Here is a 144,179-nt window from a genome sequence, read left to right as displayed (position 1 = left end):
AGATCCAAAGGGACATGAGAATTGTGCTGTTTTTTTTCCATTTCTTAACACGTCTTAAGGCCCATCCCCGTCCCTGCTTTTCATACTTACCAGAAACTAGAGCTTCAACTCAAATTCATCTTGTCTGTAATAGAAATGAAAAGACTCTTGAAGTAGCATGCAAGTCTCTGTTCGGTGAGACTTTAATACCACTCTGAGTGTTTCTATGGTCAGCAAAGCTCACAATAAAGCAATGTCTGGATTTATGTAAGAGTAGACGGCAAGGGATGGGTGGTAGGTGCCGAGCAAACCCTGCATGGTTGTCTTTGTTTTGCCTATGTTTTATCAGTTGCATGGACAGTCATGGATAAGGATATACCTTTGCACTTTCAAAAATGTGATTAAATATTGTATCTAGCACATCCTACAGCAAGGTGTACTGAGAGAACAGCAGAGGTGACTAGAAAGAGAAAAATAGTGGAGCCTTAGTTGGTGTTGGTAAACTTAGTAAAACTATCAACATTGATAGTAAAACCCATGAATGTTGATTTTTCCGAATTTCCTGCTGTGAGGACAAAGCACCGAAAGGACCACTGAGAAGATAATATATGATGACCACTGGGCAGAATATTTTTTTTATATTCTATCTAGTTCAGGATTTGTATTATTTATTTGTTCAATTATTTATTTTATATTTATTGTAAGGGAAATATCAGGGAATTTTCACCTATAGCATACAGATGTCACAACTACCATGACAGTAGGGGAAGACATCTCAATGCAAAACAATATATAAATACAAAAAAAAGCATTACTCATGAGCTTGTATTTAATAAAGTTGATAGCAAAATTATCTCCCCTTCCACAATGTATTTCTGTGCACTGGTCAGGTAAGGCAAGAAATAGCAAATGTGTCATGAAAAAAATATACCAGCCAAAAGTGCAAGAGCAAAATAGTTATGTTACCTGTAGTAACTAAGTAGCCAATTCACTGTACAGGCATACAATCCCTTCTACGGAAAAAATAATTATTATGTGTTGCCTTTAGCAACCAACCAAATAGCAGTTTAATGTTCCTACTGTGAATAGAAGGACATGCTTCGTTCTTAGTGTAATATGTACCCATGTCCTGATGATATTCTGTGGCTGCTTTTAATGCTGTTTACTGTTATTTACTTTTTTGTCTTTTTAAAAGGGGTTATTTATGTATTTATTTTATTATTCAACTTTGATTGTAAATGACAAATACTACATTTCAGTATTCAGTTACAACCGTGAGTTAGCAATGAGGAGAGTCAGCTAAACATTACCTCTTTTTAACCTGTTATTTATTTATTAGGAATCATCACTATGTTTATGACAAAGTTTTTTTTTTTTTTACTGTATATTACTTCTGTATACCTTTTTGATATTTTTTCTTACTGTTGATGCTTTGTGAGATCCAAAGAGCAAATTTAAAGTGAAATTATACTACATTTTTATTTGCAGTTATAGGGCAGAAGAGACTCCGAGGTTGATTTACTAAAAATGGAGAGTGCAAAAGTCTGGTGCAGCTATGTATGGTAGTCAATCAGCTTCTAACTTCAGCTTGTTCAATTAAGCTTTGACAAAAAAAAACTGGAAGGTGATTGGTTTCAGTGCAGAGCTGCACCAGATTTTGTACTCTCCAGTTTTAATAAATCAACTTCTGTGTCTATTCTGCTATAAAACATCTTAATCTCTTTTAATTGTTAACAGTTTTTCATATTATGCACTGACTACAGTACACACACAGCCCAGTGTACAATCTAAACATCTGAGTTGGGTACAGGAAAGGAGTAACTCCTGTGCATATGTGCAGGAGTTACATCTTTAGTGACCAGCCTGGGAAAAATATGGAGGACTCCAGACCCAAACTAGGAAATTATGACAGCGGTAGAAAGAAAGCAATGTGGGGAAGTGCGGATGCCACATCACTGGAGGAGAACACTCTAGGACAGGGGTAGGCAACCTCAGCCCTCCAGCTGTTTTGAAACTACAAGTCCCATGAGACATTGCAAGACCCTGACAATCACAGGCATGACTCTTGGAGGCAGAGGCATGATGGGATTCGTAGTTTCACCACAGCTGGAGTGCCGAAGTTGCCCCCGCTCTAGGATCTATAATATGCATGTATGGCAAGAGCTCAGGGAGCCTATAATAACCGAAGTTACGCTTTAAGATGAAACAATTTTGGATGCCTATATTTTGTGGTTTCCATACAACTTTATGTTGATTTCACTAAATCTTGCATCTAACAGCTGGAGACAAAATCGCTGTTAGGAGCAGTGTCATACAACGTTGCTTATTATGTTTTTTATTCAACTAGAGAAAACAGGGTTTTGCTATTATGGGGAAAAAATGGGTACTAAAGCATAAAGATAATATGTTGTGTTCTGTGTGTTGTTAATTTATAGAAGTCTATCAGATTTAAGTTTAAAGCAGTTAGCTCTAAAAAAAGATTAAAGTGAACAATTTACATCAATTGTTCTAAAATAGCAAGTTTATCGTGGATTTTTTTTTAAGTCTCTTACTGTTGTTTTCAGGCTTTTTTTTTTTTGTCCTGTGCATACCCCCATCCTCCACTGATACATCTCATTGTGTCATTATATCTGGTCACATATTCCTCTACAGTTCCCGTAGAGCTGAATGTGTCTGCATGTAGATGTCTAGTCCATCTCATGGGGTTCGTATGCACCAAGCATAAAAATCTTCAAACATGTTAAAATAAAAGACACCACAACAATTTATTTGGATAACAAATAGGCCACATCCCTGTTTATTGGTTTTAATTAAATAAATATATCTTCAAAACTTTTAAAATTATTCAAATTAGCATTATCTCAAACAATACCCTGGCTCAGCCACCAATACTTGGGCCATAATCACTTACAGGATAAATTATTTCAACTGGAAGCTTCCTTAAGGTCAGCTGGCCTCTGTTGACCTATCCTAACTGACCCCCCAAAGCTTCCATAAGGTTCCCTAACACATGACCTCACTGACCTATCAGGTTCCCCCTGAAGACCTCAACCCATGGGGAACTAGAAACTTCCACTGCCACTGCCATGATCCCATGAGGAAAAGGGGGGTCTTAAAATAGGCTACCCCCTTTTTTTCCTCTCATGGGCGAGCAGGAATGGGTTGCAATGTTCACATACACAAGGGGGCATGGAGAACGAACATAGCCACCCTAGAACAGGAAGTCTGGAAATAGCAGGAAAAAAGCTTGCTTTTGGAGAGATGAAACAAAGGAGGCATATTGCAATATTAGGTGTGTTGCACATAAAAAATGTGACCAGTGTCACTTTAATTCTGATTGGCTATTCTCACTTGACATGGCCACTGTAGAATACATTCCCTTATTGAAAAAAACATGCGTAAGTTACAGTAGCTGTACATTTAAAAACCTGCTCTGGACAAAGAACAACTAAAATCCGATTGGTTGCTGTGGTCTATATCTCTGCTGGCCATATTTTTGTACGAAAGCTTCATTTAGAAGCATAATGCCTAAGGCAAAAGGAGGATTGGGGCATTTTTAAATGTCAGCTTCAGACATGATTCTTCAAAACATAGTGACTCGATGGAATTCATTGATTCCATAATGTAGTTTTAATTTTCCAGATCTCTAGATTATTTATTGTTAATTATAGTCCCTGTGAATATTACTAAAAAAGTAACATTACCTTTGCCAGCCTGTTTTATTATTTATGTCTCCTGGTATTATATTGTAGATTATGCATTGGAGGGCTATATGTACAACTGAAATAACGTTTTATTGTAGCTCATTTCTACCTTGTATGACAATTTTTCTTCATGCAGGCAACTAAGATATTTTCATGCATGCATTACTAAGTTAAAACATGGCAGCTCTAATTGAATACACTTCTGGATTTCATGGTCACTTAGCCCAACGGCATAAGCAATGAGCAAATGTTACAATTACTTTTAATGATGCATAGCGTCGGTACAAAAGGAATATTTTTGCACTACAGCAAAAAAGGCAATTACAAGTAAGATGTGTATGCGGACTTGTCAATGTAGGCAAACTCGTCATTGTGCATCTATCTTCTCACACTGATGAGTCAAAGCTTAAAGAGGAAAACTCTACCATCAATACCTTTACAAAGCTCTAGATGGTTTACCAAACCCATTTCACCTGCTCAGAGACAGTACATATTGTAAACAAGTAATGCTGATTTTCTTCCTGTTTTGGAATTGCTTCCCTTTATTTAAAATGTTCATGTCTATGTGTGTTGAATTTCTGGACCAATATAATGTTGCTATGCATTGTAAATAAGTGAGGATGTAAAAGGAGTGTATTTAATATTTATTTAATGTATTTATGGGATGGTGTTGACATGAGTGTGTGCTAGACTTTGTTCATATTAGGCACACCTGGTAAATCAAGCAGCCTCACTACATCCTAGTTCAATTCATGTAGACAATAGTTTTGTCATTTAAAGTAGTGTTTAATAGATACCTGAAGAGAGAAGCAGGTTGTGTTAGTTAAAAAAAAAAAAATATTGCTTTGTAATCATTTTAACGGAAGACCATATATACTGTACAAGGAACCTGTATGGCAGGGATGCATTGATTTTGGGCTTAGGCAGGGAAAAAACAAGTCAGGTTTTTGGGATACATGGAACTATTTACTAAGTGAAATATTAATTCACTGTTGCATAAAGGGAAAGACTGGGCTGGAGGACAGGGGGTATTTTTGCCACAAGCCTTTGCAAATAATGCATGTTGGTGGCCCTGAGTGAGAAACTCCACATTCAGACCTCAATCAGACTGGAACCTAGTACAAATAGTATATGTTACTGACCCTTACCTTTATCAGGCCTCAGTCAGAGCAGAAGCCAGTACAAATAATATGTGTTGGTAGCTGATAGCCTGCAGCCTATCAGACCCCATTGAGAGAGGGACCAAGTGAAAATAATATATGTTGGTGGTTGAAGGCCCTGAGTGGAGATACTCTGTATTCAGATTCAGACCCCAATCAAAATGGAATCCAGTACCAATAAAACATTTTGTTGACCCTACGAGATACCCCTACTTCACAACTCAATTGCTGGGGGGGGGAAGCAGTATAATTAATATGTTGGTATATGGTGGCCCTGGGTTAAGATTGGCATTCAGATCTCAAACAGTGCAGGACCTACAGTCTTAACCTCTGGGAAATATACAGTTATCTGCTACCTGCAATCACAGCACCTGGCACAGGAAAGTCTTCCATCATCAAATTTCTTTGCGGCTCTGAGATGTTATATGGCTTATTGCAGAGTTACAAATGAAGTAAATACAGAAAGAATGCAAAACTTGTAAATGTTCTGTGCTCATTCTTTAAAGAAAGCTAAATGGTGGGAATTATTTCTGATGATGATTTAGTATGTTATTTAGTGTTGCATAGAGTGCATATCATTTTCCAAGAGCAGAGGTCATCTTATTCTGCTCATAAAGTTCTTAAAAATTTACAATGTATTCTATACAATCACACTTTTTAGCATATGTATGTGAAAAGCCGTGTTGTAAAAGATTAATTACTAAAACCCCTCACTTTCACCGTGGCCACCAATCACTGTGGCACAACAGCACACTTTGTGTGTTGCACCTTCTTTAGCCCACGGGCAAGTACTCCTCCTTGAAAAGGTTAGTTGGCTGTGCTTGCCTTCCTGGCCAAATGATCCTAGTCCTCCCTTGTTCGTCTTTTAACTAGACAAATCTTAAAATATATGAAAATCTTGGTCCCTAAGGATTGGAGGTGTGCACCTCTGCTCTGAAGGCTAAACTGTATTGAAGTCTGTGTCATCATGAAATCATGAACAATAGTCCATACTAATTGTATGTATCAAGAACTGCTGGTGAGTTCTGTAAGATAGCTGGAAGATTTCCAGTATCCAGCATCTGTTATAGAAAAAAAATAATCACAATTTTTACGAGCTCTGGTTCTATGTCTGATGATTGAAACAGCAGTGCCAGATGCTTAAATAGGCCACAGCCTCTTCAAGAATTTAGTACTGCATGGCCAAAGTTGGACCCTGCCAACCAGTAATATTCACAGTGCCATATTTGAATTGGTTAAGTTACCTGAGGTTCCAGTAAAGCAATTGAAAGTCATTCCATTAATTCACACCATTAAATGTTGACAGTAGAACACAAATACTTTAAAAGAACAAGAGTAAGACATAAATAATCTATGACTTTTTTTGCTGACCAAGGAAGGAATATTGTGCGAGTGACATGTCAGTGCCACAAATGCGGTAAATGAAAAACTCTTTAGCATTTGATACTTAAAAGCTTTTTATATTTATTATCTGATTAACTAGACACAACTCTATTGTGCAATCCAGGAACCAGAAAACACAGATTGATGGAAAAGTAACTGTAATTATTCCTTAACTAAATTTGTTAATACCTGCTGATTAATTCATACCTGCAGTAAACTCAATCCTAAAACACAACAGACCTATTGGCAGGTATCTTCAGTTTTTTTTTCCAGGCTGTCACAGACTTGAAAACGAGGTTACTTTATTAAACAAATACCGACTTCAGCTAGAAGCTTTGACCTTCACATTCCTTGCTATTAGTAAGCGAGACTGCTCATCACACGTAGCAGCCAATAGTGAAGGTAGAAGTGAGCCAAAGCAATGACGATTTATCAGCATCTAAACAATAGAGCAACCCGTGTTACAAGGCTTTATAGGTACTTTTGAAAGAAAATATGTGTAGACACCAAAGTCAGTTATTTTAAGATCAGAATTCCTACAGGTTTGCACCAGGCTTTAAGTCCATTGGGGTAAATGTGATGGACATGGAAGAATAGTAGAGATGGCTCCAGCTTATAGGCACATATGATCTGAGGCTACATCATTTTTTGTTTTTGTTTTTAAAACTGTGGTATGAACAAATTTTTCCACTACTGTTAGATAATGGGTGTCCTGTCCACAGCAGTGGAGACATTTATTGCTGATTTTATATAATTGTAAAAGGCTAAAAGCCAAGTTGTGTTCAGAAACATTCCATTGTATTTTGTTTGTTAATATGGCCACAAACATTGGAAATAAAGCATTCATATGATAACTGTTCCTGATGGATTGTGTCTTTGTCTTTAATGAGCCTTTATATGAATTATGATTGTGGGTGCATTCACACCAGAAACGGCACGTTTGCATGCATCTGATGTACTGTAAGTTTTTATGCCCCTTTACATGCAGTTGATGAACGTTTAGATACAGTTGACACAAGTTACTTCTTTTTTCGTTCTTCTGACTTTTATGTGCACTTACTGTATGTTTGTGTTCATTTACAGTGCCTTGAAAAAGTATTCGTACCCCTTGAAATTTTCCACATTTTGTCATGTTACAACCAAAAACGTAAATATATTTTATTGGGATTTTATGTGATAGACCAACACAAAGTGGAACATAATTATGAAGCGGAAGGAAAATGATAAATGGTTTTCAACATTTTTTACAAATAAATATGTGAAAAGTGTGATGTGCATTTGTATTCAGCCCCCCAGAGTCAATACTTTGCAGGACCACCTTCTGCTGCAATTGCAGCTGCAAGTCTTTTTGGGGATGTCTCTACCAGCTTTACACATCTAAAGAGTGACATTTATTCTCATTCTTTTTTGCAAAATAGCTCAAGCTCTGTCAGCTTGGATGGAGAGCATCTGTGAACAGCAATTTTCAAGTCTTGCCACAGATTCTCAATTGGATTTAGGTCTGCACTTTGACTGGGCCATTCTAACACATGAATATGCTTTGATATAAACCATTCTATTGTAGCTCTGGCTGTATGTTTAGGGTCGTTGTCCTGCTGGAAGGTGAACCTCCGCCCCAGTCTGAAGTCTTTTGCAGACTCTAACAGGTTTTCTTCCAAGATTGCCCTGTATTTGGCTCCATCCATCTTCCCATCAACTCTGACCAGCTTCCCTGTCCCTGCTGAAGAAAAGCATCCCCATAACATGATGCTGCCACCACCATGTTTCATGGTGGGGATGGTGTGTTTGCAGTGATGTGCAGACTTAGTTTTCCACCACACATAGCATTTTGTTTTTAAATCAAAAAGTTCAATTTTGGTGACCAGAGCACCTTCTTCCACGCGTTTGCTGTGTTCCCCAAATGGCTTGTCGCAAACTGCAAACTGGACTTCTTATGGCTTTCTTTCAATCATGGCTTTCTTCTCGCCACTCTTCCATAAAGGCCAGATTTGTGGAGTGCACGACTAATAGTTGTCCTGTGGACAGATTCTCCTACCTGAGTTGTGGATCTCTGCAGAGTTATCATGGGCCTCTTGGCTGCTTCTCTGATTAATGCTCTCTTTGCCTGGCCTGTCAGTTTAGGTGGACGGCCATGTCTTGGTAGGTTTGCAGTTGTGCAATACTCTTTAAATTTTCAGATGATGGATTGAATAGTGCTCTGTGAGATGTTCAAAGCTTGGGATATTATTTTTTAACCCTTCCCTGCTTTAAACTTCTCCACGACTTTATCCCTGACCTGTCTTGTGTGTTCCTTGGCCTTCATGATGCTGTTTGTTCACAAAGGTTCTCTAACAAATCTCTGAGGGCTTCACAAAACAGCTGTATTTATACTGAGATTAAATTACACACAGGTGGACTCTATTTACTAATTAGGTGACTTCTAAAGGCAATTGGTTCCACTAGATTTTAGTTAGGGGTATCAGAGTAAAGGGGGCTGAATACAAATGCACACCACAAATTCACATATGTATTTGTAAAACATTTTGAAAACCATTTATCATTTTCCTTCCACTTCACAACTATGTGCCACTTTGTGTTGGTCTGTCACATAAAATCCCAATAAAATACATTTAAGTTTTTGGTTTTAACATGACAAAAATGTGTAAAATGTCAAGGGGTATGAATACTTTTTAATATGCAGCATGTTGTACTTTTTACACTGCACTGTAATGTTGTGAACTATGCCCATGAGATTTTGGACTATCTGGTGTGAATGGGCCCTTAAAATGAACCTGTCAGTAACATAACAAATCTGCATGTATACATTCCTGACATGTCACAATATACAGCAACAGTATAATTCTAAAATGTTAGTCCTTTTATTATTAAAAAGCAGTCCTTGAGTCCTTGAGCAGTCCTTGAGCTCCAGGTAGGTGACTTTTCCTAGGTGAATGATGATATCAGTCTGCTGGAGGAAGCCTCTGTCCTCTGTTTCCTCTGTCGTTTCTTCCCCAATGATCAGACTGCAACAGTGCAACTTTGTAGCAAGTCACCAGATAACAGGCTATGCTGGAGGCTGACATAATTTAGACACTTGTATCAATGCCAAGACCTACATAGCCAGCAAGATTTACATGGCTGTGTTATCTCTGATCTAGTATCTCAATTCAGGAAAGAGATACTGACCCTAAACAAACATAGTACTGTAAAGGAAAGAAAAGCAGGTGAAGACATTGAGGTTAATTTACTAAACATTGAGAGTGCTAAATCTGGTGCAGATGTGCATGGTAGCCAATCAGCTTCTGCTTTGACAAAAAATTAAGCGTTAACAATAAAACCTGGAAGTTGATTTGTTTCTATGCAGAGCTGTACCATATTTTGCACTCTTTCCACTGTTAGTAAATCAACTCCCTTGCTGGGGAATAATGTATTCTCTGTAAGCTAATAAATAATAAGTACAATCACACTTGCATAGTATGCATGCACATAACATGAAAGCATATATCTGTTAGGGTTAGCTTCTCTGGAAACAGAATTTCTCAATTATTTTGTCAGATACAGTACTGGTTTATATTTAATATCCAAGAGCAATTATTTTAATTGGAACTAAGTACAGGTAATAAAAGTCAATTTCTAATTAGTTTATATGAATTTCCCTGTGTCCACCCAACTGTCTTTCACATAAGCCATACTTATGTAGAAATAAAGCACATCAGAATTGCCTATGTAATATAAATTTTCACTTGCATTTCTATAACCATAATGTGGCAACTTGCAAGTCATCCAAATGTAAGGCCCAGGCCATGAATAAACTACAAATCCCAACCTCCCTTGCACCTTATTCAAATAGGGGTTGTGCTGTTAGATGTTACCAGCTGTGGCTGGGCATGTAGTTGATTTTTTTTAAATTTACATTTCATTTGGCTTGAATAGAGTAGCAGCAATTGGATTAATTTCAACATAGAAAAAGGATTTTTAGGTCATTTTGTTGTGACACCTGCTTTTTTTATCCAGAGGTAAAAGGCCTGAACTGACCAGTGGAAGTAGCAGAATCTTATGAAGGGTATAGAGATGTGCAAAGTGAGGAATGAGGAGAAAGAGTGAGCGCCTTTTGCTGCTTATTTGTCTCATGAATGTGCAGCTCCCACCAAGTTCAGTGGTGAAGAGTCTTGCGTTTCTCAGTGCTTGTGGGACCCAAACCTGATCACAATGTTGCTTTTAGCAGAAAATACATTGAGGTCTGTGGACCAGTCCCATGAGATAGATTAGGATAGCTGCCCCATTCCTGTCCTCTGCAAGCTGTCCCTGGACATACTTCTCCTTCAATGCTGTAGTGCCTCACCCTCAGAACTTTAATCCTCTCCAGTCGATAGCACCTCACCATCCAGCCCTTCCTCTTTGCTGGAGTCCAGATGGTAGTACACTCCAGCTGCTGGACTATCACTAACTTATTGCTACTCCCTGCCTGATGCCCCCTCCCTATGCTATCTTCCTCATACTCAATATCTGAATCCAGGAATCCTTGCGCATCACCAAGATCATCCTCCTCCAACAAGTCAGTGATTGCATAATCAAATAATTCTGCTGACTCCTCATCACCAGTTTGTGAAATTATGGCAAGATTAGCAGAGGAGAAGGAAGAAGAGAAAGTATTAATAGCAGTTTCAGACAACTGGCTGCCCTATGCCTGGGATGAAGAAGAAGAGGAAAACTTTGTCAGCCCCTAACCTACCTCCTGCCTGTGTTGTGGCTGCACAGCACAGCCACTCTGAGATAGAAAAGGCAGATGTAGCCCTCTCACTGGTCAGCAATGGCCATCTGACACACTAACCAGTCTGAATCCTTTTGAGGCGCCTTTCTTCCAAGGTGGCTTCTGCAAAAAAAAGCAGAAATTCTCATTGGTCAGCATGGCCAGATGGCCAGTGTTCACCAATGAGCACTCGCCATTGTGAGTAATATGCAGCTTTATGGCCTCCAGCACTGTGACACGTTGGACCATTGTGCCAGCTGGAAAGGTTGTTGGAAGATGGGTTTATATAAGGTACAAGCACCAGGGACCAGAGGGGCAGTTGTTGTTGTGATTTAGCTCATGTTTACATTTTTATGAAGAGGTGAAATAATCCTTTAATAGCAGCTATGGCATTAGGCTGAATAAATATATGGTGCTTTGGTACATACTACTTTACTACACAAGTATGCATTGGCATGCTGCGAACAAAGGACAGCTTTGGATTCGCCAGCAATGAGTGTATGCTGCACGCCTTAAAAAAAGAGCTTTGATAAATATAATACACCCCCAACCAAAAATAAATAATTCAATAAACTTTGAAACAAAAAAACAGTTTGCAACTCATTTTTTTTTACCTAACAGAAAATAGATAAAAAAATATAGATAAACATGAAATAAAAAAAAGAAAAAAATAAATTAAACAAAAACAAAAAAAAAGACTGCAAAAGAAGCTGGGGTTGGCAACAGCTAAATCGTAATTACAGTTGTTGCTGACACATGCAAAAAGATTAAAGGTCATAAAAAGACCTGTTGGGTCACTAAAGTATGAACACAGGGAATAGAGGGTGCTGTTACACAAGAATGTGTAGCCGACCACACTGCAATGCACAGTAATTTAGCACAATAAATTACTCCACACACTGACAAATGGCAACGTTTTGTAGTGAGGCACATACTACAACTTACATTAATAATATTGCCCCTTCTAAAAACCTAAGAAAAATGTAAAGTTAAAAATAAAAATAAAATAATATTGCCCCTCCTAAGCCAGTTGATTTAAGTTTAATAGTCATGTAGTGCATTATGGTTACAAGGAATTCAATCTGTTGAATTCCAGCATGAACCTCCCAGGCGGTATGATTGTGTCAGATTTTTTATGCTCAAAGCGGTACATTGTTTCGCATGGAATGATAAAGTTTGAAACACGAAATCATAAATTATAAATATGTCATTACTTTCAGTGTTTGATGACGAATTTCCCAACAAATGACTATCACTCAATTCTGCAAGTGATTCTAATTTATTATCGCTGTTTTCTAGCTGGTCTAAAACCACTTTTGATGTAAAGGAACACTTTTTGGTTGTTATGGACAATATCAAGTTTCCAGGCAAAAAGAACAGTATTTATAATATAAAACTGCATGCAGGGCACTGAACAAAGCATTAGGGACAAAAGGGATGTGAAATAATTTGATACAATAATGTAATCTGTAAGATTACAGTGTACTATATGTGTTATGTGTTTTTAACTTTTTGAATTTGGCGCCGGACTCTGTCCCCGTGCGTTGCAACGCTCTTAGGGAACAGATCTTGGCACTGTGATACATTGAGCGGAGTACACAGTCCGCAGACACAGCGGGGGAGACATCGCAGGATAATGGGGACAAGGTAAGTAACCAGTAACCAATAGCGGTAACCGCTTTTGGTAGTGAAAATTCACCCTGAGCCACACTTGGGATTGCCACTAAGGAGGTTAAAGTGGAAATTTAACCTGGGAAATTTGACCCAATTTATGAAATTTGACCTGTGCACATATATCTGTAGTGTTTCTCTCCAAAGCCCTAAGTCACGTGTCTTTTTGTGGTTTCGTTCCTCTCTGTTATCAGCATGATAACTTCTGACAGGTTCTCCGACAACCGAGATAAAACCAGCCTGTAATTTGTGTTGGGTGGGTGCTATAAATAGATTAGCAGAGAACTTGTCTTGTTACAGCACAGCTCTGCACATTCCTTCCTTCCTCTGCCTATGTGGAGTGGGGGTGTGCGCCTTTTCCTCCAATCAGCTGTCACACAGTGAATGCCATGAATGAGGAAGTAAAAATTCTAACACGACATAGATATACATGTAAAACTTATGTAGGGAGATTTGTTTCATCCCTGTGTATCATCTGAGGCTGTTCACTTCACTGGGTATTGGAGAGGGTTTACATCCACTTTAATTTTCCAGGACTGCATGCTGGCAGAGGTAGGGCGATGGGTTGGTCCTCATCCTCCATGTTTCCCTCCATGTTGGGTGCCAAGCAAGGGTCACGTGAGAGGCCTACCCCGGGGTAGGTTCTTCTGGGTTACTCTAGGTACTTTGGTTAGGGTCACTGCCTTACACATGGGGTACTTTACTGGAACAGGCGACTGAATTCTAGCAACCTCTCTCGATGTACTCATACACCACCATGGTCACTTGTGCAATTAGGAGGGACACACAGAGCCATTGCCCTCTACACCTGTCCAGCATATTACTGCTACCTCACTCCCAGTAATTGTATGGAACCCCTCTGTACATCTAGCGCTGACTCTATGTGTGCACTTCACTTAACTCTTCTGTACCTGTGTACAGGTTGGGGACCCCTGCAGTGCTGATTTGCTATTGTTGCTAAGGGAGATGGACTTACTCATGGAGAGAGTGCTGACAACAACTCCTCCTGCTAGAAGCTATGCCACCTGGCACATGTAGACGCTTATGATAGGCTGCTAGAGAAACGTTTGTTACCCTTGGTAACCACTACTTTACACTGTATTTATTCTTGTACCATCATCTTCATGCCCTAATGTGCTTTGTGACCTGAGCTGTAGACTATATTTACTGGTTATTTACATTGCACTCCTTGAGCAACTTTAGGCCAGGCAAAAGCAATGTTTTTGAAAGCTTTACTGAAGAATAAGTTAACACGACAGTTCAACATAAAGTGCAGTCTTTTCTTAACATCCCTAATCCCTAACTGAAGATTGTGGCTGCCCCAGTGCTCATGCAAAGAAAAGAGTCCATAATGGTAGTATCAAGGATTGGCATCTTCAGGACAGACTGCAAGTTCTAGCAGATCCTTCAGACTGTAGCAGGGTCCTGAGGGCAGATGTGGATACTTATCCCAGACTCAGTATTATAAGTAGGCCAACAGGACAGGGTCCAGCAGCGGTACCAACAGCTTCTCGTGTGAGTCCTGGAGCTTAACCCATCTCGACTTGACCCAACCCGACCTTCTGGGTACGGACCACTGTCCCTTTATAATACACAGAACCAGTTGGTGGGACCCAGTAAAGCCTGCCATGAAAAGAATCAGGAAACACATTTAACTCTAACCTTCCCAAACTCAGCAACGTTAACCTCTATCTGCCTACATGCAAACTTTGAGCATGCAGGGTTCCCCTCTAGTAGCATCAAATCTGAACTGCGTTACTAAACAGCAACAACTAAATACATATACTAGAAAGATATATTTACCTATTTGGGAAAAGTCTGTTTAGCCAGTCTTGTGATTTACATAATCTTGGTATACTGCTTTCAGTGTCACTTGGCCTTTTACTTGACTGTGATGGTGCTGATTCTTTGTCCAGCGAACTGGCTGAAGGCATAGAGGTGACATTGGAAGCTGCAGAGCTAAAGGTGGCCATGCTTTTTGATCATCCCTGATTTGAGCTGTGGAAGATAAATGAAGGTACTTTCTGATACTTCTTGCTTTTAGGCTTAAGGCATTTATTAAATAACATGTATATTTTGAGGACAGAAGTCTGAGTTACACTTGTTTTATTTTTTACTATAGGCAAATCATTTACACTGCAAGAGACACAAGAGAAAGTTAAACAAATGTTCACTTTCCTTTCTATAATTCTAATTTTGCACTTTCCATTGCCCTAGTATGTCTTGTAATTTTCAGACACAGGGCTTTCTTTTCTTGCGGACACATTTGACATAAAGGTGACATTTTCCAGGAGGCAACTTGAAGGGAAATTACCTACAGTAAAGAACTCTGGCAGGATCAACAGGCATTAAGTAGGATTTATAGGGGGAATAACATATAACATGTAACGTTTTATCAATTTCTAATTCATGCCTATAGTGCTACTATACAACAAATTACAAGGAACCATAAATTTACCAAGGGGAGAAAAAAGAAAATCTGTAAACAATTTGCTATATAGACAATTCACCCAGTGAAAGTGCATGTACATTTATTAAATGCGAATGAGGCTAAAAAACAAATGTTATTTAGCTATTTCTTTTACTGGTGGAATGTTTTTTTCATCGGTTTAAAACTGAATATACCACATTTGGATGCATATGAATTTCCTACAATACATAATGCCACCTAGTGACCAAATTTGATATTTTCAGTTTTAAATCAAAGAATAATATTCATCCAACACAGGAAATGGCCTAATAACATTTGTTTTTGCCTTGTTTGCACAGAACATACTTTCACAGAGTGAATATGTTTGTAAACTTTTATTAAAAAAAACACCCCTTAGTGTGAATTTGAAGTTGCTTGCACTGTTTGGTTTCTACCCTTTTCCATACTTTTTATTCCATATATTAAGGGCCAGTTCACACCACATGCAGACCAGTGCATTTTTTTCTGTATCAAAAATGCAGAAAAAGTAGGTTATATGGTTTTCAATGGCATTTGAAAGCACCAGTGCTTGCAGTTCCAGTGCGTTCCAGTTCCAGAATAAAAAAAAAGTACAACATGCTGCATTTTTCCTGCACTGGATTGTACTGGAATGCTGTAAAACACATAAAAAAAGCACTGGAATGCACCAGAATGCACCAGAATGCACCAAAAATGCACTAGAACGCATCAAAAACACGCATGCAGAAAAGCATCTGAAATACATCCGGACTGTGTTTCTATGGTGTGAACTGGCCCTAACTGTTTATAATGTTCATGTAATCAGTTGCTGTAATAAAAGCAAATGTTTGCTTGTTGTGGATTCAAAGTACTTTTTATGAAGACATAAAAAGGAACGCATTTACCTACCAATGTGCAGTGCACCAAAATACTCAATGTGTCATTTTTAGGCAGTTTATTTCTGCACATATTCCTGTAATCATCTTCTTACAAGTAATCTTCAGCAAACATTTTGTTGAATTTGCTTGCATTTTACAGCTATTAAACAAATAGGTTGCTCTTAAAATTGGTTCCTGACAGTTCTTAGAGGGCTTCTATTGAATGATTACAACAGTATGTGACTTTGGTGGATTTCATTTACAGGTCTTTATCTTGACAAGATGTGTTGGTGTTGCTGAGAAGGAACACACAGGAATGTAGATATGAACCCCCGCATAGCTAGCTGATGCTTACGAACAGTAAAGCATCAGTCTACTCCACACTGATACTTAAATTTTTAAAAATCACAGGGACTCCCACAGGAGATCACCTTGTGTGTTATCCTGGCTTCACCTCCTCATTCATTGGAGCTCTCCACTGATTTGATTACAGCAGGAGTCTGTGTAATAGCTTACTGCATTCTCCTTAATGGAAAATTACAGACACAAGCAGCGTGGGAATGGATTGGCTGTGTCAGGTAGAAATTCCAGTTCGGGTGCAAAGAAGTTGCCTCCAGAATCATCAAGAGATATAAAAAGCCAGCAAGTTATTCAACTCCATGACACATCCCCCAAAAATGAAATGCTAATACTGCAAAGCATGACTCAATAATAATAATAATAATATTAATAATATGAGATAAGTGAATTGGTACATGTCAATGCTGCTGACCTCCTCAAGTTGCTTTCTATACGAACTCACTCCAGTATCAGCTATACATCGCTCTTGGCCGGGTCCCTTCTACTGACAATGGTAGACCATGCCTAGGTAATCTGTGTAGCGCTACCCCCGCAGGAGCCGCTTAAGTATGTTTGTTACGCACTCTGCCTCTCAACCCCAATAACAGTCTCAGCCCCCTCTGGCACACCTGGTAATAGTGTATATGCAATGACCAATGAGAAACACACACGTTATGATAAAACACTGAGATTGTCTTATCTGTATATTTCTGTGGAAAAGTAACAGACAGTAACAGTATATATATTCAAGTAATCAACTGGAGAGCAATAACTGAGATTAAGAGCAATATAGCTCAATACTATATTCTGGCTGCTTTCAGGGGATTCCAAACCTGAGAATAACCCCCAAAGCAGAGGCACACCTAAATGGCAAATAAATCACAATATGACACTTTATATCGGATTGGTTACCTCTACTCAAATGTGGCTCTATGAGTCCAGGCAGGAGGAGAGCAGAAGAGTGACCCGCTTTATGTCAGACCTCTCTCTTCTGTCTCCTGACACCACAGGCCCAACTACAAACACTGTATTCAAATGAACATTCAATGGATCAGGTAAGCTGTCCCGCACACCCACTACATATACAGAGCCCTGAGTATGTGCGTGCATGCCCATAGGGCACTAGTAACTTCAGTCCCTTTGGAGAAGGATGAGGCTTTATATATTCAGCTAGCCACTCCCATTGGTGCACTTAAACTCTTGAATAGCAGAGCCAAACAACACAACCAGCCCAGATTATCAAGTAAAGAATGCAGGATCTTCCTCAGGCAGGTAAAAGGACAAGGATGTCTGTATACACTGTCTATGTATCTGAATGGCATTCCTGCGGCACTACAAGCGTTAGCAAGGTGACTAAGAGTGATGATGTCTGTATACAGTGTCCATACAACTCTATCTGTGTGCAGTGTCCTTGTTTCCTGCAAATGGGCAAAAGCTCTCTCACCCAACATAACAATGAACATCCTGGAACAGGTAGGCTCTTCTAGTGACCCGACCAGTCATCTCACACCGGAACGATTCATGCCATCAGTGCAGGTGCGTCTGGTGCGTCTGGATATGCACCTGGGACCCCCCTCTCTCAAGCTGGATGTCCTGACTGGCTGTGGATGCCTGAAATCACACGGTGGACTGACCTGGGAGGCAGACCCTCTCCCCTAGGTTTAATCTCTTCCTCTGCCTCGTGTAGTCTGAGAAATCTCCTCAGATCAGCAAGATGGTGTCTCTAGGTCCTTTTTCTCCAGAATATGCTGGCTCTTATAGTTCCATACAGGTTAATCAGAATGTGAAACTTGAGTCCTGGGACTACAATTCCCTGTATGCTTTGCTCCCTGGTGGTGGTAATCACTCTGCTGACAGCATGTGATGACACAGAGTCTTAGCTGGCACTAGAGGGAAACAGTCTCACTGCAACAATGTTGCAGAGTGTCTTCTGATACTGCAGGTAAGATAGCCAGCTCCCTGCTACATCCTTACCCCACTAATGACCTTCAAACGTGTAAGAGGTAGCCTAGAAATTATATGTGTAATTTACTAGAACGTCTGACGGTGCTACTTGCATGTTGGGCCTCTGTATGTGGCCAGGCTGTGTCAAAGTCTCACACATGTGGTATTGCCATACTCAGGAGGAGTAGCAGAATGTGATTTGGGGTGTAATTTGTGGTATGCAAATGCTGTGTGGGAGAAATAACCTGTTAATATGACAATTTTGTAAAAAAAATAAAAAATAAAAATAAAAAATGAGATAGGCAATCAGTACATCAGGTGTGATCAGGTGTGATTAATTTTCAATGATTGGCACCATGGCTTGTAGACGCTATAACTTTCACAAAGACCAAATAATTTACACTGATTTGAGTTATTGTTTACCAAATATATGTAGCAGTAATGTTGGCCAAAATTTTTTGAAGAAAAATGACTAATTTGCAAAATTATATAACAGAAACAAAGAAAAATGCATTTTTTTAACCAAATTTCGGTCTTTTTTCATTTATAGCACAAAAAATAAAAAACTCAGTAGTGAATAAATACCATCAAAAGAAAGTTCTATTGAAAAAAGGACAAAAATTTCATATGGTTACAGTGTTGCATGACTGAGTAATTGTCATTGAAAATGTGAGAGCACCGAAAGCTGAAAACTGGTCTGGTTAGGAAGGGGGTTTAAGTGCCCAGGAAGATTTGGCTGCTCAATGACCAGGCCATTTTTAGTGATACTGCACTGTGTCACTTTAACTGACAATTGTGCGGTCGTGCAGCCCTGTACCCAAAAAAAAAAAGAGCAACGATTTTGAAAAAAATCACAATATTTTGTACTTTTTGCTATAATAAATATCCCCAATTTTTTTTAAAAAAAGCTAATTTTTTCCTCAGTTTAGGCCGATATGTATTCTTCTACATATTTTTGGTAATAGAAATCGAAACAAGCGTATATTGATTGCTTTGCACAAAAGTTATAGCGTCTACAAAATAGAGGATAGATTTATGGCATTTTTATTTTTTTTTTTGTTTTTACTAGTAATGGCGGTGATCTGCGATTTTTATCGGGACTGCGACATTATGGCGGACAGATCGGACACTTTTGACACATTTTTGGGACCATTGACAATTATACAGCGATCTGTGCTAAGAAAATGCACTGATTACTGTGTAAATGTCACTGGCAGGGAAGGGGTTAACACTAGGGGGCGATCAAGGGGTTAAATGTGTTCCCTAGGTGTGTGTTCGAACTGTAGGGGGATGGGACTGACTAGAGGAGATGACAGATCATTGTTCCTAGCTAGTAGGAACTCACGATCTGCCTCTCCTCACAGAACAGGGATGTTTGTGTGTTTACACACAAACATCCCTGTTCTGGCTCTCGCGCCCATGATCGCTTATGCGCGTGCTTGCTTTCCCACTTAAAGGAGCCGACGTACAGCTACAATGGTTTGCGGGATCGTGATGACCTGCCGCCGTATAATGACGCCGGCTGGTCGGCAAGCGGTTCATTTCTTAATTTTCCAAACAATTGTGACCAAAAATTGTAATGTCAAAAAAGTCCCTGTGCCTCTTTCTAAATGCCTCAGACTATCTACTTTCCAAAAAGTGACCAATTGGGGCGGGGGGGGGTTGTACTGTCCTGGCATTTTAAGGACCTCAGTAAATCAGGATAATCGATTTTCCAATATACTGTACATATACCATAGATAACATATTGGTATTGTTTTTTAACAATGACATGTCGCAGAATACATTTTGGCCTAAATTTATGAAAAAATTAGATTTGATTGGATATGTGTATAACCGAAAGTAGAAAATATTGTCTTGTCAAAGTCTTTTTTGTTTACAGTTAGGGATTACTGAAATATTAAGCCAGGTACACATATTGAGATTATCGGATGAATGATTGTCTGTTTTTTTTTTGTTTTTTTTAGCATGCTAGTCTCCGTATCAAAAATTAAGAGGTTACCAAAGTTGGAAAATTCTCATACGACAATAAAAAAATCAGAAGCGATTTAATGTGTTGTATTGTATTTCCGGACAGAAACTGTACCAATTAAAGGAAAATCGTGGAATCTGGTTTCGTATGAAAATTTTTCATGTTTGTCCATTCGGATAATTTTGGATGAAAGCTGTGTACTAACGATCAGATTATTAATAGTTCGATCACTTCAAAAGAAGTATTTTTTGTACGATTTTCTGATCGTATGTATGGGCCTTTAGGGTCACTTTTTTGATTAAGCTTGTTTTCAGTACCAAGAGTCAGGGCCGTCTTTAACGCGGGTCGAACGGGGCATCTGCCCAGGGCCCAGCCGTTGTAGGGGGGCCCCAAAGCATCTGAGCTTCCCCTGGAGTCTGCACTGCCTGCCGGGTTTTTTTTTCAGCTGGAGTTCTGCTCCGGCGCTTGTCACTTGCTAGCTCAGCTGCTCACTACTGTCACTTGTTAATACAGAAGCGCCGCTTCCCTATTTACAAGTGACGCGTTCCTCTCCCCCGCTGCCGTTCACATCCCTCTCTGCTCTAAACACATTGATCTGTATACAAGAGCAGAGGAAAGGGGCGGGGGATAAGAAGCTCCTCCACGGACATGCATATTGCAGCTTCTCTTGTGTAGCCTGATGGTTTTTAGGTAATGGAGTCTGGAGGCGGGGGCAGGTGGTATTGGTGCCGAGGAACGCTTTGTATTGAAAGGGGGGGGTGTGAAATGGTGCAGGAGCACTGCTATGTATTGAAGGGGGGGTGGGATTGGTGCTGAGGAATGCTACGTATTGAATGGGGGGTGTTTACACTGGAATCAGAGGGATGTACACAACACACCCAGTGGCAGCTGGTGCTCAAAATTTTTGGGGGGCACAAACTGAAAAATTCTGAAAAAAAAAAAAAAAACATCAATTGCAGCCTCACTGTACCACCAAACGCAGCCACTGTGCCATCAAACACAGCCACTGTGCCATCAATTGCCGCCACTGTGCCATAAAACGCAGCCACTGTGCCATCAAACGCAGCCACTATGCCCATCAATTGCCGCCACTGTGCCATCAATTGCCGCCACTGTGCCATCAATTGCCACCACTGTGCCATCAAACGCAGCCACTGTGCCATCAAACACAGCCACTGTGCCATCAATTGCCGCCACTGTGCCCATCAATTGCTGCCACCGTGCCATCATTTGGCGCCACTGTGCCATTAATTGGCGCCACTGTGCTATCAAATGCAGCCACTGTGCCATCAAATGCCGCCACTGTGCCATATCAAATGTTCACACTGTGTAGTGTAGTGAAGCATAAGAGGGAGATATGCACATGAATTATAATATTATTCACTCCGCCCCCCCCTTACAAATATAGTACAACAGCCTGGCACTGGCAGCCATGATACTTACCTTACACAGGCAGCTCCGCTTGGGCCGTGCGTTCCACGGAGCTGCCGACGTCACTTCCGGTTTCCATCTGGTCTCTGGAACAGGGAAGCCGGAAGTAACTTGAACAAAAAATCCGCCCATACGCCCCTATGGAAGAGCCGCCACTGAACATACCCCTAAACCCTGCAATCTGTATATAGCGCACCCCTCCAACATGCACTCCATACATAGCGCACCCCTCAATCTTGAACTCTGTATTTAGCACACCCCTCAACCCTGCACTCTGTATGTAACTCACCCCCCAACCCTGCACTCTGTATGTAACGCACCCATTAACCATGCACTCTATATGTAACGCACCCCTCAATCCTGCTCTCTGTATGTAACGCACCCCTCAACCATGCACTCTGTATGTAACACACCCCTCAACCATGCACTCTGTTTGTAGCTCACCACTCAATCCTGCACTCTGTATGTAGCTCACTTCTCAGCCCTGCATTCTGTACATAGTGTACCACTCAACCTTGCACTCCATACAAAGCGCATTCCTCAATCCTGCACTCTGTACTTAGCTCACCCCCCAACACTGCTCTACTGCAGGCGGCATGACTAGTCATTTATTTCTGGGAGCCTGTCCTTAGGGATACTGCTCACATTGGGCTCTGTGCCTACCTGCACTCAGTTAACTTTTATAGTTGTGTTCTCTGCTCTACTCATTGCTAATAGCAAGTTCTAGGAGTTTTCTGTCTATTAGTGGGTCCCCTCACCTCCCCAGTCCATGGTGTGCAGGCAGTTGGGAGGTGATGTGCTGTAACCTTTAGCAACCAATCAATGAGCTGTATTTATGTGCTGTAACCTCTAGCAACCAATAAGTGTTAATGACGCACAGTAACCTCTAGCAACCAATAAGTGAGCAGGAATAATGTGCAGCAACCTCTAGCAACCAATGAGTGAGCAGTAAGCATGTAACCTCTAGCAACCAATCGGTTAGCAGTAATGATGTTCAGTACCTTCTACCAACCGATTAGCAAGCAGAAATGATTTGCTGTAACCTAGTAACTAATCAGTGAGTCGTAATGTGTGCTGTAACCTCTAGCATCCAGTCAGTGAGCGGTAATGATATGCTGTAGCCTCTGGCAACCAATCGCAATCACTGCCTGATCTGCTACAGTAAACTGACTTTAAGTGGGGAGGGGGAAGCTGGGGGGGGCCAAAAGAAAATTTTTGCCCAGGGTCCAATCAATATTAAAGACGGCCCTGCCAAGAGTCTTATGTAAAAAACTCAGGGACAGGCTTCTGCCATTAAAAAATAACATAACACACACTTGCCAGTTGTATTACTAAAGGATAAAGGAAGAAATGGATCGGACACAGAACGTGTAAAAGCGTCAAGTCATTTATGATATAAAAAAAGATACAAAAAGTGTATGGTCTTACAATTTGTTTATCTGGTCTTTAGAGGCGGCTCTAGGCTTTGTGAGGCCTTAGGCAAAACATAGACATGAGGCCCCACTCATGCCCATAATGGAAAAAATAATTCAAGCAATAAAAAAATTAAGTGTATAAATTGTATATATTAAGAGCTTTAAAGTGCTGGTGTCAGTGTTCTCTATCCCTTTGCTGCTGTCAGTGTTCTCTATCTCGATACTTTTGTCAGTGCTCTCTATCTCGATGCTGGTATCAGTGCTCTATATCTCGGTACTGGTGTCAGTGCTCTTTATCTCGGTACTGGTGTCAGTGCTCTCTATCTCGGTACTGGTGTCAGTGCTCTATATCTCCGTACTGGTGTCAGTGCTCTCTATCTCAGTGCTGGTATCAGTGCTCTCTATCTCAGTACTGGTACCAGTGCTCTCTATCTCGGTACTGGTGTCAGTCCTCTCTATCTTAGTGCTGGTGTCAGTGCTCTCTATCTCGGTGCTGGTGTCAGTGCTCTCTATCTCGGTACTGGTGTCAGTGCTCTCTATCTTGGTGCTGGTGTCAGTGCTCTCTATCTCCGCACTGGTGTCAGTGCTCTCTATCTCGGTACTGGTGTCAGTGCTCTCTATGTCAGTGCTGGTGTCATTTCTCTCTACCTCGGTGCAGGTATCAGTGCTCTCTATCTCGGTACTGGTGTCAGTGCTCTCTTTCTCAGTACTGGTGTCAGTGCTCTCTATCTCAGTGCTGGTGTCAGTGCTCTCTATCTCGGTGCTGGAGTCAGTGCTCTCCATCTTCATGCTGGTGTCAGTGCTCTCTAGGTCAGTGCTCTCTATTTCGGTGCTGAGATAGATCACTGACACCAGCACTACCTCAGTGCTGGTGTCAGTGCTCTCTATCTCGGTCCTGGTGTCAGTTCCCTGTACCTCAGTGCTGGCGTCAGTGCTCTCTATCTCGGTACTGGTGTCAGTTCCCTGTATCTCAGTGCTGGTGTCAGTGCTCTCTATCTTGGTACTGGTGGTCTCTACCTCATTGTTGTGCTTAGTGACCTCTCTCTCTCAGAGCTCCTTCAACTCCTCATAGAAGAGAAAGGGCTGTGTGAGTTTCACCACCTCAGATGTCTCGTCATCCCTGTCGGACAGCAGTAGGTCCCACCAGGACTCCACGTAGGGGAACAGCTCCTGGTGGGAGATAGCAGCGGAAAAGCCAATCAGCAGGCAGTGTCAGCACAGGATGCGGAGCGCCTGCCCCACCATAGCTGAGGATCAGCACTGGACCGGGCTGGGACCTCCCAACGCAGTGGAACCCTGCACAGGTGAGAATGAGGGAGGGGTCAGGGACTGTCAAACACAGGTTGGCACACTGGGACACAGGTAAAGGACTGAGCTGTCTTTACTGTTTGTAGCACTAATAATCAGGAGGAAGAGAGTGGAAGGGATGGGGACAGGGGGTGGATATAAAGACCGGTTGCTGTGGCTGAGAGAGGCTGGAAGAGGAGGGGTGGGGGGGGGGTGGCTCTCTCTTATGGTGGTGGTATCCGGCTGCAGATGGGGGTTGTAGCACAGTAGCTCCATCTTTCCCTGCAGCTGGAGCCCCTGATCCCCTCACCTTGATTGACAGCCCCAGAGAGGAGCAGCCCCAACAACCCTTCTCTCCTACCTCCCCCTTCCATCGACTCCATCCAGCCCTGGTGAGGCCTCCTCCCCAGGACCATCCTCTTCCCCTCCTCGCCACTGCTTACCAGATGGGATGCCACCTCTAGGTATGCTGGAACCACTCTGAGGACACTCTAGTTGGGGGTGACTGAGAAAGACCTGAGGCTCCAGTGCAGTGAGAATATTTAATTGTATTATTATTTTGCTCCGGCTGCTGGAAGGAGTCTCCTCCCCTTCTCCTCCTCCCTCAGACAACACAATGCTGGCCCCGTCTCCTTCCCAAGACACACAGCCAAGGCCCGGTCCTCTCTCTCCACTGCCTGGCCATGGAGCTCGCAGGCAGCATTAACTCTCTTTAGGCCGGAAGCGCAGCTTCTCAGTGGCATTGTTGTCAGCCACGGTCTTGAATACCCAGAGGCGGCTCTTCAATTAGGCAGATTAGGTGGCCTTGAGGCCCCTGTGAGTGTGAGGCCTTGGGCAACCGCCTAATTTGCCTAATTTGCCTAATTAAAGAGCTGCCTCTGTTTGCCATGCAAGTTTGTTGGTCCATCCTCTTTCAATCAAAGCAATCTGATACCCATGGTTGGATTTGTTACACAGTTAAAAAAAATAATAATCCATTGAAACCTGGGCAGAAAGTAAAAATACCTTCTACAATGCAAGTTGAAAGACCACTTTTGAATGATTTCCTCACCAGTTTTTCTTCTCTGAGATAAAAGGGTTGGTTTGCGAAAGGCAAACATACTGTACTATTAATTTTGCAAAGGAAGTAGCGCTTTGTAAGGGGATTTTCCTTAGTGAGTGTGGTGAAGCTCTGCTGACTTCCATCATTCAATCATGTGCAAGCAAAAATGTTGGTTTTTTTTATATCCCCTTGCGCATGATGGGGTATTCTTTGCAAAGTGAAATTTCACCACATTCACTAAGCTCTGCAAAGTGCAACTTTCTTTGCAAAGTGCAGCTTATATACTGTATATGATGCAGCTACAATCTTGTCGAAGGGTCTGCCCAGTGATTATGAAAAAATCCTGTGCTGTTTTCTGTTTTTTTTTTTGTCTGTGATTGGTAACCAAAATTCATCTGTCTGAGATTAATTGAAATCTTGGTAATTTGTCACGAATTCATCATGGTGTGAATTGCAATATATCTCTACATATTACTGAAATGTATTATTTTACTTTAGGATACAATGGCAAAAGGTTAGAGATTCTGTTTTTATTTTTTTATTTTTTTTGGAGTCTCTGTCCCCATTGAGAAGGTTTTCTGTCAGATCTAAAAATGTTGCATAAGGAAAAATCAAAAATAGTGCTATTGACAATAGCTTAGCTTTAGCTACTTCGGATAGTTAAATGTCCAGTTGCATGTCAAATTAGAAACTACTAGGGACTAAAATGCAGAGTAGATAGGCTGACTCTGAGTTTTAGCGCCACACCTTGGTTTCTGTGTGTGAGAAGCTGTGTTCCTTGCTGGTTGAACAATGGATGAAGGGTCTGCCCATCACCACTGTCTTCAGGTCTCTGACACAAAGATGTTTGCCACATCACAATCATCCTCAGGGGCACCTTTGCTGATATTACCTGTTTGTACAATGGACGTATTTACTATTATTAATCTTTTTTTATATAAAGCTTGTATAATTTCCATTATTGTTACTGTTATCTGCTGGGTGGAGTGGTTCCTCAACTCCCAATTACTATGATTAGATTACCGGTTAATTTCCCAGGAAGGGAATCTCCTCTGTTGACAGAAATCCTGTCCTGGGTGGAGGCACAGCCAACGTTATTATCAAACCCACTCTTCCACTTAGCAAAGGTTCTGGTTCTCTTATTTACCTCCAAGGAAGGTGTGGTGCCCGCCCCAGCTCACCACCACAAATTTCCAGGATAAAGAGGTATGTCCCCTTCTTCAAGGTCCAAGCAGTACTGCTTGGACCTTGAAGAAGGGGACATACCCCGAAAGCTTGTCCTGAAAAATTGTATGTTAGTGCAAATAAAAAAAGTATCACGGACAGTACTCAATTTTCTCTGTCACAATTGCACTAATACGGCTACAATCAAATCAGGATAAAGAGAAAACTTGGCTGTACACCAAAACAGGGAAAATGCTAATCAAATATTTTTTATTTGTCTTCATAGTCATTCAGAACAGGACAAACTGTTAATGCGTTTCACACTCAAATCACATGCTTAATCATAACCTCGCTTTTGATCTTTTATTTACCTACAGGTGTAGCACAATATCCTGTTTGGGGAGAGTTATTTGTCATAACCCCCCAAAAGAGGGCAACAATGGCAACACGTCAGATATCAGTTTTAGGGCAGTCATGGGGAATTCTTGACTAAGCGCAACATGCCTGAACTGCAGTAACCTATAAAAACCGATAACATTTCTTTGTTCTCGAGTTTCAGAAAAATGACATTGAAAATTGAATCGAATGTTCAGGGTCACTTCTATGTGTGCATCTTCATTAATCGTTTCTCTATCTTATTTATTATGCTCATAATCATGTTTTTCTGTCTTTAATTGGGTAATTAATTTAAAGTGATTGTAAAACAATATTTATTTATTTTTTTAACAACAAACATGCTACACTTACCTGCTCAGTGTGGTTTTTCACAGAGCAGCCTTGATCCTCCTCTTCTTGGGCCCTCCCCCCCGCCAGAGCTCCTCTTCCTATGGTGGCACACCTGTGGGTTTGATCCCAAGCTGCACTGTCTGCATCTCAGCCTCGCCCCCTGCTCCCTCATCCTTTGGCTCCTGCTTTTGCCTCTATGACCTGTGAAGAGGGAGAGAGCAGAGAAAGATGCTACTCTCAGGCATAGCGCTGGATCAAGATCGGGCTCAGGTAAGTATGGGGGGGCTGCACACAAACGTTTTTTTTTACCATAGTGCATATGTGGGTGGAGCTTAACACACCCTATTGGGGACACTGTGGAACAGCACTTGCTAATGACTGCACAGCAGGTGGAGGCCACAGTCATGCAGCATTAGAAGTGAGCAGTTAACAGTTAACACTTTGCAATCTGTGGCCATACTTTGTACACTGTTGACACTACTGTACTATGGACACAACTTCTTGTTAGAGAGCACCTCTTCCTAGGTGTACAGCATTTTTGAGCTTGTACCTCCAACTCAGCAGTCACATCACCTCACTCCCAGTGACAATGATCTGTATGTTACTAATGGATGAAGGAAGCACACTTCTCCATAACTCCATGCTTCTCCATACCACCATGCTTGTTATCCTCCCGGGGCCCCCATCGCATCTCTCTCTCCATGACTCCAGCCTAGGTCACTAGGTATTCTGTGCAGTAAGACCGGTCCCAGTATGTGGGGAGCCGGTCAAGCACACCACCCCTTCACTACCAGATTATCTACCACCCCTGCTATGTCACCTGTTGGCTGGTTGGCTGATTTAGCAAGTGACACAAACACGGTAATCCTTAGCAATGGCAATATAGCCTCCTTGGGACAACTTCTCAGCTCGTTATAACCATATACTGTATCTTCTCTGTATCTACTGTATCGTCTCTTCAGTCCCTTGTTGTAAGCCCTTTTCTATTTATACGCCTTACATGAACCACATTAAGGACTTCAGACTGGGCAATTTAGATGAACAAAAACAATCTTTTACTGAGATAGTAGAATGAGACATTTGAGCAGTACTTGATAACATCTTCAACACATTCCTAACACAGTTCTCCAAGTGTGAATGGTGCCCCATGAGGTAGTCATACCCTATTTAGGTAGTAAGTCCATAAGAGGGTCCTTTCCAATCCAAAAGTCTATAACTGGCAGTAATACACATGAGGTAGTAATAATAAGCAACAGGTAGCACAAGTCCATGTAAATCCCTATGCTACCCACCCCACAGGGAACCCAGACTTGGCTCCCCCCAAAAGGTGGTTCAATCAGACAGAGTAACATCTACATTTTGGCAGGCTTTCCCCTAATTGACCTCCCAGGGCACTGATGAGCCCCTATTTATATAAAGTGACATGTAGGGGGCAGTAACCTTCCTGAAAAGAGTGTGAAAACCTGAACAATAGCTTTAACCCTTTTTGCTCAGGAATCCCAAGCTCAGAAGTCAAGCAAGGACACAGTGCAATCAGTTTACATTATAACAAATATCTTTTGGGTCGCAAGCGCGGCGTGGAACTGGAAGGTCGCTTCTGAGCAGAGCTCCGTCACTGCGGGAACTACAACGCCTTCCACGGGGCCGATTACGCTTCTAATTGCTCCCAAACTTACCTGCACCCCCAGGGGAACAAGCGGTGCATGCCGTCCTACAAGTCCCGTTGCGGGAAACCGGCACAAAGGTCCCTAACTAACTATCTCCTCAGAGTCAGGGAGATGGCCGAGAATTCCCAAGATGATCTTCGGAGAGATCATGAGGCCCTCACAGATTCTGTTACCCAACTCCAGGCCCATTTGGAGGACCTGGACAACAGAAATCGGAGAAACAATCTAAGAATCAGAGGGGTACCTGAGTTGGACACTGAGTTAACCCCAGCCGTTTACAAGCTTTTCCAGTCCTTGCTACCAGAATCACCCCTGACTGCCTTTGCTTGTGACAGGCTACACAGAGCTCTCTGTCCTAAACCCCCAGAAGATAGGCCTCCAAGAGACATAATTTTATGCCTCAAAGATTATCTGGTGAAAGAGGAGATTCTTAGGGCTTCACGCAACACCCCTAACATCTTGCTGGATGGCACCAAAATTCAAATATACCCGGATATATATCACCAGCCACCTTAGACAAACGCCGTAAGTTTAAGGAAATCACTACTCCTCTCCAAGCAGCAAGTATTAGATACAGATGGGGGTTTCCCTTTAAACTCCAGGTCTTCCATAATGGATCCACGTACACAGTCATCACCATCCAGGAAGGAAAGGAACTCCTAGTAAAACTAGGTCTCATGGCCAAAGAAGACCTGCCTAGGATGCCGTCCACCCCCCACCCTTCTGCCATCTGGGCCACCCCATCTCCTCAAAGGGACCGCAGACGACAGAGACAAGAAGGCAGAGATCGCAGATTCTAGTAGGCTAACACTAGCCTCCCTAACCGGCTGTCTTACCTAAGATGTCTCTCCTCCTTTATATTTGTTTTTTTCCGCTGGTTTTTTCTCTTTTTTTATATTTTTTCTCACATAGATTACGGGACTTTTTTGGATCGGCTGAGGTGCAGCCTGAACTTCCTCCGGAAGGGTGAGAAAGAACTTCCTTCTCTCTTAATACTGGAATCCCTCACCCTCCCACAGTATGTATGCACCTCCATGCACATTTTATCTACCATTGTGTTCCCCGCAATGCCGACGTTCAGTGGCACCCGCTTGGTTGTTCCCCCACTCTTGCTGAACTCCACAGTTTAAGGGATCAGGATTGTTCCCTCATACAGGCAACCAAGAGTGTTGGACATTATTGTCCTACTGTTTAAAAAGTTTTTGCTTATACAGTTAAGCATAGTATCCTCTTGTCAGGATGGTCTTTCCCCTCCTGACCCCAATGTTTTGCACTATTGTTTTTATGTTTTTTAGTTTATGGTTTTTGGGTTGCGGGACCTTGTCTATGGATGCCACTAAGTTTGTCCTATTCTGTAATGTATTTACAATCGTATGCCTGCCGGACATCCCCGTCCTTTTAGGGTGGTGGACGATGGCTATCAACCCCTTGGGATCACTTCAAACTGATCTGTGCCCTTATGCCTTTCTACATTTACAATGGGTCTTAAATTAATATCCCATAATGTCAGGGGTTTCAACTCCCCACATAAAAGGAAGAAGGCGTTCACTATGTATAAACGCCTTGATGCGGATATTGTTCTCCTCCAGGAGACTCATTTCTCCGATAAGAGTCACCCTACATACTTCGATAGAGCATTCGGGCAGGGGTATTACACGACTTTCGGATCTAGATCCCGAGGGGTTGCAATATGTATCAAAAAAGGCTTATTTTTTGAAGCTCATAATATATACAAAGATCCCTCCAACAGGTTCATCATCCTGCAGGGCTCCTTACAGGGTAAGAGGATTACAATAGCCAACGTACATGCACCTAATGATTCTCAAGCATCATTCTTTAAGGCCTTTTTCCAGTTATTGGGCAAATATAACTCCCCTCATCTACTTTTGCGAGGGGATTTCAATCTGGTGGCGCACTCGGCCATGGATCGGAGCAGAATAGGCAGAACCTGTAATGCCTTCCCTAAAACTCTAAAATCACTACTACACTCTCACAATTTGGTAGACTCATGGAGAGCACACAATGTTGGGGCTAGAGAGTTCACTTTTTATTCCCACCCTCATGACAGCTATCCAGATTGGACTATCTATTTTGTTCTCCTATTTTAGTAGCCAATTCTACCACTGCTGCCATTTCCCACATTTTCCCACATCGGCCTCAAACCCTCTGTTGCTGGATGGAGACTGAATGAGTCTCTCCTCACAGACCCTATCATAGTCTCACAGATCTCAAAACACTTAGAAGACTACTTTGCCACCAATAATGTAGAAGACGTTTCGCCCTCCATCCTCTGGGCAGCCCATAAGGTAGTAATCAGAGGCCACTTAATTCAGATAGCTGCTGAAAGGAAGAAACAAAGACTGATTGACATTACCAAACTGACTTCTGAGCTGGATAGGTTATACCACTTACATACACAGAACCATTCCACCGATCTCTTACAACAAATTAACAACACTAGATTTGAACTGGACAAAATCCTCTCAGAACAGACAGAAAAGGCTCTTAGGTAGTCAAAGACTACGTTTCTGTTACACAGTAACGCTGCATTGGCCATGTTTGCGAGGAAGCTCAATCAATCCATCCAACCCCCCATACTTACAAGTTAAGAAATCCTAAGGGGAGTTTGGTCTCCCACCCAACTGAGGTTCTTAAGCTCTTTTCTAAATTTTATGAAAATCTGCTCTCCCCTCCCGCCTCCACTCCTGACCCTGCCCTTAATACATGACTAGACAACATCCCTCTCCCCAAACTAACACAAGACCAGCTTCAAGCACTTAATGCCCCTTGCTTGGATCTGGAAATTCACAATCATTATTACAATCACAATCATCTACAATCATTAAATCCTTGAAACCCTCTAAAACTCCAGGCCCAGATGGATATTCGGCCCCTTATTACAAGAAATTCACCCAATTTCTGACCCCTTACCTACAGTCTAACTTTAATCATATATTAAAAGGTAATGTTTTCCCAGATGATATGCTTCATGCGAACATGTCGTTGATCCCTAAACCCAACAAGGACCACTCCCTGCCACAAAATTACAGGCCAATTTCTGTCATCAATACTGATCTGAAGATATTCGGACGTATTTTGGCGGACAGACTTTCGACTATCATTTCACCTAATCAAACAGGATTCATCCCGACTAGACAAATCACAGACAATATCAGACTGGCATCTAATATCATACAAGACACTGATCTACACTCCCGCAAAGTACTATTTCTGAGCCTGGACATTCATAAGGCCTTCGATAGTGTGCTCTGGCCATACCTTGAACTAACCCTAGAAAAATTTGGTTTCCTGGGAGCCTTTGTCCATGGCTTTCGAGCATTATATCATCAGCCCCGCACTCGGATTAGATTACCGGGCTGTAACTCGGAATACTTCATGTTCGGCAGGGGGACAAGACAGGGCTGCCCCCTGTCACCACTTTTATTTGCCCTCGCCATCGAACCCCTAGCCCAGTCCATTAGCTTGGATCCTAATATCAAAGGTTATTTAAAAGGAGACCAGGAGTTCAAGTTAAGTCTATATGCAGATGATGTCCTCCTATTTCTACCTGATCCGATAGTCTCAATCCCCAACCTGATTTCCACCCTCCATACCTTCCAAGACCTCTTGGGTTTAGGGGTTAACATTTCTAAATGCTCAGCCCTTCCTATAAACTTCCCCCATCATATTATCTCTACAATTCAATCCAACTTTGGTTTTGCCATGGATGGACAGTGCCTATCTTACTTGGAGATTAAATTGGCACCTTCTCTCTACAGGTTATACTTAGCAAACTATCCACCAGCGTTTACCAGAATCAGACAACTTCTGATCGCGTGGAATTCATACCACATCACCTTTTTAGGTAGAATCCAGGCGATAAAAATGTCCATTCTTCCCAAACTTTTATTTTTTTTTTAGAGCCCTCCCCAATTATGTGTCTAGGCAAACGATTGAATCCATCCAAAGAGATATAAACAAATTCGTATGGCACAATAAAAAACCCAGATTAGGTAAGCAGATGATTTACAGACCCCGGGCCCGAGGAGGATTGGGTCTCCCCAATCTTTGGCACTATTACCTTTCAGCCAGACTTATACAGTTAGCTCAATGGCATGTCCCCCCTCTCGGGATCCCCTGGCTCAGTTTTGAATGTTCTTCCATAGCCCCTTACTCTTTACTGGGATTATTATGGGCCCCTGCAATCTGTCCAAGGGATATCTCCCCCCTTCATTCAGTGGTGGGCCAATCCTTACACCTGTGGACCCTTTACAAAAAAAAATTCTCCCTACTCTCGCCTTACCCCAACTGGGCCTCGTTTGTTGGTAATCCATAATTTATTGCTGCTTTTCCTAACCATAAATCCTTTGCCCTATGGATCTCTAAGGACCTTGTCACGCTCGGCTCCCTTCCAAAAGGATGGGGTGCTCCACTCCTTTTTATCATTACAAGCCTCTCACTCCTTACCCCGGTCAGAGCTTTACAGATATCTTCAGATCAGAATTTTTTATAACTCACACTTTCCTAAACCAGACTCCTCACCTATTAACACATTTGAGGGTCTTTGTGGCCCTACATCTAGAGACAAAGGGATAATCTCACTGTTATACAATTATCTGGGTGGCTTGGGCCTCCCAGATAAATCCTCTGCCATGATCCAATGGGAAACAGAGACTGGACAGGTGGTATCCCCTGAGGAGTGGATAGACAGGATAAGGAACCTATATAAGTGTACAAGGTCCGTAGCGGTTAAAGAAACAGTGATGAAGCTACACACAAGGTGGTACTACACCCCGGCTAAATTGCATAAATTCTTCCCCACTGTTTCTGAGAATTGCTTTAGCGGATGCCTCGAGCAGGGGACCCATCTACACATTTTTTGGAGTTGTGTGGCCTTCAGAGACCTTTGGCAGAAAGTTACAGCCAAGGTAGCGGAGATTACAGGGGTACAGGCCACTATAACCCATCAGATGGGATTACTTTTTGCAGATATTCCTGGAGCCTCTCCTCATGACCAAAAACTGTCCCACACTTTATTTAGTGCGGTCCACTGGTGTATAGCCTTGTTTTGGCGCACCCCCAGGGTCCCCTGGGACCAAGTCCTTAGACGAATGTTTGCCATCCTACTTATGGAAAAAAATTCTCATACAATCACTGACACTATGCACACTTATGATCGGAAATGGAAATCATGGGCTCCTTAAACACTCGGGGTCCCCTTGTACAAACTAACACAGACCCCTTAATTTAGTGACACTAATTCCTGCCTGCCCTAATTGGTCTCCCGTAACCCGCTCTGTACCACATGTTAGTGGTTGCATATTCATTGATTTCTGTTCTTTTTGTTTTTTTTGTTTTTTGTTGTACAAATTCTCTAGCATTTACTATCACCATATGAGTGTCAAAATATTTGTAGAGACTCTCCAGCACTTTTTCAGGCTTCTGGACCTTCCCTCCCTGGAGTCCTCTTCAGCTCATTATGACTCATTTAGTAACTTGTATCTATTTGTCTACTGTATTTATATCTGGTATACTGATTTCTGGAACTGTCTTGTTTCTATGTTGTTCACATGGACCTTGAACGAATGTTGCGTCTTCAATTTCCACAATTATTGTTACTGACACACTATTTCTTTTGTGCCAATCTCCAATAAAAACGTGTATTAAAAAAAACAAAAAACAAATATCTTTTATACACAACCACAGTTGAAATGAGCAAACTCAGAGTATATACCCAGATAGAAGAAAAAGCTTTTGCATTTTGGGAGCATCTGCTTACACATAGAATGCATTAAGTTAAAAAACCTTATTCCTTTACAAACACTTTAAAAATAACATACAATACTGCTATAACTATTGTGTGTTAGTAATCTGAATACTATTCTAAATGATGTCATTCAACATGTTTCATCTTTTCAGATGTGTGGGTCATATTAAAGCATTAATGGCAGAATTCCTGCTTCTTACAAGCTCTAGTGCTAGAACGTCAAGGATTTCACAGGGTCATTAGCTGGAGCTACGTTGGCACATTCCTAGAAGGTTGCTAATTTCAGCTCAGTAGTGTATGAAAGCTTTACTGGACAAGGGGATTTAGGGATCCAGTTTGTTTTCTGCTTATGAATCATAATGCACCGGTTTGTTTTGAAGGCTACCATGTGAAAAGAATAGTTTTATCTATTTCTGTTGGTCATTTTTGTGCCTAGAATACAGCAAACATTGTTATTAACACAATCCGTTCAGTTTGTATCCAATGTGTAGGCCCTTACATTACATAGCTAGTGGGAGAGAAAAATAAGATTGTACAATCATATTGTATAGTGTAAGGTCAGCTTTAGGGATTCATTTTGGGGTTAGGCTAGTGTTAGGCAAAGGGGTTTAGAGTTTTAGGAATCAAATGTTGGGGCGAAGGGGTAAAGTGTTAATCTAAATGTTAAGGTCCAGTATTAAGGACAACATGTTAACATATTTAGTGTTGTGAGGATGGGGGGGGGTTGTTGGGGGGCACACTTTTTTATTTTGAAGAGGTAGGTTATATGCTCTTGAAGTGAAGTGTTATATATTATAGGAGTGCCTTAGTGCAGGGGATACTTTGCTACCTTGTAACGATGGACAGCTCTAATATGCTGTAATATTTTTTGTTCTCCTGGTTACCTTATTGAAAGAGTTTTCTGTACTTTCTGTCCCTGTGATACCAGGTTGAGAATTGGAAAAAACGCTTGTAATCAAAACAAGAAGGTACAAACAGCAAAATAGTCTGGAACAAAGGAAGAGAACTAATTTTCTCAACTCAGGATATAAACAGTATACCTGCTACATTCGCTGCCATTTTAAAGATTTGCAGCATATTCACCAAACACATTTTCTGCTATGTAATGTGGTGAACAGTGATAGCAAACATAAGCAAATGTATCCAGATCTGAGATAATCTAGCATGGCAAATGACCCAGGCCAAGCTGGTTTCTAGTGAAATATAAAAATTCCATATTGAAAAAGCAGGGGTGACTCTCTTTAAACATATATGTCTCCATGGCCCTTTGTCCAAAGGTATCATCTCTATGATCTGTATGACTCTCAACATCCCTCATCCTATGTTTCCATATAGGAGATGGACCTCGGTAGATCTCTAGAGTCACAACAATGATCCTAAATTTGGGATATGATAGCTTAAAAATAGCTTAACTCCATATTCACTGAAGATAATTATAACATGTTATTCTGCATGGTACCTCAAAGACTGACTAGGCTCAAGTAGGGCACCTGGGATCTCTGTTTTGGGGGTTTCAGAAGAGTGGGTACACTGGTTCATATTTGGTGAGATTATCCTAGAATTAAGTGTTTCTGGACTAGTGTCTACCTATTAACACATTCTGTATTGGGACATAGCACTACTAAGAATCCATATGAAGCTTTAATAAGCCTTAAACCAATGAGGTGCATCGCTAATCAATTTAAACTTACATCCTTTATTTTCATGGTGGCCAAACAAACTCTGGTCAAAACCTGGTGGGCCAGTACACCAATGTTCAAGTTTAACAACGAAATTGCATGGTACCTAGTCAATGCAAAATTGGTGGCTGTTCTTCATGATAAAGTTCAGAACTTTAAAAAGGTTTGGTCCCATTGGATTACTCATTGTTTTTCTGGTAATTTTGAAAATGCCTTGTGAACCATCTAGTATCCACCAAGATAGAGGGGATAGAGCTTTGGAGTAGGGTGGTGCCTCGGATAGTCTTGCTCTTTCCTCTTTCTTACCCTTATCCTGTTTTTTATGAATGGGCTGTAAAATACAGGCTGCAGTGTGGACCAAAATTACAATTAAAAGTGAAATGCGGATAGTGATATTTGTTCTCTGTCATAAATCAGGCCCTACATATTGAAGCAAGGGAAAAGGGTTATACTTTTAAAAAAATATCAGAAATATATTTCTAGCCTGACAGGTTCCCTTTAACTATGTTCAGGTAGCTTTAGAGACAACATTACATCATAGGTTTACACATTTAATTGAACAAACCCTTCTCCCATGAAGGCACACCTTGTACCTGCATTATCCGCATTATTACTAAGTCTATTGTTTTCTAAATCCTCAGATCAAGTCAAGCCTTGTAATTTATTTGCTTGATGTTCTATAAGCAACAAAACATCTAATATATCACAAAAAAATCTACATATATTGGAGCAGACATTTCATTATTTCTATAATGAGACCAGTGTGGCAATTAATAGTGCAGTTTTGGACTAATCTTAGAACAGGGATTTCATTTACATATTGTGATTCAAGCCATTTAACCTGTATAGCTGCACTATTCTCTCGCTGGTGATTTCTGCTAGTCCCATGGTTGCCTTTTATTTAATTCTTAGTTTTGAATAATCACAGGCTACTGGATAATGGATTTGCTGTCATTAGAAACCAATAGGGGTATTGCCATAAAGCTTTACAATACAACATTGTAAGAAGGTTAAAGATAACATATGATTTTTTAAATAATAATGTGCACAGTTTTTATGGAAGGTTGTTGGAAGGTTAAAAGTGAAATTAGCCTAGCATTCTTTTTAATTTTATTGAAAAATTGTTGCAGTTAGTTTGTATTTGATCTGGCAATCACAATTTTTGTCACGCCTTTAAAGTATATGTAAACTCTAAATGTATTTTCAATGTATGGTATCCTCCACCACTTTATACAGTTTTCTGTAAATTTTTAGAGAATCTGTTGCAAAGTTTTTACCTGCAGATCCTGTCAGCATCAGCACTTCCTGTTACAGATTGACGATGTAAAGCCACTGTTTCACAATTAACAGCAGTATTATCAGCTTGATCGATATGGGGCTCAGGTAAGTATTAGGGGGGCTAAGGGGGGCTGCTGCATACTGAAGCCTTTCTTATCTTAATGCATAGAAAGTTAGTTCAGTTTTAACACTCCCTCCCCCTCCCCTATTTTCTAACTTTTTTTATATTTGGCCCCACTCCCTGCCGCCATTCTGGCCTAGGCCAGAATGACACATATCTGGCCCTGCAGCCACCTTGGATGCTTACATCACATCTCCCAGGAGGCTGCAGGATTAGCACCCAGAGTGACTGATTAAATGGTTGGGGATGGGTCCAGTGCGTCATTGATGTTAGCTGCCTGCATTTAGAAGAGACAGCTAGCTGAAGAGGACCAATATGGTGACCAGCTGTATGGCTAATGGCACCTGAACAGCAGTTTGCAACAGGACAATGCTGCATTCCTTGTGCAGTTAAGTCAGTGGTTCTCAACTCCTGTCCCCAGGACCCAGTAACAGGCCAGGATTGCAAGATAACTGAAATACATCACAGGTGTTATAATTTGCTGCTTGGTGATAGCAGTATTCTAGTTTGCATCTGCCCAAGGTAATACTTAAAATCTGGCCTCTTAGTGGATCCTGAGGACAGGCGTTGAGAACCACTGAGTTAAGTGTTTTGAAAAGAATGCAACACTACAGGTAAGAAGGAAAAAACATAGGTGGGGTGGGGGGGGGGGGGGGAGGTTGAGTACCTAAATAAAAAACTATTTCAATTTCTGAAATAACAGTTATTACCAGTTTCAATGTAATTCCATAAAGGGTCAGTCCACATGTAACTAATATTTTAACTATTAATGGTTCTTGTAGGCTGAGAACTTGGCTTTTTTTTAACTTTTAAGATTCCAGAACTGAAATATAAATACTGTCCTCAATAACCATGCGTAGCGCTGACAACTTTTGTTTTTAGCCATATGTGTGTTATACAGGACATAAGTTGTTATAGTGCCATCTTGTGGACAATTGAAAAGATACAATACTTTTATGTTTCATGATTAAGAGAAGTGACATGGAAGTGATTGATTGTTTACTTCTGAACTTTAACTATGACCTACCCACAATGCTCCTGGACAAGAGGAGAACTGAACTGCATTGTGGGAGGATATAAAAGGGCTGGGAGCGGCCATCTTAAGTCTCTTGTTCCTGGGGCGCGTGGGCTGCCTGCAGAACTTTGTGGCTGTGTGTGTCCCACAGGGTTGCGGCCTATCTTGTGAGGGAGCGGAGCAGCAGCAGGGATCCTGTCATCGTATCACAGTGTGCTAGAGCAGCAGAAGTGATTGTTCCGGAGACCCATGGAGGAGGTAACCGAGGACTCCTGGTTGTTACTGAACGGAGCAGTGTGACGGCGTGGCGGTGGTTCCATACGGACTGAAAACTGTTGAAACAGAGGCATCCATCTGCCTGGATCCTGTGTGGTGAGAGGGTTAACACCCAGAAGTTTGTTTAAATACTACACACACTTAGAACTGTTACAGAGTGTTGCTGGGACTGATAGTCCCACGGAAAAAGTTAAGTTGGAGAACATTACATCTGCATAGACTTCAGTATTCAAGAACTGATACTAGATGTTTGTCTCCTTAGTATAAGAACACTTGATCAGTCTGCTGGATTATAACTGCTTTAGTGTATTACCTTACACTACGCAACACCCAAGAGGAACCCTTTTTGTGGATTACAATTACAAATTCATAAGCTAGCGAAGACTGAAGACGTCAAGACTATCTGTTTTACTGCAGGGCCCTGCACTTAGTTACAAAGGATAATGACTTTACGGTTTAGAGCACGGGGAGCTCCCTGGCACAAATATATATATATATACCGCATTTATCGGCGTATAACACGAGCTGGCGTATAACACGCACCCCAAGTTTAGAAGAGAATTTTAAGGAAAAAAACTTTTAGGAGGGAAGTTTAAGGAAAAGAAACTTACATTAAAATGCCCATCAATGCAGTCTCATCAATGTTCATCTGCAGCCTTGTTAGTGTCATTGCAGCCTTTTCAGTGTCAGTGCAGCCTTGTCAGTGCAGCTTTGCCCCAGTGCAGCCTTGTCAGTGCAGCTTTGCCCCAGTGCAGCCTTGTCAGTGCAGCTTTGCCCCAGTGCAGTCTTGTCAGTGCAGCCTTGCCCCAGTGCAGCCTTGTCAGTGCAGCCTTGCCCCAGTGCAGCCTTGTCAGTGCAGCCTTGTCAGTGCAGTCTTGTCAGTGCAGCTTTGCCCCAGTGCAGCCTTGCCCCAGTGCAGCCTTGCCTCAGTGCAGCCTTGTCCCCAGTGCAGCCTTGTCCCCAGTGCAGCCTTGTCCCCAGTGTCCATGCCTACCGACTGCCGCCGCCGCCGACATACACATGCATGTAGTTTTAAATATGGCGCCGCGGAGTTTGGAGGGACTCGGCGCCGGCGGAACTGAACGAACGCCGCCAAGATACACATAGTCGAGTGTATTCGGCTCTTTCCGGCGCCGCTCACAGTCCCGCCCAGTCCCGCCCTATGATGGACATAATACAGGTCCAATGGCGGGACTGGGCATGACTGTGAGCGGCGCCGGAAAGAGCCGAATACACTCGACTATGTGTATCTAGGCTCTGTGATTTCGGCGGCGCTCGTTCAGCTCCGCCGAGTCCCTCCGAACTCCGCGGCACCATATTTAAAACTACTCGCTATGTGAATGTCGGCGGGGATCACCGCCGATAGCTCACAATTAGTGGGGATCGGCGTATAACACGCACCCACGACTTTCCCCTGATTTTAAGAGAAAAAAGTGTGTGTTATACGCCGATAAATATGGTATATATACTTAAGCATATTTGTGTATGTTACTAAGACTGTTATAACTATTTACTATACTGTGGCACTACGTTGGTGTGATAGTGTAGTCAATGTAATAACCCTTTATATAAATATATTATTTACTCAAAGAAAGAAGTTATTTTTGGTTATTACTGAAGTTTGTGTGCAGTGTTGTTATTTCTCCTGCAGGTGGAACTACAGACACCCAGGTAGAGGTAAATATAGAGGACAGGCCTGCTTTCAACCAGCAGCTCCACCGAGAGTTATTGCTACATGTGGGGGCCTGTCCGGGATAACTGTCACTCTGAAGCCAAGCACCCCCTTAAGAACCAAAGGATGGATCCCTCCACTGTGGCACAGTGGTGTGAGGCGGAGGGCACCCGCTCAGAAGCGAGCGTGGCCATGGAACTCTGGGGAGATATATGGGAGAAGGAACACATCAACCGAGTGGTAAAAACACTATCCCCAGAACAAAGAACCAAGGTGGTCGCAGTAAGGCCCAATCATGAGACATTACGCACATATGCATTATTGGAGTGGAGGAAGGGAGTTCCGGAAAATTTCCAGAAAATTTCAAGGGTGCAAGTGTTGAGCTCGCTGACAAAACCAAGTTTTATCTGACCCACCCAAGGGAAGAAGGGGAGAATCTTGCTACCTTCCCACAGATGAGTTCAGCAGGAATCAAGGTTCCACCACAGTCAGCACCGGCTGCAATTGAGCCAGAACTTTTCACCGCCCTGGGAAATTTGGTGTCCCAATGTCAAAAAGGAACCCAACATATTCAGGGACGGGATTCCGAAAACTGGGCATTTTCTCGGGCCAACGGCCTTTACCAAATTTTGACCTGATTTATCAATTAGAACACACCTACCAAGAAACAGGAGAGAAGTTGTCAGAATATATGAGACGGTTAGACAAGGTCATTCATCAGATATTGTTAAAGAAGGGATTAGATCCTAGTAAGCTGGATGAAATTCGAGCCAAACAAGTTTTAAGAGGTGCCCAGCCCTTGGATCCCATCACCCTCCAATTAAGGTCTCGTCAAGATGGAGGCATATTGAAGTACCCAGATCTAATTTGGATTGTACGGGAGGAAGAAGCTATCCTCAAAAGGAAGAAGGAAAAAATTCAAGAACCAAAACACACTGTTGGGGTCAGGACAGTTAGTGTGATGGAAGAGGATCCCCAGATTGAGCTTCTTAAGACTCAGGTGGCCCAGCTAATGGAGATGATGGCTTTGCTGACTGCAAGATCCCCTACTCCGCCCAATGGAGAAACAAAAAAAATAAAGAAAGTATCAGACTTCACATTTAGAATGGAATCTGGACTTTGTTTCAACTGTGGAGGGACTGGACATTTTGGGAAAGTATGCCCAAGTCCAAGAGCGGCAGTACGATGTCAAAAGCCGGCATAAAACTTCAAAGGGCCCCAGTGAAGGAGTCAACTGGGTGCCCTGTAACAGTCGTCAACTCCAACGAAACCCAGGTTCACAAAGTTTTGAGAGTAAGGGGAGGAATGAAGATGAGTGAGCGTCCATGGAAACGAGGAGTTAAGATGTGCACTAACAAGCAAAATAAACCAAACACTTATGGTGAATTTCCTCTCAACCTAGTGGGACCCTTTCCGATCATCCCCATTCAGGTAGAAGGAATCTACGCCAAGGCACTGCTGGATACTGGAGCTCAAGTGACCTTATTATATAAAGATTTCTACATGAAGCATCTCAAGCATCTGCCCCTGCAAAAGTTGGAAGAATTGGAGATATGGGGTCTAGGTGCCCAGAACTTTCCTTATGAGGGTTATATCCCTATCAAACTCACCTTTGACCCAAGTGTGGCTGGAAAGGCGGAGACTTTCAACACCCTGGCGGTTGTATGTCCCCGACCCCCTGGGGCCCATAGAAGTTCCCTTATCATCGGAACAAATACTGATCTGGTCAGAAGGCTCCTGACACCACTTGTACAGAAGGAAAGTGCCCCGGCCATGAAGGTACATCCCATGCTAACCTAAGTGTACGAGGACATAGTACATGAACAGAAGGCCCCACCAGAAGGGGTGGGAAAGGTTTGGCGTTTAGACCGAAGTGAAGGACTGTTACAACCAGGTGAAGTGGTATGCATTAGGGCCTCTGTCAAGTTGAGTTGGAGACAACCTAGTCCTTTCATTGTCTTGGAGACGGACACTCAGGAAGAAGATGTGGGTCTGGAGATACTCCCAAAAGTGTTATCTACTAAGGCACTTAAGAGAAGCAGGGGGAGAGTCTCAGTCAGTGTTCGGAACATGACAGCCTTGCCTGTGAAGATACCAGCAAGAATGCTGCTTGGGCAGGCTAATCAAGCGACCCCGGTTTCGCCAAGTGATGTCAAAAAGGGACCCGAAGGGGAGATTCCCATAGAGAATTTCTACCCGAAGAACACCTCCCTTATGCCTGCTTGGATGGAGAGGGCCAAAGCCCAGCTCATGAGATGGAAAGAAGTTTTCTCAAAAAGTGAGTTTGATGTGGGGTATGCCAAGAGTGCAGAGCACAAGATCCGTCTGGAAGAAGACAAACCTTTCCGGGAAAGGGTTAGGAGGATCCCATTGGGAGATCTTGAAGACCTTTGAGAACAGCTGGCTGAGTTGAAAAGGACTGGGATTATCAAGGAGGCCAGGAGTCCATACGCCTCTCCGATAGTGGTAGTGAGGAAGAAAAATGGGTCACTACGGCTATGTATCAACTATAGGACCCTGAACCGACGGACCATTCCTGATCAATACACTACCCCTCGTATAGAAGATGCTCTACAGAGCCTGTCAGGGGCGAAGTGGTTCAGTGTATTGGATTTGAAGAGTGGTTATCATCAGATCCCCATAAGTCCTGAGGATAAAGAGAAGACTGCTTTCATTACCCCCGTGGGGTTCTATGAATTTAATCGCATGCCACAAGATCTGTCTAGGGCCCCAGCAACTTTCCAGCGGCTCATGGAGAAGACAGTAGGCGACATGAACTTGATTGAGGTCTTAGTATACTTAGACGATATCATAGTGTTTTGTCGAACTGTCAAAGAGCATGAAGAGCGACTAGAAAAGGTTCTGAAGAGATTACATGAAGAGGGTTTGAAACTTTCAATGGAGAAATGTCAGTTTTACCAATCTTCAGTGAACTATCTGGGGCACATTGTGTCTGAAGAAGGAATAGCAACCCTGAGAAATTGGAATCTCTTACCTCTTGGCCAAAGCCCACGAATGTGACTGAGCTCAGGTCATTTCTAGGATTCTGCTCCTACTATCGGAGGTTTGTGGAAGGGTTTGCGAAGATAGCCCACCCACTCAGAGAACTACTGAAGAATCAGGAAGAGGCTGATGTGGATTCGGAGAAGCCTGGGAGGCGAAAAGAAGGGCCTCGGAAGAAATAGGAATCTATCCTGGATCAGTGGACTCCGCAATGTGAGGAGACATTCAGTCAATTGAAGAAGAGCTTTACGACTGCTTCAGTGTTAGCTTATGCGGATCCTATCAAGCCCTATGAACTGCATGTGGATGCCAGCCGAGATGGGCTGGGCGGAGTGCTCTATCAGGATCATAATGGACATTTAAGGCTAGTTGCTTACGTGAGCCGGAGTCTGTCTCCTGCTGAGAAGAACTACCCAACTCATAAACTTGAGTTTTTGGCCTTGAAGTGGGTCGTGGTAGACAAGTTGAGAGATTATCTGTATGGTGCTGAATTTGTAGTCAAAACAGATAACAACCCCCTCACATACTTGCTCGCCACCGCAAAATTGGATGCCACAGGCCATAGGTGGTTGGCTGCTCTCTTAACATTCTCCTTCAGCCTGAAATACAGACCGGGAGTGGGAAACAGAGATGCAGATGCCCTGTCAAGAAGACACCACAATCCCCTGAGCTCCCAAGAGGATTGGACTCAACTTGCCCCCGAAGGGGTGAGAGCCCTTTGTGAAGGAGCGGAAAAGCAGGAGAAAGGTGGAGCCAGAGCTGAAGAGATTGGAGTGACTACAGCAGGAGTACCCAAGTATTACTGTAATGTCTCCCAGATTGCTGCAGAGGGTTTACCTAAGTTATCAAGAAAAGACCTTAGGAAAGCTCTGTTGTTACATAAAGAGTGGAGTCGGTTGTAGTTGCAACAAGGGGTGGTCTACCGAAGGGGCCCCTCTGAAGATATGGAGGAGAAGTGGCAACTGTTTCTGCCAGAGAAACACAGAGAGACAGTGTTAATCGCTCTGCATGATTGTCATGGGCATATGGGGGCAGAAGGAACTCTTCAATTGATAAGGGATAGATTCTATTGGCCTTACATGAGGAAAGAGGTGGAGAATTACTGTCATTCCTGTCATAGGTGTATCCAGAGAAAGACTTTGCCGCAACAGCATCGGGCAGCATCGGGCAGCCCCTGTGGGTCATTTATCAAGCCAAGGTCCCATGGATTTAGTTTGCATAGACTTCCTGTGTCTAGAATCTGACTTGAGTGGGCAAGGAATATTCTGGTAGTCACAGACCATTTAACCAGATATGCTCAAGCTTTCTCCATGAAAGATCAGAAGGCAGTCACAGTGGCAAAGACATTAGTGGAGAAGTTCTTTGTCCATTATGGCTTACCACAGAGGATTCACTCAGATCAGGGAAGAGACTTCGAGAGTACGCTCATCAGGAGATTATTGGATCTGTTGGGAATTCAGAAGTCTAGAACTACACCTTATCATCCACAAGGAGACCCTCAGCCGGAGAGGTTTAATAGAACTCTTCTTAATATGTTGGGGACACTAACCTCTGAGCAAAAGCCCAACTGGAGTAAGCATATTGCCGCTTTAGTACATGCATATAACAGCACCAAGAGTGACGTCACAGGATATTCACCTTATCGGCTGATGTTTGGGCGAGAAGCTAGATTACCAGTGGACTTGGCTTTTGGAACTTCTCTGGACTACACCTCAGAGGCTTTTCATCGAGGATATACAAATAGGCTGAGGAAGAGTCTGAAGATTGCTTATGAGAAGGCTCGGACTATGTCAGACAGCAGAGTGAGTAGAAATAAAAGAAACTTTGACCTCAAAGTAAGGGTTCAAGATCTTCAACCTGGTGACCGAGTCCTATTAAGGAATTTGGGTATTCCTTGCAAACACAAGTTGGCGAATTGCTGGAGATCACAATCATACATTGTATGTAAACAGCTCCCAGGACTTCCAGTATTTGAAATTAGGCCAGAAGGAAGTGCTGGGCCAATTAAGACTTGGCATCGGAATCACCTTTTGCCCCTTACTGATGCAGTCAGGATAATCCCAGAGGAGAAGTTATCATCTACATCAGAGGTTGCACGACAGCCTGTAACTAGGTCCCAGTCTGGGGCTTTGACAACTGAAGACAGTGAGGAGAGAGAGATGGACATTAGCTGGTTGTGGTCATCTAATATACCCGAAGCTGAAGCGAGTGTTTCATCACCAACAACCAAAGAGGGTAGTGAGGCCCTTAGGCCAGAAGCTTCAGGGTTTGTACCATTGTCCGAAAGAGCTGAGAAGTGTTTATCTCCCACTGAAGTAGAAGAGAATAGTGTCCATCCAGAAATAGAGGACACACCAAAAGAACAAAGGGGAAAGAGGAACATTCGCCCACCTAAGAGACTAACCTATGATACTTTGGGCGAGTGTTCTGAGACAACAAAGGTCACCAGCAAAAGGAATGTTGATGAGCCTAGTTCCTCCTCAGTCAATCTGGACAATGATAGCCCTGTTTCACTCCTTGGCACATCTGTATCTGATACTAAGGTGACAGTTGTGGGTACACAGAATAGCTTTCCAACACCTGAGAATTGGTGGGAGGCTCCTCTGTCGGTCCTGTGCACTCGTTTAGAGGCTAAGATGTGTAACAGGAACAAAGTCTTACATATCTTTGGGGACCAAAGATTTAAAGCAGGGGGAGTATGTAGCGCTGACAACTTTTGTTTTTAGCCATATATGTGTTATACAGGACATAAGTTGTTATAGTGCCATCTTGTGGACAATTGAAAAGGTACAATACTTTTATGTTTCATGATTAAGAGAAGTGACATGGAAGTGATTGATTGTTTACTTCTGAACTTTAACTATGACCTACCCACAATGCTCCTGGACAAGAGGAGAACTGAACTACATTGTGGGAGGATATAAAAGGGCTGGGAGCGCCATCTTAAGGCACCCCAGTTGAAGTACATGTGGACGAAACGCGTCAGTTCCGTTATGCCTGCTGAGCCACATTCTTTGTAAAGCGCTTTTTTATATTTTTATATTGTCAGCTTGTATTTGGCCCTGTTTGTTGGGGCACCAGAGCAATACTTTTTATCTCATTAAAACCTCTTTGAAGCGGATTCACACTATGTGGAGGATTTTTTCTATTTCTTTTTTGAGGGATACATGTCTCTTGGGTGTACCTGCATTTTGAATACATACATCATCGCCTTTATATCCATACCAAGGAGACTCCAAGATTGGGAAACTAATTCTGGGATGATCAGTGAGTAGCTGTCATCACGCTCCACTGCACCAGGACAGAGGTCTGCACCTTCCCTTGGCGGGATAACCATCCCTTGGATGATTGCGATATATGCTCCGTTTGACTCCCAGCCTTCGGCTAGGGAGTCCAACTATTCCAGTAAGGGTTATCCAACCATTCCTATATATATCTATAGATGTCAAGTCACTTCAAGGTTTATCCCTGCCATTTATGATCTGAGTGATTCAAGGTCTATCCCCGTCATTATAGACCAGGGGAATTCAACTTATTGGAACTATTGGAGCTGGTCTCTACCAACACTGGATGTATACATCTTTTTGAACTCCCTGGCAAACACTAATTCGTTTAGATGTTTTGATTATACTCATTATGTATGGTTTGTGACTCTATATCCACTAATTTTTTCTTAGCAGTGATTATATGAAAGTGCACTTTTGTGATCTATTTGATGTTACTTATTATCACCTTTTAGGGGTACACATTTCTATGTATACTGTCACTTTTTTAAGTACGTCCCTTGGAAAGTATGCGGATGTATGGTTACTAGCTTACGTTTCTATAAAGAGTTATTGAACCTTTATTTTTATTGACACTAGTCACATGTGCCCTAGCACGTAGTTTTGTTTTTTTCACAAGTTAATACACTTACTTACACAGTAGAGAATTTTGATGATCCTTTTACAGTTGAGTTACATCTCAATAAAACTTTATTGTGCAGTTAACCTCCAGACGGTCATTCTGGTTGGTGGTTGCCCGATAACGGACACTTAGAACTGTTACAGAGTGTTGCTGGGACTGATAGTCCCACGGAACAAGTTAAGTTGGAGAACATTACATCTGAATAGACTTCAGTATTCAAGAACTGATACTAGATGTTTGTCTCCTTAGTATAAGAACACTTGATCAGTCTGCTGGATTATAACTGTTTTAGTGTATTACCTTACACTGCGCAACACCCAAGAGGAACCCTTTTTGTGGATTACAATTACAAATTCATAAGCTAGCGAAGACTGAAGACGTCAAGACTATCTCTTTTACTGCAGGGCCCTGCACTTAGTTACAAAGGATAGTGACTATACGGTTTAGAGCAGGGGGAGCTCCCTGGTACAAATATATATATATATATATATATATATATATATATATATATATATATATATATATATATATATATATATATATATATATATATATACTTAAGTATATTTGTGTATGTTACTAAGACTGTTATAACTATTTATTATACTGTGGCACTACGTTGGTGTGATAGTGTAGTCAATGTAATAACCCTTTATATAAATATATTTTTTACTCAAAGAAAGAAGTTATTTTTGGTTATTACTGAAGTTTGTGTGCAGTGTTGTTATTTCTCCTGCAGGTGGGACTACAGACACCCAGGTAGAGGTAAACATAAAGATAAGTGTATATTGTAGGTTAAAGTTAATACTCATATCATTACAACACTGCACTACAGTTGTGTCAAGGGGACTGAACAATTTAAGAGGGGTAAAGAGAATAGAGGACAGGCCCGCTTTAAACCAGCAGCTCCACAGAGAGTTATTGCTACACATGGAAAGTAAGATCCCATCCTCCTCATAAAAAGTAACAGGTGGCTTGACCTAGGAACATTAAGTACCGGTATATGCAAACCCTAACTAAATGTCATTTAGTTTGCTAAAGCACTGTGTACCATAAACAGTTGCTATTTTTTATTTAAATACTTGTTTTAACCTTTGTTTTTTTTATATTTGTTTCTTGTAACTCAATGCCTCTGATCTCCTGCAGCCTCCTTTTCTGCCTATATGTACCACAGAGATGGCTGCACTGCAATTCTCAGGATGAGTTTCCTGACAGTGACAACAGCAGAACAGGCCTATGCCATTTAGGTTGTCTCTGCCATGTGTAGTCCTTTTTGGAGTGTTTGACAAGGAGGCAACACAAGAAAACAATTGGGATACAGTGATAGAGTGTTGTTGTCACCCTATAACAGAAACATGTCATTATCCCCTCTACTGATGTACTCATTTTTTAGATACATATTTATTTGCCTGGGGCACACCAAGAGGTCTACTTTGCAGATGTCTTTACCAGTTTCATGGACACTATGAATGTTTGCTGTAATGTTTGTAATATAATTATCTCCTATGATCATCAACTCCATCATAATGTAGTATTTTTTATTCTTTTATGGATTAAGGTATTTTGGGGAAATATACTGCATTATGGCCACTAGATAGAGCTAACGATCATAGGAGATAATTATATTACAAAATACAGGAAACATTTGCAGTGCCAGTGCGAAAGGTTAAGACATCAGCAAAGCGAGTATTTAATACATAGACCCCCAAGTCTTCTTAGTTCTGTTCAACATTATAAGGCAGTTTTCCAGTAGTTTTTAGTGATTTTTGGATGTTGTTACCTTTAGAAGAATTTACCCCCTTCCTGACCAGAGCACTTTTTGCGATTTGGCACTGCGTCACTTAAACTGACAATTGCGCGGTCGTGCGCCGTTGTACCCAAACAAAATTGACGTCCTTTTTTTCCCACAAATAGAGCTTTCTTTTGGTGGTATTTGCTCGCCTCTGTGGTTTTTATTTTTTTGAGCTATAAACAAAAAAAGAGCGACAATTTTGAAAAAAATGCATTATATTTTACTTTTTGCTATAATAAATATCCCCCAAAAATATATAAAAAAACAATTTTTTTCCTCAGTTTAGGCCGATATGTATTCTTCTACATATTTTTGGTAATAAAAATCGAAATAAGCGTATATTAATTTGTTTGTGCAAAAGTTATAGTGTCTACAAAATAGGAGATAGATTTATAGCATTTTAATTATTTTTTTTTTTTTTTACTAGTAATGGCGGTGATCTGAGATTTTTATCAGGACTGTGACATTATGGCGGACACATTGGACAATTTTGACACATTTTTAGAACCATTGGCATTAATACAGCGATCAGTGCAATTAAAAATGCATTGATTACTGTAAAAATGTCACTGGCAGTGAAGGGGTTAACACTAGGGGGCGGTGAAGGGGTTAACTGTGTAACCTGGGAGGTGATTCTAACTGAAGGGGGAGGGACTAACTGCAGGAAGTGACAGATCATGGTTCCTAGCTAATAGGAACACACAATCTGTCACTCCTGTCAGAACAGAACAGGGAAGTGTGTGTTTACACACACTCGTCCCTGTTCTGTGTCTCCTGGTCATGATCGCTCGTGGCCGGTGGTCATCCCGACCGTCGGCCACGAGCATCGGCACCCCCGCTGTGCAGCGGGTGCACGTGCATGCCCCTGCTATCCAGACCCCGCGAGATAATGTACAGTAACATGGTTTCACGCAGGGGAGCCAACCTGCCACAGCAAAACTGCGGCGGCTGGTCCGGAAGCAGTTAAAAATGTATTTCTGTTGAATGAAAGACTTGCCAAATTTACATTTGGAATTAATATTTGATTCATTGTAACATAATCTGTGTGAAGTGGCCATTTTTTCTTCTGAACGAAAGCTCTTTAATTATGGGCAGTAGCAAAATACTGCATTATGGCCACTAGCTTGAGCTTATTAGCATAGGAAATCCATATGTTTATGTAATAAGAGATACATTGTAGACACTACCTGCCTGAAGTTTGCATGTTCTTCCTGTGTCTGCGTGGGTTTCCTCCGGGTACTCTGGTTTCCTTCCACACGCCAAAGACACGCTGGTAGGTTAATTGGCTCTTGTCTAAATTGGCCCTAGCATGTATGAATGTGAGTTAGGGACCTTAGATTGTAAGCTCCTTGAGGGCAGGGACTGATGTGAATGTGCAAACATATATGTAAAAGCACTGCGTAAATTGATGGGCTATATAAGTACCTGAAATAAATAAATAAATAAATAAAATAAACAGTTCTATGGAATGCTAGAGGGAATTAGAAGATACATGTAACAAATGGCAATTCCCACCCCAATAGTTACATTTATTTGCTAATTCCCTCTAGCGTTCTCTGGAATTATTCGCTGGACGAATAACTATGCAATTTTTTTTTATAATGCTGTATAGGTATACACTATTCCAACTTAAACGAGCCACCTAGTGCCCCGGATATTATAGACTTTGTTTTACAGTGTATATGTAGGCAACACCTTTTTAATTACTTGGCATAAGATTAGAGCCTTTGTTAAAGCAGTATTAAAGTTCGCTTTATGACTTGTACCTACAAGTATAATGAAAATCTCCTAAACATGTACCATTTAGGAGATATTCACATTTGTACAGGCCAGTGACATCACTGGCACATGTGCACTGCACTCAGAATGGACGGCATACTGGAGTATGCCGTCCTTTGAGATCGCTGTACTGTGACCGTGACTCCAGCGTGCATGAGTGGGAGTGACTTCATCGTGGCCTGGCCATTCAAATGGCTGGAGCCCGCCAACCCAGAAGCAAGACAAAAAAATGAAAGCAATAATAGCGGTGACAGTGAGCCTCTGCAGGGCTTCGTTTTTAAGGTCTGTCATAATATGATCATTTGCGGTGCATACTAGCACATTATGACTTAAACTGATGGGGGCTCAATTTTGTTTCTTGGGCTTTACTGCCGCTTTATGTTAACAGTTGTCTATGTCCCTGCTATGTAGATTCACCCTCTCTATTTGTCCCGGTAATGACAAAAAGTGATGGGAAATCCAAAATTCTACAGTTGTGAACACATTTACAACTGTTTAAAACAGGAGAACTGTTTGCTTTGTAGAGGTTTACCCTTATTGCATCTCTGGGACAAAAAGTGAAGGGTTAGGAAGTTAGGAAATCTCTCTCAATTAATAGGCGGCACAGTGGTGTAGTGGGTAGCACTTACTATCAGTAAGACGGGTCGCTGTTCCGAATTCCAACCATGACACTACCTGCCTGGAGTTTGCATTTTCATCATGTGCCTGCGTGGGTTTCCTCTGGGTACTCCAGTTTCCTCCTACACTCCAAAGACATGCTGGTAGGTTAATTGGCTTCTGACCAAAATTGGCCCTAGTATATGAATGTGAGTTGGGGACCTTGGATTGTGGGCTCCTTGAGGGTAGGGACCGATGTGAGTGTGCGATGTATGTGTAGAGCACTGTGTAAATTGACAGTGCTATATGGGTACCTTAAATAAATAATAATATAATAGATGAGCATCTTAATGAGACACAGGGATAGGGACAATTGTAGACACGCACCCACACTCCCTCAGGTTGGACTGGTGTCTTTATTCAACCTCACTAACTATGTAACTATCTGCAATAAAGAACACATACAGCAAAAAATTTACCGACCCTTCCCTACTCTATACAAAACTAAAAAAGAAAAAAAGTTTTGACCATATGTACAGGGGAGGGTCATCTTCTAAACCATCATTATGCATAACTCACAACTTTTTGAGATGGGGACGAGGAACGCCTATTAGAAAAAGTATGTAGGCATAGGAAACACACCCCGTTAAAGTAGAATTATACAAAAAAAAAAATTATTTAAACCCACAAGTGTTTTCTTTTTACCACCTCTATTTCTTTAAACTAGCTTTTGAAATTTACAGATGCGGAAATTTAGAATTTGGATGAAAGGTTTAGCACTGGGAAACACTATCTGAAAGATTCAAGAGTGCATTTTATATACAACTATAAAGATCAGATCAAAATTAGGGACAAATGAGGAGAAAAGAGGGACAGAGGGACTTTGTTCCAAATCGGGGACAGTCCCTTGAAATCAGGGACAGTTGGGAGTCATTATGTAATGGCTTATTAGGGACAAAATTAGGGACAAATGAGGAGGAAAGAGGGACAGAGGGACTTTGTTCCAAATCGGGGACAGTCCCTTGAAATCAGGGACAGTTGGGAGTCATTATGTAATGGCTTATATGGCAATGACAACAAGAAGGCCAGTAGTGTTTTATAGAAAAGGTGACCACAATATCGTTCTATCATCTGTCTTCCATATGCAGTATACTAAACGTATAATCCTTGATGTTGAAAATAAATATATGAAGCATAAAAACAATATTATGGACAGGATCCAAATATATAAGTGAGATAGAGAGAGAGAAATTAGCAAATCTAAATGGCTTAAGTTTAATTCCAGTAATGAAATCATAATTCAAGGAATGGCATCTTCTAAATGCAGATGCACACTCATACTAATGTGTTCAGACACATCCCTGCTGAGCAAAAAAAAATGGATGAGAGGAGAGGGGGAGGAAAAAGGAAGGAGGGCCCTGCAAGAGAAGGCCGTCTAAAATTGGACACCCTGAGTAACAAGTCCAGTCCCTTCTGGGAGTCATCAGCTGTTACAAAAGCAGATTCTTGGAGGGTGTTTCATAGGCTCCAAATACCCAGCTGACAGACCACAGGCTGCAAGCATTAGAAGAAGATATAAATAGGAGCCATTCACTGCAGCACAGAAGTTTACAGAACTTTCTCGACTGATGGCTGTGATGTTTATTTTAGCCAGTGCAAGGCACTTGCAGTCTGAAGCCAGAAGATCAAGAAGCTGTACTCACTCCCAATGACTCTGCTTAATTCCCTGAAGAATCCAGGTTACTTTTAATTTATCTTGGCTCAACTTCACTCCTTTCTTATACATTCATTGGAAATATACGGCCTCAGCTGCAAACATTATCTGACCGTCAGCAATATCATTTGGAAATAACAGAGCCTTGTCTCCTTTGACATCTCCTACATCTTTGTTGCAATATGGCTGACAGTCAGTTACCTTTCACTTGTCATTACCCTGCAAACAGATCCAGGGGAGTCCGCGATCCTTTCCGTGATCAGGGTCTGTCATCTCGTCTCCTGGATGATGACTTTGGATTTCCAGAAGATTTAACCATGGACTGGCCTGACTGGGCAAGGCCCAGACTCACTGCCTCCTGGTCGGGTCCTTTAAGATCAGGCCTAGCAAGGACTGCTGGTGTCTCCCCTCCTGGATATAGTGCCCGCTATACAGGATACCCCGAAGGCCGTAATACTGTGTCTGTCCCCAGCCAGCCCTGGAAGGTGTGTGTTAATGTACAAAGTTTCAAACCAGAGGAGCTGACAGTGAAAACCAGAGATGGATTCGTAGAGGTGTCAGGTGAGCAATGAAGAAAGGAAAATAAATGCTGTTTCGTTGACGTTTGACAGTCTTTTCTAGCTAATTTACCTTTACAAAATGTGTTATGCTAAAATAAGATCCTAGAAATAATAAATCATGTATCGTTTAATCCCTAAGAACGCACATTTGAAACAAGAAAACAGAGTTCAAAGTCTAATGTAAGAGATTAATGTCATTCTTTTAAGACACCCTAGGTCTTGTAATTAAGCAAGAAAGCATAAACTTTTTACCATACATGTCACGCATGCGGTAGAATAATAGGTAGAAATGTAATAGATTTAAGTATGTCATAGACATGACGTGACATTTGCCCAGTTTGGCTGTTTTCTAATGTCTATGGTGGTAGGCAGCACCCCCCAGTCAAAAACTGTAGAGGAACATTGAAGGGTAGATAAAAAATCCTGCCCGGTTTGCTTTGCTCTTGCCCATGAAAAGTGGCACTGACAGCGTCTGCCTGCATTCCAGTCCCTTCCCCCATTGACATATTCTTGCTAGGTCAGCAGAGCTAACCTGCAGGTTTATAGAACACTTGGCAGTACTCAAATGATTTGCAGTACTGAGAGTAATCAGGACACAGTGGTGCAGTGGGTAGCACTATCGCCTAGCAGTAAGAAGGGTCGCTGGTTCGAATCCCAACCACAACACTACCTGCCTGGAGTTTGCATGTTCTGCCTGTGTGGGTTTCCTCTGGGTACTCCGGTTTCCTCCCGCACTCCAAAGACATGCTGGTAGGTTAATTGGATCCTGTCTAAATTGTCCCTAGTATGTATGAATGTGAGTTAGGGACCTTAGATTGTAAGCTCCTTGAGGGTAGGGACTGATGTTAATGTACAATGTATATGTAAAGCGCTGCGTAAATTGACGGTGCTATATAAGTACCTGAAATAAATATACACCTGACCTACAATTAAATTGTATGGGCAAATTTAGGGCTAGTGTACACAGTGTTTGAGACTGAGATGATTTTGCCTTTCCTTTCCCTTGCATTCATATTGACATGATGAAGGAATAAAAACAAAGCACAAACCAACTTTACACTAACCTTAAAGGATCTCAAAATCCCTCATACCAGAGCTCTTAGTTTTCTACAGTCCTGGTTTCCTCTGACTGACCATGTGTGCTAAACTTCTGAATTATGAGGGGAACAATAACCGTGGCCAAGTGAGGACAGCACATGTGACCATAGTGAATGCCACAACTTTTTGATATGTAAGAAGACACATGACAACCTTGAAGAAAGGGCACAGTCATACAAAACAGATTATCATTAGATTAGGTTGTAAATAACCTTGATGGCCTGGAAATTATGTTGTGTCTTTAGCCAATAAAGGTATGCCTGGCTCTATTTTATTTTATCAGTGGCTTCAAGTGCTCACACAAAGACTGAAGCCTAGTATACACAATGAGATTATCGGACGAATGATCGGCCGTTTTCTTTTTGCATGCTAGTTTCCATATCGAAAATGAAGATGTTACTAAAGTAGGAAAATTCTTGCATGACGGAATAAAAATTTTAAAGTGATGTAATTCATTGTAGTGTATTTTTGGATGAAAACTGTACTGTTTAAACGAAAATTGTATGATCTGGTATCGTATGAAAAATTTCGGACGAAAGCTGTGTACTAACGATCATATTATTGTACAATCGCTTCAAAAGCGATATTTTTTGTACGATTTTCTGATCATGTGTACGGGCCTTGAGACTAATTCAGACTAATTGTGTGACAAGCTTGCAGTATATGTGGCGCTACATACTGCAACAGCAAATCTAAGGAACTATCAATTCTTTCTTACAAACGTAAGACATATAATTTTGCATTCACTACCAGCTTGCAGCCATGGCTACGCTCGTTTGTGATATGTGCTAAAGTCTGGAATGTTTGCATTGGTACTAGGGTTGTCCGGATACCACTTTTTTAAGACAGAGTACAAGTACTGATACTTTTTTCAAGTATTTGCCGATACCGATTACCGATACTTTTTTTAGTGTCATGTAACAGTGGCACTAATATGCAGCACTGATGACGCGTGGACTGTGTCAGTAGTTTTTTATTTTTATTTTATTTTATTTACAATTTTTAAAAAAATATTTAAAAATTTTGTAAAAAATGTGGGTTTTCTTAAAAATTTTCAGTATTTTTTTGTTCATATATTAAAAACAAACAAAAAAAAACCCAGTGGTGATTAAATACCACCAACAGAAAGCTCAATATGTTTGGAAAAAAAATTACAAATTTCATGTGGGTACAACGTTGCATGACTGCGCAATTACCAGTTAAAGTAGTGCAAGTTCTAAGTAGCAAAGAAATAGCCTGGTCATGAAGAGGGTAAAACCTTCCAGAGCTCAAGTGGTTAAAATGAACTTTATGTATTAAATGTTTTCTGTTTTTTTTTCTTTTTATACATTGCTTGTCTGCTTCTATAAACCTTAGAATATGTACATGTATTGTACTTGAAGTAATAGAATTGTTCAGTGTCTACACAGGGAGTGTTACATGCAAGGCATACAATTCAGTTTCAATTGTACTTTATTCCTAATCCATAGATAGGTCTGTTATTTTATTGCTAAGATCACTTTACTGCTGGAAGGTTTTAGAACATTTCTAGAACTTCTGTTCTCTAGTTTTATGGAAGTAGAGCTCTCTACCAGGGAGTATAGTTAACAAGTTGTGAGGCTAAACCTCACAGGTGATTTCTGGACATTATGCCATCAGCTAAAAATGGAAGCGATTCACTAGTGTGTTCACCACATGATTGTAATATGTCTGCTTGTGAGCAGCTGTGCAACTCAACACTTGTTTTTCATAAATCACGAGGGATTTTAGCAAGCCTCGAGATGATACGATTCATCTACTTCTTTTGTAACTGCCTTATGAAAGGCTATAAAGGGTTACTTACCGACAATTTATTTATCATTGTTTAATCTGTTTCTGTCATTTATGTGGTCAGGGCCAACGTTGGATTCATGGCCTTCCAGTAGAACTTCCGTTTGTCTTAATCTCCAGTCCCTATCTTGGCCCTACTCGAAACTGAAGCTGCAACTTCAGATATCATCCATTGGTGAAAGCAGCATCCTTCACAAGGCAACCTAGATAGGAGCTTAGGGCCTGGTGGATGTTCATGAAATCAGCTACATCCGTCAATGTTCCTGTAGTAAACAAGTGGGAAGGAGAAATGTATCAAAGTTGTGCACCTGTCTGTTGCTTCAAAGGAGAGGATACCATTGTAGAGAGTTGGTGTCTGATGAGATGGGCCATGGCTGCATAAACAATGCAAATGAGACATTTCTTGGTACCTATTGCAATCCTTGTCAATGCCAATCAAAATAATGGGGGTCCAAAGTTGACACTTTGCCTGGGGCCCCTTTATGCCTTAATTTGTCTCTGGGTGACAGCTGATATTTCACCAGGATCATACATTTATATCAAAGCTCTGTGAGCATCTTTTGCAAGTAAATTGTTGGACTCCAGCCCAGCCTGCAATGTAAACAGTAGCAGTACAAAAGGGACATGGGGACCTGTTCATGCTGCTACATAATATGGCTTAGGAGCAGATTGGGCACTAGCTATAAAAGGTACATTTTCCTTAGACTCAAAAGAATATATTCACTAAAATAAACCCGTGACTGTGATACTTATTACTGGGGTTGTTAGTCTTGTGAAATTACCTTACAGTTCTCATAATCACACATTTTTTTTATCAGACAACGGAATTACACTTCACAATTCACAACTAAACATTATGTGATAAATGTTCTAGGAAAACATCAGGAAATTTGAAAATCATGTTGTTCACTAACTCTTTTAACTGAGTTTAAGCAAATAATGACGACAATTAAATTGTTAATGATTAAAATAGAAGGTTGTAGATTAGAATTAATAAATGTCTTTCTAAATTGGGAACATTCGATTAGTCTCTACCCAAGATTAGTGAACTTTCAGCCCTCTCAGAGACTAGAAAAACACTGCGCTTACCTTTGTCTTAGATGTAGTGTGTTGTATTACTGCTTAGTGGGGCATACTGCTGTTGGGCCTGATCTGGAACAAAGAAATACTGAATTTACATGTAATACAAAGCTATTTGGGGCAACACAGGATAGTGCCACCAATTACTATTCTATACTGCTCCTTTAAATGCATTATCATCATAATAGTAGAGCCAAAGTCACCATAATAGTGCTAGTTAAATCAACTAAATATTTTTCAGGTTTGGCTTTGTAGCACAACATTTTGCATTTAACCTCCCTGGCGGTATGATTATGTCAGGTTTTTGATGCTCAAATCGGTATAATGTTTTGCATGGAAATTTGGCGTTTTATATTGTAGGCTAGTAGACAGCCCGGGTATGATAAAGTTTGAAACACGAAATCATAAATTATAATATAATAAATAGCTATAAATAATTATAACAAATAATAATATAATAATAATAAAAATGAATTAATAATGTAATAAAATCAAAAACACTGACATTTGCTCAGTTTTGTCGCTGTCATTACTTTCAGTGTTTGATGATGAATTTCCCCACAAATCACTATCGCTCAATTCTGCAAGTGATTCTAATTTATTATCGCTGTTTTCTAGCTGGTCTAAAACCGCTATTGATGTAAAGGGACACTTTTTGGTTGCTATGGACAATCTCCAGTTTCCAGGCAGAAAGAACAGTATATATATTATAAAACTTCATGCAGGGCACTGGGAAAACCACTAGGGACAAAAGGGAGGTGAAATAATGTGATACCGTAATGTAATCTGTAAGATTACAGAGTACTGTAGGTGTAATGTGTTTTTAACTTTTTGAATTTGGCGCCGTGTTCCGTCCCCGTGCATCGCAACGCAGAGCTTGGCTCGCACACACAGCGGGGAGACATCGCAGGATCCTGGGGACATGGTAAGTAACTTTGCCTGGATCCTGTGATGCGATCCCGAGTGTGGCTCGGGGTTACCGCTTTTGGTAATGAAAATTCACCCCGAGCCACACTCGGGAATACTGCTACGGAGGTTAAAGTCCAGTGTATATATACTGTAAATGAGCTAGACTGGTGGAACTTAAGGGTGATCTTGCAAAAAGACATATATGGGCAAATGCTACCTGGGTCGTTCTTGATTGTACAGATAGATGTTAACACTGGAAGGAGTGACAAGGACTTCTGTAGGGTTATCCTTTACACAGGTAGTCTCCAAATTACATACATCGGACTTACATACTTACAAATGGAGGGAAACAACAGGAAGTGAGAGGAAATCTACCCCTAGGAAGGGAAGTTCACTCCTGTCATGGAAAAAAGGTGTCTCCACTAAAGCTTTATCGCCAATCCCTGTTTCCATGACAACCCGAAATTGTCAAAATCCAATTGTCATTGGGACAGAAAGTGAGGTGAAATCTTGTGAACAGGGGCACAGACTGCAAAACAAATGTTACAGGGGTGTTGGCCCATCCCTATGCTATCCAAAAAAATATCCAAAAAAATAAAAAGTTTTTTTTTGCCTGTAGTTACACTTAAAGCGGAAGTCTGCCCACCGCTTAAAAAAATGAAAAGCCAGCAGCTGCACATACTGCAGCTGTTGACTTTTAATAATAGGACACTTATCTGTCCTGGAGTCCAGCGATGGAGTCCTGGAGCCCGCAGCTGATGTTTCCATCAGCTGTCGGAGCTACCGCCATTGCCGGTAAGGGAACCCGGCAGTGTAGCCTTACAGCTTCATGTCGGGAAACCTACTGCGCATGTGTGAGGCTCCGCTTCTCTCTCCTATTAGCCCGGCGGTGGGGGAAAGAGGAGGGAGCCAAGCGGTGACGTCAAGGGTGGCCCTTGACGTCACCGCTTGGCTCCCTCTGTGGCAGTGCAGGCTCCCGGAAGTAGGAACAGGATACCTGTGAAAGATAAGTATCCTCCCTCTCCACCCCGAAAGGTGCCAAAAGTGGCACCGGAGGGGGGGGAGGAAGCAGATGAGCAGAAGTTCCACTTTTGGGTTGAACTCCACATTAAAAAAACTTACCTGTTCAAACTTACATACAAATTCAACGTACAGTGATTGTAAAGTCTCGTTTTTTGTTTTTTTTTAACCAGTTACCAACCGGCCCATAGCCAAATGATGGCTGCAGGGCGGTTGGATAACTCTGGGAGGGCGTACAGTGATGTCCTCCCAGAATCCTGCTCTCGCGCCCCCCCGAGAACATCAGTGCATCATGGATCACGGTAAACGGCCTTTTACCATGTGATCGCTCCGTCAAATGACAGAGCAATCACATGTAAACAAACCAGGGTTTTCGCTGGTTCTTCTCTCCCCTCTGTGTACTGATCTGTACAGTGGAGGGGAGGGATCGGATGGCAGCAGCGCTGTGGGCTGGATCTGTAATGCCCACAGCGCTGCTCTGTGACAATTGCAGTCACATCCATGGATCCATCCATCCATGCTCAGCCATCCCTCCATGCTCTGCAATACTCTGCAATACCCTGCAATACTCCGCAATACTCTGCAATACCCCGCAATACTCTGCAATACCCCGCAATACTCTGCCATACCCAGCCATACTCTGCCATACCCAGCCATACTCTGCCATACCCAGCCATACTCTGCAATACCCAGCCATACTCTGCAATACTCAGTGATACCCAGCCATACTCTGCAATACTCAGCCATGCTCGGCCATACTCTGCCATACTCTGCCATACTCTGCCATACTCTGCCTCTGTATGTGGCCAGGCTGTGGAAGTCTCACACATGTGGTATTGCCGTACTCAGGAGGAGTAGAAGAATCTATTTTGGGGTGTCATTTTTGGTATGTACATGCTATGTGTTAGAAATATTGTATAAATGGACAACTTTGTGTTAAAAAAAAATGCGTTTTAACCACTTCCCACCGCTGGCCATCATACGACGTTCTTGACTTTGTGCAGGGATATCTGAATGATGCCTGCAGCTACAGGCATCATTCAGATATCAGCTTTTTCAGCCAGCAATTCCCTACACCATAAGAATGATCATAGCGGCTGTTCCACTGCTTGATCATTCATACGGGAGGTGTGAGGGGATGACTCCCCCTCCCGCCGCCCTCAGGTGCTTCTACCGACTCCCTGCTATGACCGAAGCCAGGATCGTTGTGTTTTTTTTTTTTTTTTTTTTTTTTATTTCAGGCTTCCCAGCCTAGAGGTGAGATGTGGGGTCTTATTAACTCCATATCTCACTGTAAAGAGGACCTGTCATGCCATATTCCTATTACAAGGGATGTTTACAGAAGCGAACGCATACATAAGTCCGCCCACATATGAAAACGGTGTTCAAACCACACATGTGAGGTATCGCTGCGAACGTTATAGCGAGAGCAATCATTTTGGCCCTAGACCTCCTCTGTGATGTAGGAGAAGAAAAATTACTAGTTTGCAAAATTTTATAACAGAAACGAATAAAAATGCATTTTTTTACAGAATTTTCGGCCTTTTTTCTTTTATAGCGCAAAAAATAAAGAACCCAGCGGTGATTAAATACCACCGAAAAAAAGCTCTATTTGTGTGAAAAAAAGGACAAACATTTCATATAAGTACAGTGTTGCATGACTAAGTAATTGTCATTCAAATTGTGAGAGCACCGAAAGCTGAAAATTGGTCTGGTTATTAAGGAGTTTTAAGTGCCCAGTGGTCAAGTGGTTAAATAACAAACATGTTTTTATACTTACCTCTTCTGTGCAGTGGTTTTGCACAGAGCCGCCCAGATCCTCCTCTTCTTGGGTCCCTCTTTGCTGCTCCTGGCCTTTCCCTCCTATCGAGTCTCCCCTCAGCCAGCAGCTTTCTATGGGGGCACCCGAACCAAGTCAGAGCTCCATGTATCCATTCAGACACGGAGCCCCGACCCGGCCCGGCCCCCTCTTTCCCCTGATTGGCTGACTGACTTTGATTGACAGCAGCGGGAGCCAATGTCGCCACTACTATGTCTCGGCCAACCAGGAGGAGTGTCCTGGATGGCTTAGACACTTGTGGACATCGCTGGAGAGAGAAGGGGTTCAGGTAAGTAATTAGGGGGTGCTGGGGAGGCTGCTACACACAAAAGGTTTTTTATCTTATTTTTATCATAGAATGTATTAAGATAAAAAACCTTCTGCCTTTACAACCCCTAAGGCTCGGTTCACACTGGGGCGACTTGGGATCCGACTTGTACGCCCTCAAGTCGCCCCAGAAATAGTTTTGATGGGAGTTAACGCTAGTGTCTTAATAGACACTACTGAAGTCGCTCCGACTTCAGAGCGTACTCCCTGTATTACTTTGATCCGACTTGGTAGGCGACCTGTACCATAGAAATCAATGGAAGTCGCCTCCAAGTCGGATCTCTCTGTAAAGTCAAGCGACTTTGCAGGGAAAACCCCTCCCTCCCCCCCTCCCTCCCAGAGAGCTGATTGGCCACAGGCGAAGTCGCCTGTCATGGAGGCGACTTCAAGTCGCCTCGTAATTTGCCGAAGTCGCGTCGGAGTTGCGTCGAAGTCGCGTCGAGGTCGCGTCGAAGCCGCCGTGCAAAGTCGCGCTAAAGTCGTGTTGCCCATGTGTGAACCGACCCTTAAGAACAAACCTATAGAACCTATATTTTTTGTAACCCAGGGACTGCCTGTACTGTAATGCCCTGTACACACGACCGGTTTTCCCGTCGGAGTAAACTCTGAAGGTTTTTTCCGACAGCATTCCAACAGAATTCCGCTCAAGCTGTCTTGCATACACACGGTCACACCAAATTCTGACCGTCCAGAACGCGGTGATGTACAACACGTACGACAGGACTAGAAAACGGAAGTTCAATAGTAGGCAATAGCTTCCGTGTCGTACTTGCTTCAGAGCAAAGGAAAAATTTAGAAAATGTTCTCTTTCTAGGTCCATCAGAATTTTCGATGTAAAAAGTCCAATGGGGCATACACACGATCAGAATATACAATGAAAAGCTCCCGTTGGACTTTTTCTGTCGGACATTCCGCTCGTGTGTACACGGCATGAGGCTTCATGTACACCACAGCTCCTAAACTTGCCATTTTTTTGCCAAAGCTCCTAAACTCAACTCCATAAAAACCTATGCATCCATTTACACATACTGTAGGCTTTTAGGATCATTTAGGAGCTGCTGCGGTTAGGTGAGGTTCAACCTCGCTCCCCTGAACGCAGAAGAATCACGTTCAGGATAGGAACATTTGACGTCCGGCTGCAAAACAAGGTGAAATCACTTTAAAATCACGGTAAAGTTGTGATTTTGCCGCGTTTTGCATTTTCCCGTGGCTGATGGTCATAATAGGCTATGTGTACATGAAGCCTAAATATTGGTGCCTCAGAATCCCCTACAATTTAATAGAGAGGCTTGAGTCAAAGCCCTGTGTATCAAGCAGCAATACATATCGACATTTAAGCGGAGTTCCACACAAAAATGGAACTTCCGCTTTTCGGAACCCTCCCCCCCTCCGGTGTCACATTTGGCACCTTTCAGGGGGGAGGGGGGTGCAGATACCTGTCTAAGACAGGTATTTGCACCCACTTCCGGCATAGACTCCCATGGGAGTTTACGCCTCTTCCCGTCCCCACCGCACTGTCTCCTGGGAAACACACAGCTCCCTGGAGAGAGCGGGGACCATTTGGGACGCGCAGCGCGACTCGCGCATGTGCAGTAGGGAACTGGGAAGTGAAGCCACAACGCTTCACTTCCTGATTCCCTCACCTAGGATGGCGGCGGCAGCTGCCGAGAACCAAGCGGGTTCTCGGCGTCCCCTGCCGACATCGCTGGACCCTGGGACAGGTAAGTGGCCATGTATTAAAAGTCAGCAGCTGCAGTATTTGTAGCTGCTGGCTTTTAATATTTTTTTTTTTTTTTTGGCGGTGTGGGTGGACCCCCGCTTTAAGCCTAGGTTCACACTGAAGGCGGGTTTGAAATTGTGTGCGTTCAGCTTAACTTGCATTTCAGTCTGACTTCGGGAGCAATTTTAGAGACATCTGTGTGGGTTCCTTCCTGCACAGATGTCTAATGAAATTGCCCCCTAAGTCGCCAAAAGTAGTGCAGGAACTACTTTTGGGAATCGTTGCAGTGCCGCAAAGTCGGCGTTGCACCAATTCGGAAGGTGCCATTGTCGGTAATAGGCGGTGATTTGACATGTCAAATTGCAAGTCAAAATGACCCGATGTGAACATGGGCTCAGTTCACTGTCCCATGAGCCGCAGTTTAGAAGACAGTTGATGATATTGCCTGTAGTGCCCAAATTTATAGAAAGACATCAGTCTTGCATTCATAAGCATATAATTCATATTCAAAAGCATAGGGTATAGTAGGTGATTAGAGAGTTTTATTTATATACATGTGTTCATGATACTCAACAACATCTTAGGACAAAGTGCACATTTTCTGAAGGTGCTCATTTGTTCGGTTTGTAAGACTGCTGTCAAATGTGTCAAATGTGATACAGCAGCAGGTGTCAATGCTGTTAAGTGCAGTGTCAGTAGGGAATACCTCCATGTTCCCAACATAACCACAGCTGTCTTTCCAGTTCAAGCCAACTTCACCAATGGTGTCATATGGTACGGTCACTTCAGTACTAGGTTAATAATAAATGGAAATGAACTTATATTGGTTATTTTGTCTTCCCCTATAAATTCTTTCTAGTGATGTTTTCCACTCATGTGTGTTCTACTAAACCAGTTGCTTGCATGCATTCAGGTATGCATACCTCCCAACTTTTTGAGATGGGAATGAGGGACAGGCATTAGCAAAAGTATCTAGGCATAGGACACCCCCCTGCCACGCTCTCTTAAAGGAGAATTATAAAAAAAAAAAATGATTAGTTAAACCCACAAGTGCTTTTTATTTACCACTACTATTCCTGTATATTGGCTTTTGAAATTTACAAATGCAACAATTTAGAAGTTAGATGAAAGGTTTAGCACTGGGAGACACTTTTTGAAAGATAAAGAGTGCATTTTATAAACAACTATATAGATCAGACTAAAATAAGGGACAAATGAGGAGGAAAGAGGGACCGAAGGACTTTGTTCCAAATTAGGGACAGTCCCTGGAACTCAGGGACAGTTGCGGGCTATGGGTGTGGAACTCTGGAAAAGCCTAAATGGGGAACCTTTGCTTTCTGTCCATGCAGTTACAATTGTGAGCAATATAATAAATTAGTAAAATCGGGTCTACATCTTAGAATGTGCAATAAAAAAATTGACTGTTGATCATTATGGTTTTCTCATGTGTGAAATTTTTCACATTAATGCGATCAATGTAAGCAGAACTGGACAGTGTTTTCCACTGTATTCAGGCAGTTAGGCTCCATTCACACTAGCGCGTTTTTTTATGCATTTTGCATTTTGCAGAAATGCACGGGAATTTTTTAACATGGGTTCCTATGGAACATGTTCACATCAATGCTTTTTTGTTTCTCTGCATTTTTGGAAAGGGTCGGGGACTTTTTTTCATGCAAAAAGCAGCGTTTTGCATGTAATGGATTTCAATGGACAAGCATCAAAAACGCAAGTGCAGCGTTTTTGCAGCGTTTTTGATGCGTTTTTGCCGTTTTTTTTTTTTTTTTTTCTTTTTAATTTTTTTAAAATTTTTTTTTAGACTGTAAAAAAAACTGTAAAAAAAAAAAAAAAAACGCAAAACGAAAATCGCGGCAAAATCGCGGCAAAAACGCTGCTCAAAAACGTGGCAAGCATGAAAAAAAACCCTCCAAAAACGCTCAAAAGCAACATGCATAGGTGTGAATCCAGCCTAAGGCTGGATTCACACCTATGCAGTTTTAGTGCTTTTTGCATTTTGCAGATTTGTACTACAGAACGTGTTCCATAGGAAACCATGTTAAATGGACTGTAGTGCAAATCTGCAAAATGCAAAAAGCACTAAAACTGCATAGGTGGGAATCCAGCCTAAGGCCTGGTTCACACCTATGCAGGTTGCAGTTTGCATATTGCAGGTGCATTTTCAATACACGCTTTTGATCAATTGAGTCTATTAAACCAAAAACTAGAAAAAAGTCCCTGGCCCTTTCCAAAAAATGCACAGGTGTGAACTACATTCATAGGAAACCATGTTAAATGGACTGTAGTGTGTTTCTGCAAAACTGAAAATGCACTAAAAAATGCATAGGTATGAACCAGGCCTAAATGCAGCAAAATGCATTTTTTTAAAGAGAACATATTAAAAAACTTTACCCCCTTGTTTTGTATCACAAGTGCTATGCAAAACCAAATGTCAGTAATTCAGCTCTGGCCTATTCATGCATCTGGACTATTTAGGGGCACTAGGCGCATGGATTACAGCAGCAGGGTTTTTTTTATAGCACCTAATTAGAGCCAGAGGCTCTAATAGGCTTCAAAATAGGGTGGGCTCAGGTCGCAGAGCAAGGGACCCGAGCCCACCCAGGTGTGTTATAACAGCGAATGAATATTCACTGTTGAAACACTGACCCTCAATCCGACCAACTAGAAGCGGATGTGTGACCCGTTTAGCGATTGGCCGAAAAGAGAAGACTCCCGATTGGCCGCCAAGGAAGACGGAGGAAACGGAAGCCGCTGCAGCCGTGGAGAGCAGGAGAATAGGAGGGCACTGACCAGGTGAAGCCACCGGTGATGGAGAGCAGGAGAACGGGAGGCCACCACCGCCGCCACCGAGCAGGGGGAAGCTGCCAGTGATGGGGTAAGTGCTAGCGACCGACGGGGAGGGGGGGTGGCATACTGTTTGCTGCTCAGGGTCTGTTGGAGCATACATGCACTGAAAAGAAACATTCTACTGGGGGGAGAATAAAGTGAGCAGAGGGATAACTAATTTCTTAGCCTCTTATACTCTATTATCCAATACACAATCTGGGGTGTATTCTTGACAAAGCTGTAATATTGCTTGATTTTAGGTGAGGGATCTGGTTGTTATGTCTAGCAGGTTCACAAGAACTGGCTGCACACAAATCCAAAGACATGCTGGTAGGTTAATTGGATCCTGTCTAAATTGTCCCTAGTATGTATGAATGTGAGTTAGGGACCTTAGATTGTAAGCTCCTTGAGGGTTAGGGACTGATGTGAATGTACAATGTATATGTAAAGCGCTGCGTAAATTGACGGCGCTATATAAGTACCTGAAATAAATAAAATAAATAAATAAATTAAAAATACTGTGGCAGATGAAAATATTCACTTTAAATGTATACATTTCCATACAACTTTTTGCTGTCTGCCTGGAATTCAGTATTGAGCTTTGCTACCCTAGGCCACAGGCTTTATGGCCTTTGCACAAATCAGAACATTCACTCTGGTGTGGAATATTAAATAGAAAGCTACTAGCTATACTTTATATGATAGGAGCTGTACTAAAAATGTACTTGTGTGAATAAGGCCCTAATGTTTTTCAACTTTAAAAATCATATGATGACATATTTTTGCTAATTAAAACCTTGAATTGTTAAACAGAATTGAACCATAGGGTTGCTATATATTGGCCTTCAAACAGCTTACTTAAAGCGGAGTTCCACCCAAAAGTGGAACTTTTGCTTTAAGCACTCCTCACCCCCTGACATGCCACATTTGGCATGTCATTTTTTTGGGGAGGGTGTACCCTTTTTTTCGTGGGACTTCCTGTCCCACTTTCTGCTTCCTATCTCCGGCCGCCTAGGCGACTCCTCCTCTCGCCCTAGGCAGCCCCTCCCTGTCAGCAATCTTCTGGGACACAACTCAGGTCTTAGAAGATTGGCTGGCCAATAGGAGAGCGCAGCGCGACTTGCGCATGAGCAGTGTGCGCCCGGCCATGAAGCCACAAGCTGTCACGGCCGGCTGCCCACAGTTACCATGAGGGTGGCGAGGAGAGGATGGGGAGAGGAGCTAGCCTCCAGGTGGCCACATCGCTGGACCATGGGACAGGTAAGTGTCGGTTTATTAAAAGTTAGCAGCTATGCTTTTTGTAGCTGCTGACTTTTAATAAACTAAAAAATGGGTGGAACTCCACTTTAACATTTATTTCTTGCATGTAGCCTGTAGCTAGCTTTACTGGCACTTACATGTAGCTTAAGCACTCCAGAAATTCAGAAATGTGGGAAGTACAGCATCCTGTGCAGAGATAACTAAAAGCCCAGAGGGTCGAGCTTTGGCTTGGCCTCCTAATATAAAATTAGAGCAAACAATAAAATTAGAGCACAAGTTAAATATATGCCAACAGCAAGCAATCAAGTTTAATCTTGAAGTAGGAAATGTATTGGGTTACTATGAGTAATGGGTATCATAGATAACATAACTTTTCTCTTGTTTTTTTGCAAATCAGGTTGACTGTGTAATATTTTGGTGGTATTCTCTGGTCAAAATCTAAGAATTTACAAAAAGACAAATACTATAGTTAAAATATACAGTAGGTAAACACAACATACATAAACATATAATTCCCCTTAGCATAGCTGCTAGAATTTTGATGCTTAACAAGAGTCAGCCAATCATGCATGATTTTATCTCAGAGGGCCCTGATTTCCTCATTATATCATTTCTCCTTAATTCGTCTTTAAAATACTGTTTGCAGTTAAAAGACTGGTTTCACAAAACACTTTTACTGACAGTTTACATGAAGTAAAACAAAGATAATGATGGCATTTAACATTTAAAATCAAATTTTTTATTTTTAGTAAAGGGTTACAGATTAAAATTACAATGCAGGGAAACCAAAATCTTAATTCTCCACTTTTCTGGCTGATTTGAACACATTTCAAGCCCTACTCATCCCCCAAGGAAACCAGAAAAGATAGTATGAGTAGGGCCCTCTGATTCCCCTTGTATTGAATTGTAATGTAACTCTCTGCCTTCATGTTGTAAAGCGTTGCGCAATTGTTGGCGCTGTATAAATCCTGTACAATAATAATATTACCAGGCCCTCTGTACGCTAAACACTACACATTCAGATATTAAGTGAAAATATATACAGTGCTGTGAAAATGTATTTGCCCCTTCCTGATTTTTTTTTATTAACATTTCTCACACTTAAATGATTCAGATCATCAAACAAATTTTAATATTACACAAAGATAACCTCAGTAAATCCAAGATGCAGTTTTTAACTTGTTGTTTCATTTATTAAAGCTGTTCAAACCTGCCTGGCCCTATGTGAAAAAGTAATTGCCCCCTCCCATGCTGAACCATGAATGAACTGTGATTAACCACAATTTTTTGGAAAGCTGAGTTAAATTTCACTTGCCACACCCAGGCCTGATTACTGCCAGACCTGTTGAATCAAGAAATCACATAAATAGACGCTATCTGACAAAGTGAAGCATGCTAACAGATCATAAAAAACCACACATCATGCCACAATCTAAAAAAATTCGAGAACAGAGTAGAAACAAAGTAATGTACATGTATCGGTCTAGGAAGGGTTTCAAAGCCATTTTTAGGGCTTTGGAACTCCAATGAACCACAGGGAGAGCCATTATCCACAAATGGAGATAACTTGGAACAGTGGTGAACCTTCCCAGGAGTGGTTGGCCTACAAAAATCACTCCAAGAGCATGACGACGACTCATCCAGGAGGTCATAAAAGAACCCAGAACAACATCTAAAGAACTGCAGGCCTCACTTGCCTCAGGTAAGATCAGTGTTCATGAATCAACAATAAGAAAGAGGCTGGGTAAATTTGGCATCCATGGGAGAGTTCCAAGGCCAAAGCCACTGCTGACCCAAAAGAACACAAAGAGGGTTATTTACTAAAGGCAAATCCACTTTGCACTACAAGTGTAAACAAAGTGCAGTTGAAATTGCACTGAAAGTGCACTTGGAAGTGCAGTCGCTGTAAATATAAGGGGTAGATCTGAAATGAGTGGAAGCTCTGCTAATTTTATCATCCAATTATGTGCAAGCTAAAATGCAGTTTTCTTATTTTCCTTGCATTTCTCCCGCCCCAGATTTACAGAGACTGCACTTCCAAGTGCACTTTCAGTGCAATTTCAAGTGAACTTTGCAATTGTAGTTTGCACTTGTAGTGCAAAGTGGATTTGCCTTTAGAAAATAACGCCCATAGGCTCATCTCTCATTTACCAAAAAAACATCTTGATTATCCCCAAGATTTTTAGGCAAATATTCTGTGGACTGATGAGATAAAAATTTTCCTTTTTGGAAGGTGTGCGTCCCGTTACATCTGGCATAAAACTAATACAGCATTTCATAACAAGAACATCATATCAACAGTCATATATGGTGGTAGTAGCATGATGGTCTGGGGCTGCTTTGCAGCTTCAGGACCTGAACGATTTACCATAATTGATGGAACCATGAATTCTGAGCTCTACCAGAAAATCCTAAAGGAGAATGTCCGGCCATCAGGTTGTGACCTAAAGCTCAAGTGCACTTGGGTTATGCATCAGGTCCACCTCCAAATGGTTCAAAGCAAAATTTAGGTTTTGGAGTGGCCTAGTCAAAGCCCGGACCTAAATCCGATTGAGATGCTGTATCATGACCTTACACAGGCCGTTCATGCTGGAAAAACCCTCCAATGTGGCTGAATTAAAACAATTCTGCAAAGATGAGTGGGCCAAAATTGCTCCACAGCAATGTGAAAGACTCATTGCCAGTTATCGCAAACATTTGGTTGCAGTTGTTGCTGCCAAGGGTGCCACAACCAGTTATTAGCTTTAGGGGCAATTACTTTTTCACATAAAGCCAGGCAGGTTTGGACAGCTTTTTTCGCCTTAATAAATGAAACCACCATTTAAAAACTGCATTTTGTATTTACTCGTTTTATGTTTGTGTAATAATAAAATTTGTTTGATGATCTGAGTCATTTAAGTGTGACAAATATGCAAAAAAATAAAAAATCAGAAAGGGGGCAAATACTTTTTCACAGCATTGTATATAGTATATACTGAATATAGTGTGTATATATTAACAAAAGTATTGGGATTATGCCTTTACACGCACATGAACTTTAATGGCATCCCCGTCTTAGTTTGTAGGGTTCAATATTGCGTTGGCCCACCCTTTGCAGCTATGACAGCTTCAACTCTCCTGGAAGGCTGCCCACAAGGTTTAGGAGTGTTTCTATGGGAATGTTTGACCATTCTTCCAAAACCGCATTTGTGAGATCAGGCACTGATGTGGACGAGAAGATCTGGCTCACAGTCTCCGCTCTAATTCATACCAAAGGTGTTCTATCGGGTTGAGGTGAGGACTCTGTGCAGGTCAGTCAAGTTCCTCCACCCCAAACACGCTCATCCATGTCTTTATGGACCTTGTTTGTGCACCGGTGATGTCATGGAATGGTCATGTTGGAACAGGAAGGGACCATCCCCAAACTGTTCCCACAAATTTGGGAACATGAAATAGTCCAAAATGTCTTGGTATGCTGACGCCTTAAGGGTTCCCTTCACTGGAACTAAGGGGCCAAGCCAAACCCCAAAAACAACCCCCCCACCATAATCCCCCCTCCACCAAATGATTTGGACCAATGCACAAAACAAGGTCCATAAAGACATGGATGAGCGAGTTTGGGGTGGAGGAACTTGACTGGCCTGCACCTCCTGACCTCAACCTGATAGAACATCTTTGGGATGAATTAGAGCGGAGACCTCAAAGCAGGCCTTCTCATTAAACATCAGTGCCTGACTTTACAGATGTTCTTCTGGAAGAATGGTCATACATTCCCATAGACACACTCTTAAACCTTGTGGACACCCTCCCCGAAGAGTTGAAACTGTTATAGCTGCAAAGGGTGGGCCAACTCAATATTGAACCCTACAGACTAAGACTGGGATGCTATTAAAGTTCATGTGTGTGTAAAGGCAAGTGTCCCAATACTTTTGGTAATATAGTGTATATATATATATATTTATGTTATGCATTTTTAGGCATTTATTTCTTTGGACTGTGGGAATAAAGACATCCAAATACAAAGACCATATACAACCTCCATATAGATAGTGGCTAGGAAATGTAGAAACTTTAATCAAACAGAATCAGTCATGGTTCACCCAAGTGTAGGAGTATTAAGTGCCTAGTGCTTTATGTACAATTGTTATACCTTATACCACACCATCTGCCAAGGATAAAGGAATACAATCCCACACAATTGGATGCAAAACAATGCTATGCAAATACTGGAATAATGCAATAAAAAAACAAAGCACACTCCCATAGTGAAGTATTAATAGAATAAAATGCAGTGTCTTATGAAAGTAATTTATGTAGGTGATTAGAACAAAAGGTTTTTCCAAATAAAATAGAGTGTGGTGGTTGAAAATGTCTTAAAGGAAACATATTTGTAACATAGGCAACATATCCATAATGTTCATGTAATTTGCAACAAAGTCCCTGGCAGCTTGGCCTGTAAGAATAAAGCTGTATTAAACCCAAAAGCGAACATTTATTATATTGCAGCTTACCAATCCTTAGATGTGATGGTTGCATACGTTTTCTTTTTAGTTTCACCTGGTGATCTGGCCAGTAAGTCTGTTGTTTTTCAACAGAACAAGCTGTCCTGCAAATGTATTGGTTAAAAGTTTTGAGGCAAATCATTTACCACTGACAGGAGTGCTAACAATGATCAGCTTTTATTTATTCATGTAAAGCTAGGTTCAGTGCTGGGACACGGTCATCTAGTACTAGTGGCCAAAGGTGCCAAACTGTGCCCCCCCCCCCATTCATGATGTGCAAGCTTAGGGGATCCTACACCAAGCAGCCACTCACTTGTTAAAGTCACTGCTGCTGCCAGTACACCTGTCACCTTCTCCTAGCCTTGGAACAGAAAGAAGGCGCCCCCACCCCTACAGTAAACCATTTCAGCGAGGGCAACCGCCCCTCCCGTGCATCCCTTGTCTGGGCCCTGGTTACGTTCACACCTATTCAATTGTTGCGGCTCGCGTTTACGTAGGCACAGCTGCCCATTCTTTTGAATGGGCTGCTTTTCCATCTGGAAATTGCAGGAAAAAGGCCCCTGCATCTTTTTAAAATTGCAGCAGCACAGAAATCGTGTGGTTCTTCACTCTCGAACCTTGCAATTTTCTGAACTGGAAAACGTGCTGCATTTTCAGATGTGTGGGGTTGCTTGTGAATGACTAAAGCCCCGTACACACGATCGGACTTTCCTGACGGGAAATGTTCGATGACAGGCTGTTGGCGGTAAATCCGACCATTTGTATGCTCCATTGGACAATTGTTGTCGGATTTTCCGCAAACTATTGTTGGATGGCAGGCTTTAAAATTTTCCGCGGACAAATGTCTGTTGTCAGATTTTCCGAGCGTGTGTACACAAGTCCGTCGGATAAAAGTCCAAAGTACAAACACGCATGCTTGGAAGCAAGGATGAGCCAGAAGCGGTCGGTCTTGTAAACTAGCGTTCGTAATGGAGAAATGACATTTGTGACGTGGCAAATTATGAAATCTCCAAATGCAGCGCACATTCTCTTCTTCTTTAATGGGATAATAATGAAGCTACTTTGCTGATGATACTGATGGAGTTATTGCAAACGAATTTTCAAAGGCTTTTTTTTTCTAGTGATAGCGAGAATAATATTATTATGCTTTTTTTTATTATTATTATTTGGGCAAGTTACCACAACACCATTATCCTGTAGTTTTTAAGATCAAAGATACAACTATGTTGGTGTCCCTTGTCAATTTTACATTGTATTTTTTTAAATGTAGCTGCCTACTCCCAAACTGTCATTTGAAGTAAAACACATAGCCAAGTATTATTCTACACAATTTTTTTTATTGTTTATTAAAAAAAGAAAACAAATAAAATTAGACATGCTATTTGCCAATAGAACTTAACCAAAAAGTGCATTCTATGCATCCAAAAATATACCAAATCAAATCATTATTCAATCAAAAAAATAATGTCAAAACAATACCCCCAAAACCAATAATAAATAACACGTCATCTCCTCCAATTCCACAACATGTCTGGTTGACGAACGGCCGTTCAGAAACGAACTGAAAAATGTGAACTGAAAAGCGCAAAATGAAAAGTGCGAATCAACACTCACCAAACTTCTACTAACACAAAATTAGCAGAAGGAGCCCAAAGGGTGGCACTAAAGAGCTGAAAAACAACATAGTACGTCACTACGTTCGTATTTGTTGGCCAACAATTGTGTGCCGTGTGTATGCAAGTTTGGGCCAACGCCCTTCAGACAAAATTCCACGGTTATGTTGACGAACAATTCAATCGTGTGTACAAGGCTTTAGAGTGCGGGATGATTTAAGTAACTGCAGTGTGAGCTGGAGTTTGGCTTTAATTTGTTAGTGTATCAAAATCTGCTAGTCCATCAAATATCCCCTCCCCCCAGAATGAAAATGCTGCTGCCCAAAGTTGCCCCTGTGCTCATTCATACAGAGTGTAGTACTCTAATACAGGAGGTGTGTTACTGGCCAGATCACCAGGTGAAAACAGAGGGGGGGAAAAGCCTAAAAAAAAACAAAACAAATGCAGCCACCACATCTAATGATATGTGAGCTGCAATATATTACATTTTTGCTTTTGGGTTTAAAACAGCCCATACATTCATAATTTTTTTCTTTTCAATCAGCAGGTTGAAGGAAAGAAAGGATCCATTTCCTCCATCCACACATTGAATGTGGATGGGGGAATCCTTCTCATTGTGCTATTGTGTTCTAATGATGGAGAACCATCCCCGCCCTCAGAATACAATGATCGGTGGTTATACAATGATCAGGCTAGTTATACAGAAGACTTCTGTACAATCAGGGAGCCCTTATATGGATCAAAATCTGTGCGGCCTTTGCTGAATTGGCTAAATTTCAATCCATCTATGGCCAACCTAATACCAAGTTAAATTCTGAAACATCATAATGAAATAAAAACGAATAAAAATCCACAGACATTAAATATGCAACTGATCTGGTCATTTATGGTTGCACTAAGTAACGTTTTCATGCTTTTAGGCCTGTCCAAGTCACTGGCTGTTATTCCCTGGTTGAGCCAGAGTAAAGTTGATTGGCTGGATCGGATTTATCACTGTTGCGTCTTCTGAAACAGACCAACTCTTGTCCTGTAGGACACAAACATACAAGGGCACACAATGTAAATTTGCTGATTTGTAGGAAATTCATTTATTAAAGACATTGGTTTTGTATGCAGCATATGTACATAAGTAGCATAATGCAGTAATGCAAGTCAACTTGGTATCAACCTCTTGTAATCCTCTTTACAGTAACACTTAGACTGGGAGAGGGAGAGGCCGCACTGGAGCCTATGCATGTACTGATAAGAAAAATGCTAAAAGAAAGGGTAGTGTGAGCAGTGGGATAAGCTCATCGGTATCCTACTTGGGGCAGGAAAGTAACTAGGCTGTATTGCTCTAACTGCAGAAGAGAAAAGGCAAATTCCAATTCTGGCTGAACTATCTGGTTTAGGGGTTTTGCCAGGATCAGGACTGGTTGGACAGACAGATCGCTTATATGTATTTAAACAGTTTAGTAAGCCTAGAGAAGTGCACTTCAAACTGTGGCCCTGGGGCCGGATTTGGCTTTGATTGCCTTTATCCTGCCCTTGAGGCATTATTTCTGCCAATGACACCAACAACGGGGCATCATTTCTACCACTGATACCAACAATGGGGCACTATTCCTTCCACTGACACCAATGATGGGGCACTATTCCTCCCAACAACACCAGATCGGATATTGTTTACTCTCACCAGGCACAGTTTGGCCCCCTAAAGTCTGAAGAACTGTAAACTGGCCCTTTCTTTAGAAAGTTTAGAGACCCCTGGCATAGTGTTTGGCGTTAAAGTGGTTGTAAACCATTCCATAAACCCAGTGAAGTGACTGGTCTCAGGTGATACACAGAGATGAAACAAATCCTGCTACATAAGATGTAGAGGTTTTTCTGCATCTTCTCTTCTCTACATCTGTTCAAAGTCTATCATTTATAAAGCTTGTCTGAGAGTTTAGACAAAAAGGGGGCGGGGAGCTGAAACTACACTCTGATGCCCCGTACACACGGTCGGACTTTGTTCGGACATTCCGACAACAAAATCCTAGGAAACTTTGTGTGTCGGAAAATCCGATGGAAAATGTGTGATGGAGCCTACACACAGTCGGAATTTCCAACAACAAGGTCCTATCACACATTTTCCGTCGGAAAATCCGACCATGTGTACGGGGCATGAGAGTTTTGAGAGCTGATTGGAGGAAATGGACATGCCCCCCTTCACACAGCACACAGGAACAGAGCTGAGGCTGTCAATCAGATAAAGGTCCCTCCCCGTCACCATTTTTCTCTTGGTGTCAGGAAAACTTGTCAGAAGTGATTCATGCTGATAGCAGAGGAATGAAGCAGCAGACAGAAATGATACTTTGTGCTCCTAATTGAGGCAAATACACGCTATACGGGAATATGGTTTATTCATATTTCATGTCTGAGGTTTACAACCACTTTAAGTTTTAAAATAGCTATGCTAATATTGTGCAATTGTACATTGCAATATGCTATGGATTTAATGAGCCCATGTCTCCATGTAGGTTTGATGAATGACTGACTGTGGGGGAAGGAATTGTTTTGTAGCTCTGTTTACTTTTATAGGGAACAAATTTTATTCGCTCACAAGTAGATTTCCTCAGCATGCTGAAGCATGTTAATGGAAGTAAAGCAGTTTTATTTCACAGTTTTTTCTATTTTTTTTACTTTAGTTTTCATGCATATTAATTTCAGTTTTCTCGCACCTCTAATTATTTAAATGTGTTTTCCTGCATTTTTATTTATTTACATGTGTTAAAATCAGTTGCATTTTGTTTTCAAAAACAAATCCAACAAAAATATCACGCTGCATGTACAACACAGTTACATGTATGTAGAAGTACCGTTAGGCTGGATTCACACCTATGCATTTTTAGTGCTTTTTGCATTTTGCAGATTTGCACTACAGTCCATTTAACATGGTTTCCTATGGAACACGTTCTGTAGTGCAAAATGCAAAAGGCACTAAAAATGCATAGGTGTGAATCCAGCCTAAGTGTTTGTTAAACATATACACTTTAACATTTCTAAACGTTATATTTATTTGATTCAAAACTGGAAACATTTGCAAAGTTTGCTGCTCTTGTAAATGAGACGTTATATGCTCATAGTAAGTAGGTCCAGCTTTGCATTGCCTGAGCAGCCAAACGCGAACACACAAAAGGGAACACAAGGGGGCGCCAGACTAAGTGTAGTACATAGAACAAATGGATTTATTAAAAGCCAAATGGCAACTTGCATGAAGGATAACATAGGTAGGCATATTAAGAGGTCTATGGCCAATGTAACTGAGCTTCTTGAGGTCATCAGGAAGCCCCATTACATCGGCCATAGACTTCTTGATATGTCTACTTATTTTATCCTTTATGTAAGTTGTCATTTGGCTTTTAATAACTCCATTTGTTCGAACTGCTACACTTAGTCTGGCGCCCCCTAGTGTTTCCTACAGAGTTTGCTTTTGTCTATGGGGAGCTGCTACTGAGGCTGCACAGCCATACATATATATATTTATGGACTTATATGGACTTGTCTCATTTGGACTTTAACTGATAGGCTTGTAATTTGTGCCTACCATTAGAACATTTCGGTCTTTCCTGCACCGTTCAATATTCTTTTTTCTAATGAAAGCACAGCATCTGTTAATGCTGAACTGACATTCCCACTGTGTGTGAATGACAGCTTCATATATATAAATTGAGCCTGTCTCTCACTAAACATTACCAACTCACTGCTAACTTAAAACTTCCAGACTTTTTAGTCCTTACAAGACCATTGCTTCAAGACAGATTCCTGCAGAATTTTCTAAAGGCCTCTTGTGCGTGAACATAATCATTTATTGAGGTTTATACACAGAAACTGCCAGAAAGAGCCTGGGTAAATGTTCCATAAAGACCTTGCATATAGGTGTGTACAGGTGCATACATTTATGTAAATCTGAGCAAACATAATTCTAACCATAAATGTGATTTTTGTTTTGGAAAAAAATTGTACCTACTGTAATGCACATGTGCCAGGTACAAAAGAAACCTGTTTTAGGATCAGTTTACACCATGAATTGCACATGAACACACTGTGCGTTTCTGTGCGATTCACGTACAATCAGGGTGCAGTGTGATTTCAGTCCATTCATTTCAATGCACTACTTTAAAAAAAAAATCACACAGCAACTGGAACACATGATACTCCAGTGTACCATGTGATCCAGTGCAGCAAATGCACTGTGTGAGGCCCCATTCACACTAGCGCGTTTTTTGATGCATTTTGCATTTTGCAGAAATGCATGGGAATTTTTTAACATGGGTTCCTATGGAACATGTTCACATCAATGCTTTTTTGTATCTCTGCGTTTTTTGAAAGGGTCGGGGACTTTTTTTCATGCAAAAAGCAGCGTTTTGCATGTAATGGTTTTCAATGGACAAGCATCAAAAACGCAAGTGCACCGTTTTTGCAGCGTTTTTGATGCGTTTTTGGTGCGTTTTTGGTGCGTTTTTGCCGTTTTTTTTTTTTTTTGTAATTTTTTTTTAAGACTGTTAAAAAAAATGAAAAAAAAAAAAAAAAAAAAAAAACGCAAAACGCAAATCGCGGCAAAAACGCGGCAAAAACGCGGCTCAAAAACGTGCCAAGCATGAAAAAAAAACCTCCAAAAACGCTCAAAAGCAACATGCATAGGTGTGAATCGAGCCTGAGTGACCTGCATTTGGGGTGTCATTAAGTTAACATTGACACCCGCTGCAGATCACAAGTGCAGTGCGCTTTGAACACGATGCATATAAGACATGGGTTTCCTGCACCATGTTCTGGTGTGAACTGGCCCTAATAACTTCTGAGATTCCATTTGAGTGGCAGGTCTGGATTGCATTTTAGAGGCTTTCAGACAAAGTTAGTTGACTCAATGATGGCAAGATGGAAAGCTCTGACAAAAAGATTTTTAAGAATGTCTAACAAAAGTTCAAATGAAATTATACTGGTGTATAGCCAGCTTTCCTGTTTTACCTATTAGTAGCCTTTCAATATCTTAACCCCTTAACACAGGTGCCTCCCAGCCCTTTAAGGGGTTTCTGATGCTGGGAGGCGGGGTTTATGATCATGTGTCTGCCAGTGGCGGCTGGTGTTAAATTTTTTTGGGTGGCACCTGGTTGGTCAGTTAGGAGCCCGGCACTTACCCCCTCTATGGTGGGCAGCACTTCCCGACAGACAACAGTTTCCCTTGTTCTCCTCCTTGGCATCATTGCGGCTTTTCCTTCCCCTCTATGGTGGGCAGCGCTTCCTGACTTGCGGCATCTTCCCCTTCCCCTGCTCTCCTTCTCAGTATTCTGGCAACTTCCGCTGTGCATCTCCTCTCTATTCCTCCTAGGCCAATTGGAATCCTCCTTTCAGCCAATTGGGAAACGTGTCTCAGAGCTGCGCTTCCTGATTAGCGGAGAGGTGATTCAGTGTGAGAATAGTGAATATTCATTCTCTATTCTAACACACCTGGGTGGGCTCCAAGACAACGCTGTATCCTGGCCTAGGCCGATGAGGCCCAGGCCTAGGGCAGCACTTTGCAGGGGGGCAGCTTGGTAAGAATCCCCACCAGCTTGCGGTACGCTGTTATTGTAGCACCAGTCTTATCGGGTGGACTGGGCTGAGAGGAAAATTAGCCTAACGCCCCCATAAAGCAGCTGCACTGCTTCCAGTATGCGGGCGGCCGGCATTCCGCAACTGTGGGGGGGGGGGGGGGACGCTGCTTCTAATTTTGACTGTCCTATCATCCTGGACCACAAACCTTCCTCATGGTGCTATGTTTTCTGCTGCACCATTGGCATGGTTATATCTTCTTAGTCCTCTCCATAAAATGATCAGAAATTTGTGCTTAAAGTAGAACTATACAATACTTTTTTTTAAATTTTGGATAGAGTAAGGGAGGGTTATAGCCCATCAGTTTATTTTTTACCATCCCTGTCCCATTGCAGAGATTTCCCTTCATTTCCTGCCCCATAGCCAAACAGGAAGTGAGAGGAAGCCTATGCTAATTAAGGGAATCCCTTGCCCCCCCCCCCCCGCCCTCAGAACTAGTGTCCCCATTTAAAAATTTCAGGGTAGGTCTTAAACAGCAAGGGGTGTGGCCTTGACAGGAAGGGGTGGGTCATATTTAAATTAGAGGGTGCACAAGTTTAGTCAGGCCTAGGGCAGCACAAAACCTAAATACACTACTGCTCCAATCGCAATGCTCTGCGCCCGGAATCCACCCTATTTTAAAGCCTATTAGAGCCTCTGGCTCTAATCAGATGCTTCAAAAAAACACCCCCGCCACTGTATTTCATGCACCCGATGTCCTGAAAGGGGCCGGACACATGAATAGGGGCTGGCGGCGGCAAGCATAGGGGAGGCGGCGCCCATGCACCCTTATGGGATGGGCCGCTCCTGGTGACCACCATGATTGGCTATCACATCGGTCACATGATCGGAAACCTCCCGATCCCTAGTAGCAATCGGGAGCTTTCCGCTAGGCGCTGGTAACTGTGCCAGGAGCGCACGCTCTCGGCACATGTTTGTTAACATTTTGGTACTCAAATATGCGGCCTCTTGGCGTCAAGGGTCACCCGCAAAGGGGCTGCATATTTGTCACTTTGTCGGCACTGACAGGTTAATGTTGTCAGTAACAGTGAGCACCACGTTATGGCCTCATGCACACTGGACATTTTGCTAACTTTCCTAGACGCCGTTCTTCCCGGCAGCAGAGTTTTGGCAGAAAAAAAACACTTCACACTTGTAAACGTTTAGGAACGTTTAGGAACGTTTAGGAACGTTTAGGCGCATCAAGCACTTGGGTGTTAATTCATTTCATTGGCCAGAATAATAATTTATTATGGCCGTTGAAATGCATCAATGCTAAATCACTAAACATGCCTATCGCTTAGGTGAGTTTACACGCATTTAGACTTGTTTAGGTGCATCAAGAGTTTTTTCTGCTCTAAACGCTCCTACCTCTAAACACCTCTAAGTGTCTATATGTGCAGATACATAGAGGTTGATTTACTAAAACTGGAGTGTGCAAAATCTGGTGCAACTCTGCACATAAACAAATCAGCTTCCAGGTTTTATTATCAAAGCTTAATAGAACACGCTAAAGTTAGAAGCTGACTGGCTACCATGCACAGCTGCACCAGATTCTGAGAGCAGCAGTTTTAGTAAATCAACCCTATAGGCTAGCATGCAGGGAGATTTAGAGGCAGGAAAAAATGCCTCTAGGAGCAGCAGAAAAAACATCCAATATGCATGAGACCTAATGCTTCCATTGTTTCCTTGGGATATAAAAGTCTTGAAAAGTCCTGTGTGCCCATTTGTGACCCAAGATCCAGTCAACCCATGCTCAGGCCAACTGTCTGAATCCGAAATGGTGGTGTCTTCTGTAGATTACTGAATGCCACAAAATAACTATTATTAGAGCTCAAAAAAAGAAAGAGATCAATTTTTAACATCTTTAACCAACTGAAGTGTGAAAAGGATTCTTGGTGGTAAATGACCCTTCTTAGACCCTCAAGGAACAGCTGCATCAAAGGACTTTGAGGATGCGAATAAACCAGGGAACAGCTGACAGGGAGGGGAGAATCAGGACAGTAACTGCTAGCATAGATCATTTTTATAATTAAGATCCATTAAAATAACTAATGTACTGCCTCATTACTGCCACGTATAAAGTGCGTTTTCCTCAAATGAAACATGGAATGTGAACAAAGGTCAAATGAAAATTATACAGACTAGCTCTCTAAGTATTTCACTGCTGCTTCCATTGTTCAGCAGACCAATAAGAGGAAATTGAAAAATATACACTATTTATACACGTTGGCCAAGTAGTCGACTGATGTGATGAAACAGTGGAGCCAAAGCTGCGATTTCTATCTGGTAAAAATCACAGGCTGGCATTGGAGAAAGGAGGCATTAGTACTACACTGATGCATTGCTGGATTAGTACCCATACGTCAGTTGAAAATGTCTATCCTCCTGCGGTTTCCAAAGTGAGCAAAGTCCTTTCTTGTACTAAGAGAGGTAAGAACTGTAGAGAGAGAAAGATATCATTTTGCCCCTGTACAAATCATTAGTAAGACCTCATCTGTAATATACAGTTCAGTTTTAGGCACCAGTTCTCAAAAAGGATATCGGGGAACTGGAGAAAGGGCAACCAAACTGATAAGAGGCATGGAGGAGCTCAGCTATGAGGAAAGATTAGAGGAACTGAATTTATTCTCTCTTGAGAAGAGGAGATTAAGGGGGGATATGATCAATATGTATACATAAGTGGTCCATATAGTGAACTTGGTGTTGCGTTATTGACTTTAAGGTCATCACAGAGGACAAGGTGGCACTCTTTACGTCTCAAGGAAAAGAGATTTAAAGGGGTTGTAAAGATCCTATGCATTAAGGTGAAAAAACACTTTGCAGTCACTGACCCCTAGCCCCCGCATTTTACTTACCTGAGCCCCGAATTTCCGTCGGTGTGTCCCCGCCGTCCCTCTCTCAACAGGTTGCCGCCTCTTGATTGGATAGATTGATAACAACGCAGCCATTGGCTCCCGCTGTTGTCAATCAAATCCAATGACGTGGGCGCCGGAGCCGGGTCCTGCATTCGGCCTATATGGCCGAATGCTGGACTCAGGAGCGCGCCCGCAAAGTAACCCTCTTGGGAGAGCGCTTCTCCAAGGGGGTTAGCTAATGAGGGGAGGAACAGTAAGAGCCACCGAGGGACCCCAGAAGTGGATGTTCGGGTCCACTCTGTGCAAAACGAGTTGCACATGGAGGTATGACATGTTTGTTATTTAAAAAAAAAACGATCCTTTAGTATCACTTTGATCTCCAAATATGGAAAGGCTTCTTCATAGTAAGAGCTGTAAAAATGTGGAATAGACTCCCTCAAGAGTTGGTTCTGGCCAGCTCAGTAGATTGTTTTAAGAAAGGCCTGGATTCTTTCTTAAGTCGCATCAAAGTTGGACCAAAGTAATGAAGGGACTATTTTGAAGTTGCTGTGACTTGAAGTTATGAAAACTCATCCTACAAGTTTTAACCAGACACGAATAGAAGTCACAAGACTATTATATACTGCTGATGAGAAAAAGGTATTTGGCAGTTTATATTTACTAAAATAATTGCATTTCCATGTTCTGTGTACTGTGGGAGACCAGATATAATGAATTCATGGTCCTGGGTTTAGCAACACTTTAACCACTTGCCTACTGGGCACTTAAACCCCCCTTCTGCCCAGACCAATTTTCAGCTTTCAGTGCTCTCACACTTTGAATGACAATTACTTAGTCATGTAATACTGTACCCAAATGAATTTTTGTCCTTTTTTTCATACAAATAGAGCTTTATTTTGGTGGTATTTGATCACCTCTGGGTTTTTTATTTTTTGCGCTATAAATGAAAAAAGACCGAAAATTTTGAAAAAAAAAACAAATTTTTCTTTGTTTCTGTGATAAAATTTAGAAAATAATTAATTTTTCTTCATAAATTTTGGTCACAATTTATACTGCTACATATCTTTGGTAAAAATAACCCTAATTAGGGTATATTATTTGGTCTTTGTGAAAGTTAGAGAGCCTACAAGCTGTGGTGCAAATCATAAAAAATTGATCACACCTGATGTACTGGTGGCCTTTCATTTCTTGTGATCCAAACAAGCCAGGAAAGTACAAACACCCCCCAAATGACCCCTTTTTTGAAAGTAGACATTCCAAGGTATTTAGTAAGATGCATGGTGAGGTTTTTGATGTTGTCATTTTTTCTCACAATTCTTTGCAAAATGAAGATTTTTTTTTTCTCCACAAAATTGTCATTGTCATTTTAAGGTTATTTCTCTCACATGACATGTGTACACCCCAAAATACATTCTGCTACTCCTCCTGAGTATTACGATACCACATGTTTGGGATTTTTTCACAGCCTAGCTAACTTGTTGACTACCTATTACACCTTTGAAGGCCCTGGAGCACCAGGATGTGACACTGATGTCGCACTGATGACAAATGGCACTAATACGTGGCACTGATGACAGATGGCACTAATACGTGGCACTGATGACAGATGCCACTAATACGTGGCACTGATGACAAATGGCACTAATACATGGCACTGATGACAGATGGCACTAATACGTGGCACTGATGACATGTGACACTGATGTGGCACTGATGACAGATGGTACTGATACGTGGCACTGATGACACGTGACACTGATAACAGATGGCACGTGACACTGACAGGTGGCACTGATGACAGATGGCACTGGTATGTGGAACTGATGACACGTGACACTGATAACAGATGGCACATGACACTGACAGGTGGCACTGGGGACAGGTGGCACTGGAGACAGGTGGCAGTGGGGACAGACGGCACTGATAGGTGGCACTGGGGACAGATGGCACTGACAGGTGGCACTGGGGACAAATGGCACTGATAGGTGGCACTGGGGACAGTTGGCACTGATAGGTGGCACTGGGGACAGATGGCACTGATAGGTGGCACTGGGGACAGATGGCACTGATAGGTACTGTGGGCACTGTGTTGTGTTAGTGTGGCACTGCAATTTATGAGTTTTTCACTCACGCTGCAGCACGGAAGCTCAGCGTGAGCACAGAGACCGAGTGTGAGGAGGGAGAGCTGGCAATGAGAGATGATCTCATATGTTTACATATGAGATCATTTCTCATTGGACACTCCGATTGAGTGCTAAATGGCTGCTGTGATTGGCCATTTAGCACGATCTGTGATTGGCTGTGTCCAAGGGACACGGCCAACACAGATTCCCCCCAATGCGCGCCGGCGGCGGCACGCAGGGAGGAAGTAAACAGGAGGACATTCATGGACGCCCTCCCGGCAATTGAGCACCGCGCTGTAGCCATCTTTCGGCTATAGCGCGGACACATAGTGGTTAAGAATGGAGACAGCATGACGTCACGCTGGTCCCAGACACTCCCGGGAGGCCATCTTGCTGCTCACTGCATGCTGCCACCTACTGTACAGCGGGCCTGTCAGCAATCTCACATTACTGCATGGCCAGTTAACCCTTCCCTATGCTAGCCAAAATGTAAAAATAATTTTTTGGCTGGAGTTACACTTAAAACATGTACCTGTTCCAACTTACATCCAAAGTCAACTTAAGAACAAACCTACAGAACCTTGTTCGTAACCCATTAACTGCCTGTATTACCCTTTGCACATCAATATTCTTCACCTTGCCTTATAAATTAAGCCAGTTTATGTTTAAAAAATATAAAGTAGACATAATTATGCTAAAAGAATACATTTCCCATAGTTTCATTATTTCTAAAGCTATAAACTAAGTCAGTTGTTAGCTGGTGTTTCTATCTGTGTGGCTAAATCTGTCTATTGATGCTTCCTTTTGTAGGTAACCATGAAGAACAGCAGAAAGAAGGAGGGATAGTCTCAAAGAACTTTACCAAGAAGATTCAGTGAGTACTTTGTTGGCTGATCATAGCTAGTAGAAGCGGCGGACTCCTTATTCAGTGTCATTTAGTGAATGCCAAAAATGATCCCTATCAGCTTGTGCTATTTAAAGCTGCATTCACAATTATATGAAGTGTTAAGATGACAGCAGGTCGTGTGCTAGCAGCACTATACAAAAGCTATACATCATCATTTCCTTCCATTAACATCCTGGTAAATGGGGTGGTTATTGACACGTCTGCCCTGTCCTGTCTAGGCTCTTTCTCATTAGATCACCGATGCTACAATTTTTAAGAGAACAAGGTTGAAATAGACAGCAGCTTAAAACTAGGAACATAAAAGTGGCTCTTCCAAAATCTCTATTAAACTTGATCCCTTGACAGCACTTAAAAGTATCAAAAACATAAAAGAGCAGTAAAGTATATACGGTAGATATCAATATTTTTTTTCTTCCTCATGCAACATAGTAAAGGCTCCTTCATACAGCTATGCATTCAAAGTTCATACAGTATGTTTTCATTCGAGTGTTCAAGTGGAGTTTTTAGCTCTACAAGGGTCTTCATGCCATTTGTGCTGTTTTTGTGCTTGTGTATGTTTAAAGCTAAATCTATCTATCTATCTATCTATCTATCTATCTATCTATCTATCTATCTATCTATCTATCTATCTATCTATATATGGCTTTTTTTCTGTCTCCATCCTCTACCCACCTCCAAGTACCACCCCTTTTAGAGAGTACAGAACCAAGTATCATTTTGTGCTACTAAATTGTGTGGAATTTGATAGACCCCACCCAAACAGCAACAGACTCCACCACAGCAACAATAGATCCTGCACACACAAAGACAGACCTCCCCCCAGCAACAATGGACCCCCCACAACAAAATACCACCCCAGCAACAATAGACCCCCACAAAAAAATAGATCCCCAGTGACAATAGATCCCCCAACAGTCAGCATTAATTGGCCCTCCAGCACACCTTGCCATACAATACATTCAGTGCTGGAGGTGCGTTCCCCCGCATTCCCGCTGAAAAAAAGCCCTGATATATATATATATGTATATATATAGTATATATAGTGCAGCAAATATATTAATGTGTATACTGCATGTAATGAGTAATGGTGGGAACCCCTATCTGGTGTATCTCACCTTCGTACATATATGTATAATCAATAAACAAATGATGTGAATAAAAAGCACAAAATTATACAAAATCACAAAATCATAACTTGATTAGTGAATAACGTGAATAGTGTTGGGCGAACGGTTCGAGTCCGAGCATGATTTAGGGCCGAACATTGGCTGTTCGTCCTATTCAGGGAACACCCGCATTTGCCCCGCCAAACGCCCTGCAATGCACTACTTGCTGCACAGTTCATTCTGTGCCCTGATTGGGCAAAGTTTTGCCCAATCAGGGTGCAGTAAAAGCTGGTTGTTAAGGAGCGGGGCCAGGAATCTGGTTGCGGTGTCCTTACCAACGATGAGTCATCAGCTGTCAATGGGTTTCACCGCTGACAGCTGAGTAAAAAAAAAAAACATTTGCTGGTAAAAAAAAAAAAAAAGTTGTGGGGTCCCCCCAATTGGGACCTTTGGGTCTGATATGGATTTTAAGTGGAACCGCACGCTAAAATAAAATAAAAAAACAAGCATCCGAGCATGCAGCCTGGCAGGTCAAAAGAGGGGGGGGTGAGCGAGCACCCCCCCTCCTGAACCATACCAGGCCACATGCCCTCAACATTGGGGGGGTGCTTTGGGGCGGGGGGGGGATGGGGCTCTTGCAAGTCCAAAATAAAATGTTTTTAAATCACTGAATATGTGACCATATATGCAAGAAAAAAGAAAGTCCACGTAAAGTCTTTAAGAGTGTCCTTGTGGTCCTTAGAGTTATGTTAAGCAAATCACCACATTTTCACCACCACCAGTCAAATAATTTGCTCTCCCCAACTTTATGACCTATACACCAAATAGGTCTCAAAACACCTTCCCCACCTTGGGGGTCCTAATCTCTCTAGATAGTTCTCTCCAAATTCACCATTCAGGCCTATCTAGCATTATTATACAGCTATGTTTGACCATCTTCTAAGGAGAGGTCAAACAATTCTGTCAAGAGTTTTACCTGGTGGTCTGGTTAAATGATCAGGGGAATCCCGAATGGTGAATGTAACCTAATAACTATGTAACTAAGCCTCAAGTGCTTAAAGTGGTTCTAAAGGCTGAAGTTTTTTTACCCTTATACATTCTATGCATGAAGGTAAAAAACGTTCAGTGTGCTGCTCCCTCCTCAGCCCCTCTTAATATTTACCTAAACCCGATCGACTCTCCCGGGTCTCTCCATCCTCATGGGCTGGGATGCAGCAGCAGGAGCCATTGGCTCCCGCTGCTGTCAATCACAGCCAGTGAGGCGGGAGCAAGGGGCAGGGCTCAGCCATGCTCTTTGTGTCTTATGAACACAGAGTGTTGGCTCGGAAGCAAGCAGGCATGAGTGTCCCAATGGCAAGAGTGGGGACTCGGCAAGGAAGAGGGGCCCAAAACGCCTGCAGGGGACCTGAGAAGAGGAGGATCGGGGCTGCTCTGTGCAAAACCACTGCACAGAGTAGGCAAGTATAACATGTTTGTTATGTTTTGTTTTGTTTTTTTTCTTTACAAACCCCTTTTTTTAAATTTTTTTTACATACCTATAAAAACAGACTGTAAGAAATAGTAAAAATGATCCTGTCCCCACAGGGTCACTACTACAAACAACGAAGCCTATACTGGAAAAGAATATATATTTACCTTTCTGGTGGCCCATATATTGAAAAGCCACATTTTTGCTGCTCCCTGGCTGCTATGCGTATTCCACGCTTCCATGTGTGTAGAATAACTGCCCCCCCCCCCCGCCACAGGCTGTGCTCTCTCCCGTACGTTTCCCATACTTCTCGTACATTACTACAGGAAGTACAAAACAGCAGGAGGAACCACAGTGTGCAGCAAGGGTAGCTGACCCACCCAAAGTGTTAAATACCTCCAACAAGTTGCAAAGTCCTGAACTACAGCTACCAGTCTGACCTCATGTTTCATCAAAGAACCGCTGAACAAAGGAAAAGAGTTTCTGACCGATTACTATGACCTGCTGCCTTATGCAAACATCAGCACAGTTTATACACGGTATAAATGATTTTCTATTGTAAATCATTTCTTTTGTAAAGTTTCTGAATGCAGAGAATCTTTCTAGAATTCCTTGTATGGTTGAAAATGTGTGATGACAAATTTGGCTTCTTGCCATGATCCTAGCTGGTTCCCCTTTCTTCTGCTTACAGAACAGAACTCCAAGGCATGCGGTGTAGATTAAACAAAAAATTACAAGGATGTGTAAAGCAGACAGTTTGTCAGTTTATTTATACAGATTTACAGGGCTTAAATATGTGTCATGGAGTAGTTTGCTCCTGCAAGTTGTGGTGGATTATTAGGGTACTGTAGGTAGTTTGTTATTAAGTATTATAAACATTATAGTTTAAAGCAGTATTAAACCCAAAAGCAAACATATATTATATTGCAGCTTACCAATTCTTAAATGCGTTTTTCTGGCTTTCTTTCTTTCTTTTATTTTCACTGGGGGATCTGCCTGCTATGTCTGTTGCTTTCAAAAATAACTTGTTGTCCTTCAGATGTAGCAGTTTGAGGGCTGAGACCTTTACCACTGACAGAGTGCTTACAGTTATAAGCTTTTGTTTCCTTTTGGAAACCCTTTATCACAACGAAAAAAAAAACTGCTGCTGTATCTGCTTAAAGCGGAGTTCCGCTGATTTTTTTTTTTTTTTAAGTCAGCAGCTACAAATACCGCAGCTGCTGACTTTTAAAATAAGGACACTTACCTGTCCAGGGCGCCCGCAATGTCGGCACCCGAAGCTGATCTATCCCTCGGCTGCTGCCACCATCTTCGGTAAGGGAATCAGGAAGTGAAGCCTTGCGGCTTCACTTCCTGGTTCCCTACTGCGCATGCACGACTAGCGCTGCGCTATCCCACTGGTCCCTGCTGTCCTATGGGACCTGTGTGTCTCCCAGAAGACAACTGCGGAGAGTGGAGTAGATACCCGCGGGTGTCTTGGGCATCTATGCCCGAAGTGGGAGCAAAATACCTGTATTAGACAGGTATCTGCTCCCCCCTAAAAGGTGCCAAATGTGACAATGGAGGGGGGGAGGAACCAGAAAAGCGTTAGTTCCATTTTTGGGTGGAACTCCGCTTTAAAGAGTGTTAGCTGGAGTTTGGTTTCAAAGTGTTAGTAAATTCAAATCTGCTAGTACATCTTATGCCGCGTACACACAGGCGGACTTTCCGACCGGACTGGTCGGACAATCCGACCGTGTGTGGGCTGCATCGGACTTCCGACGGACCATTTCGCTCGGAAATCCGACGGACTTTAGATTTGAAACTTGCTTCAAATCTTTACGTTGTAACTCCGCCGGACTCAGTTCCTAACGGAAAGCCCGTTCGTCTGTATGCTGGTCCGATGGACCAGATACGACGTAAGGGCAGGGTACTACATCTTGCGCTCGCTGAAATAGGAAAAACAAAATTTCCTATTGCGGTGAGCGTGAGGCGACGATGTCCCTTCGGTCTGGTATGGATTTTAAGGGGAACCCCCTACGCCGAAAAAATGGCGTGGGGTCCCCCTCAAATCTATACTAGACCTCTATCCGAGCACGCAGCCCGGCAGGTCAGGAAAGGGGGGTGGGGATGAGCGAGTGCCCCCCCCTCCTGAACTGTACCAGGCCGCATGCCCTCAACATGGGGGATGGGTGCTTTGGGGGAGGGGGATGCCCTGCGGCCCAACCCACCCCAAAGCACCTTGTCCCCATGTTGATGAGGACAAGGGCCCCTTCTCGACAACCCTGGCCGTTGGTTGTTGGGGTCTGTGCGCGGGGGGCTTATCGAAATCCGGGAGCCCCCTTTAATAAGGGGGCCCCCAGATCCCGGCCCCCCACCCTATGTGAATGAGTATGGGGTACATCGTACCCCTACCCATTCACCTAGGGAAAAAGTGTCAATAAAAAAACACACTACACAGGTTTTTAAAGTACACAGGGCGGCCCCCTCCCCCAAAGCACCCACCCCCCCATGTTGAGGGCATGCGGCCTGGTACGGTTCAGGGGGGGGGGGGGGGCGCTCGCTCATCCCCACCCCCTTTCCTGACCAGCCGGGCTGCGTGCTCGGATAGGGGTCTGGTATGGATTTGGGGGGGACCCCACGACGTTTTTTCGGCGTAGGGGGTTCCCCTTAAAATCCATACCAGACCGAGGGGCCTGGTATGCCCTGCGACGGGGCTTGCAAGGCGTCAATCTCACAGATAAAAGCGGCGAGATTGACTTCCTTTTCTAGTCCCGTCGTACCCGAATCATGTTCAAAATGAATGGACTTGTCCGTGTGTGGGCAAGTCCGTTCATTTGGAAAGTCCACCGTAACTCCGTCGAAAGTCTGTCGGGAAGACCGGCGAACCTAGTCTGCCGGAAAGTACGGTCGTGTGTAGGCAAGTCCGTCCATTCAGAAAGTCCATCGGAAGTCCGCCGGAAGTCTGTCGGGAAGACTGTCGGACTTAGTTTCCCAGAACGTCCGGTCATGTGTACGCTGCATTACACTACCCTCTACCCAGATTAACAATGCTGCTTTCCAAAAGGTGTTTCTGTTGCTTCTCCATCCAGAATGCAGACACCCTAATAAGGGAGATGTGTTACTGGCTGGATCACCAGGTAAAAATAAAAAGGAAAAAGCCTAAAAAAAGAAAACAAATTCAGCCATAGCACATACTGTAAGGAATGGTAAACTGCAATATATTAAATGTTGGTTTTAGACCTAATACTGCTTAAAGTGTCACACCTAAACAATGTTTGAACACACAGCAGTTCACTAACTAGAAAAAATAACACAATTTTGCAAGGATTGTTCTTATTTGATTACTGTGGTAATATCATACTGAATGAGCACAGCAATGGTGACCAATTATCTACGGTGATGCTAGGTTGACTGGATTGATGGCCATGGTTTTAATACTGTGAGGTTGATTTGCTAAAACTGGAGAGTGCAAAACCTGGAGCAGCTGTGCATGATAGCCAATCAGCTTCTAACTTCAGTTTGTCCAATTAGACCCCTTTCACACTGGGGCCGCACGTGCGTTAGTGCTAAAGCGCTGCTAGTTTTAGTGGCGCTTTGGCGCTGTTTAAGAAGGGATTAAAAACGCCCCTGTTGCAGCGCTTCCTAAGCGCTTTTCAGGCGTTTCAGAAGCGCTGCCCATTCATTGCAATGGGCAGGGGAGTTTTGGGAGCGCTGTATACAGCGCTCCCAAACCACCCCAAAGGTGCTGTTTGCAGGACTTTTTCTAATATCCCGCAAGTGCACCGCCCCAGTGTGAAAGCACTCGGGCTTTCACATTTGGGCGGCATGGGAGGCAGTTTTCAGGAGCTTTACAGGTGTTATTTTTAGTGTTAACGCCTGAAAACTGCCTCAGTGTGAAAGGGCTCTTAAGCTTTGAGGAAAAAAAAAAAAAAAACTGGAAGCTGATTGGTTTCTATGCACAGCTGCACCAGATTCTGTACTTTCCAGTTTTAGGAAATCAACCCCAGTGTGTCCTGAACTCACAAACTCCATAGACATCCTCTTTAGCCATGGCTATTGGAGCCACTGGGTTATTGAACACTTTTCCAGCAGGGAAGAGGACCCATCAGGGGAAGCAGTATCAGTCAATTGGCTTGCAGTCAGGTGTGGATTGATCATTGCATTACTGTTCATGTGATCTTCTGCTAAGCAAAGTGAAATCTACATAGCTGTGCATGCAAAGGCCCCTTTCACACAAGCTGTCCAGTCAGGTCCGCCTGCCAGTTTTTCAGGTGGACCTGATCGGACCCTCCAGTCTCTTCTATGGAGCGGCAGAAGTCAGCGAACACATGTCTGTTTGACACCCGTCGCCATCCGATCCAATCCTGTCTGCCAAAAACAGACGGATGGTAGTTCTATTCCCCATTGGTCCGGCGGATCGGATGGCATCAGATGGAAACGGTCAGTTTCCATCCGATTGCCCCAGAGAGGAAAGCGGGACTATGTCCATATCCTCTCTGCATAGTGGAGCTGACACGGATCTGTCATCCGCCTGGTCAGCGGGGATCCCCCACTGAGCAAGCAAATTCCGCTTAGCGGAGGCCTCCATTTGAAAGGACCAGGGCTCCAGAGTGCTGGACATCTGCTTTTGAAGGTTTACATCAAACTGCACTTTGGTGTGTTTTGAAAGAGAAACTACATGGACCCATTTATACATTCAATTAAAGTGTACATAAACCCAATCTCATATACGCTTTCACGCTAATATAATTTCAAAAGAAATTTTAAATAGATTTAAATCTGTAGCTTTTCCTAAAATAATACCTGGTGATTCTGCTATGACAATACTCTGTCCCTGTCTCTCACTTATGCTCCCACGTTCCTGCCACATGAACTTCCAGTGAAGACTACAAGTGGCCTTTTCAGCTTGCATTATGCAGGTATGGTCTACTGCTGTCACCATGAGTAAACCTGCAGTGACAAATGATATGCTGGGATGTATGTATGTAGATAGTAAGTGGCCACAAAGAGGCTGAAGGAGATAAAAGACAGGTGAAAACAGTATTTATAAGAAAACATTCATAAACAGTATCTGACAAAAGTGAGTACACCGCTCACATTTTTGTAAATATTTTATTATATCTTTTCATATGACAACACTGAAGAAATGACACTTTGCTACAATGTAAAGTAGTGAGTGTACAGCTTGTATAACAGTGTAAATTTGCTGTCCCCTCAAAATAACTCAACACACAGCCATTAATGTCTAAACCGCTGGCAACAAAAGTGATTACACCCCTAAGTGAAAATGTCCAAATTGGGCCCAATTAGCCATTTTCCCTCCCCCGGTGTCATGTGACCCCTGAGTGTTACAAAGTCTCAGGTGTGAATGGGGCAGGTGTGTTACATTTGGTGTTATCGCTCTCACTCTCTCATACTGGTCACTGCAAGTTCAACATGACACCTTCATGGCAAAGAACTCTGATTATCTGAAAAAAATAATTGTTGCTCTACATAAAGATGGCCTAGGCTATAAGAAGATTGCCAAGAAGCTGAGCTGCAGCACCGTGGCCAAGACCATACAGCGGTTTAAGAGGACAGGTTCCACTCAGAACAGGCCTAGCCATTTTCAACCAAAGAAGTTGAGTGCACATGCTCAGCGTCCCATCCAGAGGTTGCCTTTGGGAAATCGACGTATGAGTGCTGCCAGCATTGCTGCAGAGTTCAGCCTGTCAGTGCTCAGACCATATGCCGCACACTGCATCAAATTGGTCTGCGTGGCTGTCTTCCCAGAAGAAAGCCTCTTCTAAAGATGATGCACAAGAAAGCCCGCAAACAGTTTGCTGAATACAAGCAGACTAAAGACATGGATTACTGCAAACCTATCATGTCCTATGGTCTGATGAGACCAAGATAAACGTATTTGGTTCAGATGGTGTCAAGCGTGTGTGGTGGCAACCAGGTGAGGAGTACAAAGACAAGTGTATCTTGCCTACAGTCATACATGGTGGTGGGAATGTCATGGTCTGGAGCTGCATGAGTGCTGCCGGGACTGGGGAGCTACAGTTCATTGAGGGAACCATGAATGCTAACATGTACTGTGACATACTGAAGCAGAACATGATCCCCTTCCTTCGGAGACTGGGCCGCAGGGTAGTATTCCAACATGATAATGACCCCAAACACACCTCCAAGAAGACCACTGTCTTGCTAAAGAAGCAGAGAATAAAGGTGATGAACTGGCCAAGCATGTCTCCAGACCTAAACCCTACTGAGAATCCTTGGGGCATCCTCAAATAGAGGGTAAAGGAGCGCAAGGTCTCTAACATCCACGAGCTCTGTGATTTAGTCATGGAGGAGTGGAAGAGGACTCCAGTGGCAGCCTGTGCAGCTCTGGTGAACTCCATGCCCAAGAGGGTTAAGGCAGTGCTGAAAAATAATGGTGGCCACACAAAATATGGACACTTTGGGCCCAATTTGGACATTTTTACTTAGGGGTGTACTTGTCAGAAACCACAATTGTTTAATAATAATAAAAAAAGGTAAACAGAGTAAACGTAATCAAAACATAGCCAGAGTTCAGGATCTGGAATGGATAGTCAGACAAGCCAAAGTGTCAGGGAGCCAGAGAGCAGCGTAGTAGAACAGCAAGCAGGGTCTGGAGCCAGGTGGAATGTCAGCCAAGCAAGTCTTTAACAGGAACACCGGAGAGCGTCTCTAGAGATATGACCAAGGCGAAGATAGAGATCATCTGGACTGGACGGCTTAAGTAGGCAGGACTGACGAGTAGGATATCATCAACAGGTGAGTCACTGTGGAGAGATAAGAGCTGGCAATTAGCCGACAGCTGAGCAGCCAGCTCAGAGAAGGAAGGGCTGAGCCCAGCCCTGACAGTACTCACTTTTGTTGGCAGACATTAATGGCTGTGAGTTGCGTTTTTTTAAGGGGACAGCAAATTTTTTTGAGGGGTATACTCACTTTTGTGAGCTACTGTATATCACCTACTTGTGTTCTGGCTCTGTATGTAAATGTAGCACCCCTCTTGGCTGGGGTGGAGGATAACTTGCCTCCAGCACAGGGAGAGGGCTGACATTACCCCGGGGTGGATTCATGACCGTAGTGGAGATAGTCACGACAATGATGGGCATCAGTCACTTTAGACTTTTTTTCAGGTTTCATTGTTCAGACTAACAGGGAGAGGGGGTGCAGGGCTCCAGACTCTGCCAGATATTTTCCTCCATTCAACCGAGTGCCAGGATCCTCTGAGCGAAGAGAACCGTCCACTTCAGCAGGATTTCTTTTCTGTGGCTCTTCCATCTAGAAACTATGCCCTCCTCGACCAGGCAGGGCAGCTTGAGGAATTTGGTGCTAGGACCTGTACAGGTCCCAAGCCTACACAGCAGAAACCACTGCATGCACATCCCCAGGCTAAAGCCTGGTGGAAGACAGCTCATTAGGCCACTCCCCAAACATGTACCAATTGCCACAAAGCTACTAGTGGTTGCCAGAGGGGACACAAATGCTCAATAGCACAAGATTGTCACTGCCCCATACCTTTGCCCTGAGTGCCAGTTACACCTAGTGGCAGCAGCAAGAAACTTCAGCAATACTGATCCTAGGGGAGAAACCAAATGAGAAACACTTCAAATTAGCCTACTACCGAGGAGAGCTAAATTTACTTGACACCTCTGATGACAGAGTGGCTACATAAAATACATGTCCCTAGACCCAGTCATAATGCACAGTGAGACTATGTGATGACTGAACAAGATGCACAGACAGTATTAACGCCTCAAGAAGATTCAGATGTAGAATTTAACATAGTTTATTTCAGCTTGGCATATTCATTATAGAACATTTTCTAAACTTTTTTTTTTTTTGTAAAGTAGAAAGAACTTTGCAAAAGCAAGAACAAAACTGAGCTAATAGCAGGGTGGGGCTGGGGGGTGGCAAGCTAGACTGAAGAGCAGAAGAATTGGAGGAGTGAACAGAACATACTAAATTCAACACAAACAATAATAAAACTGATTGCTTGTGGCACCACAACTGTTATAGATGATGTGAATTATGGTGGCTACCATTGCTGACCTTTGAAAATCCTAGTTCCTGTGATATGAAGTCTCAAAGGGTATTAGGCACTAAAACTTGTTAGTTTTTCCATGGTAGAGAAAATAATTAAAAATATTAACATTAACTGGGTGCATTTAGATAATTCATTAGCACCTACTCTAAATATCCTGCTTCTTCATTAAATCAGATTTCTGTATTAATAAGTACGAAGAACAATATGCAAAAAGTAAACACAACCAACCAGAAATCACAGGTCATCGCTCAGACTGCACTACTGTAAATTGCTGAAGCCTGATCTTTGATTAGATGCTACTGTTTACTGCATATCTTTACCTCTGCTCACTGTCATGAAATAAACCCTAGAGACCTGTACGTCATAGTAAGATGCTTAAAAACCAGAATGATTCATAATATTTTGGCTGCTATCATTGTACTGTATGCAGTTTCCAAGTTGCTCCCTTAAGCTTTATGTGATTTTACAGAATCTGGAACTTGAAAGGAGGTAATTAAAAATGTATGATATGTGGTAAGGTACAGACGCCAGCTACAAATAAATTGTAGGGGCATTTTTATACTTGCTTGTCTCTTGATGACGCACAAGTCAGGGTTCATTCATAGTTTTCTATACATATAAAGGAGAGAAGATAACGTAAAAATAAACTTTGATTGCAAACATTGTATGTATATTTCATTACAAAAAGACAGTATAGGACATGGGCGTCCGCAGAACTTTTTTCAGGGGGGGCATCATTTTAGGGTCACCCATGCACTGCCCCTTTTTGACAATGTCATTATCACATTATCATGGTCAGAGACTGCAGATGTAGTACAGTCCCTAGGATAAGTAACGGATAATTGCCAACAGGCCTTTTTACCAGACCCAGAGAAACTACAGCAGTGATCCCCCCGGCTGGACGATCGCTCACTCTGGGTTCCCGGGGGGCGACTCTGGTCAGTAGTGTAGCATTTCTGTACCCTGGTAGTGGCTCAGTCTTTCTCCCTCTGGTGGTGCTGGGCAGTGTGGCTCTCTCTGGTGGCGCTGAGCAACATGGCTCTCTCTCTGGTGGTGCTGGGCAGCGTGGCTCTCTCTCTGGCTTCTGCCCAGCACACTCCTCGTTCTTTGTCCTGTAGCACTCTTTCCCTCAGCTTTTTTCCAGGTTGCAGTCTCTCAATCTCTCTCTTGGTCGAGCTGTAACCTCCTCCCTGTGGAAAATGGGGCCGCCAATCTTTGGGACTACATGTCCCATGATGCTCTCCTCTCTTAGTCTCCTTTGATTGGCCCTCAGTTATGGCCAATAGGGAAGGAACGGAGCGAGCAGGAAGCTGGTCGGGGAGCCGCCATCTATTCTTCTTGACAGGAGACAGGGGTTGGCGAGCGGGGGAAACCTCTGACAGCCCGCAGCTCGCCTTTCTCCTGTAACAGCGCCGCTGAGTTCTCTGCTGGACTGAGCAGGGAACAGAGCCAAAGTCACACTACACTGATGGGGTGGGGGCTTGACAGCACCTTGATGGTGTCACCCCAGTGGTGGGTGGCACCCGGGTGCAGACTGCCAGCACCCTGATAGCGATGCAACTGTGCTGAATTTAAGATCTGATCCCTGATTCCAGGGGGGGCACTTGACCCCCCTTGCCCCTACCTGCAGATGGCCATGGTGGGGGAGATTAACTAAAATTGGTGCACACAGAATCAGCTGCAGCTGTGTATATTAACCAATCAGCTTCTAACTTCAGCTTGTTCAATTAAGCTTTGACAATAAAACCTGGAAACTGATTGGTTACTATTCACAGCTGCTCCAGATTCTGTGTGCACCAGTTTTAGTAAATCTCCCTAGTATATTTAGTACATAAAGTAAATAAAGTCCTGGCATTGCTCGATATAAAAGTATAGATCCCAAATGGCCATTGACTCCCTGTGTCACCTTTTCCTCCTCAGCTGACCGTGTTTTGGGAAAGGTGTGTCTATTAACACTTGATATCTCTAAGAACCCTTTCACACTGGCAGCGCCTGGGCGTCGGCGGTAAAGCGTCGCTAGTTTTAGCAGCGCTTTATCGTGGTTTTTGCGGCGCTTTTCGGGCGCTAGCGGGGTGCTTTTAATCCCCGCTAGCGGCTGAATAAAGTGTTAAAAGCACCTGAAAAAAGCGCCGCTGCTGAGGTGCTTTGCAGGCGCTTCTAAGGCGCTGCCCGTTGATTTCAATGGGCAGGGGCGCTTTAGGAGTGGCCTCAAAGAAGCTGCTTGCAGGACTTTTTTTGAAGTCCTGCCAGCGCAGCGCCCCAGTGTGAAAGTACTTGGGCTTTTTCACACTGGGATTGCAGATGAGGCTTTTTTCAGGCGCTTTACAGGTGCTGTTTTTAGTCCTAAAATGCCTGAAAAATGCCTCCAGTGTGAAAGGGGTCTTAAAGCACTCTTAAACCCAAAAGCAAGCATTTATTACATTGCAGTAGGGCTGCAACTAACGATTATTTTCATAATCGATTAGTTGGCCGATTATTGTTTCGATTAATCGATTAATCGGTTAATAAGCTTAAAAAAAAAAAAAAAGTGTGGTGTATAATTTAGTTAATATGTAAAGTTTAAAAAAAAGCAATTTATTGTTAAATATCTCTATGCAGTGGTAAATGTAAATAACTATATGGTTAGGGAGCTAAATATCTAATCAACTCTGAGAATAACAGACAGAAGAGATATACTATTAGAGGAGATGTACTGTATATACTATTGGAGGATATATACTATTAAAGGGTGAATCTGGTAAATTACATCAGACTCAGAGATCAATATTTTTTTATTTAAAAAACAAACAATGTCTTCCTTCAAAAAAAAAAAAAAAAGGCATTTTAAGAACGTTAGTTCGATTTTCTAATCGTTAGTGGGGTCAAATCGATGTTCATTTTCAACCATGGTGACAATTTGGAAATAATAGGAAACTTCTTGGTCAAAGGAATTTTCCGACGGTGTGTGTGGTTTTCCTTCATTTTAAAAACAGAATGTTAAAAACAAGTGAAAATTTCAAACATTCTTTCATTCAGCGAATGTACAAAGATTTTTCGTATGAATATTCTCATCTGAAAATTGATCCGTGTGGCCAGCATAAGGCTCGGTACACACCTATGCAGTTTGCTTTTGGTCTATTTCTGCAGTGCTTTTTGCTGTGCATTTTGATTTTTGCACACGTGATTTTGCTGCGATTTGCGTTTTTGCATTTTTTTTGGCCAACTTGTTGTTGGGCAGATTAAAAAACACAAATTTCTGCAAAAACGCATTACATGCTTTTCTGTAGCTTCTCCATTGAAGTATATTGAACCAAAAAAGCACCGTTTTGCGTTAAAAAAAGTCCCTGACCCTTTCCAAATACGCAGCGGCTAAAAAAAGCATAGATGTGAACGCGTCCCATAGGAAATCATGTAAATGAACTGTAGTGCAACCAGGTCTAAGACGTTTAGTAACATAATGGGGTTAAAAAAAAAAACTAAAATTAGCCCTTTATAGTACAAAAAAAACCCAGATAATCACTACTGTAAGGGGTTCATTTTTTTACTGTAGAACTGTGGAAGTAACATTTACAGTAGCGATTATTTGCTCTTTTTGTACTATAAAGGGCTCATTTTAGTTTTTCTTAACCCCATTATGTTACTGGCCGATTAATCGATTATGAAAATAGTAATCGATTAATTTCATAATCGATTAGTTGTCGATTAATCGATTAGTTGTTTCAGCCCTACATTGCAGCTTACCAATTCTTAGATATAATAGTTGTATTAGTTTTCTTTTTAGACTTTCTTTCCTTTATTTTCACCTGGTGATCTATCTGGTAAGTCTAGTGTTGTTTTTCAAAAGAACACGCTATCCTGCAGATATAGACGTTAGAGGGTTGAGACAGACCATTTACCACTGACAGGGGTGCTTACAATGATTCACTTTTATTTATGTAAAATCTTTATCCCAAAAGGAAAGAAACAGTTACTATAACTGCTTAAAAAGTGTTAACTGGGACTTTAGTCCATCTAAATCCGCCAGTACATCTCACACTCCACTCCCCCCAGACTGACAATGCTGCTCTTCAAGGGTGTCTCTATCGCTCCTTGTTCCAGAGTAGGGGCACTTTAATGCAGGAGGAGTGTTACTGGCCAGATCACCAGGTGAAAACAAAGGGAGCAAAGCCAATACAGCCATCACATCAATGGATTGGTAAGCAACAATATATTACATTTTTAATTTTGGGTTTAATACCACTTTAACTATTGTATATGTTATGTTAAAGCAATGGAAAAGTAAGTGACAAGTAGATATGACAATTTTTGTAAACAGAAAAAAAGTATGTTAAAGTAAAATTAAAGGTATTTTGTTTTTTTGTTTTTGTTTTTTTAGATTTGCTAGTGTGAGGGATTAGAACAGGTTTTATTGCTGTCTTTTTCTCCATTAGAGAGATTTACGCTCTCTTATGCCCCGTACACACGGTCGGACTTTGTTCGGACATTCCGATAACAAAATCCTAGGATTTTTTCAGACGGAAGTTGTCTCAAACTTGTCTTGCACACACACGGTCACACAAAGTTGTCAGAAAATCCGATCATTCTGAACGCGGTGGTGTAAAACACGTACGTCGGGACTATAAATGGGGCAGTGGCCAATAGCTTTCATCTCTTTATTTATTCTGAGCATGCGTGGCACTTTGTGCGTCGGATTTGTGTACACACGATCGGAATTTCCGACAACGGATTTTGTTGTCGGAAAATTTTATACCCTGCTCTCAAACTTTGTGTGTCGGAAAATCCGATGGAAAATGTGTGATGGAGCCTACACACGGTCGGAATTTCCGACAACAAGGTCCTATCACACATTTTCCGTCGGAAAATCCGATCGTGTGTACGGGGCATAATTGTCCTGATCATCAATGTCGTTGGGAATAGAAGTGAGGGTAAATCTAAAAATTTCAGTTGCTACCAGAACACCAATAGAGGGGAATTTTTTCCAAATAGGGACACTTGTTCCTGTGATAACTGTCTAAAGGCCCGTACACACAATACGAAAATCAGATGGAAAAATTCGTAAGACGAGCTGTCTGGAGATTTTCAGATTGTTAGTACGGTGCTTTCGACAGCCGATTTCACTTTTTCGTCAGACAAAACCTGGATGTGCAAGCTATAAAATTTTTGTCGGATGTGAAATCATCGTCTGATTTTCGGATGGTCAGTACAGAAATCACACAAAAATCGAAAGTACAAACATGCATGATCGGAAACAAGGAACGACTGGGAAGTTTGGTCTTGTAAACTACTGTTCGTAACCTAGAATTAACATTCGTGACGCGTCAATCGATGAAATGTCGAAATGCAGCGCACATTCTCATCTTCTTTAATGGGAAAATAATGAAGCTGCTTTGCTGGTGATACTGATGTAGGTATGCCAAACGTATTTTAAAAGGCATTTGTTTGCAGTGATATAAATAATATTAATATTTTGGTTGTTGTTTGATCTTTTGGGGAAGTTACCAAAACACCATTACCCCATAGTTTTTAAGATCAAAGATACAACTATGTTGTAGTCCCTTGTTAATTTTCCATTGTGTTTTTAATGTAACTGCCTACTCCCAAATTGTCATTTGAAGAAAAACACATAGCCAAGTATTATTCTACACAATTTTTGTATTGTGCAGAAAAAAAAAAAACAAAAGAAATTAAATTAGAGATGCTATCTAAGAAATTACACGAAATTAGCAGATGGGGCCCAAAGGGTGACACTGGAGAAATTAACTTCCTCTTTATACTCTCAGAGTACGTCACTACGTTTGAACGACAATTTGCGGATAGTTAGTATGCTAGACAAAATCCTGACAAAAATCAGACACTTGATCCTACGACAATCAAACCCTGTGTACAAGGCTTTAGAGGGGAAAATACTCACATAGGAGAGATATTCTCCAACTCCTGGTTGAATCCACAGGACAGGAAGTGAAGGGAAACTTCCCTAATGAGTCAGAGAAGGCAAAAAAAAATTGACCCTATTCAAAGTGAAAAAATAAATTTTAGCCTTGGAGGTACTTTAAATAAAAAAGTGAGTCTAAAGCCATAACATTTTTGTTTACTTTAAATAGCGTAGGATATAGTTAAAGCCCATCAGGTTTTCTGTATCCCTGGTGGGGAGATTCCCCTTGCCTTTTTGTCCTGAGGATCATTGTCATAAGGACAGAAGGTGATGGGAAATCCTAAATTCTAGCTGTCACCAGAACATGAATTATTATAAAATAGCAATCTTCTAATGGGGACATCTATTCTATTGGTAACTAAAAGAGGATTTCCTCTCACTTCCTGTTGCATCTCCAAGACAGGAAATTAAAGGAAACTTCCCAAAATGGACATAGACAGCAGAAAAGAGAACAAAATCTCACAAGGCTTTTAACACAGAGGAAAAAAAAAAAGTGTTCTACCTGGAGATCTTGCTAATACAGCACTTCCTGTTGCAGGCTGACAATGCCTCCCAATTAGCAGTGGTGTTGTCATCCTTCTTTGTGTGCGCTCCTTCAGTTGGCCACTGACCTGCTGTTTAGGTTTGGCCAACTGAAGGATCTCCAGTTAGGAAGCTTTGCAACAGATTCACAAAAAAAAAAAAAAATATTACCAACGATTTTTATTTTTGTTGAAAAGAAAAAGACAAACATTCAAATTACGAGTTATAGTCACGTACATAACAATTGTAATCCAATATGGGATAATCTAGTGATAATCTCATACCAGATATAGATGATTACAGGTTGCAAGACTAACATTAACAAACACGTGTGACTGCCCTATCTGGTAACCAAAACTACCATTTTTGTATTAGGGGAATATCCTAAGGGCACAAAATGCGTAAAACTGTAAGAAGAGAAAAAAAAGAAGAAAAGGAGGGGGGCTCTGACATAATGGCTGTGAGGTACCATGCATAAGTAAATCCACATTCCTTGGACCTTAAAGATCATAGGATGACCAGGGGACCCCCTCTCTTTCAAATACTGGCAAAGTGTCCATCAGAGTGTGGTGGACTCTTTCCAGGAGACGGATGGCTTCCATGTATCGTAGTACCTGGTCCCAGGGAACTGCCGGCGATCTCCAGTGTAAGGCTATTGCCCAATGTGCTGCACTGAAGAGCGTATGGGCGAGTTTCTGAGCCGGGGGGGGGGGGTGGCCTCTGGGAGGTCAGCGAAAAGAAGGCCCATCTGGTAGGTTATACAGTATTATAGTGTGTTCTTGTGATTTGGGCTACCTTAGTGGCTATTTTTAGCCATAGGGGTTGGAGGACCTTGCAGCTCCAAAAAATATGGAGGTGTGTGCCTCTATCCGGACAACCTCGGAAGCAGTTCCCCGGGATCTGGGGGTTGAATCTATTCAATCTTGAGGGGGGTATAATACCATCTTGTGTGGAGTTTTACCACTGTTTCCCATACCGCCATGGATTTTGTACATTTTCTCATATTTGATACCATATCTGTCCAATCAAAAAAAAAATTAAAAGAGAACCTTATGCATGAAGCATGAAGAAAAACATACTGACAAATAAATTGTGAGATTGCATACACTTTTTTTTTTCTTTAGTGTAACATGATAATGTATCCTCATGAGGATGAGTCTGAAAACTAAGAATATTTTTATAGAAACATAGAAAAGTGACAGCAGAGAAAAGACAGAATGGACAATCGAGTCTGCCCCCTTTTTTTTTTTACATTTCTTTTAAACTTTATCTGGATATAAATATAATTAGACTTGTGTATAATAAACAGTTCTAACCTAGCTTAGATCTGGAGGGATACATAAACCAGGCAGGTTACTACACGCTACATTTTTATTTGAGTCTGGTAATACAAATTGGAGGGAGGTGTTACCCAAAGCAGTCAGTTAAGTTCAAGCTGTTCTTCCAGTGTAAAGTGTAAAATGATTGCTGAATGACATCTATGGTGGTTAGCTTAGCTCCAGTTGGTCTGGATTTTTATTAAATAAACCCCATAGATTGTTGGCAGCAGATTCAGGCTGTGTAATCAAATCTATTTCATTTAGTCTTAAGAGAAATCTGTGCTCCCTCAATATGTCTTTGATCTTGCTGTTTTTCGAGCCATACCTGCCATAATGTCTATATCACTTTTCTAGGCAACCAGACACATGATGGGCCAATGCAATATTGCTGACAGATTGTGCAGCAAAATATTATGTGCATTACCTTGAAAGTCTTCATGTCAAATGTCTTCCATAAGTCTTTGATAGGATATGCCACTTTTTTTTTTAGTCTTCCTTATGAGTGATAGTGATAGTAATAGTAACCACTCAGAAAACTCCCCAGTGAGGATACAGACCACCGTATTAGACTGACAGAGATTTTAACCTCTTAACCTCTGTCCAACACTGGAACCAATATCCAGTGTCTAGCTTTAATGTTAACCTCTGTCCAACATTGGAACCAATGTCCAGTGTCTAGAGTTAATGTTAACATCTGTCCAACACCGGAACCAATATTCAGTGTCTAGCTTTAATAACTATAAGCCTGCATGGATTGACATCATGCTAGCAATGTTTAAACTTGAATAGTGTGCCAGGGGAAATATGACACGGCAGTAAAAGAGGGGAAATCCTTAAATAGGAACATCTGTTGTCACCTATCTAATGCTCACTACATGTTAATTTTATTTAATTTATCAAAACATTGTAACAAAAGGTCCTACCTAAACTATCCAATCATTTTCTATACAATCGGGCTGGCCTTTGCACTACATCATTTTAGGTAAATTTAAAAGAGTTTGCATTGTGTGTGGTGAGCTTAACCTCTTGCCGCCCGCCGGCTGTCATATGACTGCCAGGTGGTGCAGCTCTCGTTCTGGGAGGGCGTCATATGATGTCCCTCCATTTAAACAGGGAATGCGTGCAATTGTGTGCGCGCATCCCTGTTCCTTCGGTGGCGGAATGTCACGGAGACACCGCTCGCCACCGAGGGGGGTGAACAGCCATTGGGCATGGATGTTTACCACGTGATCAGCCGTGATGAAGTCACGGGAGATCACAGGTGATACCGCCCCACTTTGCACGGCGCATGCACGCGATCTTGAGCGTGCTGCGTGTGCACGTCAGTGGCGGCATGTTCCCGGGAACACTGTTCGTCACCAACGCTCGTTACCACATATAATGTACACCAATCACACTGATTGCCCCCCCCAATAAAGAGGACCTGTCATCACCCATCATAGTAGCTGTCACAGTTCATCTGAGTACCTGTCAGTCCATATGAGTACCTGTCACAGTCCATCAGAGTACCCGAGTACCTGTCACAGTCCATCAGAGTACCTGAGTACCTGTCACAGTCCATCTGAGTACCCGAGTACCTGTCACAGTCCATCTGAGTACCCGAGTACCTGTCACAGTTCATCTGACTACCCGAGTATCTGAGTACCTGTCACAGTCCATATGAGTACCTGAGTACCTGTCACAGTCCATATGAGTACCCAAGTACCTGAGTACCTGTCACAGTCCATATGAGTACCCGAGTACCTGAGTACCAGTCACAGTCCATATGAGTACCGAGTACCTTGGTACCTGTCACCGCCCTTCAGAGTACACGAATACCAGTCACCAGCCCATCAGAGTACCCGAGTACCTATCTACCCGAGTACCTGTCACCAGGCCATCAGAGTACCCGAGTACCTGTCACCACGCCATCAGAGTACCCGAGTACCTGTCACCAGGCCATCAGAGTAACCGAGTACCTGTCACCAGCCCATCAAAGTAACCGAGTACCTGTCACCAGCCCATTAGAGTACCTGTCTGCAGCTCATCAAGTTACCCGAGTACCTGTCTCCAGCCCATCAGAGTACCCAAGTACCTATCTGCAGGCCATGCCTCATAGAATATATGTTGGGGTGTTTGCTTTCCAAAATGGGGTCATTTTGTGGGTAATTCCACTGTCCTGGTGCTCCAGGACCTTCAAAAGTGTGATAGGTAGGAATGAAATGAGATGTGTAATTTATGCTCCTAGAACGCCTGAAGGTACTACTTCAATGTTGGACCTCTCTATGTAGCTAGGCTGTGTGAAAGTCTCACACATGTGGTGTTGCCATACTCGGGAAGAGTAGCAGAATGTATTTTTGGGGTGTAATGTTTGCTATATACATGTTATGTGTTAGAAATATCTTATAAATTGACAACTTTGTGTAAAAAAAAATGCGTTTTCATTTTTTTTCCACATTTTCCAAAAACTTCTGGAAAAAAATGAACCGTTCAAAAACTCATCATGCCTCATAGATTATACGTTGGGGTGTTGGCTTTCTAAAATGGGGTCATTTTGTGGGTATTGTCCTGTTGCTCCAGGGCCTTCAGAAGTGTAATAGGTGGTTGAGAAATGAGATATGTCATTTATGCTCGTAGAACGCCTGAAGGTGCTACTTCAATGTTGGTCCTTTGTATGTGGCCAGGCTGTGTAAAAGTCTCACAGATGTGGTATCGCCATACTCAGGAAGAATAGCAGAATGTATTTTGGGGTGTAATTTGTTGTATGCATATGCTGTGTGTAAGAAATAACCTGATAATATGACAATTTTGTATAAAAATAATTAAATAAAAAAAATCTTCATTTTGCAAAGAATTGTGGGAAAAAATGACAACTTAAAAAACTCACCATGCTACTTACTTAATACCTTGGAATGTCTGCTTTCTAAAAAGGGGGCATTTGGGGGGTATTTGTACTTTCCTGACTTGTTAGTGTCTCAAGAAATGAGATTCACCTGATGTACTGAAGGCCTGATCAGATGTGATCAATTTTCAGAGATTGGCACCATAGTTGTAGACTCTATAACTTTCACAAAGACCAAATAATATACACTAATTTGGGTTATTTTTACCAAAGATATGTAGCAGTATAAATTTTGGCCAAAATTTATGAAGAAAAATGACTAATTAGCAAAATTTTATGACAGAAGCAAAGAAAAAGACATTTTTTTCACAAAAATTTACATTTTTTTTTTATTTATAGCTCAAAAAATAAAAAACCCACTAGTGATTAAATACCACCAAAAGAAAGCTCTATTTGTGTGAAAAAAAGGACGCAAGTTTTATATGGGTACAGTGTTGCATGACTGAGTAATTGTCATTCAAACTGTGAGAGAGCTGAAAGCTGAAAATTGGTCTGGGCAGGAAGGGGGTGTAAGTGCACTGTATTGAGGTGGTTAAAGAGTAACTTCACTTTTGAGAAAAGCACAATCCTCCTTTGGGGATCTATGTACAATGCAAGAATTTTAACAAACTTTGTAGCAGAGTCCTACCTGTTTCTTAGAAAATGCTGTATATTTACCTATGTTCTCGGAATATGGATTCCTGATTGGGAATGTCTGTATTCAATGTAATCAGCTGATGCAGTCTTCTAATGAGGTAAATTGCAGGGTCTGCATTCCTTTAGAAGTATTTAATACCTAGGGAGTATCTCATCAAAAATATAATTTCTATTGCAGATGATGCCTAAAATCTGACTTGACTCTTAGTGCAGACTTCTGGGAAAATTAGTGAGCCAATCACACAAGCAGGAAATTACATTTCTGGGGGAGTTCTCTAAACTAACTGTGTACCGAAGGCCTTGAGATTGCATTGAATTTTGCAAAATTCAGTGTCTGCAGACTGAAAAGGAAATTACATTTTTAGTAACATTTAAAGTAGAACTATAAGGAAAACTTTTTATTCACGTTTTGGATAAAGTAAGAAAGAGTTACCTATAACCCCTGTCAGTTAATTTTTTGCCATCTGTGTCCCACTGGGGTGTTTCCCCCTTCACTTCCTGTCCCACAGTAATAGGACATGAGAGGAAATCCCTAAAAATTAAAAATATTTCTTGGGGACCCCCAGGTCACCAGAACTATTGTCCCAATTGAAACATTTCCCCTCTATTACTTTTCTAGGGACAACCCAAATGTGGAATTACTCTTTAAGGCTAGGTTTATCCTAACCTGCACAAAACATACATGGTCAGAGTCAGCCTTGGTAAGAAGCTGTGTATTGTTTGTTTTAGGCTTTTGCACTGCTTGTTTTTTCCTTTTTTTATTTATTTAAAGTTTCACTTAATTCATGTATCTGTGCAGCAGAGTGCATTGTGCTGCAGTGCAGTGACATCCAGTGCACTACAGAAAATGCAGATATGCAGATATGTGTTGTGTTATGAATAGAGCACAATGAAAACTTTTTTCTATGTTTCTTCGTGTCCTAGCAATGACCTGTATGTATCAAGTGCGGGAAAAATGCATTTCACCGCACATAGTGTGAATAAATCCCAATAGGGGTATCTGCTTATTTTGGAGAGATTTATTCTCACTTCCCATTGTGTCTCCGGGACAGTAAGTAAGGGTCCTTCTCCCAAATGGGATATTGTACAATATTTAGTCATTACATGTGCAGTGTCTGCCTTAGGCTTTGCAGAGCAGTGTGCTTTACTACTTCTTCCCAAAACATAAATCTTATGCCACGTACACACGAGCGGACTTGCCAACGGGCTAAACTCCGTCGGCATTTCCGACGGAAAGATTTAGAACATTTTCTATATCTGAGTCCGTCGGAAATGCCGACAGAAAAAGTCCGATGGCGCATACACACGGTTGGAATGTCCAACCAAGTGCTCCCATCGGACTTTTTCTGTCGGGAAGTCCGGCTGTGTGTACGCGGCATAAGAGTCAATTGACTTACTGAAAATGATCCACTCTTTGTGTAAATTAGTCACCGCAGAAGCAAATGTACTCCGCTACTAGAGTCTACACTACAAATCTCAAGTCTAACAGTCAGTAGTGTATTTAGGTTTTGTGCTGCCCTAGGCCTGACTAAACTCGTGTACCCCTAATTTAAATATGACCCACCCCTACCCGGCAAGGCCACACCCCTTGCTGTTTAAGACCTGCCCTGAAATTTTCGAGTGGGGACACTAGTTCTGAGGGCCTGGTGGAGGGGGGGCAATATATTCCCTTAATTTGCATAGATTTCCTCTCACTTCCTGTTTGGCTATGGGGCAGGAAGTGAAGGGAAATCTCTGCAATGGGACAGGGATGGTAAAAAATAAACTGACAGGGGCTATAACCCTCCTTTACTCTATCCAAAATGAAAAAAAAGTGCTGCCTATAGTTCTATTTAGGTAAATATTGAAATAATGAAAATATGCACCAGATCTGTGGCTTTCTAGGGAGGCGTTGCAGAAAGCAATTTGTAAACTAAAAGCCAAACCCATCCTCACACCCCCAGTGCCTTACATTTAGAGGCATTCCAATCTCATTTCAATACCTATGTCAACATCCTGGTACATCGAAGCATAAGGGAGCATGCCATATGCCTCATGCTTCTCCACAATGCAATGCTTGAGCCCTGAGCAGCCAATCACCAAGTCCCAACACTGTCATATTGCGGGGCAAGGGGAATATGTTTTAGAACTATATCAACCTTAATCCAGTCTCTTCAGAGTGTGTTTGGTTGACTCACCTGTCTGTTTAAACATCAAAATAAGGATTGGTTATGAAGGCATATTTTGGGCATTGAAGGTATTTTAGTATATTCAGTTTTGATCCATCAACCTTTTTATCAAGGCTGTATTTAGACATTGTGCTACCCTGGACATACTTGAATGAAGGCACTCACTTTGTACAGGTTCCACCCTTTTTGCCTTGTAATTATTTTGTTAAAAATGAAAGGGGTTGTAAACCCTCATGTTTTTCCACCTTAATGCATCCTATGCATTAAGGTGAAAAAACTTCTGACACTAACCGGCCCCCTAGCCCCCCCATTTTACTCACCTGACCCCCCTCGATCCCTCAGCAGAGACGCGCTGGACCTCTCTGCCCAGGGTTCTCGGCTCTTGATTGGATAGATTGATAGCAGCGCAGCCATTAGCTCCCGCTGCTGTCAATCAAATCCAATGATGGGGGCACCGGGGGGCGGGGCTGAGTCATACATTCTGCGTCTATGGACGCAAATACTGAACTCGGGAGCTCGCCTGCAAGGTAACCCCCCGGGAGAGCACTTCTCCTAGGGGTTAATACGATGTAGGGAGGAGCCTATAGCACCGCTGGGGGACCCCAGAAGAGGATGATTGGGGCCACACTGTGCAAAACGAACTGCACAGTGGAGGTAAGTATGACATTATTGTTATTTAAAAAAAAAACAACAAAGCTTTAGAATCACTTTAAATTCTGAAACATGGCATAATGGTGTCTGCTTTACATTCAGTAAGTCCAAGACAATATTCCCAATTCACCTGTTCCTAAAAGTGGCTGTATAGTAAGTGGGTGCTGAAACGACCACCAGCTGGAGACCAGAATAACTCAGCACAAAGGATATGTCACCAGCACACCAGGGAACTCCATAAAGGGTCCTTTATTGAATGATCACAGTGATGTCACATGCCTGATGAAGGGGTTCTGCGTGGCTCCAAAACGTTACTATTCTTTGCTGTGATGTGAGAATTCTCTAAAGTGTTGGATCCTTTATGGATTTTCCTGGTGTGACATATCCTTTGCTTTACATTCAGGACTATGTACTATGCAGACCACCAGATTATAAGATGATGTTTTGTTTTCTGAACTATAAAAAGCCTTCTGACTGCTCCTAACATCCCCTGCACTTCAAAACCTTTGCCTTACTTATGAAGGTAATGCAATGTTATAAAATGAAAGAGTATACTGTGACCATACAGCTCCTTTAACCACTTTAGCCCCGGATGGTTTTACCTCCTTAACGACCAGGCGGTTTTTTGCAATATGGCACTGTGTTACTTTAACTGACAAAGTCGTACAACGCTGTAACCAAATAAAATTTATGTCCTTTTCCTCCCACAAATAGAGCTTTCTTTTGGTGGCATTTGTCTACCTCTGTGTTTTTTATTTTTTGAGCTATAAACAAAAAAAGACCAACAATTTAGAAAAAAAAAAAACAATATTTTTTACTTTCTGCTATCATACATATCCAATAAAAAAGTAAAAAATCTAATTTCTTCATCAATTTAGGCCAATATATATATAGCTACATATTTTTGTAAAAAAAAATCCCAATAAGCGTATATTGATTGGTTTGCGCAAAAGTTATAGGGTCTACAAACTATAGCATATCTTTATGGCGATTTTTTGTGGGACTGTGACATTGCGGTGGACAAATTAGACATCCATACTGACATTTTTGACACTTTTTTGGGGACCAATGACATTATTACAGTGATCAGTGCTAAAAATATGCTATGTTACTGTATTAATGACAGGGAAGGGGTTTACATCAGGGGTGATCAAAGGATTAAGTGTGTCCTTAGGGAGTGTTTGCTAACTGTGTAGGGGTTGCTCTGACTGGGTGAAGACAGAGATCCGTGTTCCTGCTTAGCAGGAACACAAGATCTCCATCTTCTCCCCTGTCAGAACGGTGATCTGCCTTGGTTACATAGGCAGATCGCCGTCCTGCCTCACCCAGGAACTATAATGGGTGGCTGGCGGACATTGGGTCCGTTGGACCTGCTAACAGGCATCCCCTGTGTTCAATCAGCACGGGACTGTGCCTCCGTCGACGCGCACCCCCCCCCCCCCCCAGCAGCTATTGCACGAAATGACGTACAGGTACGCCGTTTTGCACAATAAAGCCGACCTGCTACAGTAGGTGGTCGGCAAGTGGTTAAAGAAAACCTGAGCATTGCCCATTCATGGCATAGCAGCAAGTTTGCTTTAGCCCCCCCCCCCCCCCCCATTCCCAGCAGAATTACCTATTCTTTGTATTCTGTTCTGCTCTGAGAGTTGAACAGAATACCAGGTACTGGGTCTATTAGCACTCTCACACAAAGGGTCCATAGTCTTGTGTAGCCCCTTGTTCCTAAAATTGGGGCTATATGTATAATGTAAATTTAGTTTTTGGCTGAGCTGTAACCAGTTCAGATTGATTGTACATAGTTTATTGATTCTGTCCAAAATTTGACTGTGTTGTGCATTTCCCACTGTTGCCAGTAGGTATCACTTGTACCACAGGACAGTGTGAGAATAACAACTAAGTTAAGCTGTAATGAATATTATTTTTACAGAAACAGCCCAGTAGGAGGTTCCTAGCTGCTGTGCATTCTGGGAAGGGGTATTTATTGGACAGAGGCCATGTGAACTGGTCAGTCCTCACCTCATGGCCCCTCTGGCCTGAGGCTACGTTACTGCAAGCTCTGCAAGTAGGCCCAGAAGCCTGTCTGGGGCCTACTAGTCCGGAGGTGGTCCTTAGGCTGTCTTGCCTGTTCGGAAGAAGCCGAGCCAAACTGAGGAGATCCAGGGGAGGACCCTTGCTGGAGACGGCCAGGATGAAGGCTGGTCTCTCAGAAGGGCCTGGTAACTTACTTGGAGGACGCACATACATCTAACCTACCCTCACATGGCTTAAAGGTTCTGGTACTGTGAAGCTGTTCTACACTCCATTTAAGGTAATACATTCCTGGCTGCTAAGTTTGTGACAGAGACTTATCCAGGCATCTACTGGCTGCTAAGTCTGTGAGGGAGGCTTATCCAGACATCTTACTGGTTGCTAGGTCTGTGTGAAAGACCTACCCAGGTATTCAAGATCTGCTGAAAGAAAGCTGTGTTTTGTCCTTTGATTCAAGGAGTCTGTAAGTGATCTGCTAAAAAGGTATCTGAAACCTCCCCTCAACCTCTTTTCTACAACCTTTCGCATGTTATAATTAAAGCATTGAAAAATACCTAAAGTGACTAGCACCCACATTTGTTCTTACTTCCCATTATAGCCATGGACCCAGCCCTGGGGCGAATGTAAGTCCGCTCCCTGTATCTGGAGGTACCCTTCCTGCTCCCAGAACACCCAGGGGGGGTGCTACACTTGTATGTGCTATGACTCCAGCAGCTTGCTTTCCTCCTGGCTGCCTCCCTCTGGCTGCCTGGTGCTGAAAGGACACTCTGATTGTGACAACTGTTGTAAGGGGACACTCTGGTAGGGCCAATTGATCTAAGAGGGCTTTATGATGGGAACAGTTGATGTAAGGGGGCACTCTGATGGCAACCCTGATTATTATTATTATTATTATTCAGGATTTATATAGCACCAAGAGTTTACACAGCAATTTACAATGTGAAGGCAGACCGTACAGTTACAATATGATTCAATACAAGAGGAATCAGAGGGCCCTGCAACTTAGAGCTTACAATCTCAAAGGGAGAGTCAAGTGATACAAAAGGTAATAACTGTGGACAATGAGCTTATGGAGAAAATAAGTTCAGTTGTTAGGTAGAGGCAGGATAGGCTTCTCTAAAGTGAAGGGTTTTCAGGGATCACCTTAAGGTGGATAGACCTAATGTAAGTAGGCATTCTGATGGGGCCCCTGATTTAGTGGAGGGGCTTTTAATAGTGCTTCTCAATGTAATGTGGGAATTCTGAGAGTAACATCTAATATATAGGAGCACAGGTTCTGTTTAACCGCTTGCCGACCAGCCGCCGTTATTTTACTGCAGCAGGTCGGCACGATCCCAGGAACCATCGTAGCTATACGTCGGCTCGCGGCGCGTGCGCGAGTGCTGATGCTCGTCGCCAACGGTCGCGATGACCGCCGGCCACGAGCGATCGCGAGCACGAGAGACAGAACAGGGACAAGTGTGTGTAAACACACACTTCCCTGTTCTGTTCTGAGAGGAGTGACAGATCGTGTGTTCCTATTAGGGACCATGATCCGTCACTTCCTCTAGTCAGTTCCCTCCCCCTTCAGTTAGAAACACGTAGCAGGGAACACAGTTAACCCCTTGATCGAGTGTTAACCACTTCTCTGCCAGTGACATTTTTACAGTAATCAGTGCATTTTTACAGCACTGATCGCTATATAAATTCCAATGTCTCAAAAATGTGTCAAAAGTGTCCGATGTGTCCGCCATAATGTCGCAGTCCCAATAAAAATTGCAGATCGCCGCTATTACTAGTAAAAAAAAAAAAAAATAATAAAAATGCTATAAATCTATTCCCTATTTTGTAGATGCTATAACTTTTGCGCAAACCAATCAATATACGCTTATTGCGATTTTTCTTACCAAAAATATGTAGAAGAATACATATCGGCCTAAATTGAGAAAAAAATAGCTTTTTTTAAAAAAATGGGGATATTTATTATAGCAAAAAGTACAAAATATTGTGTGTTTTATTCAAAATTGACGCTCTTTTTTGTTTATAGCTCAAAAAATAAAAACCGCAGAGGCGATCAAATACCACCAAAAGAAAGCTCTATTTGTGGGAAAAAAGGATGTCAATTTTGTTTGGGTGCAGCGTCACACAACCACGCAATTGTCAGTTAAAGTGATCGCAAAAAATGGCCCATTCTTTCAGCAGCCAAATCTTCCAGGGCTGAAGTGGCTAATCATCCTAATCTAATGACAGCCTAGTACATGCACTTTTTTGTAGCAGTCAAATACAGGCAGGGAATTCCCTGTTCACTCCTGCACCATCTCTGAACTACCTAAAAGTAAGGTTATATGCTACTTCCCCATTGTGGCTTGTGGTACAGAAGCACTCCAAGTGAGCAAGGAACACTGGTGCCCTGCATCTCTTTAACATTGTGACAGACTGTCATGACATACACAGTGTTGACATTACGCTCCACTGACTTTTGTTCTGCACCCCCAGATCAGACAGACTAGACCCGCCCATGATTTAACCCAAGGGTCTCCAAACTATGGCCCTCCAGTTGTTCAGGAACTACATTTCCATCGTGCTTAGTCATGTCTGTGAATGTCAGAGTTTTACAATACCTCATGGGACGTGCAGTTCCACAACAGCTGGAGGGCCTTAGTTTGGAGATCCCTGATTTAACCCTTACTATCCATGATGGGGGTGGGGACAGTGGAGAGACACACAATGCTTATTTTTAAAGGCACAGATCAGCAAATGTGAATATCTTTTATTCCTGCTGTATAGAACACTGCCATGTATAAAACATATGCCATTTACAAGATCTGTACAGCACAGTGCAGCAAGCAAGTAGAGCTGATTGGTTTACTGGTCTCTCTGTAAGGCTGCAGGGCTGAAAGAGTTAACAGCAAAAAAAATTCAATCCATCTGTTTCAATTTCTAGTTACAACAGTAAATAGGACATCATTCACAAGAGCAGCCATAAAAGAGGAAGATAAAAGTGATTTAAATACCTTAGAACTGCATTGACACACCATAGGATGCATCTGTTGTACACAGAGACATGTATAAATCAAAGTGCTGGGAAGACCAGGTCTGTTTAATACTCACACACTGAACTAAAGGCAGAGGGCTACAACACTGGATCTAAAATAGCATATCGTTTTGGTGGATAGGTCTGATGAAACACATCCAGTTGTTAGAGTACAGGCATAGGTTATTATAATTTAGATGGAGTGGAACATGGTTCTTATGTAAGCTTTTAAAGTAGAACTTTGACCTCCTATCAAAAAAGTATGTGATGCAGCATTTAATTAATGGTGTCCTTCGCACTTACTCTTTTTTCTAAGTCTCCCTACAAAGTCCCACCTGTTCTGCTTGCCGGTGAAGGACATCTGCAGCTTCCTGTGATGGTGAGGCAATGATCCTGCCTTGCTCCACAGAGCAGAGTCACAACTCTCATGTTGGCTATGCCTGCTTGCGCAACAATGAGAAGAGGGTTGCAGGGGGTATGGCTATTAGCATTGTCACTGCTGACCTCCCAGACTTTAGCTTGTTAGTTAGCACAATGGCGACCCTAGGGGGGGGGGGCAGAGGGGGCCCTGACCCCCCCAACATTATGCTGTGCCCCACCATGTGCCCCCCCAAAAAAAAAAAAACTTTTTTTTTTTTTTTACAAAAAATCAATGTCTAAGTGGGAGAGAGTCCCCAGTCAGCTCCTGCGGGTGATTCCTCCCCCCTCCCCTGCTCGCTGACACTGCATAATGCGAACGTTCACACAACCACGGCCGCCTGATCTGCTCGAGCCAGCGAGTTGCAGGAAGGACTCCACCAGGACTTTCAGTTACTGAAAAAATAGACTGATTTCTCCCGTCCTTAGGACAGGAGGACCAGCCTGTAAATTCCAAGAGATGCCAGACCAGAGCTGTCAATAGCAGGGGCAGGACAGCAAGAGGAGGCTGGGGAACCCCACAGTGGCAGAACACCAGGGCCCGGAGGCAAGACAACCTTTGCAACCCTGATAGTTCTCCCACTGCTTTGGATCCTTATATTTTCTTGATATGCTGGTGACATATATCTCTTGTTTTCTGCCACCCTGGGGGACCCCAATACAGTAGGAAGGGAGCTCACTGCAGAACATGTGAAAGGGCCCGTTGTGGGGTCGTAGTAAAGGGCCCCAGGATATATATATATATATATATATATATATATATATATATATATATATATATGCATTTTATAGTTGCCCCCTACTTTTGTCCCTGTCCCCCCATGTGCCCCCCCTAAATTTGAAAGCTGGAGACGCCACTGCATACTGACACACCTAGCACTGCTTTCTGGTTTGACTCTGCTGTTGAAATCTTCCCACTGTAAGCTGCAGTGTGTGGGAGGAGGAAGAATGTGTGGCACAACTGAAGGAGGATTTGGATCAGGGAAGTTAAAGAAAGTTTTCTGTATACTTGAGGGTTGTGCATCAAATAGCATTTGGACTTGGCATGTGTTTATACTCTCAGAGTACATAAACTGTGGTGACCCATCTTAGTTGTGTAAATAATCCTTACTGTAATTGTTATAGCCAAAAAAAACATGTGTTTTAGCTTGGTGTACTAAGCCTGATGTATGTCTGTGGGCAGGACAGTGCTAACCAAAAGGCACTGATGGACCAGTGTTTGGGACAACAGAGCAAGAGGAGCAGCACCAAAGCAAAATATTTATAATATGAATATACTATTGTTCCCCCCTATCTGGTCATCTCGGGACACTTGGGGGTACATTCAGCAGTGGGACTGAAGAGGAAGAGGAGTGCATGGGCTGCTACAAGTATCATCAAGGTACCACATAGACCTCAAGATAAAAAAAAAAGTTTCTATAGTCAAATTGCACATTGCACTCAAAAGAATATGGGTTGAGTCACCTTTCCAGAGTGTTCTCTGACTCCTGGGATTTACCTGGGCAGCATGTATGTTTGAAGGTCTCTGCAGTTTTTCTTTAGCCAGGGGCATGAGCTGTAGGCCCAAGAACTTGAACTAGGGATGGAGCAACTACTTGAATGAAGCTGCGCTGAAAAATTATCTTTTTGCTGAAAAGTGCCACAAAGTAGCTGGCTAGAAGCTGCCATCTAAACATTGTAAGAAGGATTCCTTGATTACAGATTCAGGACAGCTGTGACAGCTCTCATAGGGCCAATAATTACCAAAAGACTTCCCTCAAAAGGTCCTTATTATTACTACTACAACTTCACCAGACTTGTCCTATGTTTGTGCTGTTTTTGAGTATCCTTCATCCCCAAACCCTCTCTCCAAAACTTGAGCTTAACAAAAAAAAAAAACATTACTAAAAAGATTGGTACCCAATTTAAATTCTGCCACATCATACAACAAGGATCAGGCCCTGAGATTGAGATGCTATCCCACCAAGCTACCTAGGGGACCACATTAGCCACCAAAGGTATAAGGGTGCAAAATGCAGCACAAAATTGTGGCTGTATATAATATGGCTCTTAGTCTGAAAGGGAATGCAAACATCCATTAATCTAGTAAATGTTACAATACTGTATTTTATGCTGAAGAGCAGCTGAATCACTACTGGCTGTATGACTCTTGCTTGTATCTGTAAAGCACAAATCCAGTGATTTGCAGTATAGACATTAGAAAAATAGGTTTGGAGTCATTACTTCAAGTGACTGGAATGCTTTATTAAAAAGGTAGGATTTTACGTGGGAAGATATGTGTTTGACGGCTACTGAAAAGGGGGAGGAAAAAGCTCTCTACATCATGCATACAGCAGCAAAATAGATTTAGACGACATGTTTATAACAATAATTGTTTCCCTCCTCTAAAGGACCTTGAGCTCATGCAGATGAGCCGAGCGTTGGTTTAGCAGAATTCTTTTCATATCAGCTCTGTGACAGCATAGACCTACTGCAGACATTGTTCAAAAGTTTATGCATATAAGAGTTTTTCCTCTGGCTCTTGTGATCAAAGAAAACTTTTATATGGCTTTCTTTCATGGATTTAAATGTTCTATTTCATAACTAAAACCTATTTTTCATGTCATGCAAAGGTGAACCACTGTGATGAAGTCCATCTATCCATAAAGCCTGGAAGTCCTTGTTAACCTTGATGGATGTTATCACTGAGCTCTCTTCACCATCATTAATCTTTTCTCAGGAATCTGCAACTGGTTCTTGGTTTTAACCGAACACCGCACAATGGTGAATGTTCTGGATCTTATATATATATATATATATATATATATATATATATATATATATATATATATATATATATATATATATATATATATATATATATATATATATATATATATATATCTCTTATGTGGGAAACAATACATAACCATCAAGAGCAGTGTAAAAGGTACAACAAGCCAACAAGAAACAAGTTTCATTATGCCCTGTACACACGATCACTCATTCGGACAACAAAATCCATTGGATTTTTTCAGACGGATGTTGGCTCAAACTTGTCTTGCATACACATGGTCACACAAAGTTGGGCGGAAATTACCAACGTCAAGAACGCTGTGACGTACAACACGTACGACGAGCCGAGAAAAATGAAGTTCTATAGCCAGTGCGGCTCTTCTGCTTGATTCTGAGCATGCGTGGCACTTTGTGCGTCGGAATTGTCTACACACGATCAGAAAATGTTCGATTGGAGCTTGTTGTCAGAAAATTTTAGAGCCAGCTCTCAAACTTTGTGTGTCGGAAATTCCAATGGAAAAAGTTCGATGGAGCCCACACATGATCAGAATTTTCAACAAGCTCCGATCGCGCATTTTCCGTCGGAAAGTCCGACTGTGTGTACAGGGCATATGTCTGCTTACAAACCAGTCAATATGGTGGATTAATATATACCTATATTCTTTGTATAGACATTTTAAGTGATGGTAATGTATTTGCAAGCCACGTGAACCCTTTTACCTACATCTGAAAGTCATTGTAGGGTCAAAATTTAGTTATCTTGCCTGTGGTTATTGCTGCAAAAGCGAACATATTCACAATATGGGATCACCCACCCCACATCTACTTTACTGTGTATATCTATAAGAAAAGTGATCTATAGTCTACATTCTACTTTTATCAGTACAAGCTATTTTATTAAAGGATTTAGTAATATCAAAGCTACCTTGAATACTGCAATTTTTAAATAGCTATGAGGCACACCATACTGGTGTGCCCTTTATAGATACTGTGTATTATTGCACATACACATTTTCTTTACTGCATGTATCAACATATTTTGCAAGCATTTGACATACATTGTAAAATACTATGACCAAGTTTATAAAGGCTTAATAATAGGGTGATGTTACTGCAACCCACTAGGCAGATCTGACAACTCTCAAACCTATAAACCCAGTACAGGAGGATAATAAGACATATATGCATTCACTAATTTAATGCTCAGGCTATTTTAAAGAAGTATCCTACTTTACAGTCCCAATAGTCTTTCCTTCTGGTTCCCTGCTAGTTGACCTGACTGTTTACAGATGTCAGGAGCAACAGCAGAATGAAATACCAAGGTAGCCATTGACAATAGTAGAAAAAAAATATATATTTTGGTTTGATACCATTAATTGGCTAACTACAAAACATGTAGTGCAAGCTTTTGAGTAAAATTGGCCACTTCTATGTAGTGGAATGAAATAGTGTGAGTATGCCACTGATATCATTTAGTGCGACTCATGGTGGTTCCTGGCATTCTAACAATTGGCTTATGTATGGGCAAATAACCTTCTTGCCTATTTATGATCACTCTAATGCCCTGTACACACGAGTGGAATTTCTGTTGGAAAAATCTTGGATGGTTTTTCCGACGGAATTCCTTTCAAGCTTGGCTTGCATACACACGGTCACACAAAAGTTCTCTGAACTTTCGACCGTCAAGAACGCGGTGACGTAAAACACTATGACGAGCCGAGAAAATGAAGTTCAATGCTTCCGAGCATGCGTCGAATTGTTTCCGAGCATGCGTAGGAATTTTGCGCGTCGTAAATTGGTACAGACGATCGGAATTTCCGATCTGAACTTTTTCTGACCGAAAAATAGAGAACCTGCTCTCAATCTTTTGCTGGCAGGAATTCCGCCAGCAAAAGTATGATGGAGCATACACACGGTTGGAATTTCTGACCAAAAGCTCACATCGACTTTTGCTGGCGGAATTTCCGATCATGACAACTGAGACAATAAAACTCAGGCAAACAGTGAACCGGTTGTTTTAAATCAGTCAGATCTGACTGCTAGACTGAGAAAGAAGACCATAATCGTTCACTTATTTATATGATCTGGTGAGTTGTGTATCTGGATGCAGCTTTCTGATCTGCTTTTACTCTGGGGATAAAAAAGTTTTTAAACACCAGCTCCACCCTATCCCCCCATCCTTTACTACTTCGTTTTGCTTTTTTTTTACTTATCTGTTTCTGATGTCTTCAAGACCAGGTAAGCATATTGCAGATTAACAGCGGAATGGACATTGGCATGCACATAGATGCATGAACGATGTATTAACAGTGCACTCACATGCAGAGAAGGGGCAGAGAACTTAGCATGCACCAAGTTCCCACCATTTTTCAGCATGGCTAAGTCAATGGCATCCTGTATATGCATTAAACATATTGGCATAAACTGAGGAAGAAATGTGTTTTTTATTTATTTTTTGGGGATATTTATTATAGCAAAAAGTAAAAAATATTGCTTTTTTTTTCAAAATTGTCTCTCTTTCTTTGTTTATAGCACAAAAAATAAAAACCACAGAGGTGATCAAATACCACCAAAAGAAAGCTCTATTTGTGGGGAAAAAAAAGGACGTCAATTTAGTTTGAGTGCAACGTTGCTTGACAATTGTCAGTTAAATCGATGCAGTGCCGTATCACAAAAAGTGCTCTGGTCAGGAAGGGGGTAAATCCTTCCGGGGGGGGGGGGGAATAGTTAAAGAGGTGTTCCAGCCTGGGGAAAAAAAAATAAAAGTCAGCTGCTGACTTTTAATATATGGACACTTACCTGTCCAGGGAGCCCGCAATGTCGGCACCCCAGCCGATCTTCAGATCATCTGTCGGGAGCTGCTGCCACTATCTCCACTAAGGGAAACCGGTAGTGAAGCCTTCCGGCTTCACAGACGGCTCCCTACTGCGCATGCGTGAAGCGCGCTGCACTTTCTAATTGGCCCAGCTGCGGAGGAAGGAGGAGGGGGCTGAACTTCCGAGGGACGGCGCCGTCTCCCGGAAGTGGGGACAGGGACCTGTCAAAAACAGGTACCTGTTCCACCCTCCCCCATGAAAGGTGCCAAATGTGGCACCGGAGGGGGGAGGAAGGACATAAGCGGAAGTTCCACTTTTGGGTGGAACTTCGCTTTAAGATGTTCCCATTCACATGCATATCTGCTGTTTCCCATAACATACAAAGTAAAAAATGATTAGAGATGGTAAATATTCCATTAATACACTGCACTATTTTACTCCTGGCAAGCATATGGGTTGTTTGCATCTAGGGTCAATCATCTGTCCTCAACCACAGGTAATTGCTTAATGTACGATTACATCCAAACACGTGTGGACAGCTCTGACCCATATTAGCCTGTTATTGCTGTTTACAGGCTGAGCGCTGCAACTATTCACATTCACCTGTGAATCCAGCCACAGCTGGCATTAAAATCCTGTGTGGATGAGGTCCTGATTTTCTTTTGCCCTTGATGATTTCATACTGCTATCATATATAGAACTCTAATGCCGTATACACACAGTCAAACTTTTCGACAACAAAGGTCCAACGTTCTTTCTGACGAGTTACGACGGACTTTCGACAGACTTTCTAACGACCGGACTTGCCTACACACGATCACACCAAAGTCCGACGGATTCGTACGTGATGACGTACGACTGGACTAAAATAAGGAAATTGATAGCCAGTAGCCAATAGCTGCCCTTGTGTCGGTTTTTGTCCGTCGGACTAGCATACAGACGAGCGGATTTTTCGACCCGACTCGAGTCCGTCAGAAAGATTTGAAGCATGTTCCAAATCTACAGTCCGTCAGATTTTCATCCGAAAAAGTCCTCTGCAGGTCCGATGAAGCCCACACACGGTCGAATTGTCCGCCGGACCCAGTCCGTCGGACCAGTCCGGTCGAAAAGTCCGCTCGCGTGTACGCAGCATAAGGCTGCATCCACACTAGCATTTTTTTAAGCTCCGGGAAGCTATTATGAGCATGTTTTTCTGCTCCTAGCAGCTAATAGTGTTATACTATGTGTCTACACACACTATTTTATGCTAGCATTTTTCAAGCTTCAGTGTTTAGGAGTAGAAAAAAAAAATTGGTTTTGTAGACTTTTTGGGAGCGTTTTCCCACCAGAAAAAAAAAATGCTAAACGCTACTAAAACGCTCCTAACAGCTACTAAAACGTTACTACAAGTCAGCACAAAAATGCTGTTATCAGCATTTTTCATCCAGCTTTTTTCTAGCGTTTTTTGAGCTTTTAAAAAACACTAGAATACATAGGAAACACCAGGATAAATGAATGGGTGAACCTTCTCAGTAGAGACACAGAAAGCAATACAAACTTGACAGGGTTTCTAACCCTTTCCTACACTAACACAAAAGAAAAATAGCTTTTACGTACATTTTGAATTCTGACGGGGCTTTCAGGCACTTCCTCTTAGCCTAGTTTGACAAGGCTCTGTCCTTGTCTCCCAGCTGTGGCTGTTTCTGACTTACCTAGTCACCAATCCAGTGATCTTTTTTCTGGACTAAAGTGATATTCAGCAATATACAACCCATTTCATGTGAGTCAAGGGGGCCAATGCTGCTCTTCCTGCCGTGGGCTGAAAGGTAAATGCTGCAGAGAGCGGCATCGTGTCATTTTGTGGCCCCATGCTCTGCAGCATTTAGGATCCACTAGGAAAAAGGATCCATGGCATCACTGGATCCAGCTGAAGACTCCTGGAAAAAAGGTAAGTATTTTGAGTTTTATTGAAGGCTGCACTAGTGCTCATATGAGGGGGCAAATGGAAATAAATCTAGAGCCCCAAGTTGGTCTTTTAACATGTAACCCTTCATCAGATTTCTTTACATTAAAAAGAAAACTTTAGCTCCTCCATTCTTCTGTATCAACTGTCTTATGAGAATGAAACCATATATACACTTTATTACATTCATATGAGAGTACAAACTTCAAATATTTATCTGCTTTGAAAAGGATATAATGTACTTTTGGCATTTCATGAAAACATGTTTTTGCTAGTGAAATGGTTCTATTCTGTATTGTAAAAATAAGAAAATGGCTGATTTCCTACATTGTGGCTGGGTGAGGGTTTGTTTGCAATCTCTACATGTGGCAGGCTATCAGTAAGATTTGTCTGCCAGCGGTGAAATAGCTGGATTTGCTGGTGTATGGCCATTCTTTTTTTATCTGCCCTAAACAATCTGAAAATAATTGGAAAAGGAATTCATTTTCGCCATTCCCATACTCTGAATATCTCAGCTAAACCGCATAAAAATGTTCTGCATTTCAATGCCCATTTACACTAAAGTCTCCATAATCTGCCTCTTTACTGTCAGTAACACTCTATGCCAAGCATATGCCATAAAACTTTATAATATGGATTCATCAGACAATTACACTTGTATGAAACTGGCAGTCAGCAGACAAAGAACAAGGAGTAGATGATAGGTTTCATTGAAGTTTCTACAATGGAGACAGGATCATGATTCATATATTTAAATGGAAATTGTACCTCTGAGTGAAAATAAATATTATCATGCAGAAGTGCAAAAGAAACACCTTTTAAGTCTATGTGACTAGTAAGAGAGACATATTAATGTGGCAAGACACATTATTATTGCTGTAGTTATACATAGGTCTCATTGTGTGATTTAGAACAGTCCATTATGCCATGATGGATGCATACACATAATTTAACGATCACACAGTCATACGAATGTTCATGGTTCAACACAGACCTGGCCTAGCCACACACAGTTCAGTTTCTAGTGAAGGGACCATGCCTCAGAGACTGAGATTATTTTTTGCAATAAATACAAACAAGAGCAAAAAATGTTTTTATATATATATATATATATATATATATATATATATATATATATATATATATATAGCGTCATTAGCCACTTTTCCCTCCCTGAGAGTCCACTTAAAGTATAAGCTTACTTGATTTTAAAATGTTAATAGTAAATGTTCTGCCTGTGAGTGTACACTACACAATGCCTACTATTGCCTTCATTATTTTTTGTGCCCTTATTTGATTTAGTTTCTCTCTGTTACTGGGCTGGATTTCTTACCTAAGCTCCCCCATCTATATGGTCCAGCATTTACTAGCCAATTAGAAACTCATACTGGTCCCTGGGAGGGCAATTGGCGGAACTTAGCCATGAAGTCAAAGGAGGTCAAGCCCCAGTAACAAAGTAAAGCTGGAGATGAGCCTTTTCTGGGTAATGAAAGTAATTATGTGCATATTGTAGAGTTTGTTCTTAGGTAGAGCGTGTACTTCAAGACTTAATGCATAGACTCATTTTTGGAACTATTTCCTTTACTCCATAGTAGATTGAATGACTTCTTCCTGCTCGTATCCACAAGTAAAAGTGGAGGCGTTGAATTCTATTCGCCAAGTTAAAAAAAGCTGTCTCTCTGTGGCAGTCTTTAGCTATAAATGATAATATAAAATATAAAAAATGCAAAAATAATTGCAATATATGAAAATAAAAAAGGGCTGATAATGCTATTTCATAATACCCCATCAACTAAAATAAAAATGTCTGTGTGGAAAGACTAAAAATATCTTACTACATGGAAACAATTTTTTGATGAAAATCTTTTAATACAAAAGTGTTTTCCAAAGCAATGTAAAGCAAAGAAAACTAACAACATCAGCTACATAGTAAGTGTCCCCATCTGTTCTCCCCATAATAAGGCATAATAAAATTGCAACCCAATTTATGGATTTGTATACAATGCTATGGATATAATATACAAAGCTCTTATTTTAAAACCTGGTAAAATGTTATAGTACCTCTAGTGGAGACAATGGGGTTGATTTACTAAAGGCAAATCCACTTTGCACTGCAAGTGCATTGCAAGTGCACTTGGAAGTGCACTCGCTTTAGATCTGAGGGGAAGATCTGAAATGAGGGGAAGCTCTGCTGATTTTATCATCCAATCATGTACAAGCAAAAATGCTCTTTTTTATTTTCCTTGCATGTCCCCCTCAGATCTACAGCGACTGCACTTCTAAGTGCCCTTTTAGTGCAAAGTGGATTTGCCTTTAGTAAATGAACCCCAATATATTGCAAAGGAAGAGACTTGGAAATGTAAAGACTTTCCTTGCTTTTTTCAGTTTAAAGGCAATTTGGAATGGTGCATATTGTGTATTCTTCCTGTTCAGTAAATGTCAAGTTTAGTCCGTTGGAATGATGTTCTAGTATACTAAATCACAATTGTACCTGTTTCACTTACTTCTGCTATAGGCTATTCTGAAGACACACCTATGGGGAATAGCAAAGATTATTAAGAAACAAAAGAACAAGTGTAGCCTCTAACCTCTGGGTACCCTCAGACTTGAGCATTGCAAAGTAGGCACCACACAACTAGTTGTTTTTTTATTATGAAGGGTGGGGGCTTAAATCGTAGGTCACTGTAGTCTGCAAGATCTAACAACTCCTGGCAGAATTGATTGTTGGCTCTACCTTTCCTACCTTCTTCGTGATTCAATTGGCCCATTACTGTGGTTTTCAGAACATGGAGAAGGCAAGAGCATTAAGGTTTAATGATTACGATCTCTGAGCAGGGGTAAACCAGATTAGAGCATCCTGGGATTCTGATTCTAGGTTCCTAACCTGGGATTTTAGGAAAGGTCTTCAGAGGAGAGCAACAAAAAGTATTTACAAGAACTGCTTAGTTTGTAACGCAGCCTGTTACATACCTTAAGGTAATGACAGGTATGCTTTATGCAAACAGTTACAAAATATACTATCACTGATGGAATCTTGTAAGCCTCTACATATCTTGCCCTATTTTATCATATAAATACTGTATGTTCACTGCTAATTTACGTCATTGGTTACATATTTTTGGTTTGAAAGATTATTATTACATTTTCTTCAAGACTGTGGTTTATAGGCAGCTTTAATATGCCACTAAGTATTCCTTTCAATATTATACAATGTTTGTATTTTTGTTATAGGAATACTACTAAATTGCATATTCTGTATCTTCTCTTCCAGGTTGCCTCCAGAAGTGGATCCCCTGACAGTATTTGCCTCACTTTCTCCAGAAGGTCTTCTTATTATTGAGGCTCCTCTGGTCCCTCCGTACCACCAGCAAGGAGATGACACATATACCTATGAGCTGTCTCTTGACCCCCAAGAAGTCGCTTCTTCCTAAACTTTATCATCTGAAATATTCTCTGGAGAGTCTCTCTAGTATTCCATACACAGTTGCATTAGTGACCCAGTGGATTTGATTTCTTATGTTTCCTTTTACAATATAAACCATTTTTGGATCTCCACAACTATAGACAACATCTGGAACAAAATGCACTAGATAGGCTTTAGCTGTAGTAACGGCAGGTCTGTTTTGATTTATTGGTAATATGGATTGGTGTTTTATATGTAGGCACACATGAACAATTTTACCAATATAAATATAGAAATACATTAGTTTTATCTGTATACTGAACATATTTTTTATGAAATAGGTGTGCCATTTTTACAAAAAGGCTGTCTTTGATTGACTGGAGACAAATCTAATCCTATATAGAAGTTGAGGATAGGTTCAATTTTATTTATTTGAACAAGCCATGCTAGGTATGCAGGTGATTACATATTCTAAAGCAGGAACCCACTAAACCATATAATCCTAACTCTGCAAATACGTAGTCTGATGCTAAAAAAAATTAATAGAAAGAAGTTCTTTAAGTTTACATTTTTTAAGAAATAATATTGTATCTATTTCATGACTTCAAGATCAAAATTATCATACAAGACTACAAAATTATTTAAACACTATTGAACAAAGGCAACAGTCACAAGGGCATTTAAATATAGGTCTGTATCCATCAACATGTCAAGTTGTGAAGCAAGGCCTATACAAGCAGTTTACAGGTAAATAATGGTTACAATAAGCCACTCAAGTCATAATTTCAGAAAATAGCAGACCAATTTGCAGCACAAATGCATATTCTTGAGGTCTTACATGCTCTTTAACTTTTGTTGGTATACTTTACTTGAGATCACAAAAGCTGAGCTTTTCCATTGTGCACTGTGGAATGACATATACAATTAGCTTACCTAGTGTGTGAAATAAACTAGGTCTGTATGTATATTCGATTTTAAGGGGTGTTCTTTTTCATTTGTTTGTCATGCAAAAACTATGGAGATTAAATATTTATAAACTTTAATGGAATGTGTCTGTGGTTTTTATTTAATTTGACTCAAATGATAATTAACCAGTAAATTTCTTAAGGATTCTGTTAAGCAATACTTGACTTTAAACTTGGCCACATTGCATAACTTAACTGAAAAAAGTGAAAAGATTTGAACCAAGACATAGAGCCCAGTTCTCAAAATACAATGCATGCTTTCAGTGCATTGTCATCTGAAAACTACTCTGCTCAATACTAAGAGTGATTACAGAATGTAACGAATAGGGTGTACTGAGTACAAAATTCTTGATGCTACAGAAGGGGTGTCAGCCTTGAGACAAGATGGCTCATAGGTATAAGTTGATAGTAAATGTCAGTCAACCAGGAGACTGAATATGGAAGAACTAGCAGTCCGGCAGATAACCCACTAAAGGGGTTTTTGTCAAGTCAAAGGGAAGAGATATGGAGAGCAAGAGCAGAAAGAAAGGGGGGGGGAGGGCACTGGGGAAGGAGCTAGAGAAGAAAGGAAAAAAAAAGGGGGTGAGGGTTAAGTTAGGATTCGTTTTAAGGGGAGATGTCCATTAGTCATGAATATTCCATGGTAGTTTGTACAGTAGGTGAAGCCACCAAGAACAAAGGGTTGTTGTGTGATATAGAGATCATTTCTTCTTCTATCTCTGCTATTTTGTGAAGTCTATAAAACCATTCCCGGATGGAGAACCAAAGCAATGGAACTTAAAGCTAGCTTGTGTTATGGTTTGGAGTCAAGCTCGGAAGCCAGTAGCTAGAGCAGTAGAGAGGCATTCACTGACCAGCTGATAAGTACCAGCTGATAAGTACAGAAGCAGTTCACCTTGGCGGAAGACACAGGCTCACCTGAGGTTCTGAGTATTAACCGTTGTTCACCGCTTTTAACCATTGTTAACCGCTGCAAGTTACCCAGATAGCAAGCAATTGTGCTGCAAGTTTGAAAATGACTATTGCTTGCCAGTCTTTACAAGTTTGTTGCACAATTGAAGCAAGTCCGCATTGCATGACTCCAGATTAACTTTCTTTGCAAACATTCTGAAAGTCTGTTGCAAGTTCTGGTTCAGTTATGTTGTGCAATAGTCATCCCACCACTGTGACTTGCAGAACTCTTGCTGTAGACTCACCAATGCAACTTTGCTCTTGCTAGAGACTTGCCACACAAATTTCCTACAAATTGGAAAAGTGTCAACTAGAACTTGTACTTCAGGTGCTCTACAAATGTACAACTTGCCAATAAAAATGTGCAGCAAGTTAACAGACTTACAGTTCAACACAATCATAAATTTGTGGCAAGTTATCCTTGCTATCTGGGAGGTTATTCCTCAAGAAAGGTAATACCCATTGTCTACAGAAGGGTAAATAAAACCCCAAAATGTAAAAAACTCCCTGCAACAAGCATATTACATTTACAAAAGATGCAATTACATCTAGCGCATGAAGATCATAAGATCCCCTCTGGCTTAAGCTGTCCCTCAAGGGCCATACCTCCTGGCACCACTTCTGTATGCAATGGGAAAGAGAGGTGAACATCTTCTTGTGCTCTCATGTCTTTTGCCAAGATCAAGTATCATGCCCACTGACCTAATGATGTCACCAGGACAAGGCAGGGTCTCTGGTGCAATACCTAAGCAAAACGAAAAAATAAGCCACTGTCTATTATAAAAGCCTTGTATAAAAGTTTATAAATCCTTAATAGAGTGTGTAGACCGATAGTCATAGTACAGACTAATGCCCCGTACACACGGTCGGATTTTCCGATGGAAAATGTCCGATCGGAGCGTGTTGTCGGAAATTCCGACCGTGTGTGGGCTCCATCGGACATTTTCCATCGGATTTTCCGACACACAAAGTTGGAGAGCAGGAGATAAAATTTTCCGACAACAAAATCCGTTGTCGGAAATTCCGATCGTGTGTACACAAATCCGACGGACAAAGTGCCACGCATGCTCAGAATAAATAAAGAGATGAAAGCTATTGGCCACTGCCCCGTTTATAGTCCCAACATACGTGTTTTACGTCACCGCGTTCAGAATGATCGGATTTTCCGACAACTTTGTGTGACCGTGTGTATGCAAGACAAGTTTGAGCCAACATCCATTGGAAAAAATCCTAGGATTTTGTTGTCGGAATGTCCGAACAAAGTCCGACCGTGTGTACGCCCTATAACTCCTACTTGTATATATGTATATACATTATCTCACAAAAGTGATTACACCCCACACATTTTTGTAAATATTTTATTTTATCTTTTCATGTGACAACACTGAAGAAATGACACTTTGCTACAATGTAAAGTAGTGAATGTACAGCTTGTTTAACAGTGTAAATTTGCTCTCCCCTCAAAATAACTCAACACACAGCCATTAAAGTGATTGTAAGGGTTCGGTTTTTTTTGTTTTTTTTAAAAAAGCAACAAACATATCATACTTACCTCCACTGTGGCCCTGAACCTGTTCTTCTAGGGGTCCCCCGGCGGCTCTCGCGGCTAATCCCCACATCAGATAACCCCCTAGGAGAAGCGCTCTCCAGGGGGATTACCTTGCGGGCCCGCTCCCAAGTCCAGCTTTTGGCATCCATAGAGGCCGAATGCAGGACTCGGCCCCGCCCCCGGCACTCGTGTCATTGGGCAGAGAGACAGCGCGTCCCTGTGGGTCAAGTTCCAGGGCTCAGGTAAGTAAAACGGGGGGGCTGGGGGGCCGGTCACTGCCAGGTGTTTTTCACCTTAATGCATAGGATGCATTAAGGTGAAAAAATATGTAGGTTTACAACCCCTTTAATGTCTAAACCGCTGTCAATAAAAGTAACTACACCCCTAAGTGAAAATGTCCAAATTGGGCCCAATTAGCCATTTTCCCTCCACGGTGTCATGTGACTTGTTAGTGTTACAAGGTCTCTTAAATTTGTGGTAAATTTGCTGTTATCGCTTTCACTCTCTCATACTGGTCACTGAAAGTTCAACATGGTACCTCAGGGCAAATAACTCTGGGGATCTGAAAAAAAAGAATTGTTGCTCTACATAAAGATGGCCTAGGCTATAAGAAGATTGCCAAGACCGTGAAACTGAGTTGCAGTATGGTGGCCAAGACCATACAGCGGTTTAACAGGACATGTTCCACTCAGAATAGGCCTCGCCATTTTCAACAAAAGAAGTTGAGTGCACATGCTCAGCGTCATATCCAGAGGTTGTCTTTGGGAAATAGACGTATGAGTCTTGCCAGCATTGCTGCAGAGGTTGAAGGGATGGGGGGGGTCAGTCTGTCAGTGCTTAGACTAGAGTTGTCCCAATACCGATACTAGTATCGGTACCGGTACCGAGCATTTGCAAATGCTCCAATGCTTCACCCGATACCTGGACAGTCAGGGTGATCGGTGCGGAGGGGGAGCTACAAGCACCAATAACCCTGTATAGACTTCAATAAAGCCTGACAGCCGTTTCTCTGCTTCTCTCCCCCCCCCCTTTCAGCTACTTTAGTGAAATCTACACAGCGGCGATCAGTGCTTGTAACTGCCCCCAAAGCCACACCGATCACCGCTGACTGTCCCTGTATGCTCCTCCAGTCCCCCTCTGTTCTGCTGCTGTCCCCCTCAATGTCCCCTCTGTGCTGCTGTCCCCCTCCATTCTCCTCCGTGTCCCCCTCCATTCTGCCCCCCTTTGTTCTGCTGTCCCCCTCCGTTCTGTCCCCCTCCATTCTCCTCCATGTCCCCCTCCGTTCTGTCCCCCTCCATTCTCCTCTGCTCTGCTGTCCCCCTCTGTTCTCCTCCGTGTCCCCCTCCGTGCTGCTGTCCCCCTCCGTTCTTCTCCTCTGCTCCCTCGATCTTTCAGGATGGAGAGCGGAGGCAGGAGCCAGTAAATCTGGCTCCTTCCTTTTCCGAATGAACAGTCAGTGATAACTGACTCTGTCCATTCACATAACTGAAACATCGTAACCTGTGTTTACGATGTTTCACTTTATGAATGGAGAGGAGCCTCTGTCTCCTCTCTATTCATTTTCAGTGCAGATGAGGCTGCTGAGAAGGGAACTGGGAAACATGTGTCCTCAGTCCCTTTCCCTGTCTCAAAGGTGAGATATCTTACCAAAGCCCCCCAACAGGGCTAATAATAATAAAAAAATGAATTGCAATAAATAATAAAAAGAAATTAATTGTAAAAAATAATACAAAATAAAATAAAAAACACACTGACATTGTCCACTCCCCCCCACTTAAAAAAAAAAAGAAAGCATTGTTAAAAAAAAAAAAAAAATAAATTGTAAGAAATAATTAAAAAAAATCATTGTAAAAAATAAAATTGTAAAAACAAAAACAAAAAACTACTGACACACGTGCCACTGTCACATGACATTAAAAAAAAGTATCGGTAATCGGTATCGGCGAGTACTTGAAAAAAGGTATCTGTACTTGCACTCGGTCTTAAAAAAGTGGTATCGGGAGAACCCTAGCTCAGACCATACGCCGCACACTGCATCAAATTGGTCTGCATGGCTGTTGTCCCAGAAGGAAGCCTCTTCTAAAGATGATGCACAAGAAAGCCCGCAAACAGTTTGCTGAATAAAAGCAGACTAAGGACATGGATTACTGGAACCATGTCCTGTGGTCTGATGAGATAAAGATAAACTTATTTAGTTCAGATAGTGTCAAGCGTGTGTGGTGGCAACCAGGTGAGGAATACAAAGACAAGTGTGTCTTGCCTACAGTCAATGGGGAAAAAAACACCCTTTAGGTTGAATCAACACATGTGAGAAAATGTAAAGTTAGATCTGAACGGTTCGTCAATATGATGGGCTTCCTCCCAAGTAGCAATAAACAGAGAGTACAAAAAAGAGGGATTTAGGGGCCAAGATGGTCCCAAGAATGCCAACAAAGGGAGAAGCTGCCACGTAATTGGATCAAAATACAAAAAAAAACTTTATTGAAACATATGCATGTAAACACAGAGTAAGGGATCCCACGTCTGTGGATCAAGTCCACAGAAGTGGGGTCCGTTCCTCCACAGTATCAAGGGACCAATAATAAATATATGCAGCATAGGTAACACAGCAGTTCATAACCCCATCATGCATCTGAAATTGAAGCGCTAGTGTGGTGTGGGTGATAATCGTGATCGCCCGGGGTGGTGAACTTAAAGTATATGTAGTCCCCACCTCAGAGCTGTTGACCGTGATGGACACTGCCACACTGCTTCCATGCCAGGTAGCGCTATATAGCAGGGGGGTTGAGAGGTATGGGGGGTAAGAACACCGTAACACAGGGTCTATCCATAAACAATTCTTACCCCTCTAGACGCTCTGTATTGCAGCCGACCAGGTTCCTCCGCCCGACCGACAAGTGTGGATTCAGGTGCCGCTGCTATCCAAACACACGTGTGACTTCCGGCAAGGAGGATCAGCTGGGGCTTCCTGGTAGATGTGCCATTAGTATGCTGTGTGCTCACTGGGTGGATGGCCACTAGAGGGCTTGTGTTTCAAACGTCCACAGTAGTGCTGCTGCCAAGAGTGTCCATACATCAGGGAGCAAAAGTTAGGAACAAATGATAGAGAGCTACCTTTGGGGTGAGGAGAGGGGTGGAGGGGAGAGACCCCCAGCCTCGGCATCGAATTGTTGATGCGTTTCGTGCTGTAAACCCAATTTGATGCCTTAGACACTGGGGGTCTCTCCCCTCCACCCCTCTCCTCACCCCAAAGGTAGCTGGGGTAAGAATTGTTTATGGACTGAACCTGTGTTATGGTGTTCTTACCCCCCATACCTCTCAACCCCCCTGCTATATAGCGCTACCTGGCACGGAAGCAGTGTGGCAGTGTCCATCATGGACATCAGCTCTGAGGTGGGGACTACATATACTTTATGTTCACCACCCTGGGTGATCACGATTATCACCCACACCACACTAGCGCTTCGATTTCAGATGCATGATGGGGTTGTGAACTGCTGTGTTACCTATGCTGCATGTGTCCATATTAGAGTCGATTTGCATGATCAGTGTTCATGATGTTATCTGCTGGATACGGTTATCACCACTTATGGAGGAGATATCAGGCATCTTGATTATACCACTGCATGATCAGGACTTGGACTACATTTATTATTACTATATAACCAGCAGTTGTATTCGGTGTGTCTGAACGATCCCCTCTCAGACGGGGAGGACTACCATACGCCCAATAGGGATACGGGTGCATATATTCACCCGGTCATTTTTTACCCACACGTGAATACTTGACTACCGGTCTGTACTCCCTCTGGTGGACATCATCCTGTCCAGCATACCATTAGACTCATTCTTTTGATCAGCACCCTGGGGTGGTGGTGGGGGAGGGGTAGGCTGTCCCACCACCGTCTGATTTTAAACACAACGTTGTTCATTTTATATTTATTATTGGTCCCTTGATACTGTGGAGGAATGGACCTTTCATGAAGATCCTGCCAGTAATCGGCGCTTCAGGTGCACTGGAACACAGCCACGGGCACTACCGCGCCTGTCACACTCAATCTATTTAAACCTGCCTGTCACACTCAATCTCCGCTGTCTGCTCTACAGCGTTCTGTGTGCCAAACCTGACCTGATCTGAACCCTTCTGTTATCTGACCTGGCTTCCTGTTGTGACTATCCGGCTATCTGCCTGCATCTGACCCCCTTGGCTTGCCTGACCATTCTCCTGTTTGATCCCTGGTACCTCTGCTGTCCACCCAATATCGACCACCGGCCTGTTTGACCATTCCTCTGCCTGATACCAGTATCCAGTCTGTTACCTGCTGCTTGTTCCTGGTTCCAGTCCAGCGTTCCTGTATCCAGTCTGTTACCTGCTGCTTGTTCCTGGTTCCAGTCCAGCGCTCCAGTATCCAGTCTGTTACCTGCTGCTTGTTCCTGGTTCCAGTCCAGCGCTCCAGTATCCAGTCTGTTACCTGCTGCTTGTTCCTGGTTCCAGTCCAGCGCTCCAGTATCCAATCTGTTACCTGCTGCTTGTTCCTGGTTCCAGTCCAGCGCTCCAGTATCCAGTCTGTTACCTGCTGCTTGTTCCTGGTTCCAGTCCAGCGCTCCAGTATCCAGTCTGTTACCTGCTGCTTGTTCCTGGTTCCAGTCCAGCACTCCAGTTACTGCCTACTTATCTGCTGTGGTTCCTGGTTCAGTCTGCATTCCAGTCTCCAGTCTTCTCTTCAGTTCCTGGTTCCAGAGGTTTCCACCACTCCTGAACTTCTGGTGACTGTTGATCCTGCCAGGCACCCATACCACTCCTTACTCCTGTGTCCTCTGTCTCCATTCCAGAGGAACAAGAGTGGGAGCCATAGGGGAGGCCTCCCTCTGCACTTCAGGCTCAAAACCTACCAGGTAGGTGACAGTAGCAGACAGCCATGTCTGAGCCTGAGCAGGGAACCTCTCCCATGGAGGAACTATGTGCACACCTTGCAGGATTGACTGAAGCAGTCAAAAATCTGCAGCAAGGATACACCCAGCTGGAAGAATGGGTATTAACTCTGTCTAACCCTACCGGGGCTCAGGGAGTCCCTCCTGCTCCCGCTTCTTCAGTTGGGCCTTCCTCAACGGTGGTGATGCTCCCTCCAGAACCCAGAGTTCCGACACCTGAACGATTCTCCGGAGATCGACATAAATTCAGGGCCTTTCGCAATTCCTGCGAACTATTCTTTGCTCTTCAGCCACGTACCTTCTCCCTGGAGGCTACCAAGGTGGGCTATGTGATTTCCCTACTTACAGGCGACCCCCAAACCTGGGCCCATCGCTTCTTGGAGCAAAAAGATGTATCCCTGACCAACCTCACCACCTTCTTTGACGCGTTGGCCCAGTTGTATGAAGACCCCCAGCTTTCTGTGACTGCAGAAACTGCTTTGTATACCCTTCAACAGGGTCGCAGGGCAGCAGAGGACTATGTGGCTGAATTCAGAAGGTGGAGTGCAGATACAAACTGGAATGATGCGGCTCTCCGCTATCAATTTCGAATGGGACTTTCTGATTCTTTAAAGGATGAGTTGGCCAGGGTGGGTATACCACAGACTCTGAATGCTTTGATCGATCTAGCCATTCAGATCGATCAACGCTTAAGGGAACGTAGGGCAGAGAGAGCTATGGGACCTTCTCGCCCAACCTGGGTGCTTCCAAAAGTTCCTAATCATACTTCACCAGCACCACCTACTTCCACGTTTAACCCACCTGAGCCTATGCAGTTGGGGGACCTTCGGCCTTCTCTTACCCAGGAGGAGCGTCAACGTCGTCGGATGAATAATTTGTGCCTGTACTGCGGGGAACCTGGACACTATGTCAGGAACTGCCCTCTTAAGCTCCATAAGTGCCTATCCCTGTCCACTGACTATGTTGCACCTCTGGCCAAGAACACTACTCACCTTGCTCTCTCTATCCTGTTACAGCTCCCAGGAGAGACTCTGCAAATAACCGCCATTATTGACTCTGGAGCTTGCAGCTGTTTCATGGACTCCCTTTTTGCTGCAAAACATCAGATTCCCTTGTTGCCTAAGGCCCATCTGGCTGATGGAACCGCCATCAAATCCGGACCTGTCACTCAAGAGACTGTTCGTATACCTGTTTCTATACTCAACTCTCATCAAGAATTACTACGCTTGGATATCATCGCTTCACCCTTGTTCTCCACAATCCTCGGCATGCCTTGGTTGCAAGCTCACAACCCTGACATCAACTGGGCCACAGGAGAGGTTACCTTTTCCTCTTCAGATTCAGATCTGCAGATTTCAGGACGTTCAGGAGGCCTCTACCTTGCTCTGCCTAGACACAGATTCCAGCCTACATCAATCCATTCCCGCAGCTTATCATGACTTCCTAGATGTGTTCAGTAAACAGGGGGCAGAGGCCTTACCTCCCCACCGGGCCTACGACTGTCCTATGGAGTTACTTCCCGGAGCAGAGATTCCATTCGGAAGGATTTTTCCTTTGACTGAGGTAGAACAAGGGGCATTAAAGGAATATATCAATGAGAACTTAAAGAAGGGCTTCATTCGCCCATCCACGTCTCCAGCAGGTGCAGGCATCTTCTTTGTACAGAAGAAGGATAATACTCTTAGGTCATGCGTGGATTACCGTGAACTAAATAAAATTACAGTAAAAAAACGTTATCCTCTTCCTCTGGTACCAGAATTATTCCAAAGACTTGGAACTGCCATTATATTTAATAAGCTTGACCTCCGCGGAGCCTACAATTTGGTCCGTATCAGGGGCAGAGACGAGTGGAAGACCGCCTTTTGTACCCGCTATGGGCATTTCGAATACCTGGTGATGCCCTTCGGTCTGTGCAATGCCCCTGCTACTTTCCAATATTTCATCAATGATGTTTTGCGAGACTTTCTAGATCTGTTTGTTATCGTCTGTCTAGACGATATATTAATTTTCTCTTGTTCCCTTGAATCTCATCGCAGGCACGTCAGAAGTGTGTTGGGCCGGCTTCAACAACATGGCTTATATGCAAAGGCAGAGAAGTGTGAATTTGAACAGGAAAGTATTCAATTTTTGGGGTTAATCATCTCTAGTAAGGGCATTAAGATAGACCCTCAAAAGATCACTGCAATTCTAGATTGGCCAGTTCCTACAGACAAAAAGGGAATCCAACGATTCGTTGGATTCGCCAATTTTTACCAAAAATTTATTAAGGGGTTCTTAGCTATTATTACACCCATCACCCAGTTAACTAAACAGGGAACACGCTTCCACTGGTCTGCTGAAGCCCAAAAGGCTTTGAGACTCTCAAGACCCTCTTTACTTCTGCTTCTGTACTAAAACATCCTGATTCCTCCCTGCCGTTCGTACTTGAGGTAGACGCATCTGAAATTGCGGTGGGGGCAGTGTTGTCCCAAAGACAGGGAACTAAGGGAACTGTTATACCCGGTGGCCTTCTTCTCTCGTAAGTTGTCCACGGCAGAGAGAAATTATGATGTAGGAGACAGAGAGTTGTTGGCAATCAAATCAGCGTTAGAGAAGTGGTGCTATCTTCTGGAAGGAGCCGCTCATCCAGTCTTAATTTTTACAGATCATAAGAACCTGGAGTATTTGAGATCTGCAAAGAAGTTGAAGCCACGACTGGCCAGGTGGGCTCTCTTTTTCTCCAGGTTCTCTTTTCATGTCACTTACTGCCCCGGCTCCAAGAACACTAAACCCGATGCCCTATCCAGAATGTTCCACAAGACCCAAGAAGTTTCCCCTCCAGACACCATCCTGTCCCTGAGGAATTTTCTCCTGCTTCAGGGGAACCTGCTTTCTCAAATTAAGCAGGCTTCCGCGGGATTAGGATCTTCCGTAGGGCCAGAACTTCAAGTTAAGGATGGGTTATTTTGGCAGGAGAATAGGATTTTTATATCTGAAGCCCTACGAGTACCTATATTGGAGCTCTGTCATGATCATGCACTGGCTGGGCATTTTGGTGTAGCTAAGACCACTGATTTGGTACAGCGTACCTTCTGGTGGCCTCAGTTACGTGAGGATTGTAAGAGATTTGTAGAATCCTGTACCACCTGTATTAGGAACAAGGGTTACAAAACCAAGGCATGGGGATTACTAAGACCATTGCCTGTCCCAGACAGGCCATGGAAAATGTTATCCATAGACTTTATTGTTGAACTACCTCCGGCCGGGGGCTACACCACGATCTTTGTAATAGTGGATCGGCTATCAAAAATGGCCCACTTTCTCCCAATGAAGGGTACCCCCTCAGCTACAGAAACGGCACAAATGTTCATTAAAGAAGTCATCAGACTCCACGGGGTGCCGGCCAATATTGTTTCAGATCGGGGGGTACAGTTTACCTCCCGATTCTGGAAGTCTCTATGCAAAACACTGAACATTGAGCTTTCATTTTCATCTGCCTACCATCCCCAGACTAATGGGCAAACAGAGAGAACAAACCAAACTCTTGAACAATACTTACGCTGTTTTTCTTCTTTTGCCCAAGATGATTGGATTTCTGTACTTCCATTGGCTGAATTTGCCTACAACAATTCCATTCATTCCGCTATCAAACAGACTCCATTTTTTGCAAATTATGGCTTCCACCCTTCATTTTTACCTAATTCTCTTCCAGAATGTTCAGTACCCGCAGTTCAGTAGAAATTGAATTTCTTTACTTCCAATAATCAAGTTTTGCAGGAGACCATGACCAGGACCCAGGAATTCAATAAAACAACTTTCGATAAAAGAAGGCGAGGTGAACTGTTACTTGCACCCGATGACCAGGTATGGATGTCTACAATAAATCTCAGGCTGGCCTGCCCTTCAAGAAAATTGGGTCCCAAGTTTTTAGGACCATTCCCTGTCAAATGGAAAATGAATGAGGTGGCTTATGAACTAGAACTCCCTGATTCGTTAAAGGTTCACCCGGTGTTCCATGTGTCTCTGCTCAGACCTTCCATTGCCAATCCATTTCCAGGCCAAAGTACGGATCCTCCTGATCCAATTTTGGTAGATGGCGAGGAGGAATTCGAGGTGGAATCCATCTTGGACCATAGGAGGAGAGGTAATCGGAATCAATTCCTGATAAAATGGAAGGGGTTTGGACCCGAAGATAATTCTTGGGAACCTGGGGATAATATTCATGCTGAAGATCTGTTACAATCTTTTAAAAGGTCCCATCCAGAGAAATTCACCCAAAAGGGCATCCGGAGGCTGCCCCTTGGGGGGGGCAATTTCATGAAGATCCTGCCAGTAATCGGCGCTTCAGGCGCACTGGAATATGGCCACGGGCACTACCGCACATGCACGCGTTCCCGGGTGCTGTCACGCACGGGCACGCGCGCGCGCACTCCCGCTGGCGTCAGGCGGGCTATTTAAACCTGCCTGTCACACTCAATCTCCGCTGTCTGCTCTACAGCATTCTGTGTGCCAAATCTGACCTGATCTGAACCCTTCTGTTATCTGACATGGCTTCCTGTTGTGACTATGCAGCTATCTGCCTGCATCTGACCCCCTTGGCTTGCCTGACCATTCTCCTGTTTGATCCCTGGTACCTCTGCTGTCTGCCCAATATCGACCACCGGCCTGTTTGACCATTCCTCTGCCTGATACCAGTATCCAGTCTGTTACCTGCTGCTTGTTCCTGGTTCCAGTCCAGCGCTCCAGTATCCAGTCTGTTACCTGCTGCTTGTTCCTGGTTCCAGTCCAGTGCTCCAGTATCTAGTCTGTTACCTGCTGCTTGTTCTTGGTTCCAGTCCAGCACTCCAGTTCCTGCCTACTTACCTGCTGTGGTTCCTGGTTCAGTCTGCATTCCAGTCTCCAGTCTTCTCTACAGTTCCTGGTTCCAGAGGTTTCCACCATTCCTGAACTTCTGATGACTGTTGATCCTGCCAGGCACCCATACCACTCCTTACTCCTGTGTCCTCTGTCTACATTCCAGAGGAACGAGAGTGGGAGCCGTAGGGGAGGCCTCCCTCTGTGGACTTGATCCATAGACGTGGGATCCCTTACTCTGTGTTTACATGCATATGTTTCAATAAAGTTCTTATTTGTATTTTGATCCAATTACGTGGCCAATGCTTTGTTGGCATTCTTGGGACCATCTTGGCCCCTAAATCCTTCTTTTTTGCCTACAGTCAAGCATGGTGGTGGGAGTGTCATGGTCTGGGGCTGCATGAGCGCTGCTGGCACTGAGGAACAACAGTTCATTGAGGGAACCATGAATGCCAACATGTACTGTGACATACTGAAGCAGAGCATGATCCCCTCCATTTGGAGACTGGGCCGCAGGGCAATATTCCAACACAATAACTTACCCAAACACACTTCCAAGACGACCACTGCCTTGCTAAAGAAGCAGAGGGTAAAGGTGATGGACTGGCCAAGCATGTCTCTAGACCTAAATCGCATTCTGTGGGGCATGATAGGTGGAGGAGCGCACGGTCTCTAACATCCACCAGCTCCGTGATGTCGTCATGGAGGACTGGCAACCTGTGAAGCTCAGGTGAACTCCATGCACAAGAGGGTTAAGGCAGCGCTGGAAAATAATGGTAGCCACACAAAATATTGACACTTTGGGCCCAATTTGAACATTTTCACTTTTAGACATTAATGGCTGTGTGTTGAGTTATTATGAGGGGACAGCAAATTTACACTGTTATACAAGCTGTACACTCACTACTTTACATTGTAGCAAAGTGTCATTTCTTCAGTGTTGTCACATGAAAAGATATAATAAAATATATACAAAAATGTGAGGGGTGCACTCACTTTTGTGAGATTATATATATATATATATATATATATATATATATATATATATATATATATATATATCTTTTATAATATAATTTCTATATTTGCATGCCCATACTAATGTTCACGTATACTGTACCTGTACATCTATGCACAAGCACATGCTAGATCTCAGTGGCCTTTCCTGTATTCAGAGAGCCACCTATCACATTCTCCCACCCTATCTACCCAGGCTGATTCTCCTCAGATGCTGCAGAATCGAACAGGGACATAAAATGACTATATAAGAACATACATCAAACTGATTAGTTATTACAACATGTATATCCAGATTACAAAAATTTTAAATAGCATTACAACAAATAACCATTATAAAAATAGAAAAAGGCATTTTTTTCATTAAGGTTTAGATATTCCACCTTGCCTTTACCCTGTATATCCATTTACATTCTGATTGTAAGAATAATTTGTTACACACTCAATTAAAGGTGGGGCAGGGAGGTTTTTGTTGAAAAGTTTGACTGCTTCTGCAGAGCAGATGTCTATGTTTCAAATTCTGAATAAAAGGAAAATAGAAATGCACAGGCTGGCATAGCTGACCTGTCCTTATGAAAAGCTTGGCTGCCTACCCGTCATTCTGGTCCAATGGCTTCAATTCTTTAAGTTACTGACCAATACCAAATATGAAGATAAGGTGTTCTGATTTAATTTGCCGCTGCTTGTTCTGGGTCAGTGACTGTAGAAATATTAAATATAAAAGACAGACATACAGTCTGCATTTTTAGAATAAGATCAGAAACAGCAGGCTACATATTCCTTTCAGTACTGGTTTCCATGATAGTGTGTGCATAGTCAAAACATGTTTCTTCTGTGTAGGGTGGAATAGGGATGGATCTAATCAAGCTTTTATTGTTGTTCCCTCACTAGGTAGATTCAGCCTCTATATTTTTCTGGTGACCATTGTCATAGAGACAGAAAATGAGAGAAAATCCAAAATTTTACAGCTGCCACTAGAACAAAAAAAGAGGAAATCTTTCAACAGACACCTCTTCCAGTGCCAATTCTCCAAGATGGGTGTTACCTCACTTTGTAAAAATTTCCTCCCACTTACTTTGTGTCTACCACAGAGATTGAAAAGAAAACTCCACCATGGGATGCAGAGAGCAAAAAAAATAAACGAAGGTTTTGTCCATTCCCTACTCTATACCTAAAAACAAGGTTTTGGATATACACACTTTAATTTCTGATGTCGTAGTGCAATAGTTAAATACGTGATAACTAATATTAGGTAACATTAAGGTCACATTAAGAAATTACAATGCCTACTGTATGTACACTGATGACTGTACAGATGAGTGCAGCCAAAGAGGAAATTCAGTGGCGCACTCAGCCGAACAGAGATGATGTTTCCTACTTCTATATGATTTTACTTCAGAAAACATGAACTAATTTTTTCTAAATGGACATGCGAATGGCCTGTGTAATGCTTATATAGAGTCAATGCAGGGGCATAGAAAAGATAGGGAGTCAGGGGTGTTCAAACCCCCCCAGAGCATCCTGGCAAATTGCCCATGCCCAGACAGTGTCCCTGCTGTTTAGCCTCAGCATAGTATAAGCAATCAGAGTTTCGGAGTGCAGCAGCCAGCCCCCCCCTTGCGGTGCCCCATCCCCTCTGTTTAATAAGGGGTCCCCGTGAAAAGCATGAAATTACTGCGAGGTCTCAGATGACAGTGCATGGTTGAGGGAACTCTTACACTCCTCCTCATATGACACAGCCGAAGGGAGACTGGGGATGCAGAAGTTTTCCTACTTCTGTGTCGTGCTGAATCTGAGGTCTGGTAAGTGGGGAGGCATCAATTTTCTGTTTTGGGAAGGAGGAAGTGAGAATTCCAGCCTGGGGGAGTTTCTTTTGGTGGGGGGTTAAGGAAAGGGGGGTGGGTTTGCTTTTGGAGAAGGGGGGAGTTTCTTGTAGAAAAGTTTACAGAAGGTGGTTAATGGCAAGGATTTGCTTCTGGGAAGGAGTTTGATTGGATGAAAGGAGATTTTCTTCATAATCAGGAATCTTTGCTGGGGGAGAGGGTGTTAACTGAGCTAGATATTTTTGCTTTGGGGGGGGGGGGGGCGTTTAGAGACCGGTTTAATTTTTGGGGGGATATTTGAGGGAGAGAGATATTTTACAGTGGGAATCTTTGCTTGGGGATGGAGGGTTCTTAGGAGGGAGAGGGTTTTTTTTTCCTTTAAGAGAGATTTTTTTTTTAATTATACTTACTTAAGTGAATGGAGCATCAATCCAATGTTGCATCTGTCCCCAGTTGCTTCTAAGACCATCACTCAGTTCTCTGCCTTCAGTGAGCAAAAAGAGGTGACTGTCAGTCCCTGGCCCTGCCCCCCCTCCCCCAAGCTCACTGGTATGCCAGACTGTGGAGGGGGCAGGAGCGGCTGGCTCGGGCTCTCTGTGGCTCACTGAGAGGCTGAGCGAGCTACTGGTCCAGGCATCTAGGTGAGTCCTGACTTTAAAGTTAGGATCTTTCCACAGCCTGGACCTGCTGAGCGATGTCAGCTGACAGCGGGCTATAGCTGACTGTCGGCTAAAAGTGGATCACAAAAGTGCAGAACGAACTGCACTAAAATGCTGCTGAAATGGCAGGGCAGTACAAACCCCCCCCCAAATGACCCCATTTTGGAAAGTAGACACCCTAAGGAAGTTGCTAAGAGGCATGTTGAGCCCATTGAATATTTAATTTTTTTGTCCCAAGTGATTGAATAATGACAAAAAAAAAATACATTTTTAAAAAAAAAGTTGTCACTAAATAATATATTGCTTACACATGCCATGGTTAAATGTGGAATTGCACCCCAAAATACATTTAGCTGCTTCTGCTGAGTACAGGGATACCACATGTGTGGGACTTTTTGGGATCCTAGCCACGTACGGGGCCCCAAAAACCAAGCACCGCCTTCAGGATTTCTAAGGCGTAAATTTTGATTTCACTCCTCACTACCTATTACAGTTTTGAAGGCCATAAAATGCTAAGATGGCACAACTCCCCCCCCCCCAAATTACCCCCATTTTGGAAAGTAGGCACTACAAACTTTATTTTTTTTTTGCAAAAGTTGTCACTAAATGATATATTGCTCACACATGCCATGGGCATATGTGGAATTACACCACAATATAAATTCTGCTGCTTCTCCTGAGTACGGGCATACTATGGGACTTTTTGGGAGCCTAGCCGCGTACGGGAGCACCGCCTTCAGGATTTCTAAGGGTGTAAATTTTTGATTTCACTCCTCACTACCTATCACAGTTTTGAAGGCCATAAAATGCAAGGT

The 144,179-nt window shown here is 42.3% G+C and overlaps 2 protein-coding genes across 5 annotated transcripts in view; both read left to right on the top strand.

The window, feature by feature from the left end:
• SRRM4 (serine/arginine repetitive matrix 4) overlaps positions 1-7,080 on the top strand; it is a 242,204-nt gene extending 235,124 nt beyond the window's left edge. For all 4 annotated transcript variants that reach the window (XM_073625503.1, XM_073625510.1, XM_073625520.1 and 1 more), the window contains one exon: positions 1-7,080. This exon is cut by the window's left edge and continues 1,959 nt beyond it. The gene's annotated coding sequence lies outside the window, so the exon portion shown is untranslated.
• Positions 7,081-53,209: 46,129 nt separating this feature from the next.
• HSPB8 (heat shock protein family B (small) member 8) lies at positions 53,210-127,678 on the top strand. The gene is made up of 3 exons (XM_073625491.1): positions 53,210-54,079; positions 85,439-85,502; positions 126,504-127,678. Exons 1-3 carry the CDS (start codon positions 53,701-53,703, stop codon positions 126,661-126,663), a joined length of 603 nt encoding a protein of 200 aa, XP_073481592.1. The 5' UTR covers positions 53,210-53,700; the 3' UTR covers positions 126,664-127,678.
• Positions 127,679-144,179: the final 16,501 nt, after the last annotated feature.

The sequence above is a fragment of the Aquarana catesbeiana genome, linkage group LG01, assembly GCF_042186555.1.
Source record: "Aquarana catesbeiana isolate 2022-GZ linkage group LG01, ASM4218655v1, whole genome shotgun sequence".
Classification (NCBI taxonomy): domain Eukaryota; kingdom Metazoa; phylum Chordata; class Amphibia; order Anura; family Ranidae; genus Aquarana; species Aquarana catesbeiana.
Note: the sequence above shows the minus strand (reverse complement) of the source record. Positions and strands in the feature narration are given on the sequence as shown.

What these genes read in the sequence shown, in the direction of transcription:
- HSPB8 (XM_073625491.1), top strand. Translation starts at nt 53,701, where the DNA reads ATGGCTGACAGTCAGTTACCTTTCACTTGTCATTACCCTGCAAACAGA. An exon ending in TGGATTCGTAGAGGTGTCAG is followed by an intron (nt 54,080 to 85,438) that starts GTGAGCAATGAA and finishes TTCCTTTTGTAG; the next exon opens with GTAACCATGAAGAACAGCAG. An exon ending in AACTTTACCAAGAAGATTCA is followed by an intron (nt 85,503 to 126,503) that starts GTGAGTACTTTG and finishes CTTCTCTTCCAG; the next exon opens with GTTGCCTCCAGAAGTGGATC.